General features: G+C 34.3%; 1 protein-coding gene across 8 annotated transcripts; it reads right to left on the bottom strand.

The window, feature by feature from the left end:
- Positions 1-503: 503 nt before the first annotated feature.
- On the bottom strand, positions 504-85,089 carry LOC123532094 (uncharacterized). Of its 8 annotated transcripts, none has more exons than XM_053517775.1 (16): positions 85,069-85,089; positions 37,958-38,144; positions 34,436-34,477; positions 32,731-32,945; positions 29,517-29,664; positions 28,902-29,038; positions 20,744-20,879; positions 18,396-18,491; positions 15,181-15,311; positions 14,356-14,447; positions 8,284-8,368; positions 7,230-7,301; positions 6,189-6,287; positions 5,327-5,485; positions 4,268-4,363; positions 504-2,099 (listed from the first exon to the last, which is right to left on the bottom strand). In XM_053517775.1, exons 2-16 carry the CDS (start codon positions 38,118-38,120, stop codon positions 1,698-1,700), a joined length of 2,073 nt encoding a protein of 690 aa, XP_053373750.1. In that variant the 5' UTR covers positions 38,121-38,144; positions 85,069-85,089; the 3' UTR covers positions 504-1,697. The 8 variants fall into 8 exon arrangements, with proteins under 8 accessions (XP_053373750.1, XP_053373749.1, XP_053373752.1 ...); XM_053517774.1 differs by lacking the exon at positions 85,069-85,089 and adding an exon at positions 78,050-78,178; XM_053517777.1 differs by lacking the exons at positions 34,436-34,477; positions 85,069-85,089 and adding exons at positions 34,580-34,606; positions 69,117-69,281.
- Positions 85,090-121,896: the final 36,807 nt, after the last annotated feature.

Below are 121,896 nucleotides of genomic sequence, written 5' to 3'. Positions count from 1 at the left end.
CGCTCTCATTGGGAGATGACTGCGTAGGAGTTTGATGTGGACGGCTCCGGCTTTGCTTTCCGGTATCTCAATTCTATCTACTTTCCTAATTATGTTTTGAGATAATAATTGAGCCGTGCCATGGGAAAACCAACATAGTGGGTTTGCGACCAGCATGGATCCAGACCAGTCTGCGCATCCGCGCAATCTAATCAGGATCTATGCTGTTCGCTTTTAAAGCCTACTGCAATTAGAGAAACTGTTAGCGAACAGCATGCATCCTGACCAGACTGCGCGGACGCGCAGGCTGGTCTGGATCCATGCTGGTCGCAAAGCCACTATGTTGGTTTTCTCATGGCACGGCTCAATTATGTCGTATTCGTTTGGGTACACGAGTCTCAAAGTGAGAAAAAAAGCAACCGGACGTTTTTGTTTTCAGACACTGGCAGGTATCCGAGTAAAACTCGTGCTTTCTGCAGACCAGTCGGGCGGATGATCTTTTGATAAATGACGTGAACAGTATATCAAATATAAATTTATTTTACAAAATTTACTTTACACATAATAGAAGAAATAAACATATATTAATTCATTTGAATAAAGACGTTAATTACAATATACTAAGTAATCGTTTAACATGAAAATTATACTTTGAAAATAACAAAAGATATGTATTCCACTTTTCCACCTTAAACATAATAAACATTGCTTCAGATAGCATGCCCCTTTATTCTGTGAAACACTTCATGTTGTGAACACTAACATTTAAGGCGGTATCTCAGGATTTAAAAAGGATTTACACGGAAAAGATGAGATCACAAAGAAAAAATACATACTCAAGGACAATAAGAACAAAAACAAGGAGGCAATAGGAACAGCTACGATCCTAGAATGCATCATCGCATCCCATCCCCTATCCCCCATCCCCTACCCAACCCCATCGACACACACACAAAATAATATAAAAAAAGAACGAAACTAAACTCCACGTGCATGTTTTTTTTTTTTTAAAGACTTATCAATCAAAAAAATCCACTTACTTCGATTCAACATGGATGATTAATAAATAGGGCTGTGACAACATATTTGGGTTGCTGTATTTGACTCGGGCTGGAGTCATACAAGGTCCGAAAGCACACCTCTGACCCATCGGTTGTTAATATAACCATTTTATTACAAACATTCGTCTATTTTTCTTTTTATTTAAACCAAAATGATTACCTCCTCTAAAACAAAGAACTATTCTTTTACCGGGTCACGAAATTAATAAAAAAATGTCCAGGCACATACGTTTATATAATGAGTTAGATTTCCACCTGGTGTAATACGGATGTTGATTTATAATGTATGTACATGATGTATGTGTTCTGTGATCATCAAACGAATTTATGGAGAACGGTCGTAGGTAACGGATATTGTAAGTTATTGAGCTTTGTAAAACTGTTAAATGGCAATAATTTCAATGACAACGAATAAATTGATTTTGGCGTTGCAATACCTCTATCTAAATAACCTATGTTATGAAAATGTAAATACGTTATCAAATCTCAACAACATCGTCTTCTGAAGCGTTATTGTAGGTGCCTATAAATGACAAAACAGAAGAAAATTGGACCACAAACTCCACCCTGTCTGACGCTAGTTTGATTCAAGAACAACCACCAATTACAACACCAGTAACACACTTCAGAGCCGTCTCTTACACCAGTTACATTCGCTCAAGTTTTATCATCAGGTAAAAGTTGTTGTTTAGATGTGTCATGTTCATTAAAGTCGTCCGATACGTTTCTTTTCGAATCATTTAATTCGTCGTGTTCTTTGTTAACAAGTGGCGTGTCTTCTTTTACCTCGCTAGCATCTTTGTCAATATATTCCAATTCAATATGAGCGTTGGTAACAGCATCATTTATATCTGCTTTTATTTCATTGTCAGTTTCGCTCTGTACCTCTCCATTTGTAGTTCCGTTCTGTACGCGAGCAGCAATGCCGTTAACAGGACCAGGAGTTGCTTCACTAGTCTGTTCAGTAGACTTCACACAAGCTTTCATTGACGTTTTTTGGGGTGGATCGTTCTTCACAACGTAGTATCGCAAAAATGATTCTGTTGAACGTTTTCCTTGCTGAAATGAACAATCAAAAGTGGTGAAATTTGACAACAGTGTATTTTCTATACAGCGAACACATTTAGAAGACAAAAATGTCTTTGCTGAGAACAGATTGATGGTCTGTACAGGTTAATTTTCTACGAATTCGTTCTACAAGTGATGGAAAACATCTGTCTTTGTGGAAAGGTGTTCCTTCTTTAAACGTGCCGTTAAAATAGAGTTTATACTGTGTATTATAATCATGTAAGGATTTGTTAACAGTAACCTTTGTGAAGCAAAGGTGGTGCAGCTGTAAATACGAACGATACGATGCATAACAGATTTAATGTTCTTTCTGCATTCGGTTGCATCCTTACCCACATTTGACTTTTTAAATATTTGTACTTCTGCCGATGAGAGGCAAAATCTGATTACGTAGAAGTACTGTTCAAAATGCATGGACTATTTTCACTTTTCAAACTCCTTAATGGTACTCTTCGCTGCGACATTTTTATGGACCAGAATTTTATATACACAAGGATTTCCATAATATTTTTGTAATGGAATTAAAACAATAAAAGGTATCTTCAAAATTCAGGGATTTCATACTTCAAACCCCGAGCACATTAAAATAATAAATGAGCCGTGCCATGAGAAAATCAACATAGTGGGTTTGCGACCAGCATGGATCCATACCAGCCTGCGCATCCGCGCAGTCTGGTTAGGATCCATGCTGTTCGCTAATGGTTTCTCTAATTGCAGTAGGCTTTAAAAGCGAACAGCATGGATCCTGACCAGACTGCGCGGATGCGCAGGCTGGTCTGGATCCATGCTGGTCGCACACCCACTATGTTGGTTTTCTCATGGCACGGCTCAAATAACTCATGAATCAAGCATTTGAAGCAGCATATCCCCAAATGTACATCAAATCATTAAAGTGTTTAACACTCCTTGCAATTGGTATAAAACTCAATCTTATATACACCCTGCTATTTTATTACAAGGAGTAAAGAGCTCTACTACATATTTTACAGATCAAAATAATGTTTGAATTTTAGAACTCACTGAAACAAATTTCTGTAAATTTTTATTTACATTTACCCCGTTACAAAATTGCTATCACATTCAAGAATACCTCCCTGGTTAAGGTTGCTGACTTCGAATCATTGCCCCTCACCTTTCTGGGTTCGGAACTTCGCTTTGAGCGTAAATTCTTTATGTGAGAAGGCATTCTGGGTAACGAAAAGTCAGTGGTTCTACCCAGACGTGACTGAAAGAGGGCACCTCCACCCAAAGGTGGAAAGGTCGCCATATGACCTAAATTGCGTCGGTGTGACTCTATACCCAACAAAAAATAAATGATAAAATAAACAAGAGCTGTCTCCATAGCATGACACATGCCCCCGATGGCACTTTGAATGAATAGTTATGGCCGATGTTAGAGTTTAGGACCTTTGACCTACGGACCTGGGTCTTGCGCGCGACACGTCGTCTTACTGTGCCACACATTCATGCGTAGTTATTTTAAAATCCATGCATGAATGACAAAGATATGGACCGGACATGCCCATCATTGCACTATCATAAAATATGACTTTTAACGTCTAAGTGTGACCTTGACTTTTGAGCTACGGACCTGGGTCTTGCGCGCGACACGTCGTCTTACTGTGGTACACATTCATGCCCAATAATTTTAAAATCCATGCATGAATGACAAAGATATGGACCGGACACGCCCATCAATGCACTATCATGAAATATGACCTTTAACGTCTAAGTGTGACCTTGACCTTTGAGCTACAGACCTGGGTCTTGCGCGCGACACGTCGTCTTACTGTGGTACACATTCATGCCCAATAATTTTAAAATCCATGCATGAATGACAAAGATATGGACCGGACACGCCCATCAATGCACTATCATGAAAAATGACCTTTAACGTCTAAGTGTGACCTTGACCGTTGAGCTACGGACCTGGGTCTTGCGCGCGACACGTCGTCTTACTGTGGTACACATTCATGCCAAGTTATTTGAAAATCCATCCATGGATGACAAAGATATGGACCGGACACGAAAATTGCGGACAGACCGACAGACCGACAGACGGTTCAAAAACTATATGCCTCCCTTCGGGGGCATAAAAATGCCTAATCTTAATCTGTAGACACGCTTTAATTATATTTGTACAGAAATGTTCACCTTACCTCAACTACAAAATCTCTGTCGGCTTGTTCCAGTTTGAAATCAGATGTACCGACATGACCAGTATTAATTCCCACCGTTCGTTCAATGTCTCTTTCCTATTGAAAATAAAATTCAGATCCACATAAGAAGATTGATATAATATATAAAGACGTCAATTTTGTCAACGTATAATGACTTAAAAGAGTCAGTTAATTATGGCAGTAAGGGGCCTCAGGTGCCAATTTCATGAAATCCATCCATTAATTTAGAAGATTTGGAGCGGACACAAATTTAAGCTATTTGAACTTTGATGTCTAAGTGTGTCCTTGACCTTGGACCTATGATCTGGGTTTTGCGCTCTGCACGGTGCCGTTATAAGGTTAACAACAGATGTTGTTTGAAATTTTTTTTTCCCAGCAGTTAAAAAGAAATGAAAGTGACATAACGAGCGGACAGACTAACGGACGGACATGCGTGTCTCCAATAAAGCCCCCATATACTTTGTATCTAAGGAATAAAAATGTACTTATCAAATCAAGAAATGCGCAGAGGAAAGTTTCTTTTCATGTCACTGACCAATTAAATCTCTACTTTCTCTAACTGCTTGACCCCAGGGTCAACATAATTTAAAGTTTCGTTCAGCACACTGCTTACTAATAAGAACCATTTATGCAAATTTATTGAAATATCATCAAAGTGAGCTTCATGACCTCTGATATCATCGTATGACCCCAACATGTATTTGACGTGGCAAAAAGTTAGCTTGTCACAATGTCTCTCTTGGGGAATAAATGAGACCAGAAATTCTGAGACTGTCGAAGGAATTATAAAAGAGATGTCAACTTGTCTAACCAACTTTAGGTCCAATGTTCGAACTTGGTTACTTTTAGCCAATCATTGTAAACGTTTTTTTAAACCATTAAGAGTTGAACATATACAGCAGACATGAAAAGTCAGCCTGACAGACAGACGGACAGGCCGAAATAATGTAATCATTTAATGGTTAAAATACATGGTCCAGGAGCTAAACTCCCAGAAAATTCACATTGCAGGGATAATTAAATTGATCAGAAAGTTACCTCAACATGAATCCTTTTCACGTTTGTAAGCAAGGCTGACTGTAACGTGTCAAAAAATGAGAACAATCCTTTAATCTCTTTTCTCTGGTAACCAAGGAAACGAGCTTGGAGAGAAACACCAGTACGTTCTATGAAATGAACAATTTCGTGGTAGTACACCTGCAAAAGAATATTAAGTTTTATGTGACAAACTGTTGATACTGAAAATTCTCAATGATGATTATCTCAATTGTTACGGAATAAATATTTTATCTGTGCTTTGATCATACCAAGTCTAACATTGCTGAATTACCTCCCTTTACATTTGATCACCGAAAGAAATGGCACTGTCCTGGATCATTTCAATTTGTTCAATATGCCATCGCACAGATAGAAAGTCCTTTGTATGGAATATTATGGACTAATCTGCGTTTTTATTCATTTTCGTTCTAGAAATACGATGCAGAATATTCTACTGTCATTCTATAACTGATATAGCTTCTGGAGCTATAAACATGAAGATCTGAATGCATTCTCTTTTTTGTTATAGCGCAACATACGATATTATCAGACGACTCCTTGTATAAATCGGGTTCCACAGATTATACTATATGCGTTGTCTATATTCAACACATGTTTGAATTAATTTCTGATGTGACAGTCTTTGGTTTGTCAAAAGTCTAAATTATTGCCCCATGTCCCAACTATTAGCTCTCTGTCTTTCTGGCCTCAGGGAATAGTTTTGACTATGACCAGCAAGCATTTATAAGTGTGTAATAAAGACTACACAAAATAATTAAAGGAATATAGTACAGTAACCTTAGGCACAATCATTCGAATTATACATGTATGTTTGGAGACTATTTGAGTGACCTTGACCTACCTCGCCATTACCGTCCTCGTCTAGTGCCGCCATTGCCTCATCCACTGTTACATTCCTACCAAACAACCTCTCTACATAGCGCTTTGGAAACTCTTCCGTCTGTAAGATAAGATATTTTATATAATTTTAAGTTTCAGCCTTGTTTGGGATCAAGGAGTTCTTTGGGATCATGAGATATTAACCCTTACCCTGCTAACTTGTCCACCTTTCAATTTGGACAGTACCATTAACTGTTAAAAGGAGTGCATATCAAAATGTTACTGAATGAATGGCGAACAGTGCAGATCATGATCAGACTGCAAGGATGTGTAGGCTGATCATGATCTGCACTGGTCGCAAAGGCAGAATCAGTCGTGTTCAGCATAATTAGGGTTAAAACAAAACTTTTGCAGAATGTCTGAAAAGCTACGCAATAATTAGTTAACTACTGCTTTACTACCACCTCACCGTAGAATATTCTAACAGAAGATAGCTACATTTAATACACATTTTTACATAACTCTTTTTATAATTTGCCAGTCCATAGTTTGCGTTATTTCCCAGTCTGTCAACGGTTCAACACTAAATTTTGCTTGTCTAAAGTAAAAAAAAAGAGATCAAGTTCACTTCTAATGTCATGTAATAAAACTTTTATTGAATAGTTTTTTGTTCAATACTCAAAGCTAGTTTTTAACTATTGGCCAGCAAATCTTTAAGTAAGTGTATACTATTTTATAATAAACTGTTTATGTTGACAAATCTGGGCTAACATTTATTTCAGCTCGTGCTGTTAAAAGTACAAGTGAGCCGTGCCATGGGAAAACCAACATAGTGGGTTTGCGACCAGCATGGATCCAGACCAGCCTGCGCATCCGCGCAGTCTGGTCAGGCTCCATGCTGTTCGCCTTTAAAGCCCATTGGAGTTGGAGAAACTGTTAGCGAACAGCATGGATCCTGACCAGACTGCGCGGATGCGCAGGCTGGTCTGGATCCATGCTGGTCGCATACCCACTATGTTGGTTTTCCCATGGCATGGCTCAAGTAAAATTCATAAAATCTCACATCATTAAGAGCGTCTTTCAATTCTGCTTTACTAATTTTATCGTCATTGTCTTTGTTATGTTTCTTCAGTACCTACAATGGAACAACAGACATAATTTAATAGAGAATATAACATTTCACAATGAGAAGTATGCTATACTGGAATTAAACAGGTGCATTGAGTAGCCATCTGGGATGAGTCGCTGTCGGTAATCCATATTGGCGACTCTCCAGAAATCTGTTAGTAACGTTAGTGGGAGGATAGTGCAAGATACAAGGGACGCTCTAATTCCAGACACTTCCCTGGTTCTTCTGCGTGCCAGGTGTAAAACACACTTACATGGGACTGGCCAATATACAAATAGTAGTAAATGTCGGTAATTTCCGTACAATAGGCGTTTCGGTATTCTTCGGACAATACTGTAGGTCGTACGAGCACCTGCCGCTTTCCATTCATACTGGAGAATGCCAAACTCGTATTCGGAGATTGAACGGAAATTTCCTGCTGGCATTCCGGGGGAACTACCTCAAAAAAGCACACCGTGGAGGTAAAAAAAGGTCGAGGATTCCAGCCCCACTACGGTCACGACCAGACCTTCTAACTGGACACCAGTACTGGCTTTTCCAGGAAGCGTACTCAAGTGTGATTCAAATAAGTTTCAAGCTTTAGTGATTCTAATTAGCTTCAAGCATTCGTCACAATTGAGCTAAAATACTTTAGTATAAACTAAACTGATAACTTCATGCAAACTGCCTCCTGCCAAATCCTCACAACATATTTGCCTTGTCTGGGGCGCATCCGCGCGCTTTCGATTAATTATCACCAGTTTAATGCCTGTATGTTTGTTATTTCGCCTCAGGTTATGAAGTGTTTTCAAAAAATAAAGCTCTGTATGCCAAGTTCGAGCGACAGGATTGTTAGCTGAGATTCATTTTTTTCTATGTCTATTATTCTATTATTTTTTGTTTATTTTTGTAAATCTTCAGAAAAGAATGTGTGCATGCCGCTTATCTGAAAACACTTCATACATCACTTACGTTTTGCGCAAACTGAAATTAATTATGTTTTGTATACCTTTAGGAACGCGCTGACTGCATGCAGGTTACGTATATGTACTAGTTTGACTTTTTCTTGCAGTTTCTTCTTGCGAATCTTCTCCCTGAAACACAACACACACTCGTGTAAACACAAACCTTTGAGTCCAGTTAAGGGGAACGATTACTTTCCATGTTAACTGCTCACCTAATATTTACAGGTAGTAATATACTATAGAAAAATTCGAACGAAATCAAGTAACTCTTCTACTTTGGAAACTGGTTCACGTATGCCGTCGACAGATCGATAAAACAAAAAGGTACTTGTTTTAATTAACGCAATCGCGTTTACTTTCTCGTTACGACAGCTCTTTTGGGGAAAAATGTTCATTTTACTATACATTTATTCTAAATTTAATTCAGTACCGCCTACAGTTTTGGTCCACCAGATCCGTAACAGAGATATCTACGAAATTTTGGATTTATTTCACAATGTTATATACGTCATTCTTAAGGTATCGATATGTGAAAGTAAGAACGTTTTGAACATTAAATATATTGATTTAAACATATTTTATTCCTTACTTTTTATGACAACATATACAATGTACATATACAGAACATATACAAAACATTCTAAGAAAGGTAAAAGGGTTGGACCACAAGTTCATATAACATTAGTAGTTCGGTTCGTCCCCGAAGGTATATTTAAAGGAAAATTTTATATTATCGATTGCATTGTATTTTTATGAAAAATGACAAAATGTAATTGGAAGAGAACGAAGTTAAGCGAAATGAATAACAACAATGTTGGAGAAGAAACAGAATGACTTTACTGTAGAAATTAAGAGAAAGCGAGATAGATGGAAATATAAGAAGAGGGAGAGTCCAGAGTCTTGAGTCTTGGGTCGTAACTTGGTGAGGTACAACTGCGTTAAGTTTATAATTCGGCAGCAATCAGATATCTTAAAGAAAACGATTTGTATGTTTGATATATTTTTGTACTTCTTAAAATATTAGTGAATTTTCTTCTTCAGTATAATTTTCATCTCCAAACAAAACAGTACGCGTATTCAGTGGATGAAAAATACGTGTGACGTTAAAAAGCAGTATTCTTTGTAAAACATGATGTCTAAATTTAAAGAGAAAATGTTCAGCATCTTCAATATCGTGACCACAATCACATGCAGCATTGTCTCTCAATGATTTCTATATAAATCAACATTTAAATTACTGCATTTATTACGCATTTGAGCATGGAAATCCGAGTACAGCCTTTCGCCGATACAAAAGTATGTGGGTACAAAAGGAGGTTTGTATTTTAGTTAAAGTTTTGATTTAAAAATATGAATTGTGGATGAATCTCTTAAATCGGATTCTAAGTCGCTCCATAAAGAAGAAGCTGTTGGAAGAAACGAGTTAGCAAAAATTTGCGTACGACGAGCAACTGTTATATAATCATTCCTGTTTCTTAGAAGATAGGGCACATCATTGGCAACTGTATCTGGAATAAGATTTAATAGACAGTCCGGTAATGTACGATGTTTGGCTTTATACATGGTAACAAGTTTCTGAATGTTTCGTCTATCGGACAGAGATACCCAGCCAATTTCGTTAAGAAGACGTTCGATAGAAACAGACCTCATAGGACCTGTGACAATACGTGCAGCCTCATATTGGAGTTTTTCAAGAGAATGTTTTTCGTAATCTGCACAGCCATCCCAGACTATTGATGTGTATTCTAGAAAAGGTCTCATGTAGGATATATAAATTTGATTTAACGTATTTCTTTTTAGTTTGAACTTTAATGCTCTCATTGACCCTAGAATTTCTGAGGCAGATGAAAGTATATTATTGACATGATTGTGCCATTTACCATCTGATCTAAAAGTAACTCCTAAATGTTTATGGCTGTCAACATAATCAAGAAGAACATTATCAAAGTAAAGAGAAGGTTTAACTTCAGATCCGAGTGTAAAAAAATACCACTTCTGTTTTGTTCGGATTAAAAGTTAAATTAAATATATCTTAAATAATGTCCTTTTTATGGCCAAAAAATGTAATTTTCCTTGACCAACGAACCAGCCATTAATAAATATAATTTTATGAATGGTAAAATAGCTTAAATCTACAATAGAAAGCATTATCGAAAAGATCAAGATATTTTGAAAAATTAAAAAAATCGAAATACCATCACATGAGTTCTGTAGAGAGATGTATAAATGGAACGATATTGTCATATGTATAGGGTATTCTAAGAAAATCTTTGTTACGGAAAAGTTGGACCTAACAGTAACTGCACTGTGCACAATGTAGCCTTTTGTCTATATATTTAAGATAATATGCCGACACGTTAAACTAGAACCTAAGGTATTATACAAGCTGTATATAAGGTAACAGACTTCTATTTCTTTGTGCATGATTGTGAAATAAAATTGTGTTCCAATACCAGAAAAAAAAGCACACAACTGCATGACATACACGGTGTATTTCCACCAAAAATAAATACAAAGTCGAAGAAAACGTCAACGCAACGTGAACGTTCAATGAACAAGGCCGTCTCTTACTAAAACACTACAGCAGAATGTCTATTGATGTATACATTTTAAAATACTATACAAACAAATTCACAGACAAATACAAATATACAGCCAACGTGGACAAACTAATACAAAACTAAAGGAACAAAAAGGAGCTCCGCCTTCGACCGGTCGGTGGCAAAAATACGACTGATCGTATTCTTCATTATGTCTAAAGTTACAGGACGTGTATGTCGAATGACAGAAGGAATTTTAGCCATGTTGTTTTACTTATATTTTGATCCATAAGGTCTCTGTAAAGTCACAGCATTTATAGGTTTCAGAAATGATAAGGAAAATGTCAGTTACGGGACATTTTCAAGTGAGAAAGGGCAGATAATATTGTCAAAATAAGGGTCAGAGTTATGCAGCCTGGTATAGGCCCTTGTCTCCGAACTTAAGTTTCGAAATAATATCATCAGTTTCAGGGGTTTTCTGGGGAAAATATTCAAAATATGTAGGTGCATATTGTTCCTTCTCAAGGGAAGGAACACTTATGATGAACATGTCACACTTGACTGAACAGGTAATGTATACAAGGGTATCATCAAAGGCATTCGAATTCCAGTAGGGCGCCGCCATCTTGCACTCATGCATATTCATGACTAATAGCCTCTTTGCCAATGTGTGTTTACGCATCTTTAAGTCAATCCTTAGCGAAATACAACTGCGTAATAAAAGACCTTTAAGAAACAATATATAGGTTAAATAATATAACAGCCCCAATGCTCAAGTCGTCCCTACGCCCCTGTAACTCCTAAATCTAACTTGTCATAATGAAGAATAGAGATTATTTAAATGAATATGCATCATTTAAAAATAGACTCCCGCCAAAAAATATCCTCTGCTACTGTTTTGCTTGGTTTTATTCTCAATCTGACTAAAGTACTTGATCTTCTAAACGAAGATCTGAGAACGACCCATTCACATTCGTCTTCTGTATATTTTGGATTTCCATTATTGCTATTTTTATGTTATCCAATCAGACGACTTGTTCGATTGTCAAAGGATAAGAAAAATATGCGGTTATTCCAGGACTCGAACCCGGGACCCCTCGTTTACAAAGCAAGTGGCCTACCGACTGAGCTAACCGGCTATCTGATACATTACGACATAAGAATTGTAAATATCAAAAGTCAATGCTACATGTAGATTTGCAAGATGTTGTAAGCTAGGCTCTGAATGGCTAGCGAAAGAGCCGTCAGAACGAGGCAATGAATAGGTCGTTTTCAGATCCTATGCGTAGCGTAATAGGAGATGTAGATCTACTTTAGTCAGATTGGTTTTATTCTTTGCTTCCAAAGGATCTTTTACAGATTTCATTTCATTTCAACTATATCATTTTGACGTTAAGTATTACTATCAAAGCATACTGTACTTATAAAGTAATTCGAGATTTTTTTAGCTTATTTGCACGCTACGCACCGTCACCGTTTTACAACATTTCAATTACTTCCCTTGTTTTTATCTAGAACTGTATAATGCATTTTTTCACGTTATTTAGCAATAAAAAATTTCGAACTTTGTAATTTCATGCCTTTTGATAAGTTGTTTCATCAGAAATAAGCTGTAAACTTTTTGTAAGCATTTTTTCAAACACATTAGATTGTTAGTGCCGGATTAAATACATAAGCCCTTTTTCTTCCAGCTTAACTTTCATGATCTTAGACAGCATTATTTCGTTCTGGAGCTGGATGTATCAATCATGCGATGCAATTAAGAGTGTTTGGCAGCACTTTTATGTCCATGTATTGCTATGTAAAACTTTAAATTTACAAAGAGGCTAACATACGGCAAAATTCCGATCAGTGCCACTAGGGAAGGTTTCGACAGAGGATTCTCAAAATTTTTGATAGAATGATGGTCTTTAATATTTATTGTCCGCTGATATAATATTTAGGTAGAAGGTGTTTAATCATTATTATAAGATAAATATATGTTTATTTGAAATAACTTCAAATGTTTTTAAATAGATAAGAATACTATAATAGAAAACTAACAAAACACATTCTTCATAACTGTTGTATTAAACATCTGTAACAGGATGCTAAAACAGATCCCTTAAAAAGAATATTTAATATGCGCTAGAAGGAACCTTTTGGTAAGCTAAAAATGTTTCTAATATATAGGGATGTATTGTCACGTGATACGAGCCTTCTTTCATGCCGATAACGCTTGTCACGTGACGTATAAAAATACATCCTTTACGTAGTATTTTTTGATTTTCTGTTAATAATTCTTCTTCTTCTCATTACTATTGTTATTGTTATTACATTTCTCCATTTTTTACAATTATCTCTAAAGACTTTTGAAATAGTTTATATAAACTTAGTTTCTTACAGATTTTAAACAATCTTTTGCCAGTAGAAGGTCGTCATTAACGTCGGAAAAGCTGTTAGCTGTTCGTATTCATCTTCATTATAATTAGTGTTTTATGTATCCGTGTACATGATGTACTGTTCATTTATAACAGCGCAAAAAAATATGATTAAACCAAGTCACTGCAAACACGGACAGGCACAATGTCCCTGCCACATTGTGAAAATGGAATTAGAAAAAGCATTAAGGATTTACCATGCAAGCGTTCATTAAAGGTGGATAATCAGATTTTGGTCATGTAACGCATTTGTTCGAAACTTTACCATCTGATCATTTACACTCATTTATGTTCACTTAACACTTAATACAAATTAGATTTTCACTGGAGGTATTTTTAAAATTTCATTTTCCTATCCTTGTTGCCCAACCAAGATAGAGTTATTTTATCATAAGTATAAATTTGATAAACATACTTTGCCTAAGGAAATGTATAAATATTAGACATATTGTAATATATTTGTAAAATATTTGCATTAAAAATTATGTATTTAGATGGAATTCATTAGAAACGCAAGTTTGAAAAATTATTATTATCTCCCTTTGCCTATCTTGGTTGTGCAACCAAGATAGATTGGAATTAAATGAATTCAGAAGCTACACACAGCTTTTAAACTTGCATTTTGGTTCAGATTGTTCAATAGTTGATATGTCTATCAAATGCAAATGTAAAACTAGACATTGTATCGAAATAAAAAGAAATACCCAGCTTTTTATATACTTTCATATTAAATGGGATTAATTACAAAATTTTATAAAAATAATAAAATATACATTTCAAATAGGAATCTAACTCTATGTAATCGGTCTTTTTGTTCCTTAAATAATTCTCTACCAGAATATACAAAAAGTAAAAAATGTCATTAAATGTTGTTTAAATGTGATTGACCACCTTTAAACTGCAGATGATAAAATCACAATTCATGAGATTTTATGAACGCCAGCAAACTCACCCATTGAAATCGCTGCAAAACAATTGCATAATTTTGCAGTGAGTAACAATTAAAAACTGACAATATTATTGCAAACTCAAAAATTCAGTCCAACTTTATTTGAAAGGGATAGTGTCGGAAATAAACCAAACAACATTTAACATGAGCAAACATTATTGTTACTTTGGATTTTTTTTTTGTACTTTGAATCAATATTTTACTTACTTTGCTAATTTGGTTTCCGGAAAGGGAGGTAAATCTACACCAACTCTTTGCTGCAGGATATCACGCAAAATGTCCCTTTCGTTATCCGCATACTGCAAGAAATATAAATCTAGTCATGGCAGACATAGATAGCATTAGAATCCTAGCAATTGTCTGGGATCATGGAGTTCATTCAGGGTTCATTTATAATAAAGTTCTGCTGTAGTGCGAGGGTGTGGCACTCATGAAGAGACTCGATCAAATCGAGTATGCTATCATTTTGCTTGGTTGCATTCTATTCTTCCGAAGGATCGGTTTTACAGACTTATTAAAAGACAATATTTTAACACCCGATTTTAATGAAGTATGTCTGTATTTTATGCCGATTTTGGAACAGTAATTTTGAATTTAGATATCGAGTAACGTTTTTCTTCTGACAGCCACACCTGACGCTGTAGTTATGTTACTGTCAATATGACTGATATTACAAACTGAAGAGGCATTGAAATAGAATCTGTTTACAGACAAGAAAAATTTAAGAACTGACATGACATTTGAAATAGAAAACTTTCTTCAGAAATCATGCTTTTCAATAATTAATATTAGTTTATGCTATATGTTTCTGAACCTGATGTGCCCTGATTGGTTTAAGATATGACACTCGGCAATTTCTGTGAGCAATCTTCGTATCCTACTTCGGTATTGTTCGGACGTAAACGTAGCTCAAAGAAAACAGCCGGAAAATTCCGAAGTCGAATACGGAAAATTATAAATCAAACGGAAATCGTCGACTGCTGTACGTGTCTGTAATGTATCTTAATTGATTTAAAAAAAGTTTTATCTTACAAGCAGAAAACCAAGAGTGCTTTCATTGTATGTTCCAAATCGTTCTTTTTTCTCAAACAGCTTGGTGAAATTCTCCAATGGCTGCAATCTGTTTAGAAAACTGTCTTCCATTTTCATAGACAACCACCATCCTGTGAAAATAAAAACGATGTTGTGCTAATACCGATGAAAGTTTCGAATATACCTTGCTTCAGTTTGATTTGATTTCATTTAAAGGTTAAATCTTATTTTATTCTTTTTTTTTTCTTCTACAGGGGCGCGCGTAATCGAGTGTTAATGTCACTGATTCTGAATCATCTGCCCCTCACCGGTGTGGGTTTAAAAACTAGCTTGGGGTATAGAATTCTTCATTTGATGAAGTCATCTGTTAGGCTTACAAAATGTGGGTGTGGCTTACAGAAGATAGGTGTGGCTTACAGAAGGTGGGTGGTTCTATCAAGGTGCCAGACCAAAACTGAAAAATGCTCGGAAGGATACCTTGGGTCTTCCTTCCCTCATCATCAAGCTAGAAATAATCGCCATATAACTTCAAATGTGTAGGTGTGGCTCTTAAACTTACAAAAACAAAAAAAGATCAGCAATAATTCAGGTAATGACCTTCATTTAATCTTAGCAGTGTACCATTACTAAATGGTCCCCTGCCAGTGAGTCGCAACTTCACCACATGAATGATAAGAGGAAACAAATTGCTTCTTTAGAGTGCCCCATGTTCACAAAACATTTCCAGTCTTAGCTGAGCTTGAGAATAAAATTTCATTTGTTATTCATATCCAACTTGAATGTTTAAAATAATATGTAAAGTTAGTGACTATTCGGTGTTGATGGCAATCTCAAAACAGAACTTAACCCTTACCCTGCTAAATTTCTATAATGAACTTGTCCATCTTTCAATTCGGACAGTACCATTAACTGTTAAAAGGGGTGCTTACAAAAAGATACTGACTGAATGGCGAACAGTGCAGATCATGATCAGACTGCACGGACTGCACGGATGTGCAGGCTGATCATGATCTACACTGGTCGCAAAGGCAGAATCAGTCGTGTTTAGCATGATAATGGCTAATCTTGAATTTCAAGTAAAATTTGCTTTCAAAATTTCAATCTCAAACTCAGCTGAGACCGAAACTGACTGTTATGTAAACATAGGGTCTGGTATCGTCTGCTGCCAAACATTCCCTCGCCTTTAGATCTAACTCTCTGCATTTAATTATAGTAACAGTGATATTAAAATATATGTAAGGTAAACAAACTTTTAACAAAGTTTTAAATTAAGAGACCTTTGTTAATAGAGCGCATTTTATTCTAGACATGTTAGTTAATAGTCAGCGTTTGATTCTAGACACGTTAATCAACAGACAGTGTATGATTTCAGACACGTTATTTAATAGAAAGTGTTTGGTTTAAGATACGTTAGGTGCTAAATAGTGTCTGATTCAAAACACGTTATAAAATAGTGTTAGATACGTTTGTTATTGGATAGAGCACTGATTGATTCAAAATACGTTAGTTAACAGATTACAGATAATTTATTAAAGTTGGGTTAGTAAAAGATTTTTAGTTACAAGATTTCATAATTTCGCACATTTTACTATCCGCATCGGAAGTCGAGATTATACGTTCTTGCTCAAAATTAGATGGCACAAACAGTATTCCGTATTGTCCTCATAACCTTCCGTTCATAGTTTATTCATCTTTGCAAATGAAATACCTTTAAATATCCGTTTTCTTGTTGATTAATAAGTTTTGAATTTAAAATCTGAATTTCAATAGAATTTCACCCACATATCAAATAATACAGGCAGTGATGTGAAATGAAACCTTTTATGTTCATGATTCAGTGCATACATTTAAAGTGATTTTTTTTTTGTAATAATTGCAATTAAGGTTTTAGAAAACCCGCTAGTAAAATCGTGTGACTGATAACCAGCTAGCGGTATTACCGCTTGATTCAGTACAAGGCTTACGGACGGACGAACGGACGGACGTTCCTACATATGAGTATTTATGTGGCTACTCTTTTGTTCTTCTTATTGTTCTTTTATCCACGTAAAAAGCCTTACGGAATGGATGACATCAAAGAAAATGTACAGTTACCTATTGTTCCTATAGTCACCTAAGTAAATGTGGGCTCGGACGGACGCAGGCATGCACGTATACATACAAGCGCGCGCACAAACATATACACACAGACATACATAGATACAGATATCCACTTTAAGGAACGATTGTACTTTAAGGTGTTCTTCCACCTTAAAACCTCAAAACTGAGTTAGTAAACTTTCAGTAAAATGATACCCATCTTTAAGTTAACAAAATTTATAAAGCGTTAACAAAATAACATCCTTTCAAGCATTTTATACTTTAACAATTTGCAGTCATAGGATTGATACAAAAAATACCTTTTACAATGTAGGTGTAACCTCCCTACTTCTTTTTGTCTGCTTTCAAACAGGATATAATGGTGTATTAAGCGAAAGCGATGAATTTATACGTTCAATCTGATACAAAAAAATCCTTGCGCAGCAGCAGGATGTGGTGAATGATTAAGTCCAATCGTGATTTAAGTACGAGATGTTTCTGATGATCGTACATGATCTTTCAAAGTGCAAACCCACAGAAGTACACAATTTAACATTTAAAGAGATGAATTTTATCAGATCGTCCAAATATATATCTTCCTTCAGTAAGATCTCTTTAATCTTACCCCATCTGCAGTGTTTTTAGGAGACTGTAATAAGATCTTATTCTGAAAAGTGTTGCATAAGATATAATCATCAAAGCACCAGTGAAAAGTGATAACCTTAATTTCTGGTTTTGTTTTTTTTTTATGTTACACAGGTAAAGATACACAAACGCGTGTAATTATATTATCAAGTTTTAAGGAAAAACAAAATACATGTAACACTATTAACTTTCAAATAAAACCACACACACACGTGCACAATACAAATTATACAAAACAAAAAGCTTCTGCAGCCTTGAAACTCCACGATAATGCTTCCCCAGCCTTGAAACTCTCCAACAATTTTCTCTAATTTTTAAACAACCCAAAATACTTCTTTTACTGTATAATTCGTAGACCATGTTCGTGGCAGGAATATAATTAAGATTTTAACTTTAGCCAGGTCAGATCGGGTATTAAATAATAGATACTGGATCTCCCCGTGCCTTTAATTTTCATCAGGAATAAATATATGACAAATATTTTGACTCACCATCATAACAGTTGATTGGGTAATTACAGAGCACACCTCCATCAACGTAGGTGTTCTCCTCGCCGTGTAGGTCATACCTGCTCGCCTGGAACAAACCTAGAAAAATAACTTTGCTGATGTATATCTAATTGTTTCTAATATGTAATCCAAGTTTGTTGTAATTACAGTTGTATGTGACATACAGGCGAACCTGTTTAAGAATTCGGGAAAAAATGAATTTACACTAATATTGGATAAACCGGAAGACAAGGTGGCCTAAATCAGCAGGTTTTATAGCTGTGGTCGATATTTAGAAATGGACTTTAGCACAGGATTACCGAAATACTGTTAATCGCTTGATTTTCACATAATATTTGTTTTGGCTCTCATAACCGCAGCACCTCGCATTCACCATAACCGCAGCATCTCGCAATATCTCTTAACTGCAGCATCTCGCGTTAACCATACCCGCAGAACCTTGCGTTCTATGATAACCGAAGCACCTCGCATTATTTCACAACTGCAGCACCTCACGTTCTCTCATAACCGAAGCACGTCGCGTTCTCTAAAAACCGATGCACCTCACGTTCTCTCGTAACCAAAGCACACCGCATTCTTTCATAACTGCAGCACCTCACGTTCCCTCATAACCGAAACACGTCGCGTTCTCTCAATACCTATGCACCTCACGTTCTCTCATAACTGCAGCATCTCACGTTCTCTCACAACCGAAGCACGTCGCGTTCTCTCAAAACCGCAGCACATTGGGTTCTTTCATAACTGCAGCATCTCGCGTTCTCCATAACTACAGCAGCTCGCGTTCTCTGATATCCGAAGCACGTCGTGTTCTCTCATAACTGCAACGCCTCGTGTTCTGTTCTCTCATGACCGTTCTCTGTTATTCGCAGCACCTCGCGCTCTTTCATAACCGCTGCACCTCGCGTTCATTAATAACTGCAATACCTCGCGTCTCTCATAACCGCAGCACCTCGTGTTGTAAAGCGATAACTAATGCGGACCTGTCGCAATAAAAGAGCCAATTAAGAAGTAGTACAAACGCTCATGAAATCAATAAGACTGGTTGAACATAGTGAAAGGTCAAAACTATATGATATAATCTAAAAAGTCGTGTTTATTACAACCTTTATATTGCATCATCTTTGACTAATTACTAGGTCTTCAATCCCTCCTTCCGTGTTTTACAAGTTTTCCAGATAAAAAGCGTCATTTCGTATTACTAGCGAAACATCGGGCGAGCAAGGTATGTATGATTAATACTTGAACTAGGAAATATGTGCGAATGACGACGAAATATTGAATAAACGAGTGGGTTGCAACATCTTCAAATCAAATTAACATTATGTCGTAGATAAAAGTCAAATTAATTTGATGAGAGATATATATCACAAAAATGAAGAAAAAGGTTTTATGATATAGATATATCTTATAGTTATTATAGTGTAGGATGGAATGTCGATGTGTCTTCTAGACAGTAATGAAATTATGATGTTGAAATATACCTTGAAAACTCATTATAAAAACATAGCGATAATTCCGTATGTTGTAGACATACAGAAATAACCTCTAACATCCGCTTAAGACATTAATATGTACCGAAGGTGTGCAGTATGCGGTAATGATGCGAGAATAACAGTTAAACGTCGGCAGCAGTTCACTCCAGAGAATCCCTAACGAACAGCAATATCGAGAACATCTATCAAAGTTGATTTGCTATCATCAGCGCTTGTCCTTGTAAGCTGCTCATAAGAATGCAAGTTATTTTAGTTTTGTTTTTTTGCAGTGTTAGATACAGATGATGCTTCAGTTTCAGATGCTTTGCTAGGTTTTTTGTATGCTATTAAGATGTTTATCTGCCGAAAAGGGGCACAAATTTAAAGGTCCAATACTAAGGAAAGTGAACATTTTAATTTCTTTTAAAAAGCACAGAAACTATTTCATTTTATTGGAAAATGAAAGTTGGTACGTAGAAATTCGAAATAAATCGCAGTATATGTACAATTATTTTTCTATGAAGTATGAAGAAAGTTAAAAAGACCTGGGGGTCATTCTGTCGATTCATTGAAATTTCAACATAATACACATACATTTCTTTGAGTTCCAAAGACCTTCTGTAAATTTTGACCTGCCAATCTTCATTATTTAGTGTCTTGCAGAAGTCTATGCACTGGCTATGAAAAAAATTGCCAACTCACTTTCCCTTAGTAATGGACCTTTAAAATGACCTCCGCAATGATAAAACTATGACAAAGGAATCGAACTCGCGATCCCCGGTTTCGTGGTCTGTGGTCTTACCACGGGACAACTTCACCCGTTCTCTTGAACCGCACTACGTGCTCATCACAACCTACCTGGAATAGACATGGACATGCGCACTGCAACTCTCACTGGAACATCCGGGGACGTTTTCGGATGAAAGTATTCTGCGTTCATCATGTTGAGATTTGTCACAACAACACAAAGTTCCTTCCCATAAAGGTCATAAATCTGAAAAATAAGTTAACATTTACCCTGCTAAATTTCTAAAATGGACTAGTCCATCTCTCAATTTGGGCAGTACCATTTATTATTTGAAGGGGTGTTTACTGAACATTTACTGACTGAATAGCGCACAGTGCAGACCATGATCAGGTCGCAAAGGCAGAATCACTTGCCGGCAACAGGCTAAAGGTTAAAACAGTGTCAGTGAGTATCGTAAGGGCTTTTTGTCATATTGGCTGTGTACGTGTACATGAAAATATTTTATGTGTACATATACATGAAAATATGATGTGTACATGTACATGAAAATAAAGAAAGTGTACTTGTACATGAACAAATTGGACATGTACATGTACATGAAAGGAAACTATCTTTCAGATTAGTGTGAAATGATAACAATATCATACTGCCATATGAGAACTTCCTATGCTTTGATCTGACACTAACATATGAGCCGTGCCATGAGAAAACCAACATAGTGGGTGTGCGACCAGCATGGATCCAGACCAGCCTTCGCATCCGTGCAGTCTGGTCAGGATCCATGCTGTTCGCTTTTAAAGCTTACTGCAATTAGAAAAACCATTAGCGAACAGCATGGATCCTGACCAGACTGCGCGGATGCGCAGGCTGGTCTGGATCCATGCTGGTCGCACAACCACTATGTTGGTTTTCTCATGGCACGGCTCATATAGCAGACGGGTATGTTTTTGTTTACAATATAAAATAAAGAACCATTCTTTCAGATGATCTTTTTATGCAAAAACAAACACGACAAAACGTGAGATCACATACAAATATTGGCAAACTGAGATATCTCAGCTGTTTGACAAACTGCTTGATATGCAAAACAACCAAATATAACAGATCAAAGCAAATGGAAAACATCTTACACCTGGGAAAAATTACAAAATAACATAACATCCCTGACTTTCAAAAGGAAAAAAAAATGTCTTTGCTTTTTTAAAGGTAAACATATTGAATTTCCTTTCATTTAAATGTTATACGCATGCCTTGAATAGTTGAATTATTCATATGCATCAATTGTTTTGTGCATTTCTATACAAACTCTCATATATTTTAAGCTATATTAGTTTTATAGTCGTGTCACTTTTCTTCACGGACACGAATTTTACCGAGTATACATTCAAGGTTTACATTATTTTTATTTCTTTATAAATTTTGAAATGTAAACAAAATATAAAGAAAAACAAGAGCTGTCACTATTAGTGACAAATGCCCCCGAAGTGTGCCCAAGAATGCTACAGTTAAATCTGCTAGAATAGTTTAGGTATGTATCATTTTGTGACCAGACAAAAACATGTGAAAACAAGTTCTCCAAGGATAACCTTGACCTTGGAGCTAGGGGTCTGGGTCTTGCGCTTGACACATCAACTCATTATAGGGAACATTTGAGCCAAGTAATTTTAAAATCCCTTTATGAATGGCAGAGTTTTTGCCCGGACAAGAAACAGACCCCTTTGACTTCTAAGTGTGACCTTGAACTTGGAGCTAGGGGTCTGGGTTTTGCGCATGACACATCATCTCAATATAGGGAACATTTATGCCAGGTAATTTTAAAATCTCTTCACCGATGGCAGAGTTATGGGCCGGACAAGAAACAGACCATGTAAACCTTTAACCGCTAAGTGTGACCTTGACCTTAGAGCTAGGGGTGTGGACCTTGCGCATGACACGTCGTCACATTATGGGGAACATTTATGCCAAGTAATTTTAAAATCCCTTGATGAATGGTAGAGTTATGAACAGGACAGGAAACAGACCCTGTTAACCTTTGACTTCTAAGTGTGACTTGCGCATGATGACACGTCGTGTCATTATGGTGAACATTTATGCCAAGTTATTTTAAAATCGCTATATGGGTGGCAGAGTTACAGCCCGGGCACGAATTTACACGGACACACGGACGGGAGCATAAAAAATCAAATTCTACCAAAAACTGGCTTGCTTTCATTTTAGATAGTTTAAGGATTCTGTAATAATCTAAGCGATATATATTCTTAGAGATTCTTAAAGCCATGAAAAATGAATTCCATGTTTCGTCCATGAATCTTCCCCATGTCCTGTAAAAGTGGACTTCCCCTGAATATCCAATTCTGGCGGGGGACTAACTGCCTTGTTGTTTATATACTTCTTTTTTTAATCAGGATGTGACCGACGGTCAGGCACCACAACTAGCGTGACACCCAACATACCTGTAGTCATGTTGTAAATGTATTTTCATTGTAGCCGAAAATGGACCTATTGTCCATAGATATTAGATGCCAACATGGTTTGCCAACCGCAAAAGCTATTATTTTTCCAGTTTTATAACGACGAAAGAAAGCCCCTGGACATGGTGGCACTTCGGTAGAACCACCGACCTTTTCTAAGCCAGACGGAAGACTTACATTAAAGACCAACTGCGATTATGACCTCCGCTACCTTATCAGCAAACAAAAACATGGAGGCGCAAATAAAAATCTATTACTTAAATATCTAATAAATCTTACAGTGTAAGAAATCTAGATTCTGAAGCAAATTTTGCCATCTGAAATCAGATGAAATCAAATTTGAAGAAACCGAATTAATTCTGAGATAAAATTTGCATTTTGTCTCGAGCATCGGTTTTATCAAGAAATATGGAATAATAAATAATCACTGAGGCTTCTGAGAAACAGAATAATCAATAGTAGATGGCGCACTCGAGTGAAATTGCTACTGTAGGAATTAATTCCTTCATAAATGTCTTAAACTCTTTCTTTTAGACTTTTTTGTTAACTGAAAATAATTACAGAGCTTCTCAAGTTTGCTCTTTAATTGTAATTATTAGTCTTTCTGTACGTCTGACAATTTCGATCACTTCACCACTGAATTCATGAGAAGTAGTTTCTGTAATCAAATGTATGTAATAGAAGATCCTTTGGGACAAGCAAAATAATAGAAGACGCGGTTTTATTGAGTCTGTTCATGCGAGGTAATGGAATGTGAAGTACCCCTCACGCTTCATTGCACCGGCTTAACAACGCTGAATCTAAGTTCGGGGATACTTTTAACAGCCGTCTCAAAGTACTTAAAGACTGCATTTTTGGTAGCTATTAAAATCTATAAGAAGATCCGATGGAAGCATAAAACTTAAAAACACAACCAAGCAAAATAAAAGCAGACCAGATTTGACTGAGCCTGTTCATGAGAGGAAATGAAATGAGCGAAAACCAACATAATGGCTTTGCGACCAGCATGGATCCAGACCAGCCTGCGCATCCGCGCAGTCTGGTCAGGATCCATGCTGTTCGCTTTCAAAGTATATTGCAAATAGAGAAACTGTTAGCGAACAGCATGGATCCTGACCAGACTGCGCGGATGCGCAGGCTGGTCTGGATCCATGCTGGTCGCAAAGCAATTATGTTGGTTTTGTCATGGCACGGCTCAAATGTGCAAAATGCCTCACAGTCCCTAGCATCGGCTTAATAGTAAAACTGAATGGACTCGATGATCCAAGGGAGCAGAAAATATAAAAACACTGAGCATGCCATGAATATCCTACCACTTTAGATTTCAAACAGTTTGCCGGGTTTTAGTGATGAATATAGCCAGTCTATCCCTCTGATCCATGACATTCCGTGCAAAGCATGGTTGCAAATTCATTCCGTGCAAAGCATAGTTGTAAATTATCTAAATACATGTACACTGCTGACTTGCGTACAAATTAAACCAACTATCAGTCAAATCGAGTCTGCAATATTTACTATTTGTTTTGTTTTCATTGCTTCTGAGGGATCTGTTTTTCAGATTTTGTTAGGGCCTAATATATTATGTTGTTATTAAGTGATTAAGTATATTATATCAATATCTATTTCAAGAAAAAAACGAAACAAAACAAAAAAAAAACAAAAAAAAAACATTAGATAATTTTAGGATTTTATTTAATGATAACATCCTCACATCATTTAAAGATGTTTCAGCAAATAACCTTTTTATTTACACTACAGTATGTTCTTCGATTTTAATGCCGACCGTAACTTTGTAAATTCTTGTCCGGGCTGTAATTCTGTCATTCATGAAGGAATTTTGAAATAGTTTGGCATAAATATATTAACCTTAATGAGACGACGTTTCATGTGTAACACTCAGACCCCTTTCTACAATGTCAATGTCACACTTAGAAGTCAAACAGTCTGTTTTGTGTCCGGATCGTAACTTTGCCATTCATCAAGAGGTTTTAAAAGTACTTAGCATAAATGTTTATCAAAATGAGAACCCTAACTCCAAGGTCAAGGTGTTAACAGGGTTATTTTTGTGTCCGATCCATATTTCTGCTATCCATGGAGAGATTTTGAAATATCTTGGCTTAAAACACGGTTGTGATGTAATCCTTTGTTAGTTTTGTAAAATTGGTTTATTTTTGGCCATAACTGACATTTGTTGCAGTCCTATCAAGAAATGTGTAATTTCACCTTTCTACTACGAGGACTAAAAAAAAAAGAAAAACGTCAAGTTTCCTAAAGTTTTACTGCACGTTTCAGTATTTCGGTATTACCAGAAAATTTAACAATACAATTTTTTGGCAATGACGATGTTATTTATCGTAATAACAAAATATTTTGAGTCATAACTAGTAAAGATCTAATGTAATACGGGTAATTTTCTTCTAATAAAATTGATATAATATCTCGTAATTACGAGATAAGAACGATTGTTTTACAATTATGATATAAAAAAAATTATACATACATACATTTTAGAATGTCTTCTCCTGGGCCCGTCATTTATATAAACTGCAAACTCAGCACGAACAAAGCATGGACAACTATTGATACATACATCATACGGCCAAGTTAAAGTTTACTTTAAATTGTACCTCAAATCATTCATAAATATGACAAAACGAGATATGTTCAAAACTTTCCTAAGAATCAGCACTTAATATCATTAGTGCTTAAAAAACTTTTAATTGCAATAAATATTTATATGCAATCTAATTTCAGATCTATTTGACTTGGTATTTTTACTTAGCACATACACAAATCAATGAATTGTCTTTGCCTCAAAGAGACAATATTAGTGACATTATATAATATCACGACAATCTTGATTTTTTCGTGAAGACCGTGTTTTAAGTCAGAGAAAAGCCTCAAACTATCCATTATGTGAAAGAATGGACAATCTCGGCGCGTTGCGCCTCGATTTGTCCATTATTTCACATAATGGACAGTTTTCGGCTTTTCTCCTTTACATAAATGGTAACTATAATCGGACAATGTGTCACGCGCAAGACCCAGATCCCTTGCTCCAAGGTCAGTGTCATATTTAGAAGTCATATCATAATAGATCTTTACGTGTCCGATATATAACTCTGTTATCCATGAGGGGGTTTTGAAACAACTTGGCATAAATGTTTACCATAAGGAGGCAATGTGTTACGCGCAAGACCCAGACCCCTAGCTCCAAGATCAAGTTTACACTTAGAAGTCAAGTGAAAGGTTAAAAGGGTATGTTTCATATCCGATTCGTAACTCTGTCATTAATCATGTTACAATCTAAATATTTTAAGATTTTGTACCAATTGCAAATCAGCTCAGTGGTAAAGCATACAGTCCATGTTAAACAGATCTTTTACCGTGTGGGTTCGAAACTCACCATCGACATAATTTTTTTTTATCGTAAACATTAAGATTCCTTCATGAACTATGTGACAACACAACAGAGAAGTATCATAAGCCGATATGGCATGCATTTAAGCCATGCAAATAATAAACATACTGTTGTTTTATATAAAGGCATACATACAAATACAAACCATCAAAGAAAGAAACAAAAATATGGGAATGAAAATGAAAACATTAAAATTATTTCCCGATAACGAGAAAACGTGTCGTGCATAACAACCAGACCACTAGCTCCACGATCGCTGTCACATTTAGAGGTTAACGGTTTACATGGTGTGTTTCTTGTCAGTTCCATACCTATTCCGTCGGTGAAGACATTTTAAAATTACATGGCATAAACGTTCCCTATATTAAAATGACGTGTCAGACGCAAGTCCAAAATCTCTAGTTTCAAAGTCAAAGTCAAACTTAGATTAAAAAGCTAACATTTATGTTTCTTGTCCAGTCAATAACTCTGCCATCATCAAACATTACTTGTCACAATTTTCCCTATGATGAGTTAGTGTGTCATGTTCAAGACCCAGACCCTAGCTCTAAGGTCAAGGTTACCTTCGGAGGAATTTTTTCTCTTGTCGAAAAATTAGTCATAACTTAACTATTCTGGCATATTTTGCGCATCGAACTGTAGCATTCTTGGACAAACCTCGGGGGCGTTTGTCACTAATAGTGTCATTTCTTGTTTGCGCTTCAATTCTAACTTTGAGAGTTATATATATATTTGTACTTATCCCTTTAAAATGTCAAGGTCAGTAGTGGCTATTGTCAAGTTACCTTAAAGACACACCACTAACTTACTGTAACCTTTTGTATTTCCATAATGCTGTCTGACTAAAGTACATCTCCTATTACGCTATACTTAGGATCTGAAGACGTGCTATTGATAGCCTCGTTCTGACGACCATTCCGTTAGCCAGGCAGAAGGCTTACTTACAACATTTTGTAAGAATAAAAAATCTGTAAGCGACTGGTCCCGAATTCGAGTCCCTGACAGCCTACACATTTTTACTTACTTGCAACATTTTGTAAGAATAAAAAATCTATATTAAGACTGGGTTTTTGATAGTTACATTTTTATGACGTAAAGTGTCAGCCGGTTAGCTCTGTCGGTAAAGCGTTAGCTCTGTCGGTAGAGCACTTGCTCTGTAAGCGACTGGTCCCGAATTCGAGTCCCTGACAGCCTACACATTTTTCTTAATATTTGACATTCGAACAAGTCGTCTGATTGGTTAAAATAAAAAAGGAAATAGAATTGCGAAAATAAAAATAGCAATTCTGAAAATCAAAAATATACAGAACACGATTAAGAATGGGTCCTTCTCGGATATTCGTTTAGAAGATCAAGTACTTCAGTCAGATTGTTCCATAATTGTAATTATACATTTTTGTAGGGAGAAATGAGAAATAACAAGTGTCTAATTACAGTTTGACAGTAACAGATATAAGGCTAAGACAATGTATTACTAAATATATTATTCAATTAATGTAGTAGTATGCACGGTACTTCATGTATTAAGGTGAGTTTAGATCACACTTTGTTTCTATATACAGTGTAAGATAGTTATTATTCTATTTTTTATAAAACTATACTGAGAAGAGAATGACTGAGTAAGTTTGCAGATGAAGTTATGAAAACCGGACTGAGCTTGTCCACCTATCATCTTGTAGAATAGTTGTATGATACCAGTATTACCAGAATTATTTGCACAAAGTTCATGTGGGAGGAAAAGTAGACCACTAGGTATTCGTGGGTCTTTAACTCTTCTAACTTGTTAAATACCGAATGATAAAAATAAATGCTAGAGCCTACAATTAACGGTCAATGCAATACGTTAATGTTACACACCGATAGCCACACGAAAACTACATGCAGGTATAGACTTGCCACAGTTCTCTACTGCGAAAATCTAAAGTGGTAATTTTGACTGGGAATTCACGGCATGTCCAAGACTGCTGTGGAGCCTGTGGTGATAGGTCATAAAATCTACAAGAAGACATTTGGAAGTATAGAACGACCCCAAGCAAAAAAGTAGTATATCGCTCTGTATTGTAAAACGGCACACAAATCCCAAATGAAGGGAACTTGGTTTTTATTTTGAAATGCTTGTTCCCTGCAGCTCAAATAGAAAGATGGACAAGTTCATTATAGAAATTTAGCAGGGAAGGGGAAAAATTGTAACTTAATTTTAACCGGTGAGTATTTCTGATTCATCCTAAATGCAACAGCAATATATAATTTCTGATTTCAGCAATACATGTACTGATAAAAATGGAACTTAATTACATTTATTTTCATAGTATTAGCATTGTAGCAAAGGAAACCTTTTGATGTAAGGATCTGTTTGGAGTTTGAAGTAAAACTAACCTCACTAAAAGTGATATCAGCGTTCCCAGTCTTCGCTTCCAGGGCCTCTCCAAACCAACTGAATATCCTCTTCCCAGGATTCCATCCGTAACCTTTGATAAGGTTCGGCAATAAACTGAAATACCCACACGAGTGATCTGAAAATACAATCAATGGACATCTTTTCAAAGGACTTTGGCGACATTTGCCTCAGTAATTTCTAGTATGTCACATGCACTGACAAAGCACATTAGTACGACTTTGGAAAAAAAAAAGACAACACTTTGACATTTCATTACTATTTATACAAATATGTTCAAACCGATGCCTGAAATTCTCGTATTTTACATTTTCCTCGCAAAAAGCTTTTGCAAATAAGTTAAATTTCCCAAAAGACAAATGTAGCTGTTGATATTGCTATCACGATCTGATTATGGTGACCTGTTTTTACAAAATAATCCGATGTTACCAAAAAACAATATCCGTACAAAGTACGCCATTTTATCGCGGATATTTACAGTGGTTGACAATAGTTAATCAGGATTTTTCGCCGAGAAACGTGATTCAGAAGTTTTCTTAAAAACGTTATATATACACACACTTTTCAGAAGATATCGTATAATTGCTTGTTCTCACCTAGAAATATTTTGGACAAGTCTTGGCTAAGGAATTCTTCGATCTCGTGCGAGTTATAGCCGACAGCCAGCAGAGCGGCAGTCATAGCCCCTGCACTGGAGCCGGCGTAACGTCTGATATTTTTATACGCCCCGATCTCTTCTAAAACCTGCAAAAATAAGAAAAAAAGTTTATTAGATATTGTTTTTTTCAGTGAATTAACGAAAAATTAGAGTGAGTTACATCTGGTATTTTCAAAGTAAAAAATATCAGATATATTTTTCACTGGTTAGAAACTTTTAAATGGATAAATTTTGACAAAACATGAAATAAAATGAAAATTTGCTTGTTTTACATGGATCAAAATATTTTTCACTCATGAGCACCATATCTTACATTTTTACTCATGGCTATACCACTCGTAAACAATATTGCATCTGGCGTAAACTCGTGAAAGACGTGAAACAAACGAATATCCTATGCATGTTTAGATCAAACAATCAGGCTGTCTGATTCAAGTGAAATAAAATAAACATAAAAGATATGCAAGTCATTTAAAGAAAGCTCAGAAATGCAACAAAATGCGACCGACACTAGATGTGCGCTGTAAATCTGTGCTCTGCATTACAATACATGTTATATTGAATTTTGTGAATGTTTTTGAACATTTAAATGCATTTCACAAACTTAAACACCAGACCGTACTTTTGTGCAATAAAACTATTTTTACCCCTGGCGAAAATTTGCGAGATTAACTGAATTGTGATAGCATCAGTGCACAAAATTTTTGAAAGGATTTCGGTATTGAACAAGGTGTGTACAAGTGCAAAGATGTTATCGTATACGATAATTATTTTGCTCCATGTTGTAAATGTTGTAAGAGGCCTTATGTAAACATCAGTGAGATGTAGAAAGCCGAACGCATTCATACATCACTTATTAAGGAGGTAGGATACCTTGTTACAAGGGTAAATTCAAATTAGTTGAACCGCAGCATGTTTTTGTATTTCGTGTAATATGAAGTTTTAACTGCTACAATCTCAATTTCGTTTGTCTCTGTCCCTTCAAGTTCAGTTTTTATCCAGGTTTGAAGAACATGACCCTCCAAAGGTATTTCATATTGAAAGAAGAAGGAAAATACGGATATTTAACACTTTTCAGTGTATTTTAGTTTCATTGATATCCGTAGAAGTCTGCATAATTGATAATTTTACTGGTATGCACGTTATCTTTCTAACATAAGCGTAAAATGTATATGTCGCGGGGCTCGTGTTTCCATGGTAACGCATTTTCTCTCATTTTTAAACAACTATGTATAAAAATAGGGGTTTTCGACGGCTTCAGTGCCATTCTGTTAACGACCAACATGAAATATTTGGGTAATATTATAAGCAAAAATACCAAGCACTTTACATGGTACCCTATTTTTCTTAAATTTTAAAGTAACCATGGCAACAGAGATGTTTTAAAATAGCTTATATCTTGCTGTTTGTCGTAATTTCTTTAAAAAAATATTGAATAAGATTATCTTTCTTGTTGATGTAGCTTTAAAACATATTATTTCTAACGTAGGTTACATTTTCGTGTTATTTGCATTTATTCAAACAAATTTCACAGCTTAGAATACGTACAGCAGTACCCCTCGTCTGCCATTTTTCATGGAAAAATCGTTCAGCGTGCTGCTATTATTCTCATGGATATTGTTGAAATGAAAATAAAAAGCCGAAGCTGTGTTTCTTAAATAGACCAGTGTCAACGCTTTTGAATTTTACATTTAGATACATAGGTCACGGGCTTCGTTTCCATGGTAACATCAATTCAATTCAAGAAACCACAATTTTCTACTGAAATTTGAACAATTTTAGATCTTAGTTTTAGTATGTAAGTAACAAATTATCAATGGAACCTGAAAAATAGGTATTACAAATCAAACTGCTAGACTTTTTATTTGAAAATGGCCGTAACAAGTAACCTTTCACCCAACTATATTCCAAATAACATTGGTTGCCATCATCCATTTTCTTACATTCCGCATAACATTTCAATATAACTACATAAAAGAAGCAAAATATTGATTATTATTCAGAGCAAAAGACTCATAAAAAATATTTCAGCAAATAATGGTTATTTGAAAATAGTTAAAATAAAGAAAATGTACAGAATTACGTACTTTCACGATAAAAGCTATTAATTTTGCGCGGTAACTGACACGTAACGTCATGACGCCAATGACGTCATTTTAAGGCAACATTGTTTTGAAGCGTTTCTGCAGCAATTTATTCATTATTTCTGCATTATTAAACCATAAAGCATCAGACCGAAGACAAGTTCATGATTGGTTTTCAGAAGAATGAATATACAAACACATTTAGTTTGTCGTAAACGTCGTCGCATATCGTCACGTTAGCTTCCGGTTGGACATGCGCACATACAAATATGAAGGTAACCTACCTCCTTAATCAAAATTATAATTATTCGAATAATAAATCGCAAAAAGAATTTGCAGTCAAAAGCATTCCTCACAATGCAGTTGTTAATTCGATGTTACATACTGTAAAATCATTTAATTTCGTGGGCATGAAATTTCGTGGTTTTGGTCAAAACGGCAATTATGAATTCGTGGATTTCAACTTTTGAACATAAAATGAATATGAATTTTACTTGTTCGTTGGGATTAAATTTCGTGGATTGACTCAACCAAGAAATCCACGAAAATTAGTCCCCCACGAATATTAATGACTTCACAGTAAATGATGTGAAAATTTGGATAAGATTTGAATATATTTAATCATTCCGTATTACATGTGAAACCTATGGAAACTACATTTTCATTCAATAGGTCTATCTTTGAACGGCTTTCATGACTTTGAAAGAAATGATTTTCTGATTACAAGACATAAAATCATTATGTAATTTGTAGTCGAACAGTAGCAGCGATCTAGAGTTATCAAATTCTATTTCAAAAACCGGTGCCCAAGTGTCCGGAATGCAAGCGACAAAATGACCGCGATATCGTCTATCCCTGTAGAAGTCAAGACAATGATGGGGGTGGATAGCTTTTTATCAGTTATAATTTCTTTTAAAGCGATCTATGTTAAGATCTTTCTTTAAGACCAGTGTAGTCTAAACTGAAGAATAAAACAGGAAAAAGAGAAAAATATTTCAACAACTTGCTATTATTAACTGAAATATATCTTCTGTTCTATTCTGTTCTGTTCTATCAAAAATATCTCACCCTGATAGCACCGCAGTACGCAAGGCCTTTGTTTCCGCCACCTTCAAATGCAAGATTTTCAAACGGGTATTCGTACTCGTTTATATTGATAGTCATCGTTTTGTGGTCCACCTCGTCATAGTTCTGACTCATTATGGTCCGCAGTTTTTTCATTCCTTTCCGACGTTCAACCTCATCAGTTGGAAGCAGGGGAAATACTTCATCCGGGTCCCAGTCTATTTTTAGCAAAATACAAATTTTCAAATTTTTCTATTTTAAAAACAAAAGTTGAAACTGGCTCATGCATCCATTCAAAAACTGTTGTTAAAAGATAACGTAAAAGCTATAAAATCATATCGGCTAGTGAAATAAATATTCATTACTTAAAAATAAATAGTTCAAAACGGAAACTAATCTGTTGAACATAAAGCAATAAAGTTAAAGATACATTCAATAAAAATAAATAATTGTAGAAAAGAGTAAATAAATATCCCAAAAACCTATCTATATACATAATAAGCTTTTCTAATCTAGCCTACATTCTACACAAGCCCCGCACGTACATATAATTTATGTTATGATCTCTAGGGAGCGTAAACTGACTAAAATCACTGTATTAAATCATATTGATTTGAAAAACTCACACCGTTTGCCGTTTTAAAAATGCCCAAACACGAAAAACCACTCCGCCTTCACCCTTGCTTATGTGGAATTAGTCAGCATGAGAAAATGTCCACATCTAAAATAAAGTCTTGCTTGCACGTGTTTTTTTTTTTTTTAAATAAAATACTTTGCTTGAGTTAAACAGATGAAATAGTTATGTTTTCTTCTAAAATTATTTTACAGAATTTTTAGATGATAGTAATTGACATATAAAATACGTATTCTTCATTTACTTGGTATTACTGTTTACGCAAAAATGTAAAAAATATAATGCCGCGTTCATTAATTTTTGAGCGTAGGACTATTTAACATGGCGGGCTAGGACAGGCTGCGTGTGTGTTGGGTTCGAGTATCTGCTACGGAATGTTTGGTATGTCTGGAGACTATAGTATGTGCCTTCTGTTTTTATCTGTAGATGCCAACGGACATAATACACAAAAAATGCATTTACTTCGTAGTTTCTATTAATTCACCTTACCTGGCACCGTGATTGTAACCCATACACCCTGAAAAACGTTCACCTCACAAACGTTGCATTTTGTGGGTTAGATGTGCATACCTCATGACGTCATTATAATTATAAACGCGTTGCGTGCTCCAACAGCCGTTGTCAGCTGCTAACGTCGTTTTAGATATTTATTTCTTCAAATCAGCCTGGTACCAGTTCGATACTTAAAACACTTGAAAAAAACAACAACTCTGTTTAAAGAAAAATTCGCGTACTTGCCTTCAAGCCTACGCCTATGACTCGTAAATTTTTCATTCATTAATTAAGAAACGAAGTAAGATATGCACAGTTTCTATGAAACAACTGTAGACGGCAAAGACGAAACAAAGACGAATACTAGTACACAGGGGAAAGAATAATCTTCGCAAGAGACAGTTGTATCTTGTTTTGATTACTGTTAAACTCGTATGGTTAGAACTGGCTACTCTACAAAGAGTCTTTAATGTGCTTGATAGAAATGACGCGGAAGTAGGCTGGTTTTCGTTGTATATAAAAAGGGTGTTAATGGTGAAATGCTTGTGGGGAACCATGATGTGTCCATTTGTTATAACATACCAAACTCTCCATAAAACATCTCTTTGTCGTCTTCCTTTTCTCCTACAATTTGTTGTCAAAATAAAAAAATAAGCGAGTGGTATATTTTATTTTTTTCTGTGCACCCGATCCAGTGATCTGATACAAATTTAACTATAACTGTACCTTTAATTGAGTCCAGATCATCCTTAGCTTTAATAGATAGAGAAACACAATTCTTTTTTTTTTTTCAACAAGATCCAAGAACATTGAAAAGTATGCAACCCTAATCCTGTTATGTTAAACAAAACAACAACATGCTAATTTCCCAAATCCCGGTTTACAATGAAAATGGATCATACACTTCTTTAAAGTATCGGGAGATTCTTTCAAAACAGTTTCCCCTTTTGTGCACCCCATACTAAAACTGGTGGATACGTATAGATATTTATAATGAAGACACATCTACTGTTTGATCCGACTACTAGTAATTTGTACACTTTTTTTTTCGTGAACTGTGGCTTAATTTTGTAAGATCTGACTGTAAATTATGCATTATTCTAAAGGGTGGAAGTAGGACATTTTTATCATTTTATGTATGTCAGATAATTTCAATTCTATAGCAAAAATGTTGTATTTTTTTTTTCATTGTAAAAATCGGGCTAAATCACAACTTTGAAGAAAACAGTTTTAGAAGTTTTAAAACCTTCTACATGGAAATGAAATGATTTTTTTAATTCTTTTATACAAAAAATGACTCAAATCTATAATTATGGAAAATACCCTCGAAAAAAGAATTGTTATGAAAATGGCGGATCAAACAGCAAACAGCAAAATAACACTAGCAACTAGTGCCGTTTATGAATAATAAAAAGAATATTTTCTAGGATAAAGCATATAGAACTAATCTTTATCATGTTCGTCGGCAACGTTCATAATAACCAAATTTAGAGACGTTTATTCCTGTAAGAAATACTGAAAAGTACAAAAACAATGTTTTTAAGGAATCAAATGTTTTGCCAAAACTGCCTTCTATGTGACACATTTGGGATTGCCGACGAGCACAATGTCAGATGGATATATACAAGAGATAGTAAAGTACAAGTAATATACTAGCACCATTTGTCCAGTCTGTAAATACGGCATATCAACAAAAATGCTGTGATCATATGCAATACTTATATACAATACGTGATAATATACAATACTTATATACAATACTTGTATCTTTGTTGTGAAGAAAATGAAATCCGCTTTAATTGAATACTTTAATTGATGATTTTTTTGTACAAAATCAATAGGAATTCAATAATCAGACAATGTGTTTGTAAGTAAAATGATAAAACGTTACTCGTGTGACGTTTACAACTGAAATATTTCTGTTTGTACTATGAACTTACCTTCAAGATAGCCTGCAATTTATTAGAATTCTATTAAATCGGTAAGTACTAATAGTTTAGGACAACTTGGCAATTGCGCAGGTAGATATAAACACGTTTATTATTTATAATTGAGGTCAATGAACACATCTACCTTTGTTCTAACAATGATTTGTCGGAAATATGTTCTAAAAGACCCACCACAACCTAGTGACCTATTATTTCCCACACATAAACTTCATTAAAATCATTCTGATAATACAGGTATAATACAGCTATACTACAAGATGACAGGTGGACAATTTAGGCCTTTGTGGATTAATGTTTTCACGACTTCCTTTGCAAAATTTTTCAGTCAGTCCTTTTTTTAGTATAGTTTTAAGATATAGATATAGTATAACACAAAATGTAACTATCTTACATTGTAGAAGCAAGTGTGATCTGAACTGAACTACATGTATTGTGCATACAGCTAAATTAATTCAATAAAAAAATTAAGACATGAAACACGTTGTCTTGGCCTGATATATGTCACTGTCATTTTGTAACCCGATACTTGCAGTTCTCAATATTTTTATGTTTAATTATTATCATGTAAACATAAAAGAACACCGTCATTCTGTGGTGGGTCTTTGATAAGGAGCTTCTTAAATATTTTCACCGGTAAATAGTAGTAAACATGATTTTGAGGGTATTCATGGTTTAACTCTACAGATATATAACATTTAAAAGTATTGTAATATATATTATAGAATATTCAGGTGAAATGGATTATTTATAAACATCCTGAAAGTAAACATCTGTAGATCTTCAACAAAAGTGTCTTTTATAGATCTATAAAAGTATTAGGCTTATCTCATCAAATTTTATTTCACTGCTGAAATATCCAACTCTCCAGACAGAATTTGAAAAAATAAAAACTTGCTTATTTCCTAAAGTATTATTTTCTAAAGTAAGTTTCTCGTTATTTTATTATTGTGAAAATAAGTTTCTTATTATTTTATTATTGTGTTTGATCAACAAATATTTTTCTTTACATGGAAATGCCTAAGAATAGGTATAACCTTAAAAGTTATCAATAGTTATTAAATAAATTACACTGTTTCCCCTCAGTTTCACTAATTGATACACTTGTAAGGTAGACTGACTCTCCAACAAACAATGACCCTTGTTTATTGGAACCATACTGTGATAGGCATTAGCCCCCAACAGTGCTAGTGAAGACAGAAATCCCTTGGCCCACTGCCAAGATCTAGGCCTTTAAACGGCTGTGTCTTTTTGATTTCTGAAACATTTTTACATTCCTCGGTCTGACAAAACTATGGTATAAACTATTTCTTTTATGCATAAAATATCCTGTACAAAATACCGATTTTTGACACTGATAACATAATGATTTTTTTTGCAAGAACTCGGTAATGTTAATTCATGTAAACCAAGTTCTATTCCGATGCGAAAACTCGATTCCCTTGTTAAAGGAAAATAAAAAGTTCCTATCTCTTTATACACTTTCGTTCCTCCGTTACGTTGTTAAAACAAGCTTTGTTTGTCTTTAAAAAAATGAAATTTTGTGTAATATAATGTAGATAAAACTAACTCTGGTTTATATAGATATAAATTAATCTTCTTTAGCACCTATATTAACTATATATACGCAAAACAAAACAACACAAATTGCCATGGCTTTTCACTAATATACCTTTGCAAAATGCAGATACATGCCTTGAAAATAGAGAAATCATTCTGTCAAATCTAAAAAATCATTGCCAGAAAATAGTTAAAGCAAATGAGATTAAAACAAGAATGAAAAGAAAAATAGTCCATTACAGCATGCTATCAAAATATCAAAAACATATCACTGTAACAAAACCATGTTTTATTTAAAATGAATTATTTTTCTTCAAAAAAGGGATACGTTATGGAAGTATTTATTAATATAGGTTCCAATTTTCTTTATAAGTTATAAATTTAGGTAAATTTCTTTCTCTATACCTCAACAATTCATTGTGTGACTCGTCCCGTGAAAAGGAGGCCATATTGATCCGATTTCCAGGGAACGTGTAAATAGATACTATTAAATTAATCAAAATTAGTGACGGCATGTTTCATAACTAAGCTGCTTTCATAAACGATGGTACCTTACAACGTGACAACACACATTAATGACAATATAAATGATAATTACCCGGACCTACAGAATCTGCATCTCCGGCGTCTTCAGTCCCCGATCCGTCCGGTGCGTCCACTAAGTTTCGAACCAGCGTATCCTGTGCCTGGTACACCTTCTTCCGGTCAGTTCTCATCGCGTGTGAGTCCTTCCTTGCATTCTTGCCCGCACAGTTGCCCATTTCGTGTTCTTAAATCTTCTTTAACTGTAAAATCAAGTACAATTTGCCGTTCTTATCAGTTTATTCTAAAATTACACTAACATATCAGGTGTCTGTAAATTGTATAACATTTTCCTTTTTCGTGTCAACAAAAATATGTCATTTTACAGCGTAACTATCCGGAACTATTTTAATCTTCAATACATTCAGTCAAAACTAGCACAATGTTAAGCTAAATGCCCTCGCTTTAGAGTGATATTATCTATTTTGAATACAGTACGACGGCCAAAATCACAATCTCTAAACGTACTGTTTGATTCCAATACAACATTCCCTTCCACTCTAACCGTCGTTATTGAACTTTCACTTATCCACGAATTCACACCATCACGTTCCATTTAGTGAAAATTAATTGAACATCTGACTCGAACACTTTATTCCAGAGACTTTTTTTCTCTCTTGACAAATTAAGCCCATAAGACTTTGACGGAATCAACTAGTCTGGGGTTATTTTGTATTACCAATGATCGCTATCAATCCAATTCCAACGATGCTCTGTATTTCGAAAGACGAAACGCTATTAGCAGTCGATGTTGTTTTCATGTGTATTAAGACAGAGAGCTCTTGACGTGAAAGCGCTACATCCCCGATTGATTCAATACAGTCTTCGCTTAAATGTGTGTTTAACAAGTAAATATGAAAACTGATATAAAATTTGACACAGCAGACGCATTTTTGCACAACATAAAACCAGACCTGAATGCGTAAACTTATGGTACAACTCGTTTAAATGGGTCAACCGTGTTGTTGTACTTATAAAATAGACTGGCCCGGTTTATAGGTTGGTCAGGGCTACGATATGTAAATGTATTTTTTCATCGAAATATTTCTATAAAATGCTTCTTCCCCTTCCGTTTGGATCCGTCCATGTTTACAAACACTTTTGTTTATTTTATGGACTGTACCGCAACAGTTCTAATTTCTATAAACAACACACTCACATTGTATGACAAAAAGGCATATACTAGTATCATTTCGTTCCAACTATATGTCTCAATAAGAGACCTCTACTTTAAAAGGAAGATACCCCAAGTCACTATCTTATATTGTACTAAAGTTATATCCAGAAAGCAAAGATTGCCAAAAAAAATTAAGTATGAAAGGGGCATAATTCTGTCAAAAATACAATAAGAGTTATGGGGGATGGTAACCTAATATGCAGATGATGATTATAAAGAAATATTTTTAATTTCAAGTCAGTATCTTTTAAAGCACCAAAGATATGTCTATAAACGAAGCTTTCGAAAAGATTTAACATGAAAATAATTCCAAGTATAACAATTTGGTGACATTGACCTTAGGTATAATTGGCCCAGCCCTTGCACATACGTTGTTTGTATGCTGGACAATGTTTATGTGAAGTTACAATAAGATATAAGCAATAGTAACAAAGATATGGCGGGAAAACAAAGGTTGGCAAAAAACTTTAACCTTAAGTAACCTAAGTATAACACCTTGGTGACCTTGACCTTTGGTATAATGGGCCCAGCCCCTGCACATACTTTGTTTGTATGCTGGACAATGTTAATGTGAAGTTACAATAAGATATAAGTAATAGTAAAAAAGAACAAGAGCTGTCTCCATAGGATGACACATGCCCCCGATGGCACTTTGAATGAATAGTTATGGCCGATGTTAGAGTTTAGGACCTTTGACCTACGGAGCTGGGTCTTGCGCGCGACACGTCGTCTTACTGTGTCACACATTCATGCGTAGTTATTTTAAAATCCATGCATGAATGACAAAGATATGGACCGGACACGCCCATCAATGCACTATCATGAAAAATGACCTTTAACGTCTAAGTGTGACCTTGACCTTTGAGCTACGGACCTGGGTCTTGCGCGCGACACGTCGTCTTACTGTGGTACACATTCATGCCAAGTTATTTGAAAATCCATCCATCAATGACAAAGATATGGACCGGACACGCCCATCAATGCACTATCCTTTAATGTCTAAGTGTGACCTTGACCTTTGAGCTACGGACCTGGGTCTTGCGCGCGACACGTCGTCTTACTGTGGTACACATTCATGCCAAGTTATTTGAAAATCCATCCATCGATGACAAAGATATGGACCGGACACGCCCATCAATGCACTATCCTTTAATGTCTTAGTGTGACCTTGACCTTTGAGCTACGGACCTGTGTCTTGCGCGCGACACGTCGTCTTACTGTGGTACACATTCATGCCAAGTTATTTGGGAATCCATCCATCGATGACAAAGATATGGACCGGACTCGAAAATTGCGGACAGACTGACAGACTGACAGACGGACAGACGGTTCAAAAACTATATGCCTTCCTTCGGGGGCATAAAAACAAAGGTTGACGAAAACTTTAACCAATAAAGCTCACGCCAACGCGGACGCCGGGTCGAGTAGAATAGCACCCATATTCTCCGAATAGTGCAGCTAAAAAATAAACACAAAGCTGGAGCAAACAGCAACCTGGATTTTATAGAGCTGTCAAAATTCCAGTCAGCTGCACCTGTTTCAATGATTCAGGAAAATGCTAGGAGTGTATTTACACAGGTCTTTGGTATCACTAAATTACAATTACAGGTATTTCTTCTATTACCGAACCCTACAGACCTCTACAAGGCGATGAGTTATCACAGTGGCAAAATCCCTTTTCTAAAACTGTTCAAAAAAGACATCACAATCGGCCTTAAAAGCGATGAAGAGAAATGAAACAAAATATTTTCACAAAAGTTGTTTATGAATGTGCAAAGGAATACTCTTACAGACACGCCGCAAAAAATGAGTGATCTATCTTTCTCGCATGAACTTATTATACAGATTAACCTGAAAATGATCTTTCCTTGATTTGTTCTAATCTTTATGCACATGTTTTCTGTTGTTTTATTTCCAGAGAAATATCTTGAATGACTGTTTGATATGCAGTTTTAATCTGATGTTGGCAAACAAAGTTTGACATTTCAAGACCATACGCAAAAAAAAAAATCGTAAATGTCAGTTTCATCACTGCGGATCTTCAGTTTTTAAAATAATTAAATCGATGAGTTCGCGTTCAGTTTTAAATGCTATTCGCTATAAATATCATAGTTTTCACGATAAATTTCAATAAAATGAATAATAAATTTCTATTTAAGCATTCTGTCATACCAAAATGCGGGCGGAATGAGTATTTTATTATGGACCCCACCCATTAATCATGTTACAAAAACTAAAATGGAGGTCTCTAGTGTGATTAACGTTAGTCTTGAAATAAACAGACTACCGAAAATTGTTTTGCATATATTCTATGTTCATCTGGAATAAAGTTATCTTGGAAACAAAGTTATCTTACTGTCTATTAAATGGAAACAAAGGAGTTTCGAGCACCCTAATGTAGGCTGATAAAATGAGAACAGATTCCTAAACGGTAGAAAAAAAGGCACCAACCATGTACACTTTCAATAGCTCCCTGGTATTTTACGTATAAACTCAAGAAAAAATCCCGTATATTCATCTGCATTTCCATATCTGATTCAAGATAAGTTTTTTTCGTAGAAAGTACGTCACTATATGAATACAGAACACCCGCGAAATTCAACCCAAACGTGTTTATTTCTATATTTGAAACCCTTTGTATACGGAACACCTGAGGAATTCCACCCGGACGTGTTCCATTCGATTAGATTCAAATTACTGTTCAACTGATATTGAAAGAGTATTCAGACAAAATCTATTAATTACATGGATCACAGTCTCTGATTTCTTACATTGACCTTCCTTAGAAATAACTCGTTGGGACACTGTTGGTGAAGAAAGCCGTAGTTTAGAAATATGTAATACGACAATATAATATCTAAGTGGCTGCCAGAAACCCTATTTTTACGCTTTGGAATCTCCTTTACTTTGTTTAATGATTTAAATTTTGTTTGTTTTGATAGCAAAGATGCTCTTTTTGGCTGCAGTCCATTGTATCACTATATGAATCTGTATGCAATTTTACAGTTCTCGCTAATGGTGTATCGTTAAGTATAAGAACGATCTGATACAATCTGAAATATTCTATCAGCTGTGAAATGTATTCATGTGAATTAATACTTCTTAATTTAAAACATAAGCTGACTTAAAGTGACATTATGCGCATCTTACTGCACATAGTGTGTTTTTGGTGAATGTTTTATAAAAGCAATTTTCGGTTGCTGTACATTTAAATGTGTAAAATTACCGACAATGCCGCATAGGTATTTGAAGTTAATGTTTTAGAAATAAAGAAATCGGACAATTAAAATAATAATTCTTTTCTTTAATCTTCTACGCAATGATCTCCCTTACATAAAAGTAGAGATTTCTGAAGTTGAAGGGAAGCAACTCCTGCGTGCAGTTTGACTTTTCTTAAAAGGACTGCCCCAGTCAAAATAAGAAAAGTCATATTTGGAAACTTATCATTTCGTACTGGTAACAGGAAGAGTCTGGTATACTGGGTTAAAAGCTATAATTTCCTCCACCCTTTTTACACACATCTATTTTCAGCTGGATTTTTACTTGAAAAATGAGTATAATTCCACTTTAAAAGTGTATATAACAAAAACGGAATAATACCCATATTGGTAATAGCACAAACAATAATCAAAACAACTTAAGTTACAATGGTCCATAGCGTATTACTTGTTTTTACAATAATCAAAAGGACCAAACTTGCCATGGTCGTTTTTACAATAATCAAATCGACCAAATTATCCATGGTCACATTTATAAAAATCAAAACAACAAACACACAATGGTCCAGAATGTATTACTTTGACAATAATCCAAACAACCAAACTAACAATGGTCCACGGCGCTTACTTGTTTTACAATAATCAAAATAATCAAATTGGCAATGGCCCATTGCACGTCCCTTGTTTTACAATAATCAGAACGACCAAATTTGCAATGGTCCATGGTGCATTGCATGTTTTAGAATAATTAAAACAACCATACTTTCAATGGTTTGTAGCACAGTACTTACTTTTACAATAATCAAAACTACCAAACTTGCAATGGTTCATGGCGCATCGCTTGTTTTACAATAATTAAAACAACTAAGCTTGCAATTAAATAACACATCTTGACAAAAATGTATAAACAAAACACCAAACTTGCAATGGTCTAAATTTCCCTGGAGTCTTAAAACAAGGCAAGCCGGCTATCACACTGTAACTGCGAATCTCGAACACATAAACTACAGACCGAGAAAAGTTAATTAAGCCGTGCCATGAGAAAACCAACATAGTGGGTTTGCGACCAGCATGGATCCAGACCAGCCTGCGCATCCGCGCAGTCTGGTCAGGATCCATGCTGTTCGCTAACGGTTTCTCCAATTCCAATAGGCTTTAAAAGCGAACAGCATGGATCCTGACCAGACTGCGCGGATGCGCAGGCTGGTCTGAATCCATGCTGGTCGCAAACCCACTATGTTGATTTTCTCATGGCACGGCTCAATTATGCAATATTTAGTAGCTGTAATATATATTAATTTCATTGCATTATTATAGCGTCACTGTCTGGGACGAGCACTTATCAAGCCGAAAATCAAAAGACTATATAATTGGTAATAACAACCTAGCAACAGAATCATTCAAACAAATCTGCACCGTGATTCGCATCATTTGTCTAATTCCTGGCTTAATTTTTGATTAGTACGCATAACACAATTACGTTTTCAAATGCGCTGCTAATTCCAGCAAAAAGCGGGTTCTATGATTGGTTGTATACACTATGTTCGAAAGGTGAGCATTCCAGACGGCCAATATTATATCTCTCATATATATCAATTCAACCTTTAAAATTTCTAAAAATAATCAAAACAATTGCAAAAACATTACATAATCTGATATAAAAGCAAAGGCATACCGATCAATCACTGCAGGTTGTTATCAAGTTGCAAACAACTGCAAAAAACAATGATTATTTTGGTAGACATTACAACTGTATGCTTACCTAGAGAGCAATATCAAATCCATAATTATTAACACAGGTCGGCTGTCGAAATTAATACAAAAGATACAGATGTTCTCTTCGTAAGGTCACCAGACACAACAGCCGGTGTTTATCGTTTCAGTGATAATTATTTACACCTTTCTGTCATAATTCTTCTTCTTTCTTGCACATAGGAAACGAAAAGGAAAACTTCTAAAAATAAGGATATACATCCAATATGAATAGACACGTTCAAAGAATGCAATCTCCTAGAAACGAAACCCTGCTTAGATTAGGCAGGGATAACATAAACTAGTAAAAGAACACAGTGCAGCACCGCCTCCAAATGACCAGTGCCAAAACACAACTGAGGAGTTTAAACAGGTTTATGGTACGTGTAAAACCTCACCCTTACCCCAAACTACCTTCCAAAGTCACAGGACAGTGAAAATGTAAGTTATTCCCGCCAGGTGAATCTCTAAAACACGCAATAGTAAGAAAATGCACCCTTCGTAAATCACAAATTTGCTCGTTTACAATATATTTAAAGTAAATCTTGAAGAACCATTTATATATGTACTTAATGCCTTTGTAGAAGACTTTGAAACAGGAGAAAAACCTTTTACAGTCTGATGATATAGGCAAGACGAACAATACGTATCAAAACAGATCAATTCCTGTAAACTTTAACATGTGTGTAATAGAGTTCCGTTTGGGTCGGTGCTGGTGGGCGTTGCACGTTTCATTACCTCTCATGAACAGACTCAATCAAACCGAGTCTGCTATTATTCTTCTTGGTTACATTCTTTGCTTCCAAAGGATCTTTTTACAGATTTTATCAACTATCACAACGGCAATCTTTATGTGTCGTGTGGTGGCTGTAAAAAGTCTCCCCGTACTTGGATTCAGTTATATTTTCTGGTCCTTTTGGGATCATGGAGTCCAGTCAATATGTGTGTAATAGAGTTCCGCTTGGGCTGTTGCTGGGATGTGTGGGGGTGTTGCACATTCATTACCTCTCATGTACAGACTCAATCAAACCGAGGAGTCTGCTATTATTCTTCTTGGTTGCATTCTTTGCTTCCAAAGGATCTTTTTACAAATTTTATTATTTAAGAACTGCCTATAATGGAATTTCCAATCTGTTCCGTCAGATACAATCAAAGAAAAAAGTCTATCGTTCAATTGTTGTCCTAAAGGCAATTTACATATTAATGTTTTTTGCTTCAACCGCTATTTCAGTTGTAACAGCTTCGTTTTATTTTTGAAATGTCCATGTAGATGAAACAAAACATCTTCCTGTGAATTCTTACTACACAGATCGTATCGCTACGCCATTATGTTATCACTAAATTAAAATCACATTTTTTATCTATTGTCGAAATAACGCCAGCCCCGTTTCTAAAATTCGTAAAATACATTTGTAGTCAAATGAGTTTCCAGAATAGACACACATTCTTCCAGTGGCATTTCTACAAAAGTTACAAAACTACCACAAAACCATTACGTAAAAATGGAACATATCTTTTCACAGAAACTATTCCTGAAGATTGCAGCATAAAAAAGCCTGCACTTTCACAATCATTACTGGTGCAAGCACATTCAGAACTCTCAAGTGTTTCAAAAGTAACCATTATGTAAAAAGGCTTTCCTGAGGTATTGTTTTCAATTGTGTTATGTCTGCTCAAAAAGAATTTTTAAATAGTATTACATAAAATCACAAAATCTGCAAGTAGTTTCAAAAGTAACCATAATGTAAAAACGCTTTCCTGAGGTATTGATTTCAATTGTGTTGTTAGTGTCTGCTCAAAAAGAATTTTTAAATAATATTACATGAAATCACAAAATCTGCAAGAAGATTGAAAAAGTAAAAATAATAACCGTATCAAATAGCAGATAACTGCTCTGTCCATGTGCAAATATGAAATCTGCCACACCTCAAGTTATGTTATGTTATATATCAAATGTACATGTGATATCAATAACCTCAAGTTATGTTATGTTATATATCAAATGTACATGTGATATCAATATATATATATATATATATATATATATATATATATATATATATATATATTATATATATATATATGTGATATCAATAACCTCAAGTTATGTTATGTTATATATCAAATGTACATGTGATATCTATCTATATATATATATATATATATATATATATATATATATATATATATATATATATATATATATATATATATATTATATATATATATATATAGATCAACAGTAAAACAGTAAAAAACTCTTGATCTTTAGTACAGCTTTAATAAAATCTATATGAAGACCCTTTGGCAGCATAGAACGCAACAAAGCAAAATATTAAGTAGATTCGTTTCGACTGAGCCTGTCAATGTGAGGCTATGAAATATGCTTAAGCGAAATACAATAAATGGAATCCATGACCTATCAAATGACCAGAACACACAACAACACACGGGTCAAAATGTAGAGAATTTTGATATTTGTAAATGACAGTTTTGAGACAAAAAATATACAAATTAGTTTCATGTCCATGAAATTTCAGTTTTTTATATTAATTGAACTGATGAGTTTGCGTTTTGGTCTTAATTTTGTCCTCTGTGGATCTCATTGTTTTCAAGATGAATTTCGATAAAATGGCTATATTTTCCGCTACTAATTATTGTAATTGTCAGTTATTTCCTCATGATCAGTTGTTATAATGAATTTTGTTATCTTAATTCGGCAGAAGAAAACCAAATCAAATAGAAGTGCACATGCACTTGAGCTCGTATGCTCAGACACGCTTCTTGTTTAGTGCATAAAGTGCTTTTTTCGTAGCAGTCAAAATCGTGTCTGCTTTATCCTATTCAGATTATTAAAGTCACTATATTTTATCTCAGGGTTTCCTTTTATATTGCCGAAACAATATCCATTTCCCTGTAACAAATTCAGAATATGCATTTTTCATAGCATGGAGGTTATCTGTAGTCAATGTAAATAAGTGAGTACACGGCACCCGAGGATCTACAAAAACATGTTTATTCGACAATGTACAAGTAACTGCAATGGACGTTAAAATGGTATTCGATGGTATTCAATTGTAAATGTGAATAACTTCATTCGTTCTTAACAGAACAGAATTTTATTGAGACTTGTACATTGAACATGGTTTAAACACCAACAATTACAACATGTATATAGTCAAGTTAACACAATTTAAAAGAAAGTAACAAATGTATTATTCAATCCATATACATTGTTCATTAGCAAAGGGAAAACCAGTACTCAGTATATATAAGTATCGTTATCATATGTATAATTATGTATCCTGCACATTCAATATTTACATAAAATCTCATTTCAATATGTTTTCATACCTTTGGTATTTATTAAGACATAATCCATAATATTTCATAATGTAACATATTTTTGTTATATATCTTATCTACAGTACATTTAATTCATATATATATATTACCGGGGACAAAAGTGTTCCTGTATGATTTAACAGAGGAGCATAACATACATGTTCGCTGTTACTTTAACACTCTAGTATAAGAAATAACGTTTGTTTTGATATGAAAGATAAAACATTTGGCTTCAGTCAGTACTATCTTCCTATGCATCTGTACACAAATTAACAATTCTACCTGAAGTTATATCATAAAATGTGATACTGACCTGATAGCATTTAACATTTCCTTCGTCTGGAATTTGCAATTTGCAAACAAATTACATCATATTCCCTTCCCGGAGTATACAGAAAAACGGAATAATAACCAACTTTTCAAGATAAGATTCATTTGCATAACAATGATAAAAGCAATTTTGAAAATCTTTATCATTATATAAATTACAGACGGAGGGAGAATTTAACAAGCTCAGTAATGACGTATAGGAACAGTCATGTATCTCAATTTTCCTGCATTGTTAAGCAATACTGCCTGGGATAAAAACAAATCAAGGCGAGCCGAAAGTAATCAAAAGTCTGAGTAACTTAGTAATTTCAATATCGACGTCTATCAAACTTACTTCTGAAATAAGTACGTATATGTACCGCTTGCAGTTTCAAGGTAAGTGTGGCCTTGCCCTTTACTGACCGCAGAAAATTATCCTATGGAATTTGCAGACTGTTGGTCCAAGCATTCTCTATTTATTGTTTAAAATATGTTTTCGGCCTCCAAAGTGAACTTGACATCTGAATTATCAACTTCTAAATCAACGTATGCCATCTTGAAAGCATACACAATCATCGTTTGAAGCTTGATGGCTGTAGACCCAGGTATGGGCCAGTTATGGATTGAAACAATTTTCTCAAAGACACTATGACCTTCTGACATCGAAAACAATAATGGTCATCCACTGAGCATATATATACACATGTTCTATTAAGATTTGAGTCGCATTCTGTGTTGTGTTCATTGTAAACTTGATCTTCGACCGTCAGCCAAATGCTCTACCAACGTTTTAAATTAAAAGAACAAACAATATACCCATTTTCACCGAACGGGAGCAATATAAAGAATGCAGTAAAAACCATGTTAGATACTTACAAAATCTAAGCCACTGAATTATTACAAATAAACGGACAATTCCACATCTAAAGGATTTAACAATTATACATTTATGAAACACAATAGCCGTTATATTGTCAGACTTTTTTACTGATTTTTTCCATAGGCGTGCATTGTACGAAATGACACTGTAGGACGTCCACCCTAAAAAATTTTCGTTCCCCCCATAGGTGCAACCCCCTTCAAAAGCCTTTCATCCCCAAAAATACCCGAAATTTAATTACACGGGTCATGCAAAAATACCAAGAAAAGCAAAAGGGGTCCTTTTAAACAAGAAAAATTTTTTTAGGGAAATTTTAAGGAACACATTTTTTATTTTGGGTTCATTCATACTTTTGTTCTTCGCTTTGTGGTACAAATAATGTGGAAACTTGAAGAGGGGTTTTTTTGTAAAAAGGAAACACTTTGTATTACCTTAAAATATGCAATTACCAATATACTCACTGCCCATAACTTTGTAAACTAAAACAAACGGGATATTTTCAAACAATTGGGAAAAGGGCCCATTACCTACAAACGAAAAAACCCAAATAAAGTTTTAAGACAAGGGGAAAAAAAGGGCCTTTTAAATCTACGAAGAAGAGACATAAATAAAAGTGTGTTAAGACCTGGAAAAAAGGGCCTTATGCACGTACGTAAGAGACAAAATAAAGGGGAAAAAAACGGGCCCGTTATATCATACTAAAAAACAAAAATGAAATTGTTAAAGACTACTAAATCAAAGCGTGCAGAAACAAAAATGAAAAATAACATATTTTGCCTTTTAAGCAAATTTATAAAAAAAAAATAGTTAAAAACAACAAAAAAAACAGAGGTAGTAGTGATATTATTTTGAATCAAATAACGACGTTCAAGTAACTGGAGTTATTTTCTGTTACAGAACACGGATTACTTCAACCAGCAACTTAACATCTTTTAATTTGCCGATTACTGATATAACAGCAAGTCATAACAAAGAGAAACACATGGCCTCGTAATGATATACTAGAATAAATATTTACAACTGAATTGTAAATCAAACATTGTGCAATTTCTAAGTGTGCTTTTGCTTTTGTAATTGGGAGCTTTTACTTTAAAATCACAAAGGAGAGAAAAATGAACATCCCCAATTTCCCATTTTCCATCTTTGCCCTCAATCAACCCTGGGTAATTTTTGTAACTTTTTAATCTTCCTTATCAAACCATTGTTTCCCTTTCATAAACCTTAACCTTTTTAGTTAAGGAACAACCCTTTGAGATAAATTTTAGACTTTCAAAAATTTCCCTTTTGGCCTTGAACAGAGACCCATCTTCAAGCGCCCTGTCAACCTCGACATGCCGATATGGATAATGAAAAAGGGAAGCAACATCCAGGTTTTTTTTGTATCCCAAAAAACCTATCAATCCAATCATAACGAGCTCCATTTGGACGAGTGAACTTTAAAGAAAAAGGGCAATTAGAATCCAGCCGATAAAACATGTGACTTACAAGTAAAAAGGCTGAACCTTGGCGGCAATAGCCTTGTTTAAAATACGTTTTCGCTTAATGCGTGTTTTAACAAGGAATAGAAACTTACCTAAATAAGAACCGCAGACGCTTTTTGCACATAATTAAATCATCTATGTACGCGTAAACGAATGGTATCGTAACCTTTCTAATTTCTGTAAACAACACCTTGCTTGACACGGAGGCATATACAAACTATACTAGTGTCTTAGCGAAATTCCCACATACAGATAATTAAACAGACATACTTAGTCTCCCTCGCTTTGTTAGCTCTATGAAGGTACACACTTTATTCCTTTATATTGAATTTTGTTACAAGAAATAAAATATTTTTCAAAGAATGACAATATACAACGCTGTAATATTATATATACAATGGCAGAAAACAGAAACTTCCTGCTATGACATCTAAAATAAATACCACATGCAGAAAAAAATGAACACAAATCTGAACAGCAACATGGATGATATAAAGCTGTCAAAATTCCAGTCTGCTGAAACCCTTTTTCGGAGATTCGGAAAATGCAAGATGACACACAGTCTTTTGTTCAATCAGTTACAGTTACGGGATTTTCTTCGACCCTACAAGGCATGAGTTTTCAAGTGGTAAATCCCTTGCCTAAAACTATCCGAAAAAAAAAAAACCAAAACGCCATAAAGGCGACGAAAAAAAAAAAATGATCACAAGACAGGAATACTAAAGGAATCTCTTACGACCCAGCTAAAAAAAGGATTTACCTTCCCGCAAAAACGAAACGTGAAAAACCAGAAAATGACGGCCTTTTATTGTTTTTTCTCTCACTTTATAATTCTTCGTTTTAAAGTGACCTTTAAACACCATTTTTAAAATCGAATTTTTGCAAAAAAGTTGACTTTAAATTGCCATTTTTAGGCAAAAACAAAGTCAGCTATCCATGGATCTTCATTTTTAAAAATCAATTTAAATTAAAAAGCGTCGTTCAAAGCATTCGCATAAATTCATAGTTTTCCATAATTTTTAATAAAAATAAAATAATAAATTTCTGTTGAAGCATTCGTCATACCAAAATGCGGGGGGAATTAATATTTATTAGGGAACCCTTAATCACGTGAAAAGAATAAATGGAGGTTGTCACTATCAAAAACTTCTAGTGAAATTAATGTAGTCTTGAAAATATAGACTACTTAAAACATACTGCATATCATCTATTTTTCTCGGAAAAAAGTTTTTTTTACGTCTATGCAAGGGGAAAAAAAAGGGGTTCGAGCCCAAATTGATCTATAAAAAAAAACCTAAGGGACAAAAAAAGGGACCCAACCATACACTTTCAAAAGCTCCCGGGGTTTTAACTTAAACCACAAAAAAATCCCCTTTTTTTTAAAACCCCAAATAAGTTTTTTGTCGTAAAAAGGACGTCCAGGGTAATGTTTAATTGATACATATCACCCGAGGAATTAAAACCCGAACATTTTATTTCAATCTGAATCGGATCCCCCTTTGTTCGCAAAAATGCGTCAAAAGATACATAAACTTTTAGGGAACACCGGAATTCTAACCGAACAGTTCTATTGCCCAAAATCAATCACGTCAATTGATAAAATAAAAAAAATCTTTGCTAATTCCCGGGTTTTAATTTTTGATTATTCGCAAACATAACACGTTTTTCAAAGGGCCAATTCAGCAAAACAGGTATATTTTGGGGTTTGTAACCTAAGGGTTAGCATTCCAACAGCCACACATACACCCCATATAAAAAATTCAACCTTAAAATTTCTAAAATAACAAAACAATTGCAAAAACAATACAAATCGATAAAAAAAGCAAAGGCTACCGAAAAAATCACTGCAGGTTGTTATCAGTCGCAAAAACTGCAAAACACAATGATTTTTTTGGTAACATTACAACGTTGCTTACCTGAGAGCAATACAAACCCAAAAATTATTAACCCAGATCGGCTGCGAAAGTTTTTCAATTTTTACAGAGCCCCCTTTCAAAAGGCACCAAACCCAACAGCGGTTTTTCTCGTTCAGTGATAATTATTTACACCTTTTTGTCATAAGTCTTCTTCTTTCTTGCACTCAGGAAAAAAAAAGGGAAATTTCTAAAAAATAAGGAAACTCAAAGGGAAAACTCTTCAAAATCATTTTCCCAGAAACGAAACCCCTAACTTTTAAATGGACAACTTTAACCGTAAAGGAACACAGTGAGCACCGCCCTCCGAGGGGCCATGGAAAAAACGCAATCGAGGAGATTAAACCGTTTATGCCGCGTAAAACCTTACCTCCAACACTTCCAAAGTCACAGGACAGAAAATTTAAAGTTATTCCCGCAAATGAATCCGTAAACCCAAAGTAAAAAAAAGCACCCTTGTAAAAAAAAAATTTGCGTTCACAATAAAATAAAAGCAAATCTAAGAACCATAAAAATTAAATAAACCTTTGTAGAACACTTTGCAAAAAGAAAACACCAACAGTCGGTGAATATCAAGACGAACAACACGATCAAAACGATCAACCCCTGTGACTTAAGAACCCAAAAAAGGAAACCAATTGTTCCGTCAACACAATCAAAGAAAAAAGCCTACGCAACTGTTGCCAAGGGCAATTTACATTCTAAGTTTTTTTACTTCAACCCTTGTCAAAAACAAAACATCCCCAGGGAATTCTTACTACACAATTTATCGCTACGACAATTGTTATCACAAATTTACAATTACATTTTCTTTTATCAAATAACCCATCCCTTTCTAAAAATTCTAAAAAAACATTTACCACTTTACCAAGGGAAAAGGGGACCAAAATTTCAACTTTTTTGTTATTTTTTATTAAAATTTTAAAAAGGACACACATTTTCCAGTAGCTTTCTAAAAACATTAAAATTAACTTCGACAAAGACCATCGGAAGAAGGAACGTTTTTTCACGGGACCTCGAAAAGCAGCATCGCAAAGCCTCTTTTTACACAGTCATTAACGACACAAGAATTCAGAACTTCACCTGTTTCAGGATAACCAAAAAATAAACAACCTTTCCGGGGGTTTGGATTTAAATGGTTTAAAGCGAACAAACCACCCTTTTTAACAGAACAGAATTTTATTTAGATTTTTTTTTTTTTACTTTTCTGTTTGTTTATCCTGTATGTTATTGTTGTGTGGGCTGGTTTTTGGTAACGTGGTGCGTCCTGCGTGCGTGACTTGTGCGGTGTGGTGTTTTTGACGTGCAGCTGCGACTAAAATACTGCGAAAGGGGACGTACTTTCCCTGTTGAAATTTATCCTTTTTCCCTTTCCCCATAAAACCCAACCTTTTTTACTACCCCTTACCACCTACCCCCATTTTTCGTTTTTTTCATATATTTAAATTGTACTTATTTTTGGATTTGGAAAAACTCGTCTAATTTTTTCCGTTACAGCTCTGTTGTGGGCCTTCTTTGCGATATGGCCTATGGCGGTTTTGGGGCCCTGTTTCCCGGGAAAATCTCCTTTTACATTTTTTTTTTTTGTACTTGCACGTGGTAAACACCAAAAATTTGGGCAACAGAATACAGTCAATTCAACATTTCAAAGGAAGTATACATATTTCTAAACGGGAAAAAAACAGTCACAGAAATACTATTACGTAGTTACATTAAAATATTCCTACTGTACAGCAAAAAAATATACATTTTACAAAAATCTTCCCCCTTTGGGCTTTGAAAAGACAAAGATGATGGAGGAGTCATTTTTTTATAAAGTAAGAGAAAAAGGTAAAGTCACGGTAGATTTCCCAAAAAAACAAGCCCCCCCAAAAACACACCCATAATCATGCATCGCAAAGTAGATCCACAACAAAAAGAAGCGGTAACGGAAATTGTTGTAGCCATTTTGCTTAAAAAAATCCAACAAGTACATTTAGATATATGAAAAAACAAAAACACGGTGGGTAAGGGGTAAAAAAAGGGGTGGGATTTTATAATTTACGGTTTTAAAACACGTTTTTAAAACAGATAGGTAAATATTTTAATTTTTCATGGCCTCTCCGTACTTTTAACACCTTAAAAAAAAAACTTTTGTTTAATTGAAAGAAAAATTTTTTTGGGCTTCAGCCGTTTATCTTCCAATCACTTGCGAAAATTAACAATTCTTCCTGATTTAACAAAAATTGATAAGATATGATAGCTTTTAAAATTTTCCTTATCGGGAAATGCATATACTAAATTAAGCAAACAAAAATTATTTAATTCCGTTCGGGGACATATAAAAAACGGAAAATAACCCATATCAAATAAAATGCATTTAATAACAATACATAAGAAACATTGGAATCTTTAAATTTTATACAAATTACAGACGGAGGGTGAATTTAAAAAGCTCAAATACCTACAGAACAGCCATGAACTAAAATTTCCAGATTTTTAAACATTCGTCGGGGGATGAACAAAAAACAAGACGACCAAAGTAATCAAAAGCGAGAAACAAAATATTTTCAATACGAGTAAATCAAACTTACTTCGGGAAAAGTACATATATGTACGCTTACATCCAAGTAATTTGGGCATTGCCCTTGACCCGGACCACAGACAAAAACCTAGGGTTGCAGACACGGGTCCAACGTTTAATCATTTTTTTGTGTAAAATTTTTTTCGGCTTCCACATGTATTTAAACCCTTTAAAACTTTAAATTTACAAAAAAAACGCATCTTCAAAGCAAACAACATCGTTTTTAAATTTTGAAGGTTTAGACTAAAACAATTCCTTTAGGTTTTAAAAACAATTACTCGAAGCCACTTTCCCTTTAAAAACGTGCCCTTTCTAAATCGAAAACAAAAATTTAAATTTTACTAAAATAACACATATTCAAATAATTTTGTTTTTCTTCTTTTTTTGGCATTGAAACATTTTTTGACCGCAACCAAAGCCTAACCAACTAAACTGCGCAATAGCCCTTTTCCCCAAAATAGAATTAAAAAAGCAGTTGGAACCATATCAGGTACTTACAATATCTAAGCACATGATAGTGTAATAAATGAATAATGACAAATGAATGAATAATTCAACATTTAAAAGCTTAATTACTTTTTATGAAACACTACAGCCAAAAAATCCCCCTTTCAAGTGTTTTTATTTGTCACTTTTGGCTAAATTGCGTTTTCTTCAAAATCCTTTTGTAAACGAAAAAATTTTTTTGCTTTGGCAAACAAATAACACAAATGCCAATGTTTAGATTTTTCTTTATACAAAAAAAACCTAAAATTAATAATTCATAAATTTACAGGGGGTTTAATTTAAAAGGGGCATCATTATATTAAATTTAAGAAAAAAGACGAATGGCTTTTATACAAAGCCAATTTACTTTTTAAGAACTAAAAGGGACATGCTTTTATTTTGGGTTAACTCATAATATTGTTGTTTCTGTTTTTGTATGAACTAATCATATCAGTAAATTTAATAAACTTTGAAGATTGGTTGCATTTGTCCTAAAAGGCAGCACTTTTTTGCCTTGCCTGCAATTTACCCTGCGCCCAAACGAATTTTTAAAGCAACAAACACGGGTATATATTCAAACAAAAGAAAAAAACGGCGTTTCTACGATACGAAGAACAAAAAAAAGTTGGGAAGACTACGGGGAAACAAAGCGTTAAAAAAGTAATGAAACCATTGCCTGCCTTACGAATTATAAAAATAAATGGTTTAGACGGGAAAATTAACAAAGGGGTTTCAAAACATTCGAATCAAAAACAAGTAAAACCCCAGTATTTTTTCACAGGAACACGAAAACTTTATCAACTGAATGACATAAAACATTTAAAATGCCGATCAGAAATTTTAAAAACAAGCATTACGAAGAAATCACATGACCCCGGAAGACAGCCCTTTAATAAATATTTTCAAATGATTGTAAAAATTTTTTTCATGTTCGACTACTTTTTTAAATTTAAAAGTTATTCTAATGAAAAAAAACGAAACATTTTGGCAATTTGAATTTTTAAATTTTTTTGAAATTTGACTCGGTTTTCTTGTGCACTTTAATCGTCCTTTTCATAGGCATTTGTTCCCCCTTTTTAAACCCTCGTAACCGTGTAGTTTTGGAAGAAACTTGAGTAAAAATTTTTTTTTTTTGAAAAGGCCCTTGCCTTTGAACTAATACCCTCTTTAGCGACCTGAAAACTTTCTGACAGCCGATATGTAGTAATGAAACTTTTTAGCCAAGACTCCAAAACCCCAGTAAGTACTGTAAGATATAAATTTCATGGGCAGAAATTTTGTGGTTTTTGGTCAAAAAAGGGGAATTTCTGGGTATAGAATTCATAATTTCAACTTTTTACAATTTAAAATAAAATGTAGGAATTTCTTGTTCGGGATAAATTTCGTGAATTGACAACCAAGAAATCAATGAAAATTAGTACCATACGAATATTAATGTTTTCACAGTATGCAGATTTAGTGCTCGGAATGATAAATCCTTTAAAGAAGAAACAACCGCTTGGATAACTTTTATGTGTTTTAAAAAATTTATAAAGAATAAAAACGTTGGGGAAATTTCCTTTTTTGAGCATTTCCGCAATGCATTTATTTGCCATGTAATAGGAAAATGTAATACAAACATAACGTTTTTTTTTTTACAAAGCCCCCAGTAAACACTGACTGGTTGTTTTTTACCATCCGCTACAGCCTCTTCAGCAAACATTTCTTATGCAGACCAAAAAAAAATTTTTTTTCATTCAAATGGGTTTTAAATCAGGACCCCTAAACATCCCCCAACGGAAATTCAGCAATACAGGCAATAAAGGCAGTGGGTTGTACCATTATAGAATAGATAAAAAAAATAACACATTCGTTTTAAGGGCCCTTAACAGGTCACCACATGAAACAAAAAGAATTAAAACCGGACAAAAAGAAGTAAAAGCAGATACAGGCAGAAAAATTTTTCATTAAACCCCAGGAAGTATGAGGAAAAAACTTTAGGGTTTTAAGGCAACAATTTTGCTTTAGTCTACTTTGCCTATAGGGAAAAGACGAAATTGAAAAAAAGCGACGCGCCCCGTAAATCAAATTTCTACAGCTTGATTACAAGCTAGTCTAGTACTTTCACCCTTTTAGATTAATCGGAACAATATTTTTTGGGAAAAATTCGGCTACGCTGAAGATTACCCAAAAAGTCAGAAGATCTTTTGAAGAAAAGCAAACCCCGTGAGTTTCCCCCCCATATTTCTCTTTATAATTTTTGTAAACGCCCTTTTGCCTCTAACTTGCTTTTTACCTTAAAAAACCGAGCCATCAAAAATTTAAAGTCCAGTATAAAAAAATTCCTCAGTGATGTCAAAGTTTTTGGCCGGGCAAGACCTGACAACCTTTTCCAAAACTTGGGCTTTGACCTTTGAAAAAGGAGCCTGGGGTTCACAACTGAGGTTAATATTCATGCCCAAAAATAAAAAAATCCTCAACATGGGAAACATAAAGGGCGGACAAACAAATCCGGACGGACCACGCCAACAACCCAAAAGCCTTTGGACATCATGTCTTCGCTTCCGCAACGGGCTCGGGAAAAAAAGAACAATCTATAATAGAGTTCTCAATAGAGTATTTAACACCCCATCGGATGACTGTAAAAAAACGATATGTTTTGTACTTAAAACAAAAGAAAGAAAGTGCACAAAAAAAACCCAAATTTTCTAGGTGAAAAGGACATAACAGTGGAATATTTATGTAAGAGGAGAGCACATTTTTGACTAGAACATGGATAAAGTTGATCACTATCAAATATTCATCAAAATTATAAAATTGAATTTAGCAAAATGGGGTTAAAGTAAGAAATATTTGGGCCGACATTGTGCTCTTAGTGATATGACTTTGGGGATGATGACGATTGGGGAACAAATCGACCCAAATAACGCAGAATAAAAAAAATGATTAAGGCTTAAACTAAGTGCGCATGCGACGCCGACGCTGGGGGTGCTAAAAATTCTCCCTTTGACTCGATAGTTAACAAATGACAAAAAGGGGGGAAAAAAATATTTTTAGGGGGCCCGTAACTTGTCAATGAAAATATCTGCAACCCAAGATTTCAGTCCCTTTAGGCTCGTCCTACAAACAATGTCCAACCTTACTTTTGAGAAAATAGAATAGACCCACAATTTTATTTTTGAAGTACATAAGGGCTTTTTAAACCCTGTTTCACTTTTTTTTCTCTGACACACACTTAAAAGCTATCAGTTTGGTTTTAAAAACTAATTTAACATAAACAAAAAGCATAATATTGACTTATCAAAACTTTTCTTTTTAAAATTTTAAATTTCATTTTCAGTTTGTAGATACCCGTATGTTTTTCTTACTAATAACGTGTACCTACATAGAAGTACAGACATTAATTTTTAACTTGAAGAAATTAAATTTTTCTATATAAATTGCCCTTATTTTGTGGGTGGGTTTAAATCAAAGATTTGTCTAAAGAAAAAAAGAATAAGACATGAAAAAACTAACTAAACAAATCCTATGAAAAAAAAAACAAAATTTTTCTTAAAAGTAATATTTATGTATACGCAAAAACTTCATAATTTTGAGCGCCCACAGTGCTTCGGGAAGCAAGCGCAGAGATAAGCTGAGAAAGTGCCCTTTGAAATTTTCAAAATTTAAAAGATGTGAGGATATTTCATTTTTCGAAAGATTTTTTGAAAAAGACATATAATCGTTTATATTTTCCCTTTTTATTTCCCTTAAAACACAAATTTTAAAAAAAAAAAAAAGCCGGTTATTGAGGGGGTTTAATAGAAGGGGATGATCATGTCAAGGGGATTAAATCATTTTTATTATTATAATCATTTTTGAAAAAAAGAATTAAAAAATAGAAAAAAATAATACCTGAGCATCACACTTTTTTTTGAGGAGAAATATTTAGGTAGTTGAAGCATAACGAACACAAAAATATTTTTTGGGTTTTGGGACAAAAAAAGTTTTTAAAGTTTGTGTTTGTGGCCCCACTTTGCAACGCAGATTCTATGGCTGTGTTAGGGGTGCTCTGTGCTTCCGGGAAATCTACCCTTTCCTTTTTTCTTGTATACACCACCTATTTATTTAACACAAAAAAGGGGGCTAACAAATTTTTCATTTTTTTTAGGTTTTGATTTTCTTTTAAACTACAATAAGTAATAAAAGCAGGAATTAATGAAAAATCCGCGGTTATCAATAATCAAAAAGAAATTATTTTTCTTTCTATTTTACCCTCATTCAAGTTTTATAAGAACGCTCTGTAAAAAGCAATGAATAAGTGAATAAACAGGACCTTAAATAGCAATCAAAAAAAGCACTTAAAAATTAGATTAAAATGGTTACAAAAAGGCCAAAAAGCCAACAGGAACAAATAAAAAAATGAAAGTAACGAAAAAAATCCAAATGAATCAAAACTATGAAAATTCTCAAAAAACTTGGGGCTTAAATTTTTTCGTATTTTTGGCTCACAAACAAAAGTTCTTTCTAATTTATGGTTTAGACAAAAAGGCCTTGTTAAATTTTGAATAAATTCAAACAACTGAAGAAAAAATTTGACGTTCATTTTAGACAAAAAGCGGCTGAATATCTTGAAGGACAAAGGGTTTTTAGTCAAAAAGATCTTGCCCCTTAATCAAAAAAGAAGACATTCGCAATCCCCGTCCCAACCATATCCGAAACGATTTTTGATAAGTATACTGAATTTGCTGCAGGGAAAATTTTCATTACCATGATTGGCAAAAAAGTAAAAAACACGTTACAAGGGAAGGACAAAGGAGAAAATGTTTACCCCGGGGGAATTCAGGACGGTGTGCATCAGAAAATGAAAAATATCTAGACTAAAACACAACTTGCACCTGGTAAAGGCAGACATAAACAGTCTCTTAGTACAAACAAAAAATTTTTTGTTTTTTTTAAAGAACAAAGAAATGGTTTTAAAAAATTTTTAAAATGGGGGGTGGGTCTTTTGAGCAAGTCTGGCTTACTAAAACGAAACAATACAAGACAAATAAAAAATGCTAAAAACATAACTTTAAATCATGATAAAAAAAAACTGCCCCTTTTCAAAAAATTTTTTCACGTAAACCGAAAACTTAAATCCAAATTAAATTTAAAAAAAGGGCAGAACTGGGAAAATAATACATAAGCCCAAGTGAAGCTGCGACGTTTTACAAAAGGGCAAAGTTAATAAACTTACGTTTTTAGTTAATAACTTTGTTAATACCGAAAAAAAATTAGCCCAGGTTAATATCCCCGAAAGTCACTTGGCTTTAAAACCCAAATAAAACATACGTTTTTTAAAGACTAACACACATTTAAAACGATTTTTAATGAATGTTTCAAAAAAAATTAATACAAAAACAAACCTCTTACGATATTAAGCCTAATTCCATTTTAACATAAATCCGAATTTATATTTAAACCAACTAAAGATTTTACAAAGTCAAAGCGTTTTGATCGCGATAAATCAAAAACACAATAACTTTTCCGAAGCATGAAAAAACGAACAAAAATTTTTAAAACCCAAGTACAATCATATTTAAAGGTAAATTTACAAACCCTTTATATATTTTCGGAAGAAAGGGAAGTAAGGGGGCAAATCCTATTTTTTTAAGTGCCCTTATGCTGAATTAGTTTTACCAATATCAGTACGATTTTTTTTTAAAAAAGCTTAAAATTTTTCTTTTAACCAAAATTACTTCTTCAATTCATTAACACCTAATATAGGGAAATTTTCGTTTATACCCTTTGTTTTTTAAAAAAAATAAAATATTTTGGTTTTTTGGCCGAACTATCTTCCCAAAGCGTCTTTAAGCAAATTTTAAAACCCTTTTTTTGACAAATCAAAATTTTAAAAAAATTATAACACGGGACTAATGTCAAAGGGGGAAAAAAAACTCCTTTCCTTCAAGAACATACAGAACAAAAAATAACAAATCCAAAAAATGCATCGATGAAAATATACTCCGAATATACAAAATTACACCGGCAAGAGTTACCAAGTTCACCATGACGTACGGGGAAAAGCAGCATCTCATATTCTTGAAAAGTCAACATAGCTGGGGGAAACACAAAATCAAGACGGCCCAAAATCAAAAAAGCGAAAAGGGCATAATTTTTAATATTTTTCGTCTATCAAGTTACTGCGAGATAAACACTATATTTCGCTTAGAGTGATTTTGACCCAAAAGGGATTTACTGCCACGGGGGAATTTTTGCAGGGCCTAGGCTCAAATTTCTTTTTGAAATATGTTTTTCCCCTCAAAATGCAAATTGAAAATTAAAAATTCAAGCACAATCTTGAACGCCAAAAAATTTACGAGGCACAGCAGCCGTTCCATCTTTCTTCCAAGAACCGGTTAAATCGCGTTTTTTAAATACTTTTGTAACAAACGGAATGTTTTATTTGGACCCGATGACAACCGAATAACGCCAATTGCGTAAGTGTTTAACCTCTTTCCTTCATAACAGCGACTTATATCAATTGTTTTACCATCTTATATTTATAAACTTCCGTGTTTGTTCCGTTGAAAATATTTTGCTTAGTGCAGCAGGCTATATTAGTAACTGCACTATTGACAGGCGAGTTAATTCTACGGGTCATGCATGGTATTATCCAAATAAAAGCCAAAAACGGTCCTTTTAACAGAGCCAATTTACTTAAAAAAACAACATTCTTTCATTTCTAATGCCATTTAATTTTGTCGTTCCCATCTGTATATGAAACGACTGCACGGGGTAAATTTTATAAACACTGACAGTAAGAAAGTACATTTGCGAAACCCGTGGAATTCAACATCAAAAATATACCCTGCTGCCAATAACCACGCCATGTACCCGGATAATCCTAACTCTGTTCAGCGACCCTAACTCAGTGCCAACATGGCTGACAGAAAGACGATGTATGTAGTTAATTTCCTTGTCTTTTTTCGTGTTTTATGTGAGTATGCAATGTTAGCGTAAAACTTTTGATAGTCATAATATCCTGTATTGATAACATGTTTTGTGTAGTAAATATTTCCATCGAAATGTCACATTATGTGGCTGGAATTCATTAAAATGTACTGAAAAAAGTCTTCAAAATGAACATGTTTTATGTTTCTAACTGTTTTAAAGTACCAGAAATTGCAGTAAGACCTTACTTATTAAATGTATTAGTTCCATAAATATCTCTTTGACAATGTTTAACAGTATCAAAGTTTGAAATCGATTTTTATAGCTTAAAAATTGTATTGATTATGAGGTGGGTTTAAATTTGCGGATAATTCCTAACTGGTATAGGAAACAGTGCTGGATAAATACGAACTTAGAATGGATAAACACCTAACCAAACGAAAACTGCTGTTCGTCTGTGCTTTTTTATGGGCTGCTGATGCTCGAAGTTCTTTGATCCACCCACCCCTACAGGGATGTTGGATTCCTATGTCCAACTTATCCGACTCGTGATTTTTTGCCGGCGGACAAGTGCATTTTTCATTCTGTGTGTCAGCGGAAAAGCATACTTTTTCAGGTATAAAATGAGAAAACATAAAATATCATTTAGATTGTGTGTTGCTTCAGGGGTATGGAGGTGATAAAGATAATGGGTTCTTTGACTATGTCTCGCGCACATGTAACTCAGTGACTATGATAAAATATCAGAGAAGATTTAGATACAAGAAGATTTATTTAACGTCGGAAAAGTATAAACATATAACACTAGCTTAAAGCTATTTTCCGACAAACACATGTAAATAAGTTCAACATAAGTAAAACAGCTGTAATAAAATGCAAATATGTTAAAGCACATTAAAGCAAATAAAGCATCTGGCTCTAAGTAGATAAGAAACCAATCACAAATTATCACATACATGTTACAGCGCATTAAAACAAAATAGCACATATGTACTAGCAAATAAAACGAAAAAGTAATTTACCACATACAGATTTAGCACATTTAAAGCTGACACTACACAAAAATAAGAAGAGTCACATTTTACAACATGCATTTAAAAAAAACAACATAAAAGAAGAAATTATACACATGCTAAAGGGAACATAAGAACTACTTAAAGTAGCTGAAGAAAAATATTTGCATCATCAGCATATAGCATTCTGTAACTAAAACTATAAAAAGGAAAACAAGGGTTACACACAGAGAACAAAAAGGACATTTAAAGACATCAGAAACGTAAACAACTTATAAAAAGTATTATGACAAGTTTGTAAGTAGAATTCCAACTGCTGAGACAATAAGTCACTGTCAAAGGAAATATTTGACCCAGTAGTCAGCCAAATTAAAATCAAAAGCACACAGAGATCGCAAGTATGACTAAAACAAGTCGGAACGTTTTAAGAGTCTTTCTCTGAATTCATCTGGCTTTGCACCATTGCGTGGGCAGTGTTTCGGGCATGACCTCAAAAGATCCCGAACACTGCTTACGCGATTTCAGACTTTTATAAACGTTAAAAGGCAAATATTTCAACAGCTTATATTTTACCACAGTTACTGTGATATGCTTTTCTTTTCATTGTCCTAAAAAAAGAACTCGATCTCCAGTCTGTTTGCGCTTTCATGAAGGTTTGATATTACAAATCAGAGCAAGTGAAATTTGACTATGGACAAGTGGATTTTAAGTGTCTGTGGACAAGTGAAAAATGTAAGGATACCCACACCCCTGTCCCGTCAGTCCATGCATCACTCCCCCACCCCACCCCACCCCACCACACACACACTTTTCTTCCCTATTTACCGTCTGAAAAATATCATATTTGATAATTAATCATAAATCTAACCCCATTTAAACAATATCAAAAATATTCCATTAGCACCTCTATAAAAATCTCTTACACTATACGATATACAAGATTTGAAACAAACACAATTCTTCTGAAACAGTGTGTGTGTGTGTGTGTGTGTGTGCGTGCGTGCGTGCGTGCGTGTGAGAGAGAGAGAGAGAGAGGGGGAGGGAGAGAGGGTTGGGGACTACATAACGTCGAACATCGGTGGTATTGAATAATTTCTTATGTAAATATAATAATTTTGACTTTTATACTGAGTTATTTTTTAGGGTTAATTCCAAACATTGCTGTTTGCATTATATTAAAATTATGAAAAAATATTTGACTGTAGTGGGCATACATATAACTTCTTAAAATTAATGGCAAAGTTTGAAGACAATACCGCTTATAAAGTAATGTTTACAATAATCAGACCATGTACATGTCAACTCATTCATTTCTATAGAATACTAGTCAGTTAGGTGTTTATCCGTCACACAATTTCGTGTAAGTTAGGTTTTTATCCATTCCTCATGTAAACTGAGTTCGGTTTTTATCAAATCAAAGTTAGGTTTTTATCCCTTTTCTTGCTGTCAGTACATTTGAACATGTATTGTGTCAACATGTAGTGGGTTAACAACATAGTGTAAAGGGGCCTATAAAGCAGTATATCTTTGCTTTCAAACAACAAAATAGTCGAGGCATCAAAAGCATAGAAGTATTTTTAAAGATTTTTTGTAAAAGTTTTCATTGAAAAAGTTGCCTTGTTCGTCGTTTTTCCACCTGAATACACAAAGGTTGATATATTTAACATGATACATTTTGAAATAAATATACACTTGATCAATGGAGATAGATATAACAACAGAAACATTCCTTTATACATCGTAATTATACAGAAAACAAAGTTGTATCGGCTTTACATCCGCCATGTTGGCACTGAGTTAGGGTCGCTGAACAGAGTTAAGATTATCCGGGTACATGGCGTGATAACAAAATTTGCAAAGCTGTGCAAACATGGATATATGTCAATAACGAAAGACAAACGGCCTTTATCTACAACACATTAGAGACAGAAATGAAAGTATATCAAGACTACTGGGAAATTAAACCGTGCAGGAAAGACTTAATGTAATAAACATTGCTTTGCCTTACGCAATTATTAAAAGATAATGGTTCAGACGGGGGAAATTAACAGCCGTAAAAGTAATACAATTTTCAACCAAGCAACGATGTTCGAGTAACTGGGTGTTTTTTCTGTTACAGGAAGATGAGGTATCTGAGCTACTTCATGACAGAAATCATCTAATTTAAGATACTAGTCAGTTTTCATAACAACGAAGTTAACATAGTCCTGTAGTGACAGACTACAATGAAATATTTCCAAGTGGATTATAACATTTCTATTTTGTAATTAACAGCTATTACTTCACAATAATAAAGGATGAATACTAGTAATAAGTGTACATTCCCGGCATATATGACATTTTTACATCTTTGATCTGAAGATTAGCCTCGACAAAAATGTGTGCACTGTTAATAATGTTCTTTTCCATAAACATTTGATCCCTTAGTGTGGAAATGACCTGATGATTTAGGGTAGGCGCATCTTACACGGGCCACAAGGCTATTTTTGGATGAGTCATGGATTCAATACGAAACTGAATTGATATTTTTTTCTATTTCAAAATGTGACATTCTCTTTCCTACGGGCTAGAGACCTGTCTTCGTGCGACCAGTCGATATGTGATAATGAACAGTTCAGCCAAGTTTGTTCGACATATTTTGATTAATAACAGAGTTACGACCGGACTCGAAATCTCGGACGTGCAGGTCCCTCATGGGCTTTCCTATAACATCAGAGTCCAAACACAACCGTTTTAAACATTTTGATGTGAATGCTTAAATGCCACAAGGATAAGAAATGATGGTAAAATTTTTAAGTAATTTAGATAATTTCATTGCCACACGTTTCATTTTCAACTCTTATAATGATCATGATCAAATATCTACATGTGCTTCACAACGGCCTTGTAGTAGGATCTCAATTATTTTTATCGACACTCCGCTTGCAGCCTCGGGCAGAACAACATTTCTGGATCTATTGCAGTGCCATTTTGAAAACACATGTTCATTACTATTAAAGTCTCATTCAAACGGATATTATGCCCGACCCTAAAACATGCCTTGTAGAAGAAAATTCAGTTATACAGGGTGAAGAAAGCAGAGAGCATTTTCCATGTACAATATAAATATGATATAACACATTTGTAGAAATGTCGTTTCGAGGTTCTTTTCGTCCTAATAGTGTTACATTAAGAGACAGAATAAAACGACAAATACATGGTCATTTAAGATTTGGCATTAAACTTTCAAGGAAGTATAAGGCTAAGGCAAGTACCTTATGATGCATTTAAAATTTTAAGGCAATAGCAACTGTTTTAGTCTTATTTTTGCGCTACAAATCGAACATTATGAGCGACGTCCCTATAGAATCAAAGCTTCATCTTGATTACAAGTCTTGTCTAGTGCCTACACCCACGGCAATCATCTATCCCGGAACAATACTCTTTTTAAACAGAACAGGTCTACACTAAATCATTTTCAAAAAGAGTTGGAATGACCTTTTAGCAAAACAATTCCCCGTTTTCTACTAAATGAAATATTTTGAATGGACATAATTAGTGGAATATTCCTGCCAGACTAATGCACCTTGAGCCATTTGATTTAGGTGCTAATACGGAACAATTATTTTAAGCTTGAATAAAATCAAATTCATTTAGTAAAGACTGAGGTATAGTGAAAGTTCATCAAAATTAACATTGAATCTAAGTAAAAAGGGGAAACAGTTCGTTCAATACTGGCGCGAGAGTTTTGGTTCTTGTTTCATATGATCTCAGTGATGATGAGGAATAACTTTTTAAGCTTGAATTAAATCCATCAAATTATAATAGAGATATACACAAAGTACATTTGTTCTTTAACTAAGGTACGGACGCCAACGCGCGGAGTAAGATAGCGCTCCATTATACTTCAAACAGATACATGTATGCAGAAAATTGCCTAACGCTTCGCGTTGGCCTATAAATACAAATTCTAATGGAAAGATAAGTTGACCGGAAGAAAGTTAAAAAAATATTTTGGTTTTGAAGTTAATAATGTAACTTTTCAGAGCACCTGTTTAATTTTTTATCCTCTGATATAAATCAGTTCGTATATATCTGATTGTATCATAACCAAACTACTGTAATTATTTGACTTATCAAACACTTTGCTTTTATTGTTTCATATAATGTAATTCAGTGTCAATTGAAGATAACTGTACATTCGGTTTATCGTTAACCTTTAAATATACACTTAACCTATGTTATATAAAACTACATACGTATAAATGCGTCAGTTCTTACTTAAATAAATTTCTTTTTTATATATATAAAATATCCACGCAATTGTGGGTGATCTTGAAACTGCTGCTTTACAGACGACGCTAGAACATAATACGACTTAAGTGTATCACTTTCACGAGGAACTGATGAAATAAGAAAAAAAGAACGCGTACATAAATGTTTGTAATATGTATGCGTATGCGAATACCATGCATAATCCGAGCGCGCCACAATGCTTCAATCTGGAGGAGTTGATAGATATGATAATATTAATGTGCCCTTCAATGAATTACAGACTGTTACCAAAAAAATATCAACAAGTTCCTTAAAGCTTTTTTTAACATTTTCCTTTTTCATCTGACTTACATCTGAATACATAATGAAACGATGTTCAATCTATGATTTCAATTTAAGGTTTTTTAATCTCGGTTATTGATGGGAGTTTAATAGACGGTCATGAGTCACTGTCAATCGAATTAAATCATTTCATTAAATTCATGTTGTTAACAGAGAAGAATTATTCATGTTGCAGTTAGACATAAAACATAATTATATACTTGAGTAGTTACACAATTTTACAAGGTATAAAATATCTTAGGTAGTTAAATGCATAAATGAACACAATAATATTTTTCTTGTTTACTCGACCATCTTATTCATCACTGAAAATTATATCTTGATTTGAATAACCATTTCGGTTTTCATTACACTAAGTCAGTCAGTCGGTCAGTAAGTAAGTGAGTGACTAAGTCAGTCAGTCAGTAAGTAAGTGACTGAGTCAGTCAGTCAGTCAGTCAGTAAGAAAATAAACAAGCAAGCAAGTTATTTAAATGAAATGTGATACGCAGTTATTGTTCGCGCGTACTCTACATGTACACCTTTTTTTCACGTATTTTACTATCCTTAAAGTTTGATAATATCTGAAACACGATAAAAGCGACAAAGCAGTGAATATAAAGAAACCTTAAATAGCATAAAAGGTCAATACTTAAATAATTTAGTTAGAAAGGTCATTAAAGACATACATGAAAGAAGAAAACACGACGGTAGTTTATAAAGACCAAATAATAAATCAATTACCATTATTTCTCAAGAAACAATTGCTTCGTAGCCAGCAAAAACAAAAGCTTCTTTCTAGTTTTATGGGCAGACGAATGCGCCTTGTAACCGTTTGAATTGTGTCACATTTAACATGAAGTATGCTGGTTTCGTCTGCATTGCAATTTGCATTAACGATGTTCAAATATACATCAATAAAGCAAAGATTTGCATCATAAGTGTCAAAGTGACAATCAAGACTATTCAAGGCGAAAGTTTAGGACAGAGTGCATGTGAACAACTTAATCAACTATCTGGGAAATATCTGAACTACAATACAACTTTTGCTAGGCAAGGACAAAAGTATGGTATACAAATACAACATAAAGAACTAAAGAAATGGTTACAATTTGTTCTTAAAAAGACGTGGTCTTATGAACAACTTTGACTGTACTGATTTAAGTCTATAAAGATAACAAATAAGGTCATATTATCAAACAAAAGCTTTCCACGCTCTAATAATTTATCTCAATAAACTGTATAACTTAAGTCCAAAATATTTAAAAGGTTGTAACTGAAAGATAGTTAATTTAAAGCGCCAAGTGAAGATGTGACCGTGTTGCGTACGAACTGTACTAGAGATCAGCTCACATTTATTTGACTTTTTGTATATAATTGTGTTCGCAAAATATTATATGACTATGTTTTACTCAAATGAAAAAGTACCCCTGAATAATATACCGAAAAACTTGCCAACTTGATTTAAACCTAAATGAAACATACCTTTTCAATACATACAAAGTTCTCTACTTTTTAAACGATTTCATTAACGGAATTGTTCATTTAAAATAAAGTAAAATAACAAACCTGCATATACGACTGTATAGTCCTTTAGTTCACATATTAACAGTAAAATCCTGAATTTATATGATCCTCCTGTGCGATTTCACTAAAGGTCAACGCGTTGTGATCCTTGATAAATCAAAACACCAATAACCAATAATATGTGCTGAAAACGCTATGAACTTCACTGAAGCACGTTATAACGAAAAGTATATCTCTACCGAAGCAGTCAGGTTTTATCAAACATTACATAGACAGCGTAGAGCGGCCAATCGGTCTATAAATCTAAGGTGGTAATTTGACAACTGTACATATTACGCAAACGTAGAGGTCTAAATCTTATCTATTTGAAGCGCATTTACTAGCAAATTGTAGCAATATCTGGACAGGTTTTGAAAATATGTTAATCATTTTTTTATCCAACCGGCGTATGCGTGACATTGCATCTATGTATTCCGAAAATCTCCAAATTACATTATTATTAATTAGACAAAACTAAAAAGCAATTTTGATATGAAAAATGAGCCAACAGTAACTTGTGAACTTAAATGTCAAATAACTTCGCTTTGCATTTTCTACGGGAAGAACAAATGTTATTTTTCGTATAATAAAATTAAGGACGGCCTTATGTATGAGTCATTCAAAAACAAACAGAGACAAAACATCGTCATTCGAACAAATTCTTTCAAATACTGACGTCAAAATTTCTAAAAGTAATTAAACGTTAGTTTAAACTATTTTGTTCTGATGGTAAAGTACAATCTGAATCAACATGACTTTGGGATCATGGAGTCCATTCAACATATGTGTAATAGAGTTCCGCTTAAGCCGGTGCTAGGGGGCTTGAGAGGTGTTGCACATTTCATTACCTCTCATGAACTGACTCAGTCAAACCGAGTCTGCTATTGTTCTTCTTGTTTGCATTCTATGCTTCCAAAGGATCTTTTTTATTTTTTTACAGATTTTATTATCTATGATTTTTCACTGAATTTAACGATATTTTTAAAAAAGCAATGAAATGTATTTTTAGCGGGCGGTGAATGAAAATTAAAGGTGGGCGGGTCTTTTTTACTGTTCTATTTAGATGAAGAAAAGATCGATATCCTGACATGTTTTGATTTTCAGATACTCATGGAAAGCAAACATCTCATTTTTGCAGCAAGCTAACGTAAAATATAAATATCAGAACTGAATGTTTTGTGCGCTTAAACGGGTATACAGCGGTACTTCTTGAAAAAATTCTAAGAACTGCAAGCGCGATTCATGGAATTTCAAGACGTATTTTTGGGCATGTTTATTATTATTCATTGGTAAAAAAATACTACCAGGTCATAGGCCAGTTCGCCCAACAACTTGTAGGAAGAAGTTAATGAATAGAAGAAAGACATAAACATAAAGAGATCATATGGACTCCTTTACCATAACAATTGTTTTTATGAACAGGAAACGAAGCTTGAATTCAATAGCAAAATATTTGAAAAGTCATTGAAACTATGATCCATCCGTATTTTGTACCGATGACAAAACAATTTATGCACATTTGATGTGCGTATCGGAATAAACATTATCAGTACAATCATACGTCCTTGGGCGTATTGACATTTATGTGGGAACTACATTTTATTTCACAAATATCACACAATTAAGTGGTAATTGTGATAATACTGTGTTAGACACACGCCTGTCAATTATATAAAATGCACAACAATCATGCACGAAATGTTAAATTTAATGTTTCAAGGCTTCGTTCAAATGGCTATTTCTTGGTTTCGTTAAGCGAGTTTTATTATGTGGATGTTTAATTCTAAATGTACAATTAACGAGGGCATGCTTTCTCGAAGCCTTGTGTTCAATGTAGTGTGTTTTGAAAAAGTAAAATAACTGAAAACTAGTCCCCTACGAGAAACAGAGATTTAACTAAAGAGGTATTTTAATTTTCGGCACTAGATGAAATATTACACAGTCCCACTATACGCAGACGAAATTCCGTTTAAACTCCATTACAGGAATCTATTAAGTCTAATTCTAATAAGTAAAAGCATTTTACGAAAACATATGTCACGAAAATATATCACCTATTTCATCAAAGTAGTGCTTTCTTCAAATAGCAGTTTGAATGGCGTGTTTTGGAAAAAGGAGTTTCATAAAAAGTATGCTTTAAGACCGTATATATGGCCGTGGGGATAAGTTATGATACTCGTAATTCAATCACTATAAAGAGAAAGAGAGGGCCGGGCTAGTGAAGGCCGTGGTTCAAAACCCATTAGGACAGTTAATAAGCCATTGGCCATGTTCTGGTCATGTGACCTTGACTTCTGGCCTACTGACACCAAAATCAATAAGGATCATCTACTCTGCAAGTATAATCTTCTTATGAAGTTTCAATGTCCTGGGTCAAGTGGTTCACAAGTTATTGATCAGAATCGGTTATCTATATTTAAGCCTCTATGACCTTGACCTTTGACTTACTAATCCCAAAATCAATAGAATCCAATCATCCTCTGAAGTTTCAATGTTCTATGTCAAGTAATTCTCAAGTTATTGATCGTCATCAGTCCCTGTAACCTTGACCTTTAATGGGATGACCCCAAAAAACAATACGGATCATCAACTCCATAAGCCTTATCTTTCTATGGAGTTTGAAGGTTCTCTCATGTTATTGATCGGAAATGAAGTGTGACAAACGGTCTGACAGGGCAAAAACAATAAGTCGCCCCCCCCCCCCCCCCCCCCCCCACCCTTCCCAGAGAGGGGAGGGCGAGACATAATTCTCCTTGATGGTATATCATAAAAATGTCTTATAATGTCAAAAGTTTCTGTACACTAAGGTCAGTATTAATGTTAAGTGATACCACTTAAGTGAACAGAGAGTATAGTTATAGAACAAACGGAGCAATACTATATCAAATTTTCAATGACAAATAGTGCATTAATTTAACAATGGAATGTACACTGTGGAACTTTAACCCGTTTCTCGTTGGTACATGTATCTGTGAATAAATCCTGCTATTCATACAGGGTAAAATTAAAAGCACTCCGTCACTTCTTTTTAGAATAAATTTCCTCGAATATCTTTTAGCTGAGGAAAAATTACTTTTTTGTCTCTGAAGCTCTATACAATTCAAGACACCAGCTAGAATGCGTTTACGTAACAATAATATAAACAACATTGAGTATCTTGAATACACAAATTACGGGGGGAAGTTATCAAGCTTAGCAATGACGTATAGGAACAACCTTGTATCTTAAGCAATCTGCATTTATTAGCATCATTGTCTGGGATGAACACCTTTAAAGACAAACCTGATCAGAAATTTTTAATCTGCCAACATAGATTCTCAGATTAATCTGTATCCTAGAGCTCAACATCTGTTGATTTTCAGCGTTACGTTTTCAAATGCTCTGAAAATCCCAGTAAGGTTGAAAACACCTTTTACCAATGATTGATTTCAAGTCAGACTATGCTCTGTCACTGAAGTTTATCGATACATCATTGCCATGATTCAAAGTTCTGACGATGTAACTAGGTTTTAATATATTTCGATTTAAGTCGCAAGGTAACTGTCCTTGCCATTTGATCCCAAAAATGGTCATTTACCCACCACAGGCAGTCATCCAATAAAAATAAGAGGACTAAGGTTCAATTTTCATCTAATGTTTGGCAAACCTTTCCAGCCCCAAGGTAACTGTTAACTTGAACGTTGACCTACCGGTCCCAATATAGTAGGGGTCTTTTGCTAAGCAAAGACAGTCAAGATAGTAGTGGTCTAGAGCCATCTGAGAAGATTTAAGGCTGTGAAAATCGTAATATTTAAGCACGTCTGTGGTAATAATTATTACAAATCAAAGGTAAAAATCATACATTTAGGAGACAGAGAACCTGTTCTGTCTTTTTGAAAGAAATCATCATTATAATATGTGTCATCTTCAGTCTTTTAAATTCCCTACTGATTACAATGTAACCTAACATTTTACCCAACAAGAGTACATTGTGAACTTTGAACGTTACATTTATCTCCTTCATACAAACAGAAAAAGACAATAGATAAGCTTGAAGTAACTCGTCAAATTGAATTATTGAATAGACGTTACTTTTTTAGAGTTTTAGATCTGGCATTGTTTTCTCTTATTTCCTAGGGTCAATATTAAATATCCATCTGAAGCCCAGGCTTAGTAACAGAAATGACGAAAGGGAAAAGATCTTTAACTACGTTTTATTAGACAGAAATAAACGTATACATGTATTAAAACTGCTGGGAAATCAAAGCGTCCAGTAAACAAAGACTAATGTAATAAACGCAGTTTTCTGTCTTACGCAAATACAAAAGGAGAAATAGATATATTTCCGACGAGAAAATTGAAGGGTCCAAAGGGGAGAAAACGATATGGACATACTGGCATAGTAGCAGACTTCACTTAAAGAAACAAAATGTCAGTAACATTTCCCGTGTCTGATTATGATGTCACGAATTCATATATTTTCAACAAGATTTAGTTATAAACCTTTACAGAAGTATAAAGAAAAATACTCTATGATGCGTAAGCAATTTTAAGACAAAAGCTATTGAGTTAATAAATTTTTAATCATCTTTGTTCTACGGGGATATGAATGGAAACTGAAAAATAACGCGTCTCTGTAGAATCAAGACGTAGTGCAGAACGTACACCCATGACGAACATGAACAATTTTGTATTTAGGAAACTATTAAAAACAAAAGAGTTGTATTAATTTTCAGAATAAAGAATTCCCTGTTTTGTTCTAAATGAAAATGCAGTATATAGACTGCGTTCATGAGCTTCTCTCATACGATTTGAGTAGGTAAGGCAAATCAAGTCGCCGGTAACTACATGTGACTTTCTACTTTGTCAGCTGAAAAAAGATATCATATCTTACAGTTATTCTAGGTTCGTTAATTGTAAAATATAAGTATAAAGGTCAGGTACGTACTTGTACAAAACGTTTATACGAAACAATTAGATGTTTGGGAAACGTTATGCAAATTCTCCGAGTGATCGCATAAATGTGGAACTTATTCCTAACATTATCACAAAGGCCTATTATCGCCCGAGCTAACTGTGCCGCGGATAATATATCTGATTACTGAGTCGATACTTATGTTCAAACGTCAGTGTTTCGTAAGCTATGAACATTAACAATTATAAATGCTTGTCTTTTTCCATCTTTTCGAAACTGGTTATGGTATATAATTACTAGAAATATAACTTCTCATTGTGAATGTCTTGTACATAGATATAAATGATCATAAATGTGTACGTTGCGACCTGTTTTGTTTTTGCGATTATGCATCTTTCTACGTCGGTTCTGTGGGGGTGGGCGTGAGGGATGGTGCTCATTTCACTACCTCTCATCAGCAGATAAAATCAAACTGGGACTGCTATTTGTCTATGCTTCTTTACATGATCTTCTGACAGATTCTGTTTAACTAAATGATCTAAGAATATATATATATATATATATATATAGATGCTCAAACTGTTTTTATTCAAGAAATGTAATGACAGCTTTAGGTAGGATCAAACTAGATTGCAAACAGAGTTGGAAGTATTGAATCATTTCGTTGTTATCGATTTGTAAAAGCAGAGGAATTATTCATCACATAGTTTGACATAAAAGACATGTCCCATGGTCTTTTTGATTGTTAATAGAGAATTATGTTGACATTAAGTTCTATAAACCTTTCTGAACCATCTTTATGTCATACTTTAATATAAAGTACCAAACGGCTTTTAATTTTATATAATTACAAACAGAAAAGGAAGCTATCCAAATTGATTTTGTTAATAATAGTATAGTTAGAATATATTTACTTTCAATAGTACATATGAACATATTCAAAAACAGTTAGAAAGAGAGGTAATCATAATGGGCATAAATCGGATACTTTTGTTTCTTAAACCAGCGTATAATATAAAAGTATCAAGTTTATGCAAATTATAAATATCAGTTGTTAAACGGTTGGCTGTTTCAGCTTATTTTCTTTTCCAGCTTTATCTTTTGTAAAATGTTTACCATATACACAAAATCAGCCGCAACACACTATTTTATTATGAACGTGCAGTTTATTAAAAGGTAAAATTTCACACCTACAACTGAACAAAATAATAGCTGTCACACTAGACAGCGGGTTCGACTATTTCTACGTCGGATAGTGTAACAGATTGATATTCGAGAAACTAGAGCTATCATATGAGTAATTGATACCCCTGATGCGGTTGATGACCTTGGACATATCTAAGTTTGAGAATAATAATCTAATAATAGTAGGGAAAGAATCATTGAAATCTAAGTAAAATGGGTGAAAGTTCAATTCAACATTGATGCTAAAGTAAAGGTTTTTTATCATATCATCTCAGCGATGATGAAGAATTACCATTTAAAGATTGAAGCAAATCCTTCAAGTTATTACAGAGAAAACAGAGTTAAAAAAATACAAAGGGACGGATGCCAACGCTCGGTGAATAGAACAGCTCTTCAACATCCATCGTGAAGTCGAGCTAAAACGATTATGTATGCAGAAAAAAAATCGAGCTAAAATATTTTTATGAAAAGTCAAATCTTGATAAACTGTCAATTACAATGATACCATGAAAAGTATGTTACAGTCCCTATTACTGACCAACTCTACATGTTGGCCAACAAACACAATACTTACAATGGACTTTGACCGAATGAAAATAAAAATATAGTTTTGTTTTGAAGTAAATACTGTAATTTTTCAGAACACCTGTTTATCTTTTTATCGCCTGATATAAATCGGATCATATAAATTTGAGTTTATCATAAACATTATACAGTTTTTATTTGGCTTGTCATACCTACCAAAAACTTTGCTTTTACTGTTTCATATGATTCAGTCTGATTGATTTATTTATTTTGTTGGGTTTAACGTCGCACCGACACAATTATAGGTCATATGGCGACTTTCCAGCTTTGATGGTGGAGGAAGACCGCAGGAGCCATCACCAGCGGGTACCTGGAATTCTGTTTGAAGATAATTGTACGTTTTACTGACCGTTAATTTTAAAATATACTCTGTCCCTCTATAATATAAACATGGACTTGCATACGCGTAAATACAAAGACAATTATGTGGGTGACCTGTTAAACTACTGCACTACAGACAAAGTGAGAACGAACACGTATGACTAAAATGTATAACTTTCAAGAGGAACTGATGAAATAAGAAAAAGAAATTGTAATATGTATGCGTATGCGAATACCATGCATAATCCGAGTATGCCACAACGCTTCTGGAGGAATCTGAGCTTATGAAAATTAATGTAGATATGATAACACTAATATGCCTTTCAATAAATTACAGATTTTAAAGGGTAATTTCATTTTACCAAAACTATATCGAGGGCTTGACGCAAAACTATTGTATCTTGTTCTTTATTTATATACTCTTACAATAGTTTTGCACCAAGCCCTCGATATCTACAAGTTCTTTCAGCTTATTTTTTAACATTTTCGTTTTTATCTGCTTTAGGTCGGAATACATAATGATGTTCAAACTGTGCCTTTTTTGGATCGTGGTTGTTAATGATAGTTTAATAGAAGGTCATGAGTCAGTGGCAATGGTATTAAATCATTTCATTATATTTATGTTATACACAGGAAAGAATTATTCATGTTGCAGTTAGACATAAAACATATACTTGAGTAGTTACACAATTTTATGAGGTATAAAAATACCATAGGTAGTTAAATGCATAACTGAACACGATAATATTTTTCTTGTGTACTTAACCATCTTATTCATCTGACACTGAAAATGGACGTAAGGAAGTTTTCGTTGATTTGAATAACCTTTTCGGTTTTCTTCAGTAAGTAAGTAAGTAAGCAAAATAAATGAAATGTGATACGCTGTAATCGTTTACGCGTTTTGAATCTCTGCTCTATATGGAAACGATTTTTCCTCGTCACTTTACCCATCATTAAAGTTTGATACAATACCTGAAACACGATAAAAGCGACAATGCAGTGAATACAAAGAAACTTTAAATAGCAACAAGAGAAAACTCTTAAATAATTTAATTGGAAAAGGACAAAAGAAGAAAATATAAGGGTAGTCGATAAAGGCCAAATAAATTAAATACCAAAGAAACTATTGCTTTCATTGTTCGTAGCCAGTAAAAACAAAAGCTTCTTTCTAGTTTTATGGGCAGAAGAATGCGCCTTGTAACATTTTGAATTGTGTCACATTTAACATGAAGTATGCTGGTTTCGGCTGCATTGCAATTTGCATTACCGATGTTCAAATATACATCTTTGCATCAGAAGTGACAATCAAGACTATGTAAGAGGAAATTTCAGGACAGAGTGCATGTGGTCATCTTAATCAGCTATCTGGGAAATATCTAAACTACAATACAACTTTTACTAGGCAAGGACAAAAAAGTGTGGTCTCCAAATACAATTTAATTTTTGTAAGGAACTAAAGAAATAGAACTAAAGAAATGGTTACAATTTGTTCTTAAATAGACGTGGTCTTTGGACAACTTTGACTGTACTAAACCTAGCAATGTTATTAAGATAACAAATAAGGTCGTCAAATTATCAAACAAAAACTATCCACGCTCTAATAATTTATCTCAAGAAACTGTATAACTTAAGTCCAAAATATTTAAAAGGTTGTAATTGAAAGATAGTTAATATAAAGCGCCAAGTGAAGATGTGACCGTGTTGCGTACGAACTGTACTAAAGATCAACTCATATTTATTTGACTTTTTGTATATAATTTTGTTCGCAAAATATTATATGACTATATGTTTTACTCAAATGAAAACGTACCCCTGAATAATATACCGAAAAACTTGCCAACTTGATCTAAACCTAAATAAAACATACCTTTTCAATACATACAAAGTTCTCTACTTTTTAAACGATTTCATTAATGGAATTGTTCATTTATAATAAAGTAAACTAACAAACCTGTATATACGAATTTATAGTCTCAATTTAAAATTCACATATTAACAGTAAAATCCAGAATCTATATGTAGTGTACACATACTGTGCGATTTCACTAAAAATCGCTGATATAACCAACAATCTGTGAAGAATACGCTATGAACTTGACTGAAGCACGTAATAACGACAAGTATATCATTACCGAAGTACAACTGGGGTTTATCAAACATGACATAGAGCGTCGAGCGACCAATCGACCTATAAATCTAAGGTGATAATATGACAACTGTATATATTACAGGCTTAATAATGTTGGTGAATTATGTTATATAATTATTATTTTATCAAAACCGGCGTACTGCTAGCACATAATCCATCTATTCCAAGAATGTGCAAATCAGATAATTTTAGAAAATTATATGATAAATGATTCTACAGAAGCCAGTTACTACAGTGTTAAATCAAATGAACACATTTTCAACTTTCTGTAGTCATTTGCCAGTTCCATTGCTCATAGCATATCAATGGTACATTTATTACAGTTGACTAAATCCATTACCCAAATCGTCAGCCAGTTTATACGAGTATTAGATAATAGGATGCCCATGGGTAACATGTCGAGCCCGCCAGCTTTCTGGTTGTTGCACATGGCACATCATTTTATCGAGGCATATACTTGTGCCAGAGTATTTAAGACTCTCTCAATCCGTGGCTGAGTTACAGCCCGGACAAGCAAAACAGCACCGAGTTTTGACATTTGACGTCAAAGTATGACCTTGACCTTTAAGCTACCAATCTGGTTCTTGCACGCAACATATCGTGTCATTAAGGCAAACATATGTGCCAAGTTATTTAAGAATCCCTTGATCCATGGATAAGTTACAGGCCGCACAAACTCGGACAGACGGATGCATCAATGTACGCATGCACGGACGCACGTACGCACACACATACACCGAACCGTCATTGTGACAACTATGCCGAGCTCACCTTCAGCGGGCTCGAAAAAAAATAGAGGGGGAATATGACAAAATATATGGATTTTGACACAGAAATCAGCGAAGAAAGACATACTGTTCGTGTGTAAGAATAAAATATATCATATATGTTGCATCAGTATTTATTTCAAATTCATTTTATACCGAACGTTGAGAACGGTTGCAGTATCTTAGAATTGCCCTCGAGTCTACTTCAAAGGAAATACATAAATATACTGAGATCATAAGATGTGCAAGTTATCGACTCCATTAATAAATTATTTTTATATGAACAAGAAACGAAGGTTAATATCAATAGAAAAGATCTGCCAAGTCACTGAAACTATGAGCCATCCGTATTATATACTGATGACAAAATAATTTATACACATTTGATTAAAAAGTAACAGTGCAATCAATCATATGTCCTTGTTGGGCGTATTGACATTTATGTGGGAACTATATTCTATTTCACAAATATCATAAACTTGGGTGGTAATTGTGATAATACCGTGTTAGACACACGCCTGTCAATTATATAAAATGCACAAAAATCATTCACGAAATGTTAAATTTAATGTTTCAAGGCTTCGTTCAAATGGCTATATTTTTGTTTTGTTTCGTTAAGCGAGTTTTAATATGTTGATAGTTAATTCTAAATGTACAATTAACAGGGCTTAATGATATTTCGATCCCTGGGATAATATTTTGTGTTTTGAAAAACTAAAATAACTGAAAAGTAGTCCCCTTACGAGAAATAGCGATTTCACTAAAGGAGTATTTTAATTTTCGAAACTGGAATCAAAACTACATTTTATATTTTATCTATTTTCATCAAAAGAGCACTTTCTTCAAATAGCGGTATAATGGCGTGTTTTGGGAAAAGGAGATGCATAAAAAATATATTTTAGACCATATATATGGCCGTGGGGATAACTTATGATACTCAAAAAGTCAAGCCACTATATATTTTGTCGTTTGCAATGAAACAGAACACCAAAAGAAGTTAAAGATATTCAGATTTTTGTGCCTGTTGAGCACACTTCGCTTAGAAGTGTACATCTGAGACTTTGCATATGAATTATTCAAACAAAAAACATCAGATAGCTTTTTATCCTGAATTGATTTGTCAAATTATGTAGAAAAAATGGCGATAATAGTTTATCACAGACTAAGAAAATGTTTTTGTTTTTTGTATCAGTAACATTTGATTTATATTAACATAATCTTGTGTAAACAGACATTGAGAGGGACAGGACCGGACTCGTGAAAGCCGTGGTTAAAAACCCATCAGAACAGTTAAAAGGCCACAGGTGACACCTGATATAATGTCTTAGTTTCTAAAATGGAGGAAAGCAAAGAATCAGATGTCAAACCCGGATGCATGACTGTGCCTCCGGCGAAGATACTGAGTATCACTCGATTTGGAGCTAATCGAGTTTATAAACAAGAGCTGTCTCAGCAACGCTCGACTATTCAACAGCCTTGTCAAGTGCAAAAAGAGGTACAATTTTGTGAAGTGCAAAGTAGGGTTATGAAACCTGTGCAATGCATGTCAGATTATCACAGTGAAAAAGTGTGTGAAATTTCAATCCATTCCCATTAGTAGGTACTGAAATACCAGCTTACATACAAAATCTTAACCAAAAACTGCTAAGTCGAAAAAGGGGCATAATTTTGTAAAAATGCAAAGTAGAGTTATGAAACCTGTGTACTTCATGTCAGATTACCACAATGAATAAGTGTGTGAACTTGTAATACATTCCCTTCTATGGGTGCTGAGATACCAGCATACATACAAAACCTTAACCAAAATTTGCTAAGTTATATTTAGTTATATACATTCAAGGAAGTAAAAAGAAAAATGCTCTGTTGTGCGCAAGAAATGCTAAATTTCAAAGAACTTGACTACATTTGTTAAAATAGCTCTCAATGGTCAATGTGCAAAGTTGCACATCAATATTTTAACCAATGAAATCCGGTTTTATTAAAAGATAAATTTCAATTGCAAAATAGATTGCCCTGTCATCCACTATGTTCAGTCGTGCTTAAGGTGCCGATAATAGGACAGTTTACTCTAACATCTTTGTGATACGGGGATGTGAATGGTATCTGAAAACAGAATGTGTCTTTGTAGAATCAATACTTAGTGCAGAAAGTACACCCATGACGAACATGAATACATTTTGCATTTCGGAAATTACTTAAAAAGCAAAAGAGTAGTACTAATCTTCGGAATAAAAGAATTCTCTGTTTTGTACTAAATGAAATTGCTACATAATGTATATATGGACTGCGTTTGTGAGCTTCTCTTATACAATTTGAGTAGGTAAGGCAATTCAAGTCGTCGGTAACTATACTAGTATGCGACTTTAACCGAAGTATATATGGATGGCACAATGATTATTTAATATATAAGTATATTTCATCTACATGTTACTTCCAACAATCATTTGCGATTATGACTGGAAGGCGCTTGTCTGGGCAGTGTTAAAAAATGAGAAAACTCATTAGGTGCAAAGAATAAAAATTACTACAGGTGCTAAGTTAAAAACATAGTGAAGGAAGTTACTGCAGATGTACAGTAGCCAGCCGCTCAGCAAATATGTTGAGGCTGGGGCTGGACTGTACATAGTGAGGAAGGTCATTCCATAGTCTGATTGTACGGGGGAAGAAGGAGTTCATGTGGTACTGAGTACGAGACTGTGGAATTAGGTAGTTAAGATTTCTGGTCGGCGTTAGATGGTTAAATTTTGTAAAAATAGATGAGAGAAGATTGTACGCGCCGTTGTTCTAAAGTTTGCCAGTTTAGGGTGTTAATCATTTGGGTTACACTGCTTGTATAATTATAGTCGTTAAAGATAAACCGTGCAGCTGATCTTTGCACTTTTTCGACTTTGTATGAGAGGGACTTTTGCCAGGGGTGCCAGATGGATGAGCAATACTCGAGTTGTGGACGGACATAGGTGTTATAGGCTTTCTCTTTGACCTTTTTGTTTGTTGTCTAAACATTTCTTTTGATGAATTTAAGAGAGTTGTTTGCTTTAGAGGAAATAGTATTAATATGTTCAGACCAGTTTAAGTCTTTAGTTAGTGTAACACCTAAGTATTTAGCGGTATCGGTAGATTTCAGTTCCTTGTCATGCAGGGTGTAGGGAAACATGACAGGGTTTCGTTTGCGAGTAATTCTCAGCACCTCACACTTGTCTGGATTAAATTCCATTGACCAGTCCCGTTCCCACTTTTCAAGGGCGTACAAATCTTTTTGTAGTGTTTGGGCATCAGATGAGGACTTGACTGTAAGGTATACTATGGTATCATCTGCAAACAATCTTGCCTTACTTCTAATAGAATCTGGTAGGTCATTAATGTAAGTCAGGAAGAGACAGGGCCCTAGGACAGATCCCTGAGGGACACCGGACAGGACAGGCAAGGTGTCAGAAGTGCAGCCGTCTACAACTACACTTTGGGTTCGGCCCTTCAAAAATGACTTTATCCACTGTGATACCAGAGGGTGGACACCCAGCTCATTAAGTTTAAATATCAGTTTATTGTGATCAACCTTGTCGAATGCTTTGCTAAAATCCATTACTATTACATCTGTTTGTTGACCTTGCTCAAGGTTGTCGTAAACTTCTTGTGTAAAGCTGATCAGTTGTGATTCACAGCTATGCTTAGATCTGAAGCCATGCTGGTACTGGCTTAGGAGGTCATTAGTGTCAAAATGTGTCATGATGTTGGAGACTAGAATGTGTTCCAATAATTTGGAAGCTATGCAGGTGAGAGATATTTGCCTGTAGTTACTGGCCTTGGATTTCGGGCCTTTTTTATACACAGGGGCGACAACTGCACTTCTCCAATCTGGCGGGACACAGCCAGTTTCCAGGGATGACCTAAATATAATTGTAAGGATAGGCGCTATCTCGTGGTGTAGCTCTTTTAGAACTCTTGGTGAGAGTTCATCTGGGCCAGAGGCTTTGTTTGGAGAGGGCCCCTGCAGGAGTTTATCAACACCCTCTTCTGTAATGGAGATCATGGGCATATTGGGTGCTGAAGTGTTTGTAGTAACTTTTTTGCAGAGTTGCTTCAAACTGAGTGGTTGTGGTTTTGAGAAGACCGACTCAAATTGCCTATTTAGTATATTGGCCTTGGTGGCAGGGTCAGTATATGTTAGACCCTTAAGAGGTGCTACACCACAATTTTCTGTTTTCTTATGTTTTATGAAGGAATAGAATTTCTTATTTTTACCTGGTTGTGACTGATTCTAGGTAAGACCAGTACGAGTTCCTTAGCTGTTTTTGGATGCTATATTTAAGGTCTTTGAAAGTGTTACTTTTGCATGTTTTTTTTTCTTGTTGTTATTGTTGTTGTTGTTGTTGTTGTGTGTATGTGTGTGCGTGCGTGCGTGCGTGTGTGTGTGTGTGTGTGTGTGTGTGTTCCAAAGCGGTAATTGTATATAATTACAAGAAATATAACTTATCAGTGTAAATGAAAGCATCAACTTATCATAAAAGTGTATGTTGCTCTCCGTTCTTTTTTTTTTTTTGCGAATACAGGGTTCATACAATTCTAGGGGATGTGAGAGCAGATCAAATCAAGCCAAGACTGCTATTTGTTCTACGCTTCTATGCATGATCTTCTAACAGATTTTATTAAACTAAATGATCTAAGAATATACGGATGAGTAAACTGTGACTTTGAAATCAAGAAATTTAATAGTGTCTTAAGTTTGGATCAAAATATATTGCCAAGCGTGTAAATAGTATTGAATCATTTCGTTATAATCAAGGTATTCAAGGAGAAGAATTATTTATCACGTAGTTTGATATAAAAATATCAACTTTTCATACACGCTTGAGATGGTACATTGTATAGATTTTTATGAGATAAAAAAATGCTTCAGGTACTATACTGCATAACTGAACACAGTATCGAGTTTCAGAATGTTTAAATTGTGCACTAAACTTTCTCGGTTTTGATACATTTGTAAACAGATTTTATTTTGACGTAAACTAAAACAATCGTGCGTAAGTGTCAATCGACGATCTAATGCCATTAACACAAGGTATGGGGGACCTTTCACTACCCCATCCGAGACATAAATAAAACTCTCAGGTGTCACATTAAATATGAAGGACATTGAACATGACTGCAGCGCAATGTGCATACCCGATGTGCAAATATTCATGTAAAAAGCAAACATGCACTGACATTGTTATCAGAGGAAGTGATAAATGAGGAGGTTAAAGGAGAAATTCAAGGGCATGGTGCATGGGAACAAAAGTAATAAAGAAATACCCAAACTGTCACTTTAAGCTTAAGGAATACTACACGCGGTCAACTAATATAAAAAAATAAACTGATAATTTATCTCCATAACCTATAAAACTTACAAGTATATCGAAATAGTTTAAAAGGTTTTGACCGGCTTATCTTTATATACAAATGTAAATGTATAACTTTTAATTGTTGTACTAAATTTCGCAAAATATTTACAAAAATAAATGAAAACAGAATGAACCGCAAGAAAAATATAGAAGAGGACTGAAACCTATCTTAATATACATTATCAAACTACTAACTGTATTACTGCTATAATGGTTTTATTTACTTAATAGTTATTGTTAAAGATAAGAAAATTGCATACCTGTGTATAAGTATTATTGACACATAATTTCCATGTTAAACTATATTATCCTGAAATTGTATGAAGTATATTCATTTTGTACGGCGATAAACTGAAAATATAATGATGTTAAACTTACACCATGAACTGCACTGAAGCACGTTATAACGACAACTATACAATTGCGCTTTATCAGTTGTATTAGGCGTAGTTCGGTGAGTCGATCTATAGATGGAAGGGGGTAATTTGACTACACGCAGGCTAAATCTTATTTACTTTAATCGCACTTACTGGCGAGTTATGTTTTTGTAATATCTTGACAGATTTTTTAAACAATATGTTAAATATTTTCCGAGTCTAACCAGCGTATGTGTTTTCAGAATTGCTAGGCATGCATTTTTCAAATATCTCTAAAAATAAAATTTTGAAACTCCTACCTTTGTCTCCCACCAAAGTGTTTCTAATCTTTAGAAATCTGTTAACTATGGTCATCTTATTTACTAATTCTTCTTCAGCAGACACAACTCTTTCAAAGGATACCAAAAAAGCAAGAGGTCACCAGGCATCGAAATGTTATCTATTTGTGGATCGGATACCTTAAGTCAGGGATTTCAGGACGACTCCTTTTTCAATGTCACGAATGTCTTTCTACAGTATGACTGAGTCAGCAATATTGAAAATTCGTCTGTGATAAATGGGACAGACATTTCCTGTTCCAGTAAGATACCAACAAAGTTTCTTCATAGACGTAATACAAACGGTCAAATATATCTTTTTTTCCGCACAGAACAAAAATTTCAAATAAAAAAAAGGTATTATGTAAAACATAGAAATAGTGAGTATATCCAATCTCTCTCTGCTAAGTAAAAACATTATTGGTTACATATTTTATATACTGCAAAACATTAACCTAATGCTCTAAAAACAGGGCAAACACCATCAATTACCCGAATGTGCTACCAGAGCTTTATAAAATCGTCTTAAAATAGAAAGAAGGGAAATAAAACATTTGCTAATGCCAGTTATATGGAAGTTGTTCATTCAAGGCACAAAGATCATTTATCAATGCCAAGTAATTTGATTTGTAGAGATACCTCTAAAATAAAAACTCTTGTGGCAGAACTGGCAATTCAACACTCCAACAACAGAATGCTCTTTGTATTAGAAACTGTCATGCAATCCTTCAATGAAATATGAAATTCTTACCATGTAAACAGACAACAGATTTACTGAAAGTGACATCACTTGTAAAGAATGTCTTACATGGCAAAAACTCTTAAATACAATACCAAAAAAAATAACGATTTCTGAATCTTTCAACAGGTGCAACATTACAGGCACCTTGTTCAAACGGAAATCATCTAATCTTCAGTATTTTAAACTTAACTAAAACGATTCAGTAACAGGGTCTAATTTCGCTTTCCATGAGCCTTGCAGTATGTCTGCGGGCTGCCACCTTCGGCATCTGGCCAAACAAAGCATTGTCGAATCTTTGACGAGATCATTACGAAAATACGTGTTAATAAACATTACAGTTTCTTTTAAATAATTAAAATTGAAATCATGCAAGACCAGGCTTGTTGCAGTACCAGTAGTACTGCCATTTTAGCAACTACTGGTACTGCTACTGAATTACTTAGTCAAAATTTGGCGACTACTGTTACTGATACTGCATTACTGTCTCAAAAAAGTGGTACTGGTACTGCAGTACTCGACAAGTACTTTGTTTTTTTGTTGTTGTCATAACTTTATGTTAACATCCCTTAGACATTGTCTGACACTGTGACAAAACAATACAATATACAATAGAAAAAGGTGTTAATAAGCACAATGGATGCATATCATTTGAGTTGTATTAACAAATATCTATTATGCACATAAGTGTGGTAATTAACTGTATTGTTATCTTTGCATAAGAATGCTGCCACCCAAAACAAACAAACACACAAGCCTTTGTCTTCAATGAAGTTTGTCAATCATGTTTGCCCCAGTAGAGCGACTCTTTTCTATAGCTGGCAAGATATTTCGGCCAGATAGGTGTCGGATGAATGACGAGACATTTCATAACCTTATAATGATCAAATGCAATTCAGAAGCTAAAAATGCATAAAAAGTTAACAAGTGTGTTGAAACTTTAAACATGAATATCTATACATAGAGTGCTGTGTTCAAGGTTAAGGTATAGGTCCAGGTTTCGGAGAAAAAAAGTTCGAACGTCATCAAATCATAGAAAGAAAGCATGGTTTTACATGAAAATAAAACAGCGTATAAAACATTTATATTATTGTACAAAACCATTGTCAATTTATTCATATATGTATTGAATTCCGGAAAGGGACTACATGAAGGGGCCAAACTTCTGGACAGTCCAGCGTCTTTAAAAACTCACCATTTTTAAAAAGCTGTTACATGTCTTCATTCTGGTGCATTTGCAACATCGTGCGAGTGTTTAAACTTTACATAACTAGGTAAAACATCGTTTTGACAATTGTTTTACATTTATTTCTTTACAAATGGCATTCTTATTTAAAGGGGGACAACTCATTTAGAATATTTTAGGTATCCAACTCTGTGGGACAGAAAAGTAAAACATGTATTGGACAGATAAGTTGTGTGTCAAGATGCTGTTCATTCGCTAAAAAAATCTGTTGTTTTGTGATATACTGCTAAACAAATACATAAATGATATTCTCGCACTAATTTAATATGCACTAGATTTAAGTTAGAAATAAAATAGCTGAGAAAATGTAATGTTTTATGATGAGTCAGTTTATTGCAAGTACCCATAACAATTGACCTCAAGAGAGTACTGGTACTGGTACTGCATTACTCGTAAAATAAAAGTACTGGTACTGCAGTACTCAGACAAAATTTAGTACTGGTACTGGTACTGGTACTGCATAAATGTGCAAGTACTGGTACTGGTACTTCAGTACTATACCCCTAGTACTGCAACAAGCCTGTGCAAGACCCTAAAACAAACACATCAAATTGTAAATCAGCCGCACAGGGCAAACATATGACATAAGAATACACGACAACATCCCTACATTCAAGAAAACAGAAGACAATAATATTCCCCAGATGCCGTACCTTGTCTGGGTAACGCTGTGATATAATGATGCCGTGAATTCATACATTGCCATTTAACATTTACTTACAAAACCTCCAGGGAAGTCTAAAGAAAAATTCTGTAATTACTGGGCAACACTTACTGCTTTAAGTCTTATCTTTGCTCTACGGGGATATGAAGAGAAACTGAAAAAAGTGCGAGGTGCCCATATAGAACCAAACGCTAAATTCTGATAACAAGTCTAATCTAGTTCTTACACCCAAGAGGAACATTCATTCCTTAACAATATTCTTCGAACATAGAGCCGAATTACATACACTATAACCAAAAAGGGTCATAATAACCTTTTGAAAAAAAGCGATCCTTGGTACCCGAGTCCAGTAGGGCGAGGGATACCAACGTTTCCTGAGAGATTCTGAAGATGTTACAACATAAAATGAACATTCATTAACGCTATTCTAGCATAAAACGCGTAAAAATACTAATAAACGAACAAATTATTCCTCAATGTCATTGAATTTCCATGAAACGCGCTGGAACGTCTGCGTTGTTTTTGTAGGGATAACGCATGTTTTTTCCTGTTATAACGTCTGCAGAATCCCGAGGGATTGATTTCCATGAAATGCGCGGGAATATCCGAGTTGTTTTTTTTCACGTTGACGTCATTTCCATTTGAATTATCCGTTTTGGGGCCGTATTACGTTTACGTTCTGCAACGGAACGCGCATATATAAAAAGGTGTTTTAACAGCACGTGAGCGCGAGAATCTCTCTGTTAACACACGTTTTCTCTCCTGTTAAAACACTCCTAAAAAGTGACAAGAACAGCAGTTTTATGCTAGAATTCACGTTAACGTCATTTCCTTTTGAATTATCCGTTTTTGGGCCGTATTGCGTTTACGCTTTGCCACGAAACGCGCATATATAAAAAGGTGTTTTAACAGCACGTGAGCTATCTGTTAAAACACATTTTCTCTACTGTTAAACACCCCCCCCCCCCCCCCCCCCCCCCCCCCCCGAAAAAAAATTATAAGAACATCAGTTTTATGCTAGAATGTAATATAAGGCGGAAATAGTAAAATATCAAACCTGAATGCACGAGTAATATTCCATGTGTTAAACACGAAATGATAGAATCCTAAATTTTTATGTATAGATGAAAACACAATAATTTGATTTTATCCCATTATGTTATACCGGTATACCATTAAATGCACCTTTATGATAAAACAATCATTTTGCAGTTGTATAGAAATCGAAAGGGTAGTTCACTTTCACTCGTTTGACCTTTTTCATTATTATGATATTGGCGGTTATAAATCAAATTATCGAGCTTTTACTATAGTATATACAATCTTTACGATAACGCTAAGAGCCGACAATTTGTTTAGATTACACTGTAAACAAAATTTAGTAACTGCAATGCAGAAATCAGTCTAGTAAGAGAGATTATTAAAGAAGTTTGAACATATTATTTACATCTCAGTTCAGATTTAATTGAGCTTAGATCGAATCTTAAGATCAAGACCGTTCCGCAAAGCAAAACATTTACCCGCAGGACGTTTTTATGACCTTCTACAATAATTTAAGCAATTGTATTATCTATAATGACATTTAGGTGTTTCAATTGGGCGTACTGGGATAAATTTTTATGTCACAAATACTACAGAACTGGGATTATAATTTTGATAATACCGCGATTAGACGCGCCGCCATTAATTGCGTAATTCAGGCATTTTTATTAGTTTATTGAAATGTTGTCTTTTTTGTCTCCAACTAAGGATTCATAGCAACTTTCAGGAAGACCCAACGGAGTGGGAGCTCTTCAGACATACGTTAAGACACCGGCAAGCACCTGAGTAAAACCAGCGATCTTCCGTAAGCCAGCTTGAAGGCTTCCACAAATGAAAGATTTCTACATCCCAAGCAGGGCTTCGAACCAAAGTAGGCAAAGAACGAGTAAATTTACATCAACGACCTTTTTCACTCCGTCCCGGATAACCGATATTTCTGACTTGTGTTGCACAAGGAATCATGTAATAATTACGTCGTATAATTTAAATTGGTTTTTGTCGGTTGTGGATTGGGGCAAAATACAAATAAATGTAAATGCAAATGTTCTTATTGTCAAAAAGTAGTTCTTATCTTTTCTCAACAACGATATCCCTGAAAAGAAGTTTCCACAGAAAGAAAAGATTGCTTTCTCTAAGCGATTGTGTTTATATTCGAAATGAAAAAGAAATAAAAAGAGAACGGGCGTTGAAAAAAGGATAAATACTTTACGCTCTTTCCACAAGGATGCTATTAACTGAAACATAGAGGAAGATAATAATGCCTCCTTAAGGAAAGTTTTTCTGAAAGGCAACGACAAATTTCTGTTTATGTAACAAATATTGCAAACAAATTCTCTTTCCAGACGGAACGTATGGCCTTGGGAACAAACAGAACTTGAGATTTACGTGATTCAACCCGCTGTAATGAAGACAAAGCGGACTCTAAAATCATTATTTTCGCTATAAAAGACAGCAACGCCTTTGAATAAAGCAACAACAATTTGACCTATTCTATTTCGTTAATAACCCACACACCTTCAAATTATTTCGTTATATTGATATCACAATTTGGTGTTCATATGCAGAAGTTACAGACAATCAGATTTTTCCAATAGAGCAAAAACTGTTAAGTGTACTTCTGGGACTTGGCATTTTCCATTTTCCTTTAATATTAATTATTCAGACACATCTGGTATGGGTTTTTTTATCTAAATTATTCTGTCAAATTATATGAAATAAGGAGATAATAGCTTATCAAAGACCACGAAAATGTATTTTATTTGTAATATGTGAAGTCAAAAATATGAACTTTATTATACTTGCTTTAGATGATACACTGTATAGATTGTTTTGAGATTAGAAAATGCATCAGGTACTACATTGCATATCTAAAAATAGTATTTAAAACTGTGTACTAAACTAACTCGGATGTCAAAGATAAATTTTGGACACATTTATAAACTGATTTCTGTCGTCTTATAAGTACATTCAGAACAAGATTATATAAAATGTAATGCTTTTAAACATCTGCTAAATTTGAACAACTTAAATTCTTTCATGAGAAAGAGAAAAACGGTAAAACATCATACTGAAAGAAACAACAGGCCAATCCGGTCGTCAAGTCAAGCAAGATTGTAAAATGCTCAACTATGATTCTATGTCTATGTTGGGTTTATATCAACATCAAAACCTACTATCATGTAGGTTTTTTCCAGTTTTACGGACAGAGGAAGAGTCTTTGTCGCGTTAAGCACTTATGTCTTTCGTAGACATATTTTATTATAACGTAGACTCGAGTTGCAATATATCTAATCCCCTCAACAGAACTGTATGGAAGACATCCGAAACATACAAAAAAACTCTCAAGTGTCACGTTGAATGTGAAGTAAATTAAATATGACTGCAGCGCAATGTACATACCCGATGTGCAAATAATCATGTAAAAAGCAAACATTCACTCACATTGTTATCAGAGGAAATGATAAATGAGGTGGTGTAAGGAGAAATTCAAGGGCATGGTGCATGAGAACAACTTAATCCGCAAAATGTAAAAAAAGAAACACATAAACTATCACTTTAAGGTAAAGGTATACTACACGTGGTCAATTGATAAAACAAAATTTACAATCCAATAATTTATATCTATAACCTATAAAATAGAAAAAGTGGAAACTCCATAGGTCGCTGAACACGACAAAAACGAAAATGTTGCACGCTCGGTTTGATTGAGCCTGTTCATGGACGGTAGTGGAAATGCAAGCTACCTCTAGCCGCGGGTTGAACAGAACTCAACATACAAAAATCAATTTAGAAAAATCCGCTGATGTATTCATACGGCGGTGCACATGGAACCTTCAATGATACACTAGCGTGTAATTCCATGAAAAGCGGTGTATGGTGTCCAGTTAACGGATAAACAATGGACAGAACTAAACAAACTGGAATTTAGAAAGGGGATCTGATGTTATGGAGCCTGCATATCACAAGAACTGCAAACAAACTTACAAGTATATCGAAATAGATTAGGTTTGACCGGCTTATCCGTATAACAATGTATAACTTTTAATTTTTGTAATAGTTTTCGCAAAATATTTGCAAAAATGAATGAAAACAGAATGAACCTCAGAAAAATATACAAGAAAATGTAAATAACTTGACTGAAAACTATCTTAACATACATTATTAAACTACTAACTGTATTACTGCTATAACGATTTTGTCATATTGTTAAAGATAAGAAAATAACCTACCTGTGGGTATGAGAATTATAGACACATATTTACCATATTAAACTATATTATCCTGAATATGTATGAAGACAAGTATATTCAGTTTGTACGCTGTTAAACTGAAAATTCCAATAATAAATATATGATGTTAAGCTTACACCATGAACTGCACTGAAGCAGGTAAAAACGACAAATATACATTGGGGTTTATTAAAGAAGTATAAATAGCTCTTTGGGTTTATCAAACATTTTATGGTGCAGTTCGGCGAGTCGATCTATAGATGGCAGGTGGAAATTTGACTACTGTAAACATTACAACGGTAAGGCAGGCTAAATATTAGTAACTAATGGCCTGGTCACACTACACGTAGTTAATCGTAGTAAGGAATGATCGTAGTTGATTGTAGTTGATCGTACTAAGCGTAGTTACACGTAGATAATCGTAGTCAAACGTAGTAATGATCGTAGTTCGAACTTATGATTTGTCCGTAGTGAGCAAATAATTTTTCGACATGTTCAAAATCTGACTACGATTAACTACGATGTTTTGACCCTACTGTGGCCGTAGTTTGAACGTAGTTGATCTTAGTTAAACGTACTTGATCGTACTTAACAATAGTGTGTATCGTTTTTGATCGTAGTACAAGTACAAACATGATATGAAACGAGAGCCGATTACACAAAAACTTTACTGTTGTATAAATTAATTTTAATTCTAGTATGATAATATCGCTAATTATAAATACTTAAAACATTAAATAGAATTGTTTCGGTATTCATGCGAAATGAACAACAGATTTGGATCGGCAAATGCATGTACATGAATCGCGCTAGCAATCAACTGTTCATTTATTATGATTTTATATATTCCATTTAAATTATATTTTCTTTGCATTAGTTAGCAAATTTGTGGTATAAATTGCGCATTTTTATGCACTTTACTTTTAAATTCAGTTTTTCGGCCATTCTGTTTTATAACATCGTTTTTTCCTAGGCGGCATACTGAAGCTTAAATGATGCTGTCTCATCAACTTCCTAAAGCAAAATGACTGTAGCTTTCCTGTCCTGCGCAGGCGCAACCACAACGCTTTTCCGTATCTCAACGTAGTTGATCGTAATTTGTCGTAGTTGTTCGTACTTCGATCGTAGTATATACGTAGTGTAACGTAGTAACTCGTGGTAAGACGTAGTGATACCCTAGTTAACCCTACCCGATTTACTCGTAGTTGAACGTAGTTGTTCGTACTTACACGTACTTCAACGTACTTAGACTTTCCATATTTCATATTTTAAACCTAGTTCGAGCGTACTTCAACCTAGTTGACCGTAGTATTACTACGTCAAACTACGTTTAAAATGAACTACGACCAACTACGTGCGTGAACGTAAATGTGACCATTGCTTTAAAGTGTACCTATCTGAGATTTATTTTTTTATATCTTGACAAATTTTAAACAATATGTTAAATATTTCCAGAGTCCATCCAGCGGATTTGTTGTCAGATTTACAAGACATGCATATCATTATTTCAAATATCTCTGAAAATAAAATTTTGAAACTCCTATCCTTTTCTGAAACAAACTGTTACATATCTTTAGAAATCTGATAAATTGCATACAAAATGAATATAATTTGGACACCCTGTAATATAAGAACGAAGAAATAGAAAACAATTGAACTGTCTTGCATGCAGTATGCCGTAATTTGCCTTGATGTTAACATAAGCCTCATAAATGTGCTACAGCAGATTTTAGATTTGTCGTCATTTTTCAAATCATCAGCTCGGTTATAACGAGTTTGTCAATGAGAAATATGACATTTGCAACATATCTCATGTCCAAAGCACCGGCTTATAACATCATTCCACGCTTCATTATATAAACCAAAAAGCAGAACCATCAGTGAGATAATGCGAAGTGCTATTGAACTCACTGCATAATTATGTTATTAAATTCATTTCAGATCAAATGTTAAAAAAAGCTTTGAGTATATCTGAAAATCACTTGAATCTAGTTGCTTTCTATGAGATGATACTGGTATACTGTCATGATATGAAAAGAAGGACAATGGTTTACGTTCCCCTAAAATAAACCCTAAAGCAGTGTACATGCGTGTGTGCGTGTGTATAAACCCTAAAGGAGTGTGCGTTAATCCCCTGAATTAAACTAGTGACATTTAGACGAAACGACTTTCAAAGACCTTTGGCTGCTATAAACGATAATAGCGTCTTATAATGAAACAAAACGCTTCACTTTGCACTGCATTTCTTGAATACCCATCACATTGTCAGTTTCTGTTTTATTTTTTATGTTTATATCAAGGTACGGCGTTCATAAGTTGAAGTATACAGATAAAAAGAAAACTAAAGATGCGGCAGCATACTACTGGGACTAGGACTTATCTATTTTGTGTATGAATTATTCAAAAACATCAGATTAAGTTTTTTGATATTGCGTTATTCTGTCAATTGAAACGAAGCATGGAGTGGAATTCTTTACACGTTACGTGTCTGTTTTCATAAACACGCCAATCAAAAAAACACAACTGTTCAAGAAAAAAGAAAAACCAGTGACAATATTTAATTCGCCACCGGCACTTTTATGTATTTAATCAGGGAACAGATTAAAACAGAACAAAATAGAAAAAGGTCGCCCAATACGAGAAAAATGTAGTTTACAAGTAGCCAATGGCCTACTCGTGAAGGCAGTGGTATCGAACCCAATGTAGTAGCCAAAACTCAAACAAATGCCATGGTGAATCACGAATTGAATTAAAATGCTACTCAGTTGTCACTATGGTCCAGCAATTGCTCAGTCAAACTGAGTATGCAACATTTTCATTTTTTTGTCGTGTTGGTGTACAGAAAATTCGTCTGTGATAAATGAGATATATTTCTTGCTCCATGAAGTTACCAACAAGTTTCTTCGAGTGACAGACATTTATAGGCGTCACTATATTCCTTTTCCGCACAGAATAAGAATTTCAAACGTAAAATAAAGAAATTGTGTATATATCCGATCTTTCTCTCATTTAAGTAGAAACAAAGCTGGTACATAGCCAATTTCGCCACATACGATTCTCATATGAAACGATTATCATATGAAATCCATATGAATTTCTTATGATAATCATATCGTAATACGATCATATGCTTTTCATATGTACTATTTCATATGATTTTCATATGAAGGTTTTCATATGCTACTCATATGAAACAATTAACATATGAAAATCATATGAAATATTGTCCATATGAGACCCATATGTTTTTGATATGAAAACCATATACATATCTTATTGCATTATGAAAACAAAATGGCGGAGACAATGATGATCTGTACAACATACTCCTCCGGGAACTGTTCGAATTAGAGCTACATGTGATTTTGCGCGTTTCGGTCTTTTTTAGATGGAATGGCCTACCACCAAAGGGATGGAAATGACTGACAGGCCTAAATCAATGTACAAAAATATATGCAGCGCGGGTCATAAATCATGAGGGGTGGAGTTGGGGATCTCATAATAAAGATTTTGTAATTTTAACTTCAAACTAATGAGTTTAAGATGCGATTTTTAGCCCCTTTAAATGTTAAAAACTTTATTTTTCGGACAAGCAGTAAAATGCATAAACAGACAAAAGCGGTTGGTGCGTGGGCTTTGGCAAATTAGGGGATCTCCCCTAAGAACATTTTTAAGGCGAAAACCGTGCACTTTGATGAGTTCTCGGTATAATTCTATGTTCTGTTTTCCTTGAAACTTGATACTGTAACAAAAACAAAAATCGGACGATTTTGCGGCCTCTCCTCCCCCCCCCCCCCCCCCCCCCCCCCCCCCCCCCCCCCCCCCCCCAACCCCATGAAGTTGCGGCTACGCTATATACTGCTAAAAAGATCTTCTTGGCATCTAATCGCTACAGAATAGTTCACATTTTGAGAATATTACCGGACTTTGATCTTTGACTTGACCCTAATTGTCCGGGTTCGAACCCGACTTGACCTGTTTTCTCTAGGGACAATGTTTGTTTCGCAAATGTTTCATTTATTAAAATCAGACATCAGGTTAAAGAATGACTCCCTCTGACAATGCTCACCTCTCTGTTCTCTATTTAATATAATTATAAAGAATGCATATTTTCACAAAAAATGATACATTTTAAGACGGCCCCACGACGAAACTAGGCGGTAAAAGTATACAAGTTATATATCTCTTTACACAATGTATCAGATTTAATCATAAAAGTTATTTCATAAACATATCTTTACTGGAACATTCTGCAATTATTTGAAGTTAATGAAAAAAACGGACGTTTTCCGTACAGAAAATTACGGAAACACAGCTTTTATCCTAAATTACGTACAGACGGACGAACATATGTGTTTGTTCTTGTCATAAACTTTCAGATTTTGACATTTCTATCAAAACAAGTATTTACTTGCAGTTATTTACCCAAATAAAATATTTTATACGCAGTTTTTCCTTATTTTACGCTAATATTTTAAGTCAAAAAGGTTAAAGTTCATGCAGAGGAAATGTTCCCGGCGTGTCCGTCGAGAAGAAAATTTGTTTTCATATCGTTAAACAATATTTCCAACTACTTATTAAAAGAAATTTCAGTTTTATAACATATTCCTAAGTTTTTTTATAATAAAATGAAAATTGATTGAATTTTTCGAAAAAAAATGCGATGAGAATTAATGAGCCGTTAATTAAATGGTCCCTATCGCCAGTCTACAGATCGTACAGACAGACAAAACTTACTGAACTATTTATTCAGTAGAAATAATTGATATACACCAAAGCGTGTTACTTCAGAGCCTTAGTTGATGAACTTTTTTTTAGAAAAATAGGGTTTGTATTGTCGTGCATTCTTTACTTTTTGACATGGCACCATGTTCGACCCTGTAGGCCTACGACTCTTATGGTCGGGTTTGAGCCTTTATGAAATAGTTCTTAAATAGTTCTACAAATACATGTAATATTTATTAATACATCTTTAGTACTTTTGTCGTAATATCTGATTGAAAATGACCAATTTTTGAAAGCAAAATATTAACAACATTTTATCTAAATAACCTCGACATGCGATAATTTGCATTCGCGATATTTGAGCGACAGACTGTCGTGTGTCGTTGCCCCGTTGTCGTGTGTCGCGTTGAATGTCGTGTGTCGTGGTTAAGCATTTTATGTCGACAGTCGACAATTCCACGACATGATATAATATCGAGTTTCGTTGTACATTGCCGTGTCCAATTAATGAAACAGTTCAATATTTTTCATAGCGTCAGCACTATCTAGATCTAGATTTGTAAAGAGAATTGAGACAAGCAAATACACTGAAACCGCTATAAACGGGAAACCCTTGAAACCGAAAACTCATCCAACTTTGAGAAATTTGGTGTCGCAATTGAAAAACATCCATGTTAACTCATGAAGTTGTACAGCTATTAGGCCCCTAAACCGCGTGAAAAGTGAACGACCTTAAAGGGAGTCCGACTGTTAATTTGCAGTTACCGTTACCATGATTGCATGCTTAATTCAATCTTTAAGTAGGCATAGGACATAAATCTGGTAAATTAAAGATAAGTAACTGAATAGGATTAGATATTAAACATAGGCCTATCAAAATTTCCATGTAATTATATTAAATATTTTGTTTATTTTGTTAACTTAATATATAGCAATTATTCTCATTAGAAAACCACTTTAAACAAAAAAAAAAATCATCTCCGCATTGAACTTAAAGAAATTAATTTTTATCTGATAGCTGTTCTTTATACTGCCACACTGTGAAAAAAACACGAAACGGATATGAGTTAGTTTGAAAATACAGCACTAATTGCAATAAAAATACAAATGTCAAAATATTTATCACATGACGACCGACTACAACGTAAGTTACAAAGAGAAAAAAAGAAAACACGTTTGATAACATAGGCTAATTAAAAAGTTCAGTTTGTTATCAAGCAATAACAGCGGTTTGTGTTATATATATAGCGTCTTTAATAAAGTTGTGACACATAAAACCTATTTTTTACCATGTATAGATCTACATTAAAAATATACTACTTCCGAACACCGTATCCGGTACAGGTACGGCACTGAAACTGAATATCGGATGGAAACCGAGATGTTCCGAATGAGCGTTTGTTTACAAATGGATGACATACACACGAAATTACATCCACAACAATTCAAGCAGCGCACTGACAAGTTACTGACAAAAAAGACAAATGGCAGGTCAGCTTAAAGGCTACGCTCTGACTGAATAAAGGGGCAATCATGATAGATCTATGCGATACCATAACTGATTCCGTAAAGGCGAGCAGGAAGCGCCGCAGACGAAGTTGTCATCTATGTTTAGAAGAATGTTACATCATGTAAAATCTACAATGAATGTCAAGATAAAAGTAATCTGCTGATGGAAATTGAGTCATTCGGTTTAACAAACTTTCAAGATGTGCGTATCCAGGTGACATTATTTTAGTTGCTAGCCAATGAAAATGATGGGTACAGATAATGTTTTTACGCTCTTTGAACAGTAAAGATGAACTAATCTAATGGAACTAAGCATTGTGCCCTCATGCCTAGCTGCAGGGCAAACCGGGAATATCTTCATCCACTTTTGATCAAGAATCTGACAGCCCCAAATTAGCGGCTATTTTGATATGAGCGGAGGTTCCACAGCCTGAGGCAAAACCCTGGTGCCCACCAGCTCTTGCAAATTATGAAACCTCTACGTTCCCTCAAGGGGTTTGACATGAATGGAAGATAGAGAAGAACTTATCATGGTGCAGTGCAACCCAGCAGAATCAGCCTGTCATGTGAATGGATGAAAAAAAGTAAGTTTCCCATTTATACTAGATTTTGTGAGCTTATTGTGATGAAACTTAAAATTTATTTGAATCACTCACATGTCCACTTCATGGAAAAAACCACTACTGGTCGCAGTGGTGTCGTATGAGAAGGCATGGTCGTGACCCCACAGTCAGGGGCTCAAACTCACGACCCCTGGATTGAAGTTATGAGGTCTTAAACTTGTGTGTGGTTTTATATAAAGAAAATGGTCTTAGACTCTATATTGTTATTTAGTAACCTTCCATATTTTCAAGTTATTAATAGGATATCTTTTCTGCCATAAGTACATGCATGTACTATGCATGTACCCATTTCTTTTCTATTGATCTTTACACACAAATGATATTATGCACGCTTTGTCAACATGAAAAAATATATTGTAGAATAAAAACCAGATTATATTCAAATGTTTACAGTGTATTCAGCGGTGATTCATTTTCTTTTTAGGCAATGACATTGAACTCTACTGAATATAGTAAGAAAACACAAACCGAGGGGTGAATGCGACACAGTGCTAAGTGACATTTTTTGAAAAAATCACTTTTTTTCATATATCAAGTGTTTATGACCTTGCCCATGTCCTGTAAAAATATCAAGATTATAGCAAGTCATTAAATGAATTTATAACAAAATGGTCAAAAAGTGCTAAGTGAAAATGATATACCATTTGAATGCGACACAGTGCTAAGTGCCTTACGTCACTTGGCGCTTTTTCACACCGAACTATATCAAGTTTGCACTTAGTATGTGTACCAAGTGACAAATATTTTTCAATAATTGTGCCATTTAGTTGCTTTTTCTTTAAGTATGATATCATTATCAGTATCTGGTATAAAGGATTATTATTTTTTTTGACAAACAGTTGATTTTTATTCTCCTTTTTTTTCACTTGGTACTTTTCACAGTAAACATGTGGCTGTAAACCAAGTATTGTTACTGTGAAAAAGTGCTAAGTGACAAAATGCATTTAAGTTCTTCAGATGAAATTGTCCTGATTTTTTTTTTATTTCAAACATTCGTCTCAAGATTTTTTATCTAAATGAGGACAGGGAAAAGTATACATTAGTGAAATATACTTATTTGAACTCAAAAAGTATTTCTCTATGTACAACTGCACTAGTTCTGACTAACGTGTTGTAAATCTTGCCTCCTGGGTCAGGTGTACAAATGGAACTACCCTGATCCAAGCAGTATACTCTGTTGCAACAGCTAAGGGAGAATCTGATCCCCCGATGCCTGCCAAATACAATGACATTATTCTTATTTCAGCAGCATGTCATGTGTTTTATGTGCTGCTACCACACAAAACAAAAGTACTTAACTACATAGTAATATATGAATACTAAGAACAATCGTGTAATTTAGCACACAACTAATATGCGGAAACTGACAAAACATCATATTTTATTTTCCTTTTGTTAATTTAAATTTTTTATATTATATACAAATGAGTTCTGCAATAAACTCTACAAAAGTACCATTATTCATAAAATACGGGTGTATTTCGGTTATGATATTTCCTGCACGGTTATTGTTTTGAGTGGACGTATTTATTTTACTTTCATATGTTAATTATTTATGATATATATGATTGAATTATAAAAAAATCTTCAGAAATACCTCTAATTAAAAAGATACAGGTGTATTCCAGTTATGGAAAGTGTTTTAGGTTTTAGGTGGATTCCGGTTTAACTCATGTGTGACCGATCGGCAAGTTAAAGACTGTTTGTACAGTTGTACAGTTCTTGTTTAATGTGAATCACAGTATACAGTTGTACTGTAGCATTTTCATAGTATATGATTGAATCACAAGAATATACGAATAAGTTCATTTTTGGCCTGAATTTAGATTGATTGCTCATCTTTTTGTCATTCACAGTTATCTGATTTGTAGTGTATGTTATTAGTATGCATGTCCTGCACTGCATAGAAATGGCAATGTGGAGTGACATAACTCCTTATGTGTAAGTCACACTACACCATATAGCGTTAACGGACGCCAATGTATATAAAAACTGACAGAAAGTTATCCGGTGATGAAAGGCATTCCCCACTGCTGCTCGATGCTCTCGCGATCGGTGTATTGGGCGCATAAAACACACAATGACCACAAGATTTACGCATATATACAGGACGAACAATGTTCAATTAACGGATATCACCGTACTAATAACAGACTTGTACCGTGTAAAACAAAAGCGCAACGCATGAGAAACTGACAAAACGTTCTTGTCAGTTACCGTCTGTTGAACATAGGTTACATCTGTTGCATCATCGGGAGTAGTCCAGCCATTTAATCAGGTCCACCGGACAAGAACGAATGTGGGAAACCCGACAAGAATGGATGCGAACCGGTCAAGATCAGAATAGGGAACGCACGAGTAACGAACAAAAACATATCAGCGCATTGCTACCGTACATCTAACGGACAACTTTGTCCGGTGGTGTACGTTCTAAATTTTGAACATGCTCAAAACCTTCCACTGGATTGAACGAATTTTGCAGAACAAGGAGTGCAGATGCCGCATGAGAAACGGAAAAGAAACGCATGCGAATGGAACGAACGGATTTGAAATTTTGTTATACGTTAAACATCCGTTAACGCTATACGGTGTAGTGCAGGGTTCGACACTAACGGTGTCCCGGGGGCCCGAGGATCCCAAATTTTGAGGAGGAACACCACCTTCTAAAAGCTGGGATTCCGGCTGGATACCTATTTTTTTGGTCAATGCTATCCAAAAAGTAAAAGATAAATACCTGTTTGAAAAATATTTTAAGCCTTTCCCGTATTGATACGTTTATCACCGTATCTATCGATTACCAAACAGAAACGTATTGACCCGTGTCTATCGGTTACCCGATAGAAACGTATAATACCGATTAACGGCCATTTGAACAGAATCGTTTTATCCCGTGTCTCATAATCAATCGCTTTATTTTCGTTCTTTTCCTAAAGAAACAAATTCCGGATGTTTACTAACTCAAAATAATGGGATTTCGTCATCATTATTTACGTACAAGATCATGTGGTTACTATTTAAATATATCGGGTACTTTTCAAAGAAAGACACCGGGTTTTTTCCTACATGTGCACGACGCTACGTTCATGGAAAATTACTGAGAAAACGGCCGGTTCGCGGACTTCTCGTTCTAAAAATAACAACCATTTAACATCTAAGTATTTTTAAATGTGTTTGGTCATGAAGGTCACGCGTGAAAACATGCAGATTTCCCCTGAACAACAATTTGTGTTTTACGATTTGGGTTGGAATTTATGGCCTTACACAAAGAAGTATAAAAATTTTTTATTTTTATAGCTCTTTGCCTTACATAACGGGAAGTGTTAATCAAAACAGAAGGACCGCGGCTTCCAAATATTTTATGAACCCCAAGAGTTAATTGCAGCGGAAGTCACCCTGATGTACCGACGTTTGATCATCAAAATATTACTTAATATTATCTAAAATATTTTAATTTTTAGCACAAGAATACTGTAGTCGGTTACGAGTCTCGATCTCAGCGATCTTTTTGCACTTTCAGAAATTTACGATCCGTTATTTTTGTAGTGTTATTCAGTTTGATGGTTGTTTTTTTTTATATAAATACTTACCGATTCCGATTCGGAAGATAAGTCTATTAACTATAAATCAAACTTTCAAACATCAAAATGAAATTGTATATGAATTTCAATGTAAAAGTAATCCATAATATAGAATTTAATGCCTAAAAATATAATTCCCTTACTTTAACACTTTGTATCTTCAAACCTCAAAGAGAAACTACAATAAATTTTGTATCATCGGAAATATAAATGCCAGGTAATATTAAGATTTTATATTTTAAAATATATGAAGAGAAGTCAAGAATTTCAAGAATTTTTTTTTATGTTATAATTTTTAGTGGCTGTCACAATAGACTTGACCATAATTATATCTATAAGATACAAGTGTCTCCAAATTTGAGACCTTGTCTTGACATTGGCAAACATGTAAATTGATATCAGTTTGGATACATTCTTCTGTAGGAGTTAAGGTGTCAGCCACTCAATTCAGCCACTCAATACAGAGGTTGCGGGTTCGAATCCCACTGGGGTCACGACCGTAACTTCTCATAAGACACCTGTTGTGATTGTTTTTATATATCATATTATGAGGGATCCCAAAGCCTGAGGAGGACCCCCAGATTTAAAAAGTAGAGATTCCTTTGGGAACCTTGTTCAAATAAGTTAGTGTCTAACCCTGTAGTGTAACTAAGACTTACTCTTATAATAGATTATTTAGTCAGGTTAAGTTATTTAATTATACTGTTTTGAGAGGCTAGATCCTGAAACAAGCTTTCCAACTTATATGTATATTTCTCAATAAAGTTTTGAAGCTTCATTGGGCAAAAAAAAATTGAAACACTGTTTTCTGTACTCAACATTAATCTAAGTACAGAATAGGAAAATGCATGATGATTTCAACTTTATTTATTGTAAACATTTTTTTTACAGGAAAAAAACTTTTTGCTATTGAAAGAGAACTGTTTTACTGAATCAAAGCATTATACTGAACAATACCAGCTGTTCAACATTAATTTTGTAAATATTTCTAGAAATATTTAATTCTAGTGATACAGTAATTAAGAAATAATTTACACCAAAGCAGTGTTTTAACATTATTTATGCATGATAGGTGGTTATACATCAGGTGTAATAATTTCACAAGGGCACAGCTCGAGTGAAATTATTTCGAACGATTATTACTGCCAGATTGTATAAATAATTTTGCTATAGAAAATTTCCTTTCTAATATGTCTTTGTCGTAAAATTTAGATAAATATTATAGATCTGTTTCTTTGTGTTACATACACAGTATATGCATGGCGTGTCATCACGCTCCTTTGTTTATACACACCAGGACTGGAAATGGTAATACGTATTGGGGAAGAATTCAATTTGGGCGAAAATGATGGCAAATTATTCTGTAAAGCGAATTATACCAAATTAGTATGTGTGTAAATTAATCTAGACAGTTGTGCAGTGTTACATTTCATTTTAAAAATGCTATTAGGTAAAATACTGAATCAAATCTGAAAGCACTAAATGGTGCTAAATATCATGTTGACATGATGTTAACATAATAACGTTGTGATGAATAATGCATTGCTAGTCATATTAGAACGCATGAATTTTTAACTCTGAGGAAAATATCATGTCTGAAATACAGTTTTTATAATTCTCATAAAACTGATACACTAACTAAGCCAAAGAATATAATTTATAAAGATACATTGTGATTGGCTAGCCATTTTTGTTCAGTGTAATTGTAAGTCTGAGAAATTACTAAGTTTAAAAGCTTTAAATAAATAAAATGGAAAACAGTTATGTGTTGTTTCTTAGTGTGATAAATATTTTCATGTATTATTGAAATGATTATCAGCAGATAAAGCAGTTTCATTCGTTATGCTATGCTCTGTACAGTGAACACTACTTTTGATTACTGTGAAAGAAATTAAAGGGCCCAATTCTTGTGTCCAGCCATCAAACACCATGTTGTTTTAATAGATACATGAAAAATATTTCCTTCTAAAGAAAAATAAGCTCAAAAGCAAAAACTTTGGATGACCTATACATTGTAAAGGCTTACTTATAATGTCACTTAGACTCTTTTCGAAGTCACAAAGTTTTTAATAGTAAACAAAATGACTGCGAAAAAGTTATAAGTGACATGGTTTTAGTAAGGTTCATTTAATTCAATGATTTCAAACACTACAAAAAACTGGGTACAAAAAGATGAATTTTATGTCCCTTTAATAATAAAATATAAAATCACTTAGAATTTTGTCACACTTAAATTTTTGCAAATTTGTATCTATTTGGAGTGCGAAAAAGTTCTAAGTGACATTTTGATTAAAATTTCATTTCTGTCAGACATTTCTTTAAAAATTCCACTAGATTTTAAAAATAAAGTTGTTTTTAATCAGATTTAAAATATATTACAACAGCTGTCAGAATTATAAAGCAACAGGAATGTTTTTTCCTTCTCCTGTAAAATTTCATGAAATGCACTTAGCACTTTGTCGCATTCACCCTCGAAACAGTCTCATTAAATTTTTAATTATGTTTATATTTTTCACTCTAAATTTTTAACTTGGCCCTCATTTAAACATGTATGAACAACAAAATGATTAATTAATCACACAAACATATTTTTCAGAGACACTGGAGCCTGAAGGGGTGCTTCAAATGGTCCTGTTACCAGAATATTTGGTCACAGTTAAAACAATTGAATAAGAATAGTATTATAAACTTTGAAGTCTAAATGCATGCTTGACATATTTTTTGGGCAAGTGGAAAAGGCTGACAATTATGAGCTACATTTACAGTACAGAGTGTTCTAAATTCTACATAGGCCAGGAACAAAGTCTGCAAAGATTTAATTGTTACAATAGTGCAGAATGAGATACTGATAATTAACTGGATTAGCATTCATGTCAGCAGTCAATCAAAACTTCGATGTCAGAAATGCTTGGTATCTATGGAAATCAGATGGATCGTATCTGGCCTAATACGAAATAAAGAGTTAAATTATTATGATTTTGGGCAAAGACTAAAAAAAATTTTGTTTCCCGAAAAACATGCTAAAAATAATTAGGGTAGGTAGGACGGAAAAAAAATAAAAAAAAAATTTATTAAGGGAAACTTTTTGGAAATCATTTTTGTGTCAAAAAATGAATACAAATAAGGGGGTTATGCCTTTAGAGCGTCAATAAGTTGATTTCTAATATTACTGGCCATGTTTAAAGCATAATAAATTCAGCTTAGCAACTTTTTATTAAAAGTTGAAAAAACTATTCTCCAAGGCTATAAAAACTTAAAGGGTCGGGCCAAAAATTTAAGATAGGTTGGGATGTCGGAAACAAACAATTTTTTACACATTTTTTTAGCATTTATCATTTCTTTAATTTGTTTCGATCTGCTGTAAATATGTATTCATTCATGGTGCTTTACATGATACGCACAATTGATGATGTTTTTACATAGTGTGCAGCCTGGCAGGGGTGGCGGAATCTGATTTTGACTTGCTTGTTTTTGCCAATTGCTATTTTTAGCTGGACTATTCGAAGAATAGGGAAGCTATCCTACTCGCCTTGGTGTGAGCGTCACACAAATGTTAAAGTTAGCGTACCACCCCAAATATTTTCAAAGTCCATTGAGATATTGCTTTCATATTTTGCATACTTGTTTACCATCATGACCCCAGTCTGTAAAAAGGAGGAGGCAACTCTATCAAGCATTTTGACTGAATTATGGCCCTTTTCGACTTAGAATATGCTTATTGTAATGTTAAAGTTTTACTCATTGCTTATATTATACTATCAAGCATTGAGAAATGTCGAGCGCGCTGTCCACTGACGGCTCTTGTTTACTTGTCCTTATGATAGTTATAAATATAGTAAATTCTGGTCAAATTTCACTTGTCCGTACAAGCTTTGGGACAACCTGGGCAATACGGACAACTGAATTTGCCACCCCTGCCTGGTTACAACATGATATTTTATTTGTGTCTGCTTGTGTATTGTGGCGTAAGAAGGTAAATATGAAGTATTTCTACAATTATATTGTGGAGTAAGTAAGTATGAAGTGTGACTGCAGTTGTATTGTAGAGTAAGTATATTAAAGATATATTAAAGTAGATCTATGGTAATTATTATGAATACATTGTCATGGAGTAAGTATGAAGTGCATTCACAATTGTGTCATGGAGTACTTTTGAAGTACAACCACGTTTATATCGTAGAATAAGTATGAAATATGTCTATACAGTATGTTGTATTGTGAAGTATAAAGTAGTCAGTACTAGTCTACAGATGTATGGTGGAGTAAGTATGAAGTATATCTATAGATGTATGGTAGAATACGTATGAAGTATGTCTACAGATGTATCATGGAGTAAGTATGAAGTATGTTTACAGATGTATGGTGGAATACGTATGAAGTATGTCTACAGATGTATCATGGAGTAAGTTGAAGTATGTTTACAGATGTATGATGGGATAAGTATGAAATTTGTATACAGAATGTATCAGGAATAAGTATGAGGTATGTCTACAGATGTGTCATGGTGTAAATATGAAGTATATCTACATATGTATGGTGGGATAAGTATATATGAACTTGAAGTTTGACTATAGTCGTATTGTGTAGTATTTATAAAGTATGATAACAGAACTTTGTGTCACGGAGTAAGTGGCAGTGTGAAATATGTCTATGTAGCTAAGTAGTTGAGTATGCAGTAGTATTTTGGAGTAAATATAAAGTACCTCCACAGTTTTATACTTGAGTATGAAGTAATTCCATAGCTGTGTCATGGAGTAAGTATGAAGTGCATCTGCAGTTGTGTCATTGAGTAAGTATAAAGTACACACACAACAGTGTCATGGATTTAGTATAGAGTGCTTTCACAGTTGTAATTTGTTGATCAAGTATGAAAAGTTATATGAATGTTTAAAGTTGTATTATGTATAATATGGAATAGGTATGAATTATGTCCTCAGTTGTATTGTGTATCAAACATTAGATTTGTCTACAAGTTATGTTGTGAATTTTTTATACTCACTAAAAAGCACTTGAATTCTAACCCTGACATGCACATTTATAGTACATATAAGCTGTGATGTTTTACTGGTGGGCATTAGTATCATGTATAAATTTGTTAAAGATGATAAATTTTGCAGATGATCACATCATGTACTGTTAATTCCTGATTCATCAATGCCATGATTGAACAGCAATTCACTAGTAAACGTTTCATTGCATATAGAAACAAGCAACTCCGCAGTCTTCTAAATTTTTTTGAAAAGTCAACTTTGATCTTAAAGTTGTATGATACTGTTTAATATTTTCCTTTTTGGGATGGCTACCAATTAGATAATCTTAAAAAAGTCACATATATTTTGACCTTATCAGTCTTGGCTTGATTAATCATTAAAAGTGTTTTGAGAAGAAAATGGATATAATTACACAAAATTTGAATAGCCTTAGAAGTTAATATCAGGGTCTCAACACAGACTAATGTTTATTTTTCTGTTTTAGATAAATTGTTCTTCAACAAACAATAATTAAATTTTGTTTTTGACATAGCTTTACTGTTTAAACTTTTTAGATATTGTATGTCACTATAGACACACTTATTATTTTAAGAATCCTTGTTAAAGAGATTTGAGACAAATTGTTTATAGTGTAATAGTAACATGATATCTACAGTCTGATGTATTACTATACACCGCAGGCATTGGGTTATAATTACATGTATTGTCAAAATATATCATATCAGATTGTTTTGTTTTTTTTGTTAATCTTGAGAAATATGCACAAGTTGTGCTGTAGAAATATTGCTTAACTTTTTTAGTGCAGCATTACTATGCAAAAAGAAATGAAACAAAGCATATTGTGAAGTCAGTGATTCAGTTTTCATCAGACATATTTAAGAAACAGTTTACTAAATCTTCAAAGATCATTAAGGAGGTAGGTTACCTTGTTACCAGGGTAAATTCAAATTAGTTGAACCGCAGTGATTTTTTGTATTTCGTGTAATTTAATGTTTTAATTGCTACAATCTCAGTTCCGTTTATCTCTGTCCCTTCAAGTACAATTTTTATCCAGGTTTGAAATACATGACCCTCTTAAGGTATTTTATATAGAAAGAAGAAGGAAAATACGGATATTTATCACTTTTCAGTGTATTTTGGTTTCATTGTTATCCGTATAAGTCTGCATAATTAATAGTTTTTCTAGTATGCGCATTAGCTTTCTAATAAAAGCTTAAAATGTATATGTCGCGGGGCTCGTGTTTCCATGGTAACGCATTTTCTCTCATTTTTCAACAATTATGTATGAAAACGGGTTTTTTTTACGGCTTCAGTGCCATTCTGTTATTGACAAACATGGAATATTTGGGTAATATGATTAGCAAAATACCAAGAACTTTACATGGTACTATGTTTTTCTTAAAGTTTAGAGTAACCATGGCAACAGAGATGTTTTAAAATAGCTTATATGTTGCATTTTATCGTAATTTCTTATAAGAAATATTATATAAAATTATCTTTCTTGTTAATGTAGCTTTAAAACATTTTATTTCTAACGTTAGTAATATTTTCGTATGAATTGCAGTGAATTTAACAAATTTCACAGCTTAAAATACTTACAGTAGTGCCCGTCGTCTGACATTTTATTGAAAAAATCGTTCTGCATGCTGCTATTATTCTCATGGATATTGTTGAAATGAAAATAAAAAGCCGAAGCTGTGTTCCTTAAATAGACCAGTGTCAACGCTTTTGAATTTTACAATTAGACATATAGGTCACGGGCTTCGTTTCCATGGTACATCAATTTATTTCAAGACACCACAATTTTATACTGAAATTTGAACAATTCTAGAGCTTAGTTTTAGTATTTAAGTAACAAATTATCAACGGAAACTGGGAAATAGGTATAACAAATCAAACTGCCCAATTTTTATATGTAAATGACCGTAATAAGTTATCTTCCAGCCAACTATATTCCCAATCACATCAGTTACCATCATACATTTTCTTACATTCCGCATAACATTTCAATATAATTACATAAAAGAAGCAAAATATTGATCATTTTTCAGAGCAAAAGACTAATAAAAAGTATTTCAGCAAATAATGGCTGTTTAAAAATAGTTCAAATAAGGAAAAAGCACAGAATAACGTACTTTCAAAATAAAAGCTATTAATTTTGCGCGGTAACTGACACGTAATGTCATGACGTCAATGACGTCATTTTAAGGCAACAATGTTTTGAAGCGTTTCTGCGGCAATTCTTTCATTATTTCTGCATTATTAAACCATTAAACATAAGATCGGAGGCAGGTTCAAGATTTACTTCCAGAAGAATGGATATACAAACACATTTAGTTTGTCGTAAACGTCGTCGTAAATCGTCACGTTAGCTTCCGGTTGGACATGCGCACTTACAAATATCAAGGTAACCTACCTCCTTAAGTTGCATTTCAATACTATTTTTAAAAGAATGTATTTTCTGTTGTGAATTATTTAAAGAAGTTGTTGAGAATCTTTTTGTGATTGCTTTCTTCTATTTAATAAGGCTCCCATGTTAACATGTTTAAATGAGTCCTTGTCATGTTTGACTGGTAAATGTTTACAAAATTTCTATCCAGTTAAACAAAACGATCATCCTTAGAACAACCATGTCTTTCTGATTGAAACATGTTTTCTGCCTGTTAAAGATATTAGATTTGTCTTTTGCAGTAAACAGGGAGTCGCCGTATTTGCCCACTTGTTCGGTTAAAAAATTGATTAATTTCAAAAATGGATTGCTCCATTTTGAAATACATTTGCATCAAACAATAGGGAAAATGTTCCTGGATTATTTTCTTTTAGCTCACCTGAGCCAATGGCTCAGGATGACCTTTTGTGACCGCTCAATGCCTGTTGTGCGTTGTGTTTCAACAATTTCTAAAAAATCTTTCTGAAAACCATTGGGCAGATTTACACCAAACTTCACAGGAATGATCCTTTCAGGCAGGAACATTTTTAAAGTTTTTCCCTTATACTTTAGCCTGTAGCATCTTTTATTTATTGATTGACCTGTCCCATTTTTTAGCTTGACTGTTCAGAACGTAGGTAGAGTTATTTGACTTAAGATAGTTATGCATGTTTGATAAAATAAAACCTGAATTTGACGTACAGAAATGAAAGTCATTTTGTAACGTAACACTTGGTCTGTGTACCTGAAGCTTGTCTTGAACACAACACATTACGACAGTTCTAACATTTATTTTCTACGAAGAGCAATGCACCGTAACTTATAAATGTTCAGTCTAATTTCATGAATATAATCAATGTTCAATAAGTCTTTTAAAACAGTTCTGTTTACTGATCTATTTAACAACATTTCTTAATTATAAATATATTTCAAACTAGCTCTTAACAAAATTTATTAAGTTTCAGCTCATGAGAGCAGGAACAAGTCCCTTAGCCCGCCACTTGGGCAGTCTCTCCCCTGATCACAGAGTATAGTGAGTTTATAAAGTGTTATACAGGAAAACACAGCAGACACAATTTTTCACTTCCTGTCCACCTGGTAATTAAACTTCGATATTAACTAATGTTTTACACCCCAAAGCTACTGCAAAGTTGACAAGTTTCTTCTGATTTTTGAAATGTACAGTTAAAATCTTAATTATCCGAAAGAAATACCAAAATAGAAAATTATAAACATAGGTATTACATTACAATTTTTAGCTCCACTATTCGGAGAATAGGGGAACTATTCTACTCACCCCGTTGTTGGTGCGGCTTACCTTTCTTGGTTAAAGTTTTTTGTCAACCTTCGTTTTTCTGTCATATCTTTGTTACTATTGCTTATATCTTACTGTAACTTCACATAAACATTTTCCAGTATACAATCAAAGTATGTGTAGGGGCTGAGACCATTATACCCAAGGTCAATGTCACCAAGGTGTTATACTTAGGTTATTTTTAAGGCAGGAAGAAGGAAGGGTATATTGTTTTGCAGATGTCGGTTAGTCGGTATGTAGACCAATCCGTTTCCGGATGATAACTCAAGAACACTTGGGCTTAGGATCATGAAAGTTGATATGGTAGTTGGTCATAACCAGCAGATGACCCCTATTGATTTTGAGATTAGTAGGTCAAAGGTCAAGGTCACTATGGCTCAGATCATTTAAACGGTTTCCGGATGATAACTCAAGAACACTTGGGCCTAGGATCATGAAAGTTGATAGGGAGGTAGGTCATGACCAGCAGATGAACCCTATTGATTTTGAGGTCAAAGGTCGAGGTCACAATGACCAGGAACAGTTCAATGTTTTCTGGATGATAACTCAAGAATGCTTTGGCCTAGGTTCATAAAGTTGATAGGGTGGTTGATCATAACCAGCATATGACCCCTAAAGGTTTAGAGATCAATAGGTCAAAGGCCAAGGTCAAAGTGACCCAGAACAGTTAAATGGTTTCAGGGTGATAACTTGAGAACAATTTGGCCTAGGATCATAAAAATTGATAGGGAGGTTGATCATGACCAGCAGATGGCACCTATTGATTTTGAGGTCATTAGGTCAATGGTCAAGGTCACAGTGACCAGGAACAGTTAAAATGTGTATGGATGAAAACTTGAGAATGCTTGGGCCTATGACCCTTATTGATTTTGAGGTCAAAGGTCAAGGTCACCTTGACCAAGAACAGTAGCACTTTTATGCTCAGTGACTAAATAATTTCTGTCCCTTGTGCAATTACTGAATGCATCAAGGGGGCATTTCGTGTTCTACGAGCTCTTGTTCTCTCATATCTTTGTTAATATTGCTTATATCTTACTGTTACTTCATATAAACATTGTCCAGTATAAATACAAAGTATGTGTAGGGGCTGAGTCTGTTATACCGAAGTTCAAGGTCACCAAGGTGTTATACTAAGGTTATTTTTAAGGTTAAAGTTTTTTGGCAACATTTGTTTTTCTGTCATATCTTTGTTGCTGTTGCTTATATCTTACTGTAACTTTACATAAACATTATCCAGTATACAAACAAAGTATGTACAGGGGCTGGGCCCATTATATCCAAGGTCAAGGTCATCAAGGTGTTATAATTAGGTTATTTTAAATGTTAAAATTTTTTGGCAACCTTTGTTTTTCTGTCATATCTTTGTTATTATTGCTTATATCTTACTGTAAGTTCACATAAAGCATTGTCCAGCATACAAACAAAGTATGTGCAAGGACTGGGCCCATTATACCAAATGTCAAGGTCACAAAGTTGTTATACTTGTAATTATTTTCATGTTAATTTTTTTCGAAAGCTTCGTTTATAGACATATCTTTGGTACTTTAAAAGATGACTTGAAATTAAAAGCTGTTATTTATAATCATCGTCATCTGCATGTGTGGTAACAATCCCTGTAACTCTTGATTTGTATTTTTGACCAAATTATGCCCCTTTCATACTTAAATTTTTATCTGTACCTCTCTGATTATTTGATATTTTTAACACAGACTCATGCTATGATGCAATATTCATCCACATTTCTAGTTGGTCTTGTCAGTAACTTCACTATATTCAAGTAACTTGCCACAGTCACTATAACAAATCAATTTGTTGCATGTAAGATTCAGACCTCTAACTCAAGGTTAAGGTCACCTTTAGAGATGAAACATTTTGGTATTTTTTCATCTGGTCTGTTACTTTTTTATGCATTGGTGTATATCTAAATAACTTTGCATACATAATAACCATTACAAGACATTGTGTCATGTACAAAGGTCACAGGCACTTAAGTTACCTTTTTTGTGTACATGAAATTTCTTCTCTTTTATATGATAAAAGTACAATACATGTGCTTTATGTCAGTTTTCCCACTAATTTAAAAATGAAATTATGTTTATAATTATTAAATAAGGTGATTGTAATGATACCTGTAGATATAAAAAGTTATTGATAAATTATTGTAGAAATCCAGAATGCAAAACCCAAACACAGGATGTAACTTTATGGTATATAATTATAGGTAAATATAGAGAATTACTTTAGTTGCAATACCTTTATAATAGGTTGATATGTAGTGCAGTTCTGCATTGAAAAATAGTAGAATTAACTTTTTTTCTGGTGTGTTATTTAAAAACAAAGTTTTGTAGTAGCATGTAAATGTCATGCATTTCATTTATTAGCTCACTCTGAGCCTTTGCTCACTGTCCGGTGTCAGTCCACACTTTTCATTAAACAACATCTCCTAAACCACTGTGCTAATTTTGATGAAACTTCACAGGGATGATCCTTGGATGATCTTCTTCAAAAAATTGTTCAAAGAATTGAATTCCGTATAGAACTCTGGTTGCCATGGCAACCGAAAAGAAAAACTTTAAAAATCTTCTTATCTAAACCACAAGGCCTAGGGCTTTGATATTTGGTATGTAGCATCATCTAACAACAATATGGGCCTCTACCAAGATTGTTCAAATTACCCCCCTAAGGTCAAATATGGCCCCGCCCCAGGGGTCACATGGTTTATATAGACTTATATAGGGAAAAACTTTGAAAATCTTCTAGTCAAAAACAAAAGGGCCTAGGCCTTCGATATTTGGTATGTAGCACCATAGAGTTGGCCTTTAAAAAGATTGTTTAAATAATTCCCCTAGGATGAAATATTGCCCCGCCCAGGGGGTCACATGGTTTTGTATAGACTTTTATAGGAAAAAAACTTTTTGTCTGAAACCACAACACCTAGGCTTTAGATATTTAGTATGAAGAATTGCCTTGTGATCCTCTACCAAGATTGTTCAAATTATTCCCCTGGGGTGAAAAAAGGCCCTGCCACGGCGTTCCCTAGTTTTACATAGACATATATAGGAAATTTGTTTTTTAAATCTTCTTGTCTGAAAGTCCAAGGCCTATGCCTTTGATATTTTGTTTGTATCATTACCTAGTTGATCTCTAACAAGATTGTTTGAAATATGTCCCATGGGTGAAAAGAGGCCCCGCCCCAGGGGTCTATTGATGAGTTATATAGGAAAAAATACTTCAAAAATCATCTGATTATATTTCCTAGACTGTTTAATTATATTTAAAAGATGACCCCAACTCATAACACCCGACTGTGACCTTGACCTACTGACCTACTCTTGTTTTTAGCTCACCTGAGCACAAAGTGATCGGGGTGAGCTATTGTAATCGTTCACCGTCTGGCGTCCATCCGTCCGGCGTCTGTCCATCCACACTTTCCTTTAAACATCTCCTCCTAAACCAACAGGCCAATTTTAATGAAACTTCACAGGGATGTTCCTTGGATGGTCTTCTTTAAAAATTGTTCAAAGAATTGAATTCCATGCAGAACTCTGGTTGCCATGGCAACCGAAAGGAAAAACTTTAAAAACCTTCTTCTCAAAAACTAGAAGCCCTAGAGCTTAGATATTTAGTGTGAAGCATTGCCTAGTGGACCTCTACCAAGTTTGTTCAAATTATGACCCCGGGGTCAAAATTGACCCCGCCCCAGGGGTCACTTGATTTTACATAGGAAAATCTTTAAAAATCTTCTTCTCAAAAAACAGAAGGCCTAGAGCTTAGATATTTGACATGTAGCATTGCCTAGTGGACCTCTACTAAAGTTGTTCAAATCATGACTCTGGGGTTAAAATTGACCCCGCCCCCGGGGTCACTTGATTTTACATAGGAAAATTTTCAAAAAATTTCTAAAAATAAACCAGAAGGCCTAGATCTTAGATATTTGACATGTAGCATTGTCTAGTAGACTTCTACAAAATTTGTTCAAATCATGACCCCCAGGTTCAAACTGACCCCGTCCCATGGGGTTACTTGATTGTACATAGAAAAATCTTCAAAATTTTCTAAAAATAAACCAGAAGGGTTAGAGCTTAGATATTTAACATGTAGCATTGCCTAGTGGACCTCTACAAAAGTTGTTCAAATCTTGACCCCTTAGGGTCAAATTGACCCAGCCCCAGGGGTTACTTGATTGTACATAGGGAAATCTTCATAAATTTGCTAAAAATAAACCAGAAGGCTTAGATACTTGATATGTAACATTGCCTAGTAGACTTCTACCCACTTTGTTCAAATCATGACCCCGGGGTAAAGTTTGCCCCGCCCCAGGGGTTACTTAATAGTACATTGGAAAATCTTCCAAAAAAATTCTAAAAATCATCAGTTTGACATTTGAAATATGTAGCTCATATTACTCAGGTGAGCGATCCAGGGTCATCATGACCCTCTTGTTACAGATACAGACTTAAAATTTGGATGACATGTATAATTTTGCACACTTACCTTAAAGCTGACTTTCAGTGAACATGAATATAACCTACTGACCTACTTATTTTTGTTTTTGATGCTTTAGCAAAGAAATTTGTTCCAGGAAGCAACTTAACTTAGGTGAGCGCGATATAGGACCATCATGGCTCTCTTGTTTATTAATTACCTCCCTTTAATATGATAAACTATTTTGTTATATTTGTATTTATTTTTCCATGCCAGTTTAAGAATAAAATCACATTAAATCTTAAAATGAAAAAAAAAACATTTGAAAGCATTCACCAGACATTTTTCAAACTACATGTACATAATGTTTTATGAATTATATGATACATAGTAATGATTTATATACATTTTTAGTATGTTGCCCTATAAAATAGAAGAAGATGTAGTATGTTTTGTGAAAAACGTCCCTTGTTGGGGGACGTTGGTAACTCTGTTACAAAATTTCGTTTTACATTAGTATTGACGACACATGTTATGCTGTTATGTAAATCTGTAGATACTTGTTTATTTTGTACTTCCTTTTGTGTGTTACTCGGAGTTTCTTTTCTTGAATTGTTCCATATTTCTGTAAAACTTTAATTCACATGCTTTCTGTGTAAAACTTTGTAACCTAATGTAATTATAATACATAAATTGTACCTACCGGTAAATGTAATTGTTAAACATATTCATTATTGAATGTAAACAAATCACAATGGTTTCGTTTGTAAAGAAAAATCAAAATAAAGATGGAAATATCAATATTCCTTTGAATTTGTTTTTCTTTTTAAAGATGATTTTTGTTCCAGCCTGCTCTAGCAGTCTTTTTCCAGAAAGAGATGCCACTTTTCAACCAACAACAGAGATGGACCATAAAATGTTTTTACGAAAAAGGCCTGCATGTGACCAGCGTAAAAAAGAATACTACATGAGTAGCATATGAAAGAGATAACATATGAAAAGCATATAAAAGTAGAATCATATGAGTAGCATATGAAAGGAGCTCGCATATGAAAAGCATAAAAAAGGAGACGCATATGATTAGCATATGAAAGGAGATAACATATGAATTTGATATCGGTATCATGCCCATATCATATGCTAGGCCTTTCAATTTGCATATGAAATTCATATGCTAATCATTTCATATGAAACTGATAAAATTTTCATATGAGAATCATAAATCGATATCATATGCATTTCATATGCGGCTCTTTTTTTATGATTAGCATATGAAAGGTCTCATATGAAAATCATATGATTATCATATCGGTTTCATATGTGGCGATATTGCCTGTATAAGACGTATTATCTACTGCAAAACATAAACTTATGCTCTAAAAACAGAGAAAATCACCATCAATTTTTCGAACGTGGAACTTGAGAAAGCATGCTGAAACTGTGTATAAAATCGTCTTAAAATAATAAGAAGGGAAATAAAACATTTGCTAATGCCAGTTAAATGGAAGTTGTTCATTCAAGGCACAAAGATCATTTATCAATGCCAAGTAATTTGATTTGTAGAGATACCTCTAAAATAAAAACTCTTGCGACAGAACTGGCAATCAAGACTCCAACAACAGAATACTCTTCATATTAGAAACTGTATTTCAAGCACTTCTTCAATAAAATATGAAATTTTTACCAAGTAAACGAACAACAGATTTATTGTTAGTTTTTTTTGTTTTTTGTTGTTTTTTTTTGTTTTTTTTTTTGCTGGGTTTAACGTCGCACCGACACAATTCAGGTCATATGGCGACTTTTAAGTTTTGATGGTGGAGGAAGACCCCCAGGTGCCCCTCCATGCATTGAAAGTGACATCACCTGTACAGAATGTCTTAAATAACAAAAACTCTTAAATACAATACCAAAAAAAAAAATGAATTCTGAATCTTTCAACAGGTGCAACACAATAGGCACCTACAATCTTCAGTATTTTTAAACATAACTAAAACGAAGCGAAATGCATTTATGTATTTGAAAACAATAACACTCACTTGAAAACAATTATCTCGAAGAATATAATACTGAAGATGATATTCTAAACATAAAACGATAATGCATTAATCATGTAAAGCACATAATTCTAATTAAAGGAAGAGGCAATGTTGTTCTGATGTGAATTCCATCTGCTAGGATTTCGTAAATTATTTAAAGAAGTGAAAGATTTTTCAAAATCGGCTTAAAAATGAGAAAGTTATGAGCATTTAAATATTTGATAACAATGGTGGCTATTTTGTTTCCATGGCAACAAAAAAACAAAACGGTGGATTTATTAAATTTCTAGATACATATTTGAACTGCATCTATTTATTTCTGTGAAATAATCTGTCTACTTTTTCCAGCTATAATGAAAAAAAAATACCATGTTTTACATCTTATACTCAAGAAGCATATGAAATTAATCTATTGAAAGGGTTATTTGCTAAATAAAGAATTCAACAGTGTGTAATTGACGTCATAAACACACTAAAATGGTTGCCTCCGTGATCAGCCATTTTCTTAAATTTCAAACTGCTATATCTTTTTAATAGTGGTCCGATTTTAAAAATTCTTTCAGTGTTATGTAAGGCTTGGGGATCGCTTTCGTATAGAATTAACGTTCTGTCAGGCATTCCTTGTCGTTTAAGTAACGGCTCGGATGGTCTTCTCATCATCTTGCTGAATTTGGCGGCCTAGCGGCTTGGTGGCATACAGGCCTGAAGTTACCGGCCTAGCGGTCTGGTGGCCTGGCGACCTGAAGTTAGAGGCCTGCTGGCCTAGCGGCTATCTTGGCCTCGCGACCCGGTGGATCGTGTATCTATTATAAAATAATGATTTAAAGTATACGATGAATATAAAAAAATCTTTATACAATCGTTAAAACTCAATAAAGCACACGAAAAAAAAACTGTTGCTTAACTTTGCAAAATTGCAACGCAGCCTATAAACAAAGAAAATAAGAAACGGTCCAGTTTGTGGTTTATCTATACTCGGCCGCCAACTTCAGCAAGATCTTTTGTGATGTATTTTCACTGCTTGAACATATGAAGTATCAACGAAATAATATGTGAAGAAAAATATTTCTAATCATGTTATACGCTAATATATATATATTAACAGTATTTTGAAACATTATCGCAGGACCGATGCCATTTGAACTAGTTTTAATTAACTAGTTTTGATTCAAAATATCCTTTAGATTGCTGTTAGAAAATACATCTACCTTTAATTCAGAAAACATTCATGGCTCACAGTACTCAACAGGGTAATGCCACTTAACCAATGCTGGATAACTTTTACAAACATTTAACATTATTTTACTGTCATGTGTTTGATTTATCAGTAACAGAGTTAAATTTCGCTCTCCATGAGCCTTGCAGTATGTCTGCGTGCTGCCACCTTCTGCCTCTGGCCCCAAATAAGCATTATCGAATCTTTCACGAGATCATTACGAAAACACGTGTGAATAAACATAACAGTTTCTTTTAAACTGAAATTATGCAAGACCCTAAAACATACACATCAAATTGTAAATCAGCCGCACAGGGCAAACATATGACATAAAAAAAGGACAACATCCACAGAAGACAATAAAGTTCCCCAGAAGCTGTACCTTGTCTGTGTACAATTGTGATATAATAATGCCATGAATTCATACATTGCCATTTAACATTTACTTACAAAACCTCTAGGGAAGTCTAAAGAAAAATATGTTATTGTGCATCTGTAATTGCAAGGCAACACTAATTGCTTTAAGACTTATCTTTGCGCTACGGGGATATAAAGAGAATCTGAAAAAAAGTGCGTGGTGCCCTTATAGAATTAAAACCTACATCCTGATTACAAGTCTAGTCCAGTAATTACACCGAAGAGGAACATATATTCCTAAACAATGTTCTTCGAATATAGAGCAGAATAACATACACAATAACTAAAAAGAGTCATATTAACCTTTTGAAAAAAGCGATCCTTGTTCTTTTTCTAACTGAAATATTTACGAACGGCAGAGATAGAAATCAGATGATTAAAAAATAACAAAAATGCACACTTGTAGGAAGACCCCAGGTGTCCCTGGGTGCATTATTTCATTAACATCTTGATAGAACCACCGACCTTCCGTAAGCCGGCTGGATGGCTTCCTCACAGGACGGATTTAACGCCCCGAATGAGGCTCGAACCCACATCGGTGAGAAGCAAGTTAGTTGAAGTCAGCGACCTTAAGGCCCCTGGCAATTTGTACAAGATTTAGTTTATGTTGGGAGAAAATTATCTTAACATTGTCGCAAGGACAATGTATCAGGCATAGGAAATAGAACTTGAATTTGTATTACAAAACCTGTTCTATTGTGATATCGGGTTTAAAGTTAATATAACCATAAGTAAGCTGACAAAAACATATGAAGCAGTTTTTAAAGGGTAACTCGAACACATAATGAATATGTCCTAAATGTTTTTGTTGTGCAAAATGGAATGATATTGTATCTAAAACCGTTTTCATATATAAATGAAAACACAATAGTTTGAATTTATCCAATTACGTTATATATTCCATTAAACGCACCTTTATAATAAAAGATCAATTTGCAGTTCTTTTCATAAGCATTGTACAGAAATCTAAAGGTTAGATCACTTACACTTGTTTGACCTTTTTTCATTATTATGATATTGGCGGTTATAAATCAAATAATCGAGCATTAACTCTACTGTGTATACATTCTTTGCGATAATGCCAATAACCGAAAATATGTTTAGATTACACTATAAACAAATTTAGGAACTGTAATACAGAAAGCAGTCGTGTAAGAGAGATTATTAAAGAATGTAGAACATGTTATTTACATCTGAGTTCAGATTTAATTGAGCTTATATCGAATCTTTAGAAAGCTTTGAATATATGAGCCGTGCCATGAGAAAACCAACATAGTGGGTTTGCATCCGCGCAGTCTGGTCAGGATCCATGCTGTTCGCTTTTAAAGCCTAAAGTACTGCAATTAGAGAACCCGTTAGCGAACAGCATGGATCCTGACCTGGATCCATGCTGGTCGCAAACCCACTATGTTGGTTTTCTCATGGCACGGCTCAATTATATTAAAAGCACTTTCGTCTACTTCAAAAGATAGATACGAGTATACTGTCAGATATCATATGAACTGTAATTTTGTTCTCGTGTGGTTTTCCGTCCTTTTTCGGGTTCTCTCATAAACAGGTCTGTTATTATTATTTCACTTGTTTACAATCTATGCTTCCAAAGGATCTGCTTGTAGATTTCATTTTTAGCTCATCTGATTTTTGGAGAAAAAAAATGATAAGTTATTGTCATCACTTGATCGTCGTCTGCGTCGGCGTCGGCGTCGGCGTCAGCGTTGCATGGTTAAGTTTTATGTTTAGGTCAGATTTTCTCCAAAACTATCAAAGCTATTGCTTTAAAACTTGCAACACTTGTTCACCATCAAGAGCTGACTCTGTATAGCAAGAACCATAACTCCATCCTTCTTTTTGCAAGAATTATGGCCCCTTTTGGACATCAAACTATCAAAGCTATTGCTTTAAAACTTGGAGCAGTTATTCGCCATTAAAAGCTAGCTCCGTACAAGAAGTACCGTAACTCTACATTGCTTTTTGCAAGAATTATGGCTCCTTTTAGAATTAGAAAATCATGAGTAGGACAATATTTCTATTATACAGAAACAAAAAAATCAGATGAGCGTCTGCACCCTTAAGGCGGTGCTCTTGTCTACTTTAATATTTCTTTTTAAATGAACTCAAGATAACGTATGGTTTATTTAAATGTCAAAGATTTGCAGAGTCACCACACAAAGACCGCCCAGCATAACAATGTCAAAATTACAAAAACATTTACCCGCAGTACGTTTTTTTTATGTACTTCTACAAAACATTAACCAACTGTATTATCTATTATGACATTTAGGTGTTTCTAATGGGTGTACTGGCATTTATGTGGGATATAAATTTTTAAATCACAAATACTATATAATTTGGTGGTAATTTTGATAACACCGCGATTAGACGCACATCCATTAGTTGCGTAATGTCAGACATTTTTATTATTTTATTGTATTGGGCTTTGTTTTGTCTCCAATTTAGAACAAATTGCCACGTTCAGCTTTTATGGCGGAGGAAGACCCTATGGGGTGGGAGCCCTTCTGGCATTAGTTAAGGCAACACGGACAAGCACCTGGGTAGAACCACTGATCTTCCGTAAGCCAGCTTAAAGGGACACATGTAAGATGTCTACAACCCAAGCCGGGCTTCGA

This window comes from Mercenaria mercenaria, chromosome 11, assembly GCF_021730395.1.
Source record: "Mercenaria mercenaria strain notata chromosome 11, MADL_Memer_1, whole genome shotgun sequence".
NCBI lineage: Eukaryota > Metazoa > Mollusca > Bivalvia > Venerida > Veneridae > Mercenaria > Mercenaria mercenaria.
Note: the sequence above shows the minus strand (reverse complement) of the source record. Positions and strands in the feature narration are given on the sequence as shown.

Coding starts and splice junctions, on each gene's coding strand:
- LOC123532094 (XM_053517775.1), bottom strand. CDS start 38,120: ATGGGCAACTGTGCGGGCAAGAATGCAAGGAAGGACTCACACGCGATG. Junction 32,946..34,435: donor GATGTTTTATGGAGAGTTTG/GTATGTTATAAC, acceptor TGCTAAAAATAG/ACTGGGACCCGGATGAAGTA. Junction 8,369..14,355: donor CCGGAAACCAAATTAGCAAA/GTAAGTAAAATA, acceptor GTTGTGTTTCAG/GGAGAAGATTCGCAAGAAGA.